At 34.6% G+C, this 119,643-nt stretch overlaps 5 protein-coding genes across 10 annotated transcripts; 1 reads left to right on the top strand and 4 right to left on the bottom strand.

Moving 5' to 3' along the window:
• Positions 1–8,956: 8,956 nt before the first annotated feature.
• On the bottom strand, positions 8,957–33,943 carry LOC138330205 (phosphatidylserine synthase 2-like). Of its 6 annotated transcripts, none has more exons than XR_011209535.1 (14): positions 33,822–33,943; positions 32,768–32,921; positions 28,282–28,486; positions 26,418–26,519; positions 25,360–25,442; positions 19,596–19,663; positions 19,113–19,244; positions 17,821–17,871; positions 17,198–17,311; positions 16,449–16,567; positions 15,718–15,832; positions 14,415–14,560; positions 9,340–13,600; positions 8,957–9,301 (listed from the first exon to the last, which is right to left on the bottom strand). XR_011209535.1 is itself a non-coding variant. In XM_069277652.1 (12 exons), exons 1-12 carry the CDS (start codon positions 32,808–32,810, stop codon positions 13,276–13,278), a joined length of 1,503 nt encoding a protein of 500 aa, XP_069133753.1. In that variant the 5' UTR covers positions 32,811–32,928; the 3' UTR covers positions 9,822–13,275. The 6 variants fall into 6 exon arrangements, 2 of the variants coding, with proteins under 2 accessions (XP_069133753.1, XP_069133754.1); XR_011209536.1 differs by having other exon boundaries at positions 9,395–13,600; XR_011209537.1 differs by having other exon boundaries at positions 9,423–13,600.
• A 1,707-nt stretch (positions 33,944–35,650) lies between these two features.
• Positions 35,651–40,385, bottom strand: LOC138330204 (von Hippel-Lindau disease tumor suppressor-like). Its single transcript, XM_069277651.1, has 2 exons — positions 39,899–40,385; positions 35,651–38,447 (listed from the first exon to the last, which is right to left on the bottom strand). The coding sequence occupies exons 1-2, from the start codon at positions 40,224–40,226 to the stop codon at positions 37,930–37,932; spliced, it is 846 nt and encodes a 281-aa protein (XP_069133752.1). The 5' UTR covers positions 40,227–40,385; the 3' UTR covers positions 35,651–37,929.
• Positions 40,386–40,840: 455 nt separating this feature from the next.
• Positions 40,841–56,542, top strand: LOC138330203 (ubiquitin-conjugating enzyme E2 T-like). Its single transcript, XM_069277649.1, has 6 exons — positions 40,841–41,020; positions 46,744–46,813; positions 47,238–47,343; positions 51,259–51,357; positions 55,072–55,167; positions 56,047–56,542. The coding sequence occupies exons 1-6, from the start codon at positions 40,912–40,914 to the stop codon at positions 56,170–56,172; spliced, it is 606 nt and encodes a 201-aa protein (XP_069133750.1). The 5' UTR covers positions 40,841–40,911; the 3' UTR covers positions 56,173–56,542.
• A 16,012-nt stretch (positions 56,543–72,554) lies between these two features.
• Positions 72,555–104,809, bottom strand: LOC138328935 (uncharacterized). The gene is made up of 5 exons (XM_069275643.1): positions 104,518–104,809; positions 82,702–82,805; positions 82,371–82,481; positions 79,764–79,920; positions 72,555–73,053 (listed from the first exon to the last, which is right to left on the bottom strand). The coding sequence occupies exons 2-5, from the start codon at positions 82,800–82,802 to the stop codon at positions 73,006–73,008; spliced, it is 417 nt and encodes a 138-aa protein (XP_069131744.1). The 5' UTR covers positions 82,803–82,805; positions 104,518–104,809; the 3' UTR covers positions 72,555–73,005.
• On the bottom strand, positions 91,463–93,439 carry LOC138329856 (uncharacterized). Its single transcript, XM_069277145.1, has 2 exons — positions 93,413–93,439; positions 91,463–92,914 (listed from the first exon to the last, which is right to left on the bottom strand). The coding sequence occupies exons 1-2, from the start codon at positions 93,437–93,439 to the stop codon at positions 91,463–91,465; spliced, it is 1,479 nt and encodes a 492-aa protein (XP_069133246.1).
• Positions 104,810–119,643: the final 14,834 nt, after the last annotated feature.

Raw genomic sequence — 119,643 nt, 5'->3', positions numbered from 1 at the left:
CAACATTTAACTGGTTATTATATCTAATGTATTCAAATTGCCACTAAAATATTTGCTTGATCATTTTGTCTCTCGTATATCTTCCAGTTGCGTGATGATTGCTCAACATACGACATTTGGCATCCCTGACTCTTGAAGTTTTAAGGTATGGGAGATAATAGATAATCTAGTAATAAAATTCTGTAGATAAATTCTCAACAATAACTTTGGGTCTGGTGGACACTCCAGGAAGCATTAAGCTGTTGTCATTTTTATCTATAAAGTTTAAAGCTTACGAAATAATAGAAGTGAAATAAGTAGGATTTATTTATTATACGTTGACGGACCTGTTAGGAAAACTTGATTAATGGAATGATTATAAAAGTGTTTACGAAATAAAATGTTCCGTTCGTGGTTTCATACGTTCACAAATTTGTCTGAACAAAACTACACTCACGACATAATCAACCATAAACATAGTGAAATGATTTCTCGGAAAAAATTAAACTCTGTAAAGTAAAAAAAAAGGATTTGTGTGCGGTATTAATATTTATCTATGATAATTTTTGTTGGGAATGTTAGCTCACGAGACAAAATCGTTCGCGAAAAGAATACTATATAGTTGCTAATATTCGCGGGGGTTTTAATTTCGATAAATTCGCGGATCAATCCAGAATCGTGAAAATTCATACCTCACGAAATTTATCAAAATCATGATTGCACGATCGTAAGAACAATTTTTTTTTCAAAATAAAAACAACAACAATACATTCTTTATTCCCCAGACATATCTGTTATATAAGTTGAAGGCTGCCAAGGTTGGGGCCTTGGGGTCAGCCTTCTTGTATAAATATTGTCCCCTCACAGGGGGCTCTCACACATCACCCATATCTTTCATCCCAATCAAAACATCATTAGGCTTAAATTTTCTACATTGGTTTCATTCTATTCTTCCTTTCTAACTACTCTCAGACCTCAAATATGTATGCTTATGAAATCTACTTATGTACACATTCATTCATTCAATCATTTATTCATATTTTTTTTATATTTGATTGATGGTTGATCTAATGAACAATGCTTTAAGATGATAGAAAGATAATTAGCAAAAATAAGCCCCCGCGAATAAGTCCAAAACAGTAAATCGATAAATTTTACACCTGCGAAACTGAACAACTATACAGTATGCTTTCCACTATACTGAGCGTATTGTTTCTTGTACTATATGTTATAAATAAATGTTGACAGGTAGCTGTCTGAAGTGACATTTATCTGTCCTCGTGTACAACCTTGTGGAACCTTACAGGGGTCATTATGGTGGCCGGTTAGTATGCCTGCTGCAGGTTAAGTGTACCAGAGACAGCCTAGGCCCAACCTAAAACTGTATTTAGTTTACAGGAGTCACTATCGTGGCCGGTTAGTATGCCTGCTGCAAGTTAAGTGTACCAGAGACAGCCTAGGCCCAACCTAAAACTGTATTTTGTTTACAGGGGTCACTATGGTGGCCGGTTAGTATGCCTGCTGCAAGTTAAGTGTACCAGAGACAGCCTAGGCCCAACCTAAAACTGTATTTAGTTTACAGGAGTCACTATCGTTGCCGGTTAGTATGCCTGCTGCAAGTTAAGTGTACCAGAGACAGCCTAGGCCCAACCTAAAACTGTATTTTGTTTACAGGGGTCACTATGGTGGCCGGTTAGTATGCCTGCTGCAAGTTAAGTGTACCAGAGACAGCCTAGGCCCAACCTAAAACTGTATTTTGTTTACAGGGGTCACTATGGTGGCCGGTTAGTATGCCTGCTGCAAGTTAAGTGTACCAGAGACAGCCTAGGCCCAACCTAAAACTGTATTTTGTTTACAGGGGTCACTATGGCGGCCGGTTAGTATGCCTGCTGCAAGTTTTAGTCTGCAATACCGATATCGTTCACACTTACTTTAAAGATGCTCCACCGCCGACAGAGCAGAGAAACGACACTCATCATTTTAACAATTATTGGTGTTTAATCATGTATATATATGTTCAACTAACACAAAAAATAATATGAAATAATTAATTTGCTTTTGGTACATGAGTAATCAGTACTTTATTCCATATAGGACATATTGCTGCGGATTTTTTGGGACACAATCAATTATTTCTATCTTGAAGTAAAATTAAAAGTTAAAATTTTTCAATGATGGTTATGGTGTAAAGTAAGTAACTTTTGTAACTGAAGAAAATACTAATTCGTCTGCTCCTGTTTTTGATAGAGAAAAAATACCATTTGTCAGCGGTGGAGCATCTTTAAATATTTTTTGATGACCAATGTTTCCAATAATTATATATAATCGTCTTCTTATTTAAACATTTGCAATAACACAAATGTGATCGTCATTTAGTTCATCTGGAAGTCTTCCTGAAACATGAAGTTTATATAGTTATGTGTTCACTTTTTGTCACTTCAAATAGTAAATAACCACCATTTCTGAAGTTTTGCGTGCTTAAAACCGAAAACTAATATATTTTGAACAAATTAAATGCATTTCTGATAAAATTTGTTAGGAATATCTTGCACATATCTAAACCGTCGGTTTTTAACAAAACTACACGTTTTACGTTCAATCTTCCATACCACTGCGCGTACAATAACTAAAATGATTTTGTTATGCAAGTTTCAAAATCAGTTGTAATTAGAAAATTTGTAATTAGAAAATTTGTAAATATTCCCTGTTTTTTTATGTCTCTTATTAAGTTATATACTGTAAACCAATTCATTTTCGCGGATGCAATATTTCACGTCTTTATTATAATTATCATTATATTCGTGAAGACATAGATTCGCGATCAAGGCTTTTCCATATAACCGTGCATTCCGTAAAGAAATTATATGCTTAAAGATGCTCTACCACCGACGAATGGTATTTTTCATTATCAAAACAAGAGCAGACGTGTTAGTACTTTTACGCCATTACCACCATTGAAAAGTTTGAGCTTCTTATTTTTAAATATTCAGATAGAAATTGAAACATATCTAATTGCGTCCCCCCTACAAAAAGAAAAAAAAATCCATGGCACTATCCCTATATGGAATTAAGTACTTATTGTGCATGCACCAAAACCAAAATAAACTAGTTTATATGCACTTTTGCGTTAATGAGATGCACGTAAACACGATTATACATCGGTTATTGCTGAAATGATGGGTATCGTTTATTCACGTCGGCGGTAGAGCATCTTTTATACAATTATTCACGAAACATCGATATTCGGGATAGAGCTCGCCCTGGAAAATACGCGAAAATTTGTATATAGCAAAAAAAAAAAAAAAAAAAAAACAAAAAAACCGATTAACAGTGTATCTGTAAAAGTGTTACTTAAAACTCATTTTCTATATAATTAACAACGATAAAAATGATTTAATATATTTTATCCACAGAATAATTTGTTTCATAAACGCCTATGCCCAATGTTGATTAATCGTTGTGATGTTTTATAGGGCTTAGCAATGCAATAACAAAATTGGCTTCTAGTCGCGATTGATTAATACGCTGTGTATCCCAACGATGGTCTCGTAAACGTGCCACAGATAGATGATGTTGTGCAGGCCTGTTTGAATTTTCTGGCACAGAATCGTCCATATCAACGGTAAACGTCAATATCACCATTGCTTTTGCCAAGGAAAGTGATGGATTAACATTATTTACATTTCTTTCTTGAAATGAATCAATAATGGCGATATATTTTACAACATTCCTAGATTTGGCATATTCGATACTCCGAGGGTAAATATCGATATCGTTACTGCAACATTTTCTTTCGTGGCTACTATTTCTGGTAATTTTAGTTTCAAATAAAGTTCGCGGATATCAGGATATTAGTTTTAGCGGTTTCAAAAAATTGAATTGAAATCAGTTCGTGAATATCAGTTTAAGCGGATTCAAAAATTGAATTGAAATCAGTTCGTGGATATCAGTTTTAGCGATTAAAAATAATTGAAATCAGTCGAGGATATCAGTTTAATTAAAAAACTTTGAAATCAGTTCCGGATATCAGTTTAGCGATTAAAAAACTAATTAAATCAGTTCGTGATATAGTTTAGCGGATTCAAAAATGAATTGAAATCAGTTCGCGGATATCAGTTTAAGCGGATTCCAAAAACTGAATTGAAATCAGTTCGCGGATATAGTTTTAGCGGATTCAATAACTGAATTGTAATATTTTTTAATATTATCAAAGTAAATTATAAATTCGCGGACTTCAATTTTCGCGAATTCACTTAATCGCGAAAATCGTGAAAATAAACCGCAAGCGACAGAATGAAGATTTAAAGTATATCCACCCTATCTCAAATCTCCGCATAGTCCCTCTCATAGTAAAGCTGAAGGTTCTGTGTGCGATAACTTGGTTTGATCGAATAACGGTATATTGTTTTGACTGAAGTATGACGTTGCTCCTTTGAAATGTTCAGAAGTCTCTGTTTTTCTATGATTGGTTTATATTTTACTGAAACACTCACAGTTTTTACTTTGACATATAGTCCATGGGTGGATAAAACGACAATAATTTGTAACCATTGCTTATCGAAGATGTTGCTTTGGAATCACTAATCTTGTTTTCTTTTCCTATTGATGTTAGTTATTGGTGTTCCGTGCCCTTTGAGCGGCCGAAGTAGCTGATGGACGATTGACAGTTTTTGATGATGAAGAGATGTTGCAGTATCCATCAATTATCACCATACTACGAACTGTACTTGAAACAGCCCTCGACCTCTCGAGCCAAAGGTGGAAGGTTGGTGATAGACGAACAAATTAGTCAGATAGATGAAAGAAAACGATTGGATATGCGTGTATACAATGCATAAACGCCTACCGATGCGTTCTTTTAGTTTAGAAGGCACCAAAACATTTTTACATGGCATGTCATCGGGAAGAAAGGTCGGGTCATTATGATGAAAGATGTGCGTTAAAAGTGTCTCACATTCGCTATCAACGTTACAGCCGTTCTCCTTGGAAAAAAAAAGGAAAAAAATGTTTTCCCCATACCTTAAAATTGCCAACGATTGGTTCATACAATATTTACCAAGTAATTCAAAGTACAAGTAATTAATACAAAGATATAGTTTTGATTTTTTTCCCGAACATCTAATAAATCAACTCTCACATGTGTAGCGATAGTGTTGATAGTTTTACGGTTGTATAATACCATATGTATGTAATGTAATCATAACCAGCGGTTACTTAATTAGGGATGGTTTTATTGGGGTGTAAAATATTACGTGTATCAAATGAAAAGTATCTCGTTCAGATTAACCGATTATACATTAATATCACTTAATAAGAACTTGTAATAATTAATATTACAGATGTAAATGCTATTTCTATCATATCATAGGCGTCTGCTTCTGGTTTTGTAAGCGAGTTTGAACATTTCACATGCATTTCACTACCATGGGCTTTTCTGGCATATCCTAGAAAAGCCAACTCTAATCTAATATCCATAAGAAATGGTTTGTTTCCGAAAATGTGCAAATTTTAATGTACTTAATTGTCCCTTTAATTAAGCATGGTCTTAGTGGTGAGTATTGTATTACGTGTATCAAATGAAAAGTATCCCGTTCAGATTAACCGATTATGCACTTATTAATAAGAACTTAGAACTAATATTTTAAACATTACAGATGTAAATGCTTTATTTATCATAAATCATAGGCGTTTGCTCAGGTTTTGGAAAGGTATATTAGCCTATTCCTACAATATGTTCAATATAGTAGGGGTAGGTTTTTATATTTGGAGTTGGAAAAAGATAAGTAGGGTTAGGATACCTGTGATCAAACAAGGAAGATTCAAACAAGAACAAGAGTAGTCTCTCTTTACAAGTCTTCACAATTAGCTCGTCGCCCAGCTAAAACACGATAATGATATAAGGCACATCGAACAGTTTTCTTAGGCAAAATACTGTAAACATACATATTTTAGAGGTTATATTATATTAAAGGCCCACTACCTTTCAGATACAAAAAAAAATCTAAAAAAAAATTAAAACAATAATAACATAGTAAAATGGTATATTGGTGGTCTAGAATGAAGTTACAACACTAAATGTTTTAACAGTTAAGATTCATTTCCTGCTTTGCCGTCTGCCGCAGTGATAGTCAACTAACGCGTGGTAATTAGGACGAAAGCGGGAAATATACGACCCGCGTTATGAAAATTAACATTTAATTTATTTTAATTAAAATGTTTAGAAGGTGATGATGAGAGTAGTATAAAAAGTAAGCTAATAACTTTTGCGACTCTACAAAATTCAATCTAGTTTTACAATTACATTGAAATGTGATCGCTCTATTCTTATTTTCTGTATATAGTTTTATAACCATAAAAATGATTACTGCGCAAAGATTAATCATTGAGCTAACTTGTACATACAACAAGATCGTTATTAATCAAAAGCGAAAATTTGATTGCATGCGCCAAAGACATTGGCAGTATAGTGCATGATTATAACATACATATGTTTTTACTGCAAATTAAACTTAACCGTGTGATTACTTCATAGGGATGCACACAAAATGATACGTCACATCAAACATTTTATAAAACTACATTACAATATTTCTGAACTTAAGAAAGAAACAAAGATATATTGGTGTTAGTGGGAAATGATTATTTTGACAAAGTTTGCAACACTTTTAGGTATGATCGTCATTCATGATTGGAGCAAACCTACTGTACTAGCATTCTTACTAGCATTCTTAACAGCTTCATCTACATAACTGATGTAAATATTCGACTGAATTTAAAGTTCCTTTTGCGTTTCATTTCTGTTGAACAATTTCATATGAAGTATATATTATTGTTCATGCTTAATTTTGAGAGATATTTTTCCTTTCAAATAATTTTAAAAATATTTATTCAATTCTTATTTTATAACTTCCAGTTAACTCCAATCCAATATCAAAAATCAACGTCTTACATATGATTTTTCGTAATATTTTGTCGACCAATTCTAAATAATTATTTTTTATTTGTTTTCGTACTAAATCCTACTTTCTGATTGGCTGATTCTTTTTCTTCATACTACTAAGATGAAAAAAAATCCGAGAATGGTTCGATAACTCGACGTTATGATGACGTCACAATAGAGACGTCGACGTTGCGTATTGATTTGGAAAAAAAAAATCCATTGGAAAATCAATGGAATCGCATGTTTCAACGTATTTTATCACGTTTTGTCTGTAAAAATATATTATAAGTATTGAGTTCATTATTTTTTTTTATCTTCATCGGGATATGAAAGATTTTTTTTTTTTTTTTTTTTTTTTTTTTGCAAACTCGCGGATTCTCACAAAAGTTTGCAAACAAAATTTCATTCATACCCTGTAAAGTTAAGAAAATAGTGACATCAGTACTAAAATAAATCCTTGAATTTTCCAACTATGACCTATTAACTATGATAAAAGCAATATTGTAATTTTCGATTACTGTAAACAAATTTTTTTTTTCGCGAAAATAGCAAAACTAAGTTGGTTTACAGTACAATCTGCTCACATGGTATAAATACACGTACATTTTTTTATGTTGTGAGACATTATCTTGCTTTTAGCCTTAAAGTGCACTTGATTCCTCTCCATACCGGTATCCACCTAATTAACCCCGATCCAATATTCGAAAATCGATCGATTTTTTTTCAACACCCAGAATATGAAATATGCACATGTAATCTATAGCCCGTATATTGATCTATCGCATGTCAATCTACAATACTTACCATTACTAGTACTCTATATATAATTCTATAACGTGATCAATACACCCCGATTTATCAAAATACCAAAGGTCATTTTTGTTTTTGAATTTTTACATTGGTACCTAATTCAGACTATTAGACAAACTATTTGTAATATATGGTCGTCTTGGTATAAACAGTGTATGCATATTCGTTCTATATTCATCCTTACTAGCGTAACGTTTGTAATTCATCCGTGACAATTTTTAAAATTACAATTGTTACTATATCTTTTATTTATCATCCAATCCAAAAATCAATAATATCTAAGGAATAGATATTTATTTTGTTGATGTTATGAGGGTATATGAGGGTATAATGATAATGGAGCACGTGTAAATCATGTAACCCCGGCATTTTTCACGTAAATCAATATTATGTATTCTCGCGACAGTTTCATAACTTTTTATTAAAATACCCATATATTATTTACTCTCTCGTCATCGTCAACGAATTCGATTGAACAGCTGATTGTAATCGAGTCATTCATACGTTCCCACCAAAATTGCGGTCATGACCCCACGCTGCTACGCCGGCGACTATTCCCATAACGTGTTGTACAATCATTATACACTGATAATGATAATACTAGAAAGCATGGTTATTGAGTCCATGTCAGTGCAAACTGTAAATATTTAATTGCAAATCTATCAATTATTTAAATTTTTATACACGTTATTTCATTCATACCTGTACAACCATGTACATTTACATGAAAACAATAACTCTTGAAAAATTCTAGGCCGAAACTCAGTTCGTAGAAAAGCATATCAAATAAAAAACATGTATGATAATAAACAATATCAGATATATCTATTCTGATAAAACCCGGATTCGCGCAACTGCACTAAAGCAACTACACAAATCAATCTTACGGTAGTATGGTTACCTCTTTATGTTGATGATCTTTAGTGATTTTGTTTAACTTACCTGACACTGGCTTTGGCATAGATATACTTGTAGCACACACATTTACCTGCTTAATCGTATAGCTATATGAGCAGTGTGGAACCAGTTTAACGAACATTCTTTAACTTTAAGTAATCCCTTAACTTAAAATTCTCCACAGGAAATCATTACAGATATTAAGGAAGGGGTTTTCTTTACAAGTAATGTTTTCCTAAGCAGAATTTTAAGTTAAGGGATTCCTTAGATTTAAGGAATGTTCATGAATCTGGATCGAAGAATTTAAACGTTATAAATGAAAACAGTTAATGAATTGTCAATATTTCTTGTTTTATTTTTCATGAGGAATGTAGAACAACAGTTTTATGTCTTGTTTTGCTTCATGGTTACAATACAGAAGTATACCGTCAGAAGTTCGATCCCCTTTATATTCATGTTAATAAAATATTTTGAAATGACAAAATTGCAGCTACCGAGTTTGATGTTGTATAAGCAAAACGACGTAAATCAGTTACCACCAACCTCATTGATCATGTATATATTGTATAAGATATGTTAAACAGCAAAGAAATATTATTCAGGAGATGTCTTAGTGACCACATCTGTATAATTTGCCTTAGTGACCAACTCTGTAAAACCTGCCTTAGTGACCACCTCTGTACCACCTCTGTAAAACCTGCCTTAGTGACCACCTCAATAAAACCTGTCCTTAGTTACCACCTCTGTAAAACTTGCCTTAGTGACCACCTCAATAAAACCTGTCCTTAGTGACCACCTCTGTAAAACCTGCCTTAGTGACCACCTCAATAAAATCTGTCTTAGTGTCCACATCTGTATAATTGGCCTTAGTGACCACCTCTGTATAACTTGCCTTAGTGACCACCTCTGTAAAACTTGCCTTAGTGACCACCTCAATAAAACCTGTCCTTAGTGACCACCTCTGTAAAACCTGCCTTAGTGACCACCTCAATAAAATCTGTCTTAGTGACCACCTCTGTAAAGACCACCTGCTTAATAAGACCATTTTCGTAGAGTCCGAAATGATCATTTATAACACAATTTGAACTGTGTATGAACTAAGACCACTTGGATATAGGAATCCCTCCCCCTCATCGATTGGGTGGTCTTATGTATAGGTAGGACCATGTAACATTAAAACCATGTAATAATCCGATTGAGCACATTCATGTAATTTATTCCTTTGTATTTGATAAATTACTACAGTGAAAGATGCTCCGCCACCGACAGAGCATAAACGATACTCATCATTTGAACAATAATTGTTGATTACTCGTGTGTATGTTTAATTAATAAAATAAAAAATATCAAATGATTTATTTTGCTTTGGTGCATGCGCAAACAGTAGTTCATTCCATAAAGAACATAGAGTCAAGGAATTTTTTCGGGACGGAATTAATTATTTCTAATATTTTTTATCTTAAAGTAAAATTAAAACTTTTCAATGGTGGTAATGGTGTAAAGTAAGTAACGTTTTTAACCGGAAAAGATGTTCATTCGTCTCTTTCTGATTTTGATAGAGAAAAATACAATTTGTCAGCGGTCGAGCATCTTTAAAGAACTAGTGTAAATGATAATTAAAATAATTTGTACGATAATATAACATACTTGTGCTACCAATAACAAAATGTATATGACAATAAATGTACAGATATTGTATACACCTATGGCGGTAACAATTATCACAATTAGATACTGTAAACCTACTTATTTTCGAGTGCTTTTAAATTTTGCGTTTCGCAGGCGTTTAATTTATCGCAAAAAATGATTCAGATGTAATTCCGTCAAACATTGTCACATCATAACCAGATGAGTCTAAATCTCAAAATTTAATCGAGTGAAAAATGCGTTAGTCATGAAAACGTAAAATTAAGTCGCCGAGAAAGTAAGTTGATTTACAGCACAGGGACCTGGCATGAAATGATTACTGTTGGTAAAAACATTTCGTGCCAGGTCCCTGTGGTTTACAGTAACACGTACATACAAAATAAAAACTCAGATATCGGAGAATGTGAAATTTCTTATCATGCAGCAAGGTTTAATTATCAGGGACCGGTTGATCAAAGCATGATTTGCTTAATCACATGATTAGTGAAATTTTAATTTTTCATTTAATGCAACATTTGTGATTATATCTTCACTAAACTCAGCAAGTAAATAAATAATGGAACAATAAAGATTCTTATAAAACTTGGTAAAATTCGTATTACCAGAAATTATTTTATCTTGATTTGAAAATTGTTGTTAAACTGTAATTCGCGTAATCACCTTTTGGCCAACTGATCCCAGATGTCATGTTAATTAATTCATATAACTACTCATGTAACAAAATAAAGGCACGTAGTAAAAAGGTTCAATTTTCAAAATATACAAAAACATCAATAAGGCTTCTTAGTCCCAGTGGTAAATCAAGGCATATCATGTTATCTTGTCAATATATACAATATTAATTGCGTTAAAATTATATACTCTTCAATTGATGCAATATTGTGCGTATATGAAAAATGGCACATAACGTTGTATATACTATACACTACAATGTACTAAAATATTAGCACACGATTATGCGATCACTTCTCAGAAACATAATGAATCATTTGGTCCAAGATACAGGTAGAACAAACTTAAGGCACACGATGTAAGGACTTATTTTATATAAAGATTTAGCTTAATATTTTTGCTTTACGTCCTAATAACAGCCAGGTTCATTAAAGAACATGTCAGTTTTGTAGGAAGTAAATGAAAGCCGGAGTATCAATAGAAAACAATAGACCTACGGTCAGTACTCGGCCATTGCTCCATATGGGGTTTCGAACTCGCAAACCAAAGATTGAAAACAAGTAGTAACATGTCTTAACACCTTAACCAATCGACTCTGTCAATTCATTTCAATAAATACAATTAGTTGATAAACTCAAGTAAGAATATCGTATAGTCGGCTATTTCAGCGTTTTAACACATTTGGCAATTGACTGCCTCGACCCGTGTAAGCCAAACTTTTCAATAAATACGATAAGTTAATAAACTCAAGTTAGAATACCGTAAAGCCTCTTTTTTGAGCAATTTGGCTATAACGGCTACATCATATAATTAATTTAATTATCATTTTTTCGTTGATCACATTTTCGCGACGATAGCAATATTCCAAATTGATTCATCCCGCGAAAGTAGCCAACTATACGGCACTAACACATACATTCTATATTTTTACAATACATGCTGTTTGATCAATAAAAATAGACTCTTGTTAAATTTCAATAAATTAATAGATATAAAAGCATGATCTTTTTCTACTGATATAAAAAAGCAAAGCAGTGTTATCACTATCTTCAATACAAACATTTAGTGCTCATATTATTTATATATATATAAACATATTATAAATCAATATTATTGATTAAAAACACACTGTTTTTCATTTTACATTAAAAACATACTACATATTTCATCCTTTTAAAATTTCTTGTATTTCAATCAAAAGGCTTCTTTAAAACAAATGCTATGCAATAAACCATTTTATATTTGCGACCTCCTAGATTCGCACTTTCATGCATGATTACTCTTTTTCTTCGATTTAATTTCGCGATTTAGAGACAAACAGTTTTATTGTACCTACGTTGGACCCCTTTATAGTTTTGTTCAACTAGACTCTTGTTGACTACGCATGCTACATCTGACAGATAACATATAGTATCAAGCGTCTTAATGAAAGAGACTATTTTCCGCGGCGTTTAATGATAGCGATTTCTATTTGCACGCGAAAATAATATGTTAGTTTAGAGTACAAATGCATATTGTTTGCTTAATTATCTACAAATTATATGAAATACATTTATGAATAAAAAATGAAATAATCGTAGAAATGAATGTAAATCGCAAACGATAAAAATATATTTATATTATTAAAAAGTATACACATGTGTAGTATCAATAAAATCATAATATGCTATAAAGGCACAAACTGGAAGATTGACAACGCCAAACCTGATACATAAGTAATTGAGCAGTCAATGACATTTGGTTATTGAAATAAATATGTATTCAGCGCATCAACGATTCACAGAGAAACTGATATACAAATATTGTCTAAAACGCAGCATTATAGCTTTCGAACAACACATGAATTTGATCGCTAATCTAAATGTGTAAAAAAGGACGAAAAATACTGGTTTCTTTTGAGCATGAGAGAGACTTAGAAAATCAAGCAACGATGTCATGGAGACTTGTGTACAAAGTCACTATAGATAGCAACAAATGAAGAGTCAAACTCAACCATTCCTCAATAAGCCAATCAGGTAGTCTTCTGACCGCAAACAACAGCCAATAAGACTTATTCTTTGCATATATCCTTCTTTCACAGGCTAGTCATATACACGTACAAGTTCTAACGAAACTCAACATCGTATCAGCTGTCAGATCCAATCAGACGTACCAGTTCTCCAACCAATCATGTGTTTCCTCTGACAACAACCAATCAGATTCGATCAGTTAATGTTGTATCTAATGACAACGACCAATCAAATGTCTTGTCTCATAGCATCACATGAAATGAAAAGTAATCTCATGCATTATTTGTTTTCTTTTTCTTTCGTAAATGTATTGCACCAATTTTAAGAAGATTGAATACGCTGCCTTAACCTTGATTCATTGTCTTTTTGTTTTTTCGATAACCCTGAATAACCATTTTCACTACCATTTCTAGAACCTTCTAACGAGTGTTTCGACAAAGGCACATCACTTTTAACATCACGGTAAATGTAGAATTTCCACACAGTCAATAGGACTAGACCTACAAAGCCGCACATCCATAGCAGGGTGACGTGGGTGGGGAGTGGTTTACTGAGGGTCTTCCAGTCAAACTTCAGACTAACCAGTGCTTCTGTGATAATGATGGCTGCAATCAACCATGACTGGTGGCCAAACTTCTTACAGGCTCTGCAACAAGGACAATACATTGTTATATACAGTGGGATAATTCGACAACCTCTGGTGTTATGCAAAGTACTTTGCTGATTCCTGGTGACGCTTGTCAAAAAACTCTGAAAAGCTGTATTAATAGTGTCCTTACAAAGGTTCTTGTACACAAAGTATTGTATTCGTATTATTTCACTTTAGAATAACTACATGAATGAATGAGGTGTTTTATGTCAAAGGAAACACATTGATTGATTGCTGGTTTATTTTTCTTTGTCTGGTTTCTTGTCCAAATTATAGTATCTAGAATGCAAATATGACCATTTGCAGTCAATAATTTGTCCACGTACGCCTTCAGACATGGAGATCGATTCATAACTTGTTTGATGTAATTAACCATATTTCCAAAGCGTGACTGATCTCAGAACTGAAACTTACATTTCACAGAGATAAGCAATTTATAGGCATGAATTAAAACATGTTTATAACAAACACGCTTGTAAAGCTTACAAAGAATTCATTTTCTAAAGACGGAAAATTTTCAATATTTTATATTTGGTGCTTTTATTGAATCAGATTTCAAACTTTTACTGTAAAACAACATTCCTTTGCGGCTACTTATTTTCGCGATTTCCACATTAAAACAAATTAGCGAAAATTAACATGTGCGGATTAAAAATCGAATGGAAATTCATATCAATATCAATGTTGTTAACAATGATTCGCGGAGATAAACGTTCGCGAATACATGTGAATAGCGATATTCGCGAAAACAAATCACACGAGAAACAAAGTTGGTTTACAGTATACTAATCCATTATGGCATTATACTCACGGGTCATCTAGATATTGGAAGGTCTCTCTCAATGCCACTGCGCCCATCGATAAGAAGAGGGCAAGACGGATAAAGTTGAGATAATGTTCAGGTGGAACCCATAGTACAAACTTTAGGTAGAATGTGTTTAGTTCTGCCAATAGGAACTGCAACAGACATAAAGAATATATCATGCTGTATATATATTTCTATTCCGTGCATATTACAAAATTACCCCCTTCCGGATAGGTACCCACTGTGACGTCATTGTTTTTTGAGCGAAATTCGCGTCGTTTTCTGTGAAAAGTATGACGTAACGCTCGAAAACACATGACGTCACAATCAATACTTGCCCGCAAAAAATACGGAATACTAGCACATGAATATGTAAAATACAAACACGGAATACTAGCACATGAATATGGATTTTTGGTATGTAGATTTTAATGTATGGTTCGTACATTTGACATATATATAAAGTCTAATTTCGCATCCAATAAATGTTTGCGTAAATAACTAGCTACATGTAATAATTGATCACCTTCTCCAGACTTAAATAAAAACTATTATACCAGTTTTGGAATCTTTAAGTTTGATATTTAGGTATCCTAGTTGGATCTTTTGAATCTTAATCGGCAATTGTTATTTGCCAAATTTGAGGATAGTCATCGTTTTTAATATTTCAAAAATAGTCAAAAATCTATTCCAAGTCTACGCATCCTCTATACACTTGGAATTACGTGTACTACAACTGTCGTTATATCCAGGCTTTTGTTATATTAAATAGAAGGTATTTCAGGAGAAAGTATCTGACAAATCACAAGCCTACTAAATATAGACTTACTTGGATATGAGTGACATACAATTTCGAAGTTATTCTATAGTACCTTTATTCGATAAATCATTTTTTTTATGTATGTCAAAGAATCAAAATGTATGTACCCTGTCAATTAATTAATAACTAATTATACACAAGTTGTAGTACATGTAGCCATCAATTTCGCTATGAAGTAGATGAGGATTGGATATAATGACAGTTAGAGAACCCATAGAGTATCAAAAGTGGAATGGATATAGCAATATATCTAAATTCTCGAAAATAAGCCGCAGCGTCTATTCTTATTTATTTTCGTAGGAATATCGAGGCTTATTTTTGAGATCGGTCTATTTCTAAGGCCGTCTTATTTTCGAGAATGAGATTTATTATACGACCAGATTCAATTATTCACTCTTTGGTAACAAGTGAACGATGATTGGGAATACATATCTAAATGGCAAAAACATACCAAATACAAATTGTGGAATTTTCAGTTGTGATACTTACAATGGCAATAACTCCCAGCATGGCAAAAAATCTTTTCAGACTTGAAAGTGGTTTCCAGTCAAAATCTGTCCAGCTGTATGGCGTGAACTGTAGCGCAACTCGTTTTATCTTTCCACTTCAAACGGAAAAAATTTTTTTAGTGAGAATATTGAATCATTATGTGACTTCTTTATATGATATGGTATTATGTAATATAACCAATTGTTTTTCTTAATAGTTGACATCAAATATTTCAGTGAAATTGTCCTTGTTTCACACTTTTAAGAGTTTTATATTAATAATGTTTTCTTTTCAATGTTAAATATGTGTATATGTACATATGTATATATATAATACGCTTTGCGTTCATCCTAAATCTGACTTTATAAATGATCCATTATTGATTCGGAAAAAAGAATCACCTGAAAAATAACTGGTATTTTATCAAATAGATTATACGCATAGACGTCACTATTTTTTTTTTAAATTCCACAGGGTTATGAACAAACTCTTTTGTGAGAACCTCGTAATTTGCAAACAAAATTGTGTTCATACCCCTATACGTAGTTTTAAGTATCACTTAGCAGATGAAATATGATATGAAGATAATATTCTTTAGACCACAATTGACGAGGAGGGCAACCGTTTGACCCTTGACCTCTTCGTGTCTCGAACTCGAAACGACGTATCATATAACAATGTTTTATTCAGTACAGATTAGGATGTAGGGTGTTACCGTGTAGTGATTATACCTGTATGTAGGAATGTTCCACATGCCTCTCCAATGATAAGGTTTCATGGACAGGTAGTTGAGAGTCTTCAAACCTATGTAGATCCCAAGCCCATTGCACACTAGGGCATCCATGATCCACTGAAATTTAAAATCTACGCATGCAAAACACATTAAAAACTATACACCAATTACCATCTGCCAATACATTTTTTGTAAATAACATAATGACACATATAGTTATCTTAAAACTGGGAAATTTGAAGCCATTCATTATTCTAAATAGGTAACTGACTCCAGTCAACTCCTTTCAAACGTATATAGATAAATTAAAGGGTATCGTATTTTATTTTGTATTAATAAACAATGGTCAAGCAGAAAATACGTAAAACATTACATTGGAGATTTTATTATTAACTTTAATGGTTCACAAAAATGAAATCCGTCGTTTAGAAAATCAGCAATTATTCTGTGAGACTGTATAGCCAATAATATTCGGGGATGATATTTTCGCGAATTGGCGGGACACTAATATGGTCATGAAAATTGGATCCGCGAAATAAGAAGGATTATATAAATATATGTATGTTCATATAACCATATCGCGACATTTGGATTCGCTAAAACTGGATTTTCTCCTTTTTAAACAAAATCGCGACTTTTTTGACCCGTGAGAAAACCGAATAAAAATCTTCCCATTTTAAGACAAAAACGCGACATTTTTGGCCGGCGAAAATGACCGGACTGACGGTATGAATTGTCTTCACTTACATGATCCCACCAGCATTCGCTGAAGTTAGGAAGTTGGTGTTCCAGTGTGTACTCCATTAACTCAAACATAATACTTATAACTGTACACAGCCACCAGTCTCTTAGAATCAGGGTCTGTAAAAGGAATTAAAGGATACGATATTTAATCATTTTTATTATTCATTAAGTATACATAATAGGTAATTTCGAGTGGCAACAGTTCAAAAACAAGCACAGGGAAACGTTTTTTCTTCGATTTTCGTCGCTAGTATCAACTCCAAAACTCTTTATCATAAAAAAGTTAAATTAAGGAAAATTTTGATTTTTTATGTGTTTATAATTTTAAAATCAGTCACTGTTATCTGAATTCATAACGGGATAAATTTTACTTCACAGCTTCAAATAAAGTCCCGAATCAATAAATTTTAACCAATGGCAATAATTAATGCTGTGGCTGCGCAGTAAGCAAACCTTTTCTCTCTAGAAAAGTGGAGAAAAGCCGAAGATAGGAGGAATATAGTCGCGTTGGAGTTTTTTGAAAGTTTTAAATGTGCATTTAATTTGCAAAACATAAGCCATAAACGTGTATGAAGTATATTGAAAACGTTAACATTATTACACATTAGGTTCTATGATTAATTTACCTTTGCCCACCATCCAAAGAAATGCGTTGGAACGAATCCGTCTAGTTTGTCCTGCAAGAAAACGAAATGAAATAGACAGATTTTTTTTGTACTTAACTTTTTCAATACTAGACATAGATCCTAAGTCTGTAATACAGTTATGTAACACATATATTTAGGTTAAGTAAGAATAAACTACAAATTCATGTTAATATTTTCTGGTATTTTACTTATTTTTTCGAATATAATATATTTTTTAATATAAAAATGGACCTTTAGCATTTGCATTTGAATGGTTTCATAACATTGCTATTATAATCATGCTACTGGTGCCTATTTTTAAAGATGTAATCTAAAGTTACTTTAGATCTTTAAATAGTGATTCCGTTACACTTTATATATATTTAAAGGCTTGATTATTTCAATTGAATACTTCAATACATCAAAAGAAAATTAATTTCACGCTTCATTAATCTGATTCAATCGAAATAGAAAATTCATCAGGGTATATAAAACTCAGGAGGTAATGCTGACGAAAAGCAAAGAAAATGAAGAACCAAGAGCTATGATGAAGTTATAAAGGCTAAAGGAATGTCAAACAAACATATATTTGCGATGACTTACTATTTTGCGGTAACTGTGTATTAAGACTTTCTCATGGCGATTCAATTTTGTAATTTATAGCAAAAAAAGTCTTAACTTACTTGTCTTTTGGACGGTTTTGTTGTGATTTCTTTTCGCGAATGCCAATAGACCGTGTTAATCGCTAAATTAAATCGCACGCGAATAAAAGTTGGTTTACAGTTTACTGTTAGTGTTCACAGAAATGTTCTAAGAACTTGTCAAATGAACTTCGTCTTCTGTGTATTGTTTATATATATATTAAGATCGAGCAATTTTAGTATTTTGGTCTTTTGAAAGACTAGCAGTTATGAGTTGTTCGGGTTACTGTATAGTTGTTTAATTTTGCGAAACCAAAATTTCGTGATGTTCTCTTTCGTGCTTATTCGCGAGGAGAAATGTTCGCGCATTTGTTAGTTTCTAATAGTAATAAGCTATACGAGCCGTTCTTTTCATTTTTTTTCGCGATTATTGTTAATCAAATATTTTCATTCGCGGTCACATTAAACGGAAATACGTATCAATGAACATGACGTAAATATTAATTCAAGGATATAAATTTTCGCGAATTTTCTTGGACCGCGAAATTCGCAAAGGAAAGTTGGTTTACAGTTCGTGAAAATGACTTTGTCCGTCAAAATAGCGAAATCTAATCCTGGGAAAAGAAGTTGCTACACAGTATAACCACTCACCCAGAGGTTGTGAAATGGATCAGCGTTCTCTGGGTCATAGATGAAACAGTTTCCTCCATAGGCTTTCTCCGGCATCTCCTTCCCGAGTTGGTCATCAAAGTGAGTTAGGAGCTGGCGGGCATCACTGGCTGACTAAATCGTTTAAAGAAAAAAAATCTGAAGTGAAGGCAGCCAATTATTTTACACATTCCCCTATTTTCTTGGGTTGCCTTCTCTTTATACTCCGTCCCTGACATTTAACCTGATCTTATAGCTTGACTGAATTAATAAATATGGTTTCATGGTTGATTAATGTTTTAAGCATGCACGTTTTGATATTGAAGGGAATAATAACTCCGTTCGTGTTCGATTTAATAGATAAGGAATATGCTATTTGTTGTCGAGTTCGATGGTGACACTTGACAACATTAACATGTCCGTCAGTGGACTAGAACTTTATCCAAATATTTATATAGAAATTTTAACTTTGATTTTATATCTCACCTGAAAGAGCAGATAGACCAGAAACAGCTCATACACAATACTGACACAGAGTACAAGTCGCCAGAATGCTGTAAATAGAGAGATATACACTATTGCTGTAAAGATATATATATATAATACTGCTGTAAATAGACATAGACAATAATGCTGTAAATACACATAGACAATAATGCTGTAAATAAACATGGACAATAATGCTGTAAATAAACATAGACAATAATGCTGTAAATAAACAGACAATAATGCTGTAAATAGACCTAGACAATAATGCTGTGAATAGACATATACAATAATGCTGTAAATAGACCAAAACAATAATGTTATAAATAGACATAGATAATAATGCTGTAAATAGACCTAGACAATAATACTGTAAATATATAGACAATAAGGCTGTAAATAGACATATACAATAATGATGTAAACAGACATAGACAACATTGCTGTAAATAGACAGACAATATTGCTGTAAATAGACTTAGACAATATTGCTGTAAATAGACATAGACATTAATGCTGTAAATAGACTTAGACAATAATGCTGTAAATATACATAGACAATAATGCTGTAAATAGACATATACAATAATGATGTAAACAGACATATACAATAATTCTGTAAATAGACATATACAATAATTCTGTAAATAGACAGACAATAATGCTGTAAATAGACATATAAAATATTGCTGTAAATAGACAGGCAATAATGCTGTAGATAGATATATACAATAATGCTGTAAACAGACATATACAATAATGCTGTTAATAGACAGACAATAATTCTGTAAATAGACATAGAAAATAATGCTGTAAACAGACATATACAATATAACTGTAATTAGACAGACAATAATGCTGCAAATAGACATAGACAATAATGCTGTTCATAGACATATACAATAATGCTGTAAATAGACATAGACAATAATGCTGTAAATAGAGACAGACAATAATGCTGTAAATAGACATAGACAATAATGCTGTAAATAGACAGAGACAATAATGCTGTAAATAGACATATACAACATTGCTGTAAATAGACAGACAATATTTCTGTAAATAGACTTAGACAATATTGCTGTAGATAGACATAGACATTAATGTTGTATATACACATATACAATAATGATGTAAACAGACAAATACAATAATTCTGTAAATAGACATATACAATAATTCTGTAAATAGACAGACAATAATGCTGTAAAAAGACATATACAATATTGCTGTAAATAGACATAGACAATTATGCTGTAAATAGACAGACAATAATGCTGTAAATAGATATATACAATATTGCTGTTAATAGACAGACAATAATTCTGTAAATAGACATAGAAAATAATGCTGTAAACAGACATATACAATATTGCTGTAATTAGACAGACAATAATGCTGTAAATAGACATATACAATATTGCTGTAAATAGACATAGACAATAATTCTGTGTAAATAGACATAGACAATAATGCTGTAAATAGACATAGACAATAATGCTGTAAATAGACAGACAATAATGCTGTAAATAGACATATACAATATTGCTGTAAATAGACATAGACAATAATGCTGTAAATAGACATAGACAATAATGCTGTAAATAGACATATACAATAATGCTGTAAATAGACATAGACAATAATGCTGTAAATAGACATAGACAATAATGCTGTAAATAGACATAGACAATAATGCTGTAAATAGACATAGACAATAATGCTGTAAACAGACAATGTAAATAGACATAGACAATAATGCTGTAAATAGACATAGACAATAATGCTGTAAATAGACATATACAATAATGCTGTAAATAGACATACATTATATATGTATATGTGATACTGACACAGAGTACAAGTCAAGCTGTAAATAGACCCAAGCATTAATACTGTTAGTAGACATAGACAATAATACTGTAAATTGACATAGACAATAATGCTGTAAATTGACATAGACAATAATGCTGTAAATAGACATAGACAATAATACTGTAAATTGACACAGACAATAATGATGTAAATAGACAGACAATAATGCTGTAAATAGACATAGACAAAAATGCTTTAAATAGACATATATGTGATACTGACACAGAGTGCAAGTCGCCAGAATGCTGTACATTGTAAATACAGACATATAATACACTGTAAAGAGATGCATGCATTAAACTGATACATATTACTAGTCTCATCAATACTATAAATAGATATATATGTGATATTGAGACAGATTGCCGCTAATCTCTTGAATGCTGTAAATAACTTATCATACGACACTGATACTGCGTATCCAAATGCTGTAAATAAAGACATACATGTACATCACAATTCTATTCTCTAGGATCATGAACTTAGAGACATACAATACTGTAAACAATTTATTTTCGCGGCGATTTAATTTTGCGACCGAGATTTCTTTTGTTCTACTTTATCTATATATCTAATATTTTTTGCGGAGAAATATTTTCGAGATATTTATTTTATCCTCCGCCAAATACGTGAATCGCTCGTGGAAATAAGTTAGTTACAGTAGTAATACACTCCAGAATGCTGTAAATAGAACCATGGATTTTAACACATCATGTATATATATACATACACCATATAATCGATCATTTAAAAGATTGCATTAATAGATTTGCATTAATTACTCTTTTTGTATTGTGAATTGACCTTTTCATGAACTTCCTGGATTTTTAATTCGCAGAGACTATTTACTTCACTCACGTGTATGTAAGGTTTCAAGTTTATGTTTTCATATGCATGCATTTAACTATTCTATACTCGAGCATACACAAAAGAGTGTATTATATGTCATTTCAATGGAATTGTTTGGGTCGTGGTGTACCTATTGATAGGATTACTATCATCACGACAAACCGTCACCGTTATAAATATTCCTCTCCACAACAAATAGACTGAATACCACCGACTTAGTTTGGGGTGGTGCTTGTTAAAATACCCATTCACTCATTCGTAGGTGTTTTCAAAAGTAAACACAAACTAAGACCCATTCATTCAAAGTCATGTTAGCTTGAAATAACTTTTTGAGATAATTAGGATTCAAAAAATTATATTTTGCTTTTTCGATAATGATTATAATTATATTGATATAGGTAATTGGCAACTTAAATTTTTATTTATGAGTAAAATTGTTTATAGAAGGGGAAAAGATTATCAAATATAAGTTTTTTTTAATGATAAGCTTTGTAATAATCAAACTAAGAATTCTTTGAATGAACGAACATACGATTTTAAGCCTCGTCACATTAGTACAATCATTGCAATGCATGCGTATTTATACCCAATCTCACGTACACACACTAACAATTGTCCCCACAAAATACGTATCAAACACGTTACACCCAACATGCAATTGGCAATGTGACAAAAATATACATAAAAACTGCCAACAAGATATTGCCCCTATCTGCTGATGAATCTTTCCGGTTGAGATTTGAGACCACCCTTCCATCATGTTTTTAAGAAAAGAGTACTACGTCAAGCAAAATATATGCTTGTGAATATGCATGTATATTATCACGGAAAATTCGTTTTTGAAAAAAATGAAGTAAATTGTGAAATAACTACTGTTCCGCAAAACATTTCTAGCGTGACCTTGACCAGTGACCTGATATACCTTGTATACTGAGAATATTAAATATTTAAAGATATAGACACAGCAGAATACATGTATTTATGAATTATTCATATGCCGTTCGTCTCATTATCTACCTTATTAGAATTACCAACACTTCATAAGCACGTTAAAGATATAAACAGAACAAAGGTTGCGGTTTCATATAGTCTTATAAATCAATAATTGTCCCAACTAAGAAACGAAACATGTACAAAAGCATGACTCGGAGATGTCAAATTCATCTTGAGGATTCATATTCAACGATGTAGACGCAGGTTGCTCCTCAGCCAATCATAAAAGGTCATTTTATTCACATGCATGCGAATGGCAATACCAAAATTGGTAAACTATATATATATTTTTGAAAAATACCTGTCTCCTTATTGACAATTCCATCCCTAACCTTATCTAAATAAAACGATAAAGGGAGGAAATGATAAATGTATTTGGTTTGGTTTCTTTGGCTTTGAGTCCTATTAACAAATATGACTTTGTATTAGTGACGTGTCCCTTTAGTTGGATTTTTGTCCTTTTTATAGTGTTATCTCAATGAACCGTGTCCCAGAGAGAACGGACAGCACACCCCAAATGATCATATCATACTGATAATGTACAAACAGTCGCCATATACTCCCTTATGTTGAGAGCTCAGCAGGAGTGGATATCATTACTTTTAAAGACTATGGTGTTTCGCGGCCAGGGGACAGAACACCTTCATCAATGCAGTGGCGAACGCTCAACTCAAGGCCAAAAGTGAAGTGGTGTCAAGGGAGCCACTATGGTCCAAATTCACGTACATTCCTTTACTTTAAGGAATTCCATAACTTAGATTTCCCCATAGAAAAGCATTACACAAGTGAAGGAAAAAGTGAAAAAACTTAAATTAAGGAGCCTTCCTTAAAATCTGCTATGCTTTCCTAGGGATAATTTTAAGTTAAGGGATTCCTTAAATTTAAGGAATGTTCGTTAAACTGAGTCCATGAAGAACAGATTAAGGCACGGCTATTTAATTAAGGTAAATATTGGAGTATTCATCAACAGTCTTACTTTGATACAGAAACCTCGGAGACAACACTTTAATGCAAACCAATGCAATGTTAATATACCAAAACCCTTTGTTAATGAATACAAACGTTATCAAAACAACAGACAAAAGGACACATTAGAACACGGGCAGTTAGACAAATAGATACGCTACTTACGATAGTAACTTTATTTTTTTCCTCGGGAGGGAATCCAAGACTGAAGTCGACAATTTGAGTTGGAGTTGATATTTATATAATCAGCTGTTCATTGAACACACACCGTAACTAATGGTACCATATAGCCGGTTATTTTCGCGATTTCGTGGAATATTTCTACGATCGCGAAAATTTGTTCCGCGAATGATTGAGAAATGATTGAATCAAATCTATCCTTAAAGCCAGAACGCAAAAATATAAATACGCTAACATTTTTGTTTATCTTTTTTTAGTTAAAATCAAGAAAATTTTGACCCGAAAAATTAATCGGCCACATGGTATTTGAATATCCTACTGATAACATGTTTATGACATCAATACGATAGTAAACTGGAGACAAGTTTTCTCAAAGATTCATAGAAATACTCGCACCGTCAAATTACTCGCTAATTTTGCATAACAAAATGACTTTATCAATACACAACTGTACATGTTGGACATTTACCAAATGTGTATACAGCATGACAAATACATTACCTTTTCATAAAATAGTATTAAAATAGCACGTTGTTGGCAAAACGTCAGACGACTGGCTTAGATAAAAAAAAACATATATTGTTGAAAATCATCAAAGTTAAATAAATTATAAACCAACTTACTTTCGCGTGCGAATAAATTTCGCGTATTCCGCTAGCAGTACGATGCCGCGAAAATGAATCCCTTTGAAATTGTTCTTATCATGGCTTTTAATTATAAGGTTTAGTAGATCCAAATAACTCTGAATCGCGAAATTAAATCGAGGCGAAAAAAGTCATTTATCCACGAAAGCGCGAAATTCGGTCACCACGAAAATCAGTTGGTTTTAAGTAAATACAGTAAATACATATGATAAATATGTTTCAGAACAAAATCTGGAGTAAGCTGTTGACGTACGTACCTGGATGAGGTCTCCTGAATGGACCATCGGGGGTTTGAGTCACTCCAAACAACAAAAATGCTAGCACCATGGCAACTACCCCTCTGTAGCAACAAATACATTTTATATGGAAACTAGCAATGTAGGTATGGCATAAATACCACTAACTAAATAAGATTTTACACGATTATATCTGCAACTTATTGAAAGTAGATGAAGAGAATTCAGTTTTTTTTTTTATTATGTATCCTTTTATAATTAGAAGTACTACATATAGTACTAGTAAGCAATCATTGCTATAAATGTTTATCAAAAGAGACTCGGTAGTCTTTCTGGACAGAATTACATGTACTATATATACCGGTTTAATTAATAGCGATTAACAACCATGTCAAAAACTACATAAAGTGAAACAATATCGCCATTTTTTACATCCTCTGGCTTACAGCGTGCAGCTGGCGTAATATCATGACCAGCATTATAGCACAAAACCCAGTTCTAAGCAATTTTAAAAGCATTGAAAGCATTCATGGTACTTAAGTTACAATGCTGGCAATCTCTAACGTCCCTTGTGTAGACACACAGTAAACAGTTCTTAAGAGTTACCATTACGAGTTCATAACGCCGTGTCCATTCTTGTACACTTTTTCTTTGTTAAACTTGGTTTTAGGTAGCTTAATGTATGTGCTATCGACAGTACAATCAATACGAATCAATGTTGTCGGGACCATTTGCGATAGCAGAAATTAGTTTACTGTATAGCGCAATCTCGCTGAAGCATACTGCTGAACACATCAAACAGCATACACCCTATATCAATCATACAGATCCATTATACTAACCAATACACCAATACATTGTACAAAGGTGCGCATCTAGCCCCGATTTCTCAAAGCAAACGTAACTCTTGAAAGTCATTTTATCACAAGTTATATAAGGAGAAAAACGTCATAAGTTTTGACTTTAGTTTATACTCTTGTTTCGAGAACTCGAAGCCAGTTAAGTATCAAATACATGTTGGTAAAACTTTATACAAATAAAATGAAAAACAAATCCTTAATTGGCATGTTTAGACTAACCTCTTGCTGTTGTATTCTGAGTCATTCACCGGGTCCTCAAACAGTGCAATATACAGTAGACAACAGGTAAACAACACCAGTACTGTCAGAGTGTGAGCTCGCCTGTAGAAATCAAATAAATCACAGCTAAACTTCTACCTAGACACAAAAAAATGTTTATTCGAGTGTGATTAATTTTCGTATAATTTGCGGGCGATTGAAATTCGCGAAAATAAATCGTCGTGAAAAAAGAGTCAGTTTCTAGTGCCATGGGGCCCAGATGCTCAAAGCATGGTAAGCTTAATCACATGGTTAGCGAAATTTTCATTTCTCATTTGCTGCAAAACGTGCGATTGTATCTTCACTCGAGTCAGCAAGTAGGTACAGAAATAAAGTAGAAATTTAATAAAAGTTTGTAAAGTTCATACTCATAGAATTTTTTTTCTTTATTTGAAAATTATCGTTTAACTGTGATTAGCCTAATCACTTTTGAACAGCTGGGCCCTGACCATTTATCTATAAACGCGAAATTAGTTCACCGCAAAAATCAGTTGGTTTGCAGTATAGTTACTGTGTTTGTGTTGTTAATGCACCTGTCTAAATGTGTGACTGCAAGAGAACTAGCTGCAATATTGTAGCTCAAAAGACTTTTAGACAGAAAATGTTGTCGTCTTTAAAGCTACAATTTGTGCCTATTACTGCTAATGGAGCAAAATAATGGTTATGCAAACCATTATTTAAACGTTTGCATGTACTTTATTGTACTTGTTTTATATCGGTTATCTACTAGGCAATAAAACTGAACCATATAAAATATCAAATTCTCAGCGAGACATTTTGTTTTACATATACACATATGAAGACCTTTCCGCAGTGAATTTATACAGTATGAATTTGACGTTTTATGAGCGGTACGGTTGATATTAAGAATGGTAGTTATGTTTGTTTTCGACAAAAATAATATATAAATGCTTGTATACGCACAAAATACATGGAAACCTACAAAAAAGTATAGAAAATTGTGCCCGAGTGATTTCCGGAGGCACTGCTCCACTAGGACACATAGGGACCAATTCGTACCCGGTCGAAAGGTATAGTAGGCCGGGTACGTATATTCGTTCTACAAGAGAACATTCGAACGTAAAGTATAATTTCAAAATTCATATTATATTTTATAATGAATTCCGTCTATTGATTAATTGATGTGTATCATATGTGGTTCCCTTTGTTAGGTCAAGCGTGTCAAAATATTCCCAATTCTCTGGCATTTTAGTAAAATCATGTTTAATTAATCATAGTAAGAGATCTGGGCCTTAGTTTAAATATAAATTACACATTTTGATAAGCCAAGGACTTCTATTCATATCAAATATACATACACGCAAGGACAACATAACGTATGGTAATACATGTATAAAGCTCACACATACATGTACCAAATATACAGAACGTATGCTAAGCCTGCTATTAGATCCTTTTTCATATATTTTTTAATAATAAAATTGTTGAATTTGAAAATAAATACCATTTTAAAATAAAGGATCCTTCCCGTACTAATAATTCTAAACCTTAAAACATATTGTTAATTTGAAGAAGTGCATTAAGTCAGAGATTTAAATAATATATATACTATTTAAATCTCTGATTAAGTTATGGTCAAAGGCGCGTGCTTTGTGGTTAGCTGTCAGTAAATATTTTTGTTGACCAGATATTATCAATTTTGAGTGCTGAAGTCAAAACACTTTGTCTAAATGTTTGTCTTTGTCAAAATTATAGTTTCCTTGAAACATTTTTATTACCATTTTAAATCTACCAAAATCATGTATTTATCAAAGGCAGATGTTACTGTTTCTAGTACTCGGTTCCCAAGGGCCTACCGACTCACCAGAAAAATGACATTGTTCCATCGTCAAAGATGTTCTTCTTCTTGTTTTTATCTGTCTCCCAATCGTGGGCGGTTGCCATGTGGAGTTTTAGAACATCTGTCTTGACCTCATTCTGAGCTGACGCCATGTTGATGACGTTTTGGAATCTGTTTGAATTTCCAATGCGTTCTTGGTTTATAGGCTCACATTCATCATCTGTTGCTTCTGAAAAATGCAGAAAATCACCAGATTGGGTTATTTACATGTACTATTGACGAACAGTTATTGAAAATCTTTTTCATTCTTTTTAACAGGATTCGAACCTACAGTCCACTGGTCCCATTGAGAACACTTTAACTCGAATGTCTGAAAATCCTCACAAGCTGATAAAGTATGACGACATTTGCACTCACATCTTTTATGATTTTATGATACTCCTTCTTCCACAGATTGTTCGGCCAGATGATAACGAGTTCTGGTTTGATATATCAATGACAACTATGCATACCCATGGAACTCTCAATGGCACTGAAGAAAAAGCATTGCAATTCAATGGAACATTTTATCTTGATCTATGCATGGTAATATTGAAACCATAAGAAACATATAAATATATATTATACACGTAAAACAGTGTATAGCAATACAGTTCACGAGCCTGTTTTAAGCATCAATAACTCAATCACCCTTGAAGACACATATAGATTCTTCTAAATCAAAGAATAGACCAGTCCATTATATATGCAGGGGTGAATGAGTTACAGCGGCAAATCTTCTGAAAACTCCCTCTACGAGAGACAGTATTTACTACAGTACTGACATAATCATGTGAAAAAAGTTTTTCGAAGTTTAAATTACAAAATCATGAAAGCTAGTTCAAAATGATGTTTCGTCATATAGAGCCTATATAAGCCTAAATAAGATATTTTGTTGGGCTTCTGAATGACCCGAGTAAAGGTCTTGTGTAAATATATACAGGTAATTTGAAACCACTCAAATGAGGTAGGTCGGTTATCCCCATCAAGTTCTGCTAAACTATCAGTATCATATATGGAGATCATATCAAACAGTGTGGCTCGTCCTTTCTGATCTACACGCTGCCTTAGATTATACGGCTCTGATATCTGTGTATATGTAAGATATACTTCCGAGAGACATAAAATGTAGTTTTACTTTGTTAACGTACAATTTCACAGTCAGGGTCATTTACATACTCTAACATTCTAGGGATTACTACCATTGGTGCTATAACGACATCGATAGCAAAGTCTGGAATAGGTAAGAATTGTATGAAAACCTGAGTACATAGAGAAAAAAACATCGAACTACGGTCAGTACCTGGACACTGCCCCACATCAATCTGATAAAGATCATCCATACCTTGATTTCAAATATGGTTTTAATCTTGACGTGGCAGAGAGTAGATTTACCGAAGTGGCGTGCAAATCAAGATATGATTTTGAATTTAGAGTGGGCTCACATGGGATTCGAACTTGCGACCCAGAGGTGTAGGGCTTGTGGTGTTGGGACATCTTAATTAGCCAGTCTGGTTTTACGAGGTGTTTACAGCAATTTGTGATCCCGATTGTAGAATATGATAACTTCATATCTGCATATGTAAACGTGTTTTGTCTGGACGTTAATAATGCATTATTTCCCCCATGAATATATCCTGCTATTTTGAAATATATGTCATAATATCGCACCTGTTTGGAAATTAAATCTATTCTTCATTCCTCAAAATATTAGTTCAAATCCCACTGTTTATATTTTTAACAGATATGAAATGTACCAATGATGATAATTTTGATGATGCCTATGACAGCCTCAGTTTCATAGCCGCTGTATCTGTATAATGTGTACCAACAACCACAGGCACCTGGCACGAAATTTGTTAACCAACAGTATACATGTATATCATAGTATATATATATGTACTGTTAGTTAAAAAATCGTGCCAGGTCCCTGTGTCAACAACTTATAATTATTGCCTAGATCCTCATTTGTAAATCCATACATGTACACTGTATATAATTACATGTAGTTCATAATACAAAAAACATTGTGCATCGATGCAAAAAAAAAGTTGCTTTTCTCTCGCAAACACAAAAAAGTCACTTTACTATCTACATGTATATATATCGACACATTTTCATTAAAACAAAATAATAAAGGGATGCGACAACAGGCAAAGCCTTTATAAGTCTTCTTCAGTAAACATCTCATACATAAATATATAGTAATGTTATTTCTGTCAAAATGAATGTATTGCATGTTTTTTCTTGTAATTGTCGTATTGTTGTGAGGGACATATGTAAGATTATCACTGTACTAAATATTTAACCCTCGTGAAACAAAGTTTTTTTTATTATTATAAATTGGGGAAGGATGGGGGCTTATTATAGCTAATAAGGTATATGCAAATTTATTTTACATTTACACTCCAGGTGGAGAGGGATTTGTTACGGTAGAGGTCGTTTGAAGGTTAAATTCGAGTTATATTTCACCGCTGATTTACCTATGCCTCTAAAACATATAATATATAATCTACTTGAAACTGTATCTATTCGGCGAAATGCAACACCAATTAATCGGTGTAAGTTAACGATTCCATATTAAAAATAATATACAAAACAGTCACGGTATGCTGGATATCATATATGAATACTTTAAATTTAGATTATTACAATATCTGAAGCGTGACGATATGGCTTATGACATGCACTTTGTGCATTGAAAGCAGTTAGCGCAATGCTTAATTAACAAACGTCGCTTCAATAAAATTCATGTGAAAACAAAATTGTTTTTCTTTAAGTAGCAATATTGAAATTTCTGTCATTTTGGTATCTGAAAAAAATCAAAATTTAAACAATCGAAGAGGCAATTAATAATCAGGATGTCGCTATCCCACATACATCCACTAGTTAGATAATGTACTATTGTACCTGCATGTACATACATGTAGATATAAACTTCAAACAGATATACAATAATATGCGTTTTTGTTATTTTAGTATTTACCTTCGCTAGGAATCAATATTAGTTATCTACATATATATATTATACATGTATACCTGCGACTGAGAAGACTTTCAGAAGCGGAAGAGCCCGTATATGGTACTAATGAATATTTTGTATATATATGGAACATATATATATGTGCATATGTGCATGTATCATTATCGTCCAGGGAGCTAATTTTGTGTTCATAGGTGATAAGATCAAAATAGCAAACGGGATAAATAGCAACACAATGTAAGGGACACCTGCATCAATACACAACAGACATTAAACGAAGTGTATACGTTGCTTTATCGGTTAGACATAGACGATATCTATATATATATATTGGGCTTACAGGGATCTGAGAATTAGTTACAGATTATATAATTATGGACCCACCAGAGTGTCCTACGACCAATGTTAGACGTATTAGAGGTCTTGATCAAAAATCGGTAAAAATCTTACTCTACATATACTATTTGATTTAGACCTACATGTATATATAGTGTACTATGTAAAGTGTGATTTTTACCGATTTTTGATCTAGTCTCTCTAAAACGTCTAAAATGGTCTTAGGGCACTCCGGTGGGTCCATAATTATTTAATCTGTAACTAATTTTCAGATTCATTTGATTTGGCTAACTGCATGTAATACAAAATATTTTAGAAAACATTTCGAAATACGCAGCAAACTTCGTAATAAACGGGGTTTTCGGCTTATACGGTTACGAGATATCGAGGTTCGGCTTGAAATATGATATTAAAATGATTATGGCTTACAGAAGAACAACTATAATACTTTCCTTTAGTTGTCAAGAATTTACCTCTGAAAGCATTTATTATTTCGAACCAGTCTTCAAGTTACACTTAAAATTCGTATTATCCAACTCTGAACGTAAAATTAGTTATAACATACAACTTAAGGTTCGTATCATCTAACTCTGAGCGTAAAATAACTATATAAAATACAACTTAAAGTTAATTATCTAAATCTGAGCGGAAGATTACAATATAACGCATAGCGTACTTTAACAGTTCTAAACATTGACATCGATTGTATAAATGTCAAAGTACTTTGATAAACGATGCATGCTCTCTAAACATGTATTTCATGACCATGAGTATGGATCATGAGACCAAAATTCCAAAGTCCATTTATATGTATATGAACTACAATGTCCATGTTGCCTGTGAACATTACATTGTCAATATATATAAATAGTACCCGGTTTTACCCGGCCGTTTAATCGATATACGTGTCCATGGGGTTACATATATACCGATTCAGGTAACGCCGTACTGTATAGAGCACACCTGTATGATATATATACAGGTAAAAGTTGAATGCGTATCCAACAACACTTAATATATATAGTAACACTAAATTCCAAATCGAATATTGTAATACGCTGTAGCTAATAGAACTTTTTAGTATAAACTAGATAGATATTTAGTGAATTTACATTTTAAGCACTTCACAAATTCCACAAAGCTTTCACCTACCTTGACAGTCGAGTAGCCTCTGCCAACATGTAACTCCGACCATGTGTTGATCTGTTTAGGTTCAACACGTGTACCGGAAGTAGTTCCTACAAGGGGTCAAAAACATCGCGCGATCGACTTATAATGTAAAAGTCCAATGCATTAGCCAAGTGCCCTGTAAAAGTACAATTTCAATCGATTGATAACAAAAGCGCAATAAATTTTATGACATCATAAATTATGATCATATGAGAGCGGTTTATTAAAACGCTAGTATATAGTACATTGTCACGCGTACATGTACATGAAATATAACCTAACTTTTTACCACGTGCCATCTGCACACGCGCCTTAATTATGATTCTAAAATTTCATAATATATACTCATCTCGATGTTTTTCATCCCGGATACTTCAGGGGTTACTATCACTGACGTTATATTCGCCTCTGGACTAGGTAAATCGATTTGATCCTTTGATGTATATCAAATAAATTGTATAACGTTAAACTTTGGTTGACGGCTTTCGGCGTCACTCTCTTTTAATCTTCAAAGGAAGCCACTGCAGGCTTGTGATCGGTCAGGTTTTTTTTTTCTCTCCTGAACTGCCTCCATTGTTTTCTATGAGATATTCCCGGGATAGATATAGCGTCAGCGATAGTAACACCTGGAGTATCGAGGATGCGTTTTCTAATAACCAGCAATTTATATTCATATTAAATGATAACCTTAAAGATGGTATAATATATCTATCCATGATATACATTGTATGCTTTATACATGTACATCATGTATCTGTTGTATATTAATTGCACATGACATATGTTAGGCCTGTGCGTCATTTTGTGAGTATGTACATGTACGTACAGTAAGTCACGTAATTGCTTGATGAACGCCGAGGTCGCTTCAAAATATTTCGATTGGATCTACACCTAAATGTCAGCGGTTTCGAAATCAAATATTACATTTTTGTGATATTACATAACACCCTAAGGATGGAAAGCATGTAGTTGTAATTTGACAATACCAGATATATGTACATATGTATTATATACATATGTTTCTGACAATACTTACTGTTGGCGTCGAGTAATTTGGTAATATGAAGTTATGAACTGCAAAATTTACATCAAGTCCTCAAACGTGTATACACATGACAAGATTGTCAGATTTTGTCAATAACCATAGGGATTCCTAAATATCGGGGATACGAACTGGACTGAATTGAACAGTTCAAGAATCAACAATGATTCGTCAAGCGCAATATTTATACCACGAATTTGTCTTAGTTATATGAAAATGGACATAAGTAGGTTGGCTTATACAAATAGTTGTTTGCAAATATTTATTTAGTACGGGGTACGCGGTCACCGCTTAAAAACTGGTCGGTAAAATATCGATCGGTTTACCTAGAGACCTGACAATTGTAGCTCTTGTCACCATTTGTGTTAAGTTTTTAACGAACACTTTCAGGGGTACAATATCGAAATTGTATCGGCTGTTGTTTTAGTAGTAGCGTTAGAAGATTAATACGTATACGTGATAAGTTTTATTGGTGGTTTGGCATCGCCGACAGAGCATAAATTAACGATACCCATTATTTGAACAATAACTGGTGTTAATCGGGTTATTTATATATGTCTATTTAACACCAAAATACATATATAAAATAGTGTATTTTGCTTTTCTACATGGGCATTCAGTACTCCATTCCATATAGGGCATAAAGCCATTGATTTTTATTTTATTATTTTTTTATTGTTTTTTTTTTTGGGGGGGGGCACAATTTTTCAATGGTGGAAATGGTGTAAAGTAAGTAACTTTTGTAACTGAAGAAAAATACTTATTCGTCTGCTCCTGTTTTTGATAGAGAACACATACCCTTTGTCAGCAGTGGAGCATCTTTAGGCACGTACATGCAATGATGGACTGTGATATTAAATTTGATTCGCAAAAAGAGTCTATCAAAATCGAGATATTTTAACATTGAGGAGAAGCCATAATATCTAAAATTTGTGTAATCCAATTTTAGAGCGAAGTGATTTTGAATAGCCGGGTAACATCCACGGGAAATTGATGAATTTGTACATTCGCAAATATTGATATATTGATCACTATAGAACGAATATACACGTTTCCAGTTAATTAAATAGCAAAATTTCTTAACCATATATGCTTGCATGCACTGAGCAATATTGTTTATGCCGTGCTATTTCTATTGCTTTCTTATGTGTGTTTTTTGGGGTCACGTAAACAAAAGTACGGTACATGTATATCAACACATTATAGTCAAAAGTTTGTTTTTCATCGTAAGAAATAGTGATAGAGCCCATTGTGACTCATGTCAAAGCGTACCAGAAGTGATGTACTGGATGCATGAAAACTGTCTGAGTCAATTACATGCACATATGAACATGAACACAATTATATGTGCTTTTATAAGTACCTCAGAATCAAGGATTTATAAGTCTCATATACGTCCTTGCTCAGAATGTACTTGCGTGATTTACCTCTATCATGACGGAGCTAAAACGCTGTACTTTCGACACTAGAGTGTTAATCAGCTAATAATTACACAATTTCAAATTGATTTTATTATCCCAGAAAATACGAGGGGTACTAGGGTTGGACCCTGTGGCATCCCTATTACACCAACCAGCTTCTCACGGGAGCACAAGAGCTCTATACCACTACATCAATTTCATTTCATCACATCCAATGTTACATTCATTTTCTCAAAATATTACACATTTCTTTTTTTATTTACCAACAAGTCACGCTTTTAAATCTGATTGGACAAAGGATTCAACTGAAATTGAAAGTGGCGTTTTCAAATAGCAAACAAATGGCCATGAAAGAAGATCAGGAGGCAGGTATTATGATTGCACAATAAAACAAACAATGTCTGACATGGACATAATTATTAAAAAGTCAAGAAAGCAAATACAACTGTACAATAACTTGTATTCAAATATAAATACATCTGATCTTGCACTTCATTTTTAAATTACAATTAAATACTTTATCAACAATCATATTTAGTAATTAATATAAAAAAGACACTTTGTATCAATAAGTATTCATATCAAAACGTGCGTTTCTAAGACTGTATTATTTTTTAGCAAAATCAACAAATTCAAGATTTATATAAACACAAATAAATAAATAGAAAGTCTATCTATAAATATAATCATAAATTGCATAACAATATTACAACAGTAATTTAGTACAAGTATATAATTATCACAAGGACTCAACATAAATTCAACCTAATATAATGCCCAAAATATGTATGTACATACAAATGTACCAATTATGCATTCTTTTGATACTTTATCTCAAATCCCTAATTTGAAAAGGTGAAATCTCAATTAATTTCACTAACATACATTTCTCTTCACTAACATACATTTCTCTTTACCAACAAACATTTTCCTTAACTTGAGGCCTTATAACTTTTTGAAGATAAATGGCTAATTGCACTATCTAAAGTAATATTAATAATTAATTGATGTACAAACAAAATATATACTTCGACACCTTTAATATTAAAGCAGGCTAACTATCTTATATATCATACTTAAAATTGAATGAGAGTTTAATTCAACTATACATTTTTGTATCTTCATGATCAGTATTTTAGCTGAAAATATAATTGCACTTTGAGTTTGCATCAATAACTAATGAATCACCATAATCTTAAATAGAAATGAACAAATATTTATCAAAACCATGTAAAATTTAGCTCTACAAGGAGTAACCATCATGATATATCGGAGTGATTTCCCTTTGTTTTAACACAGGCCTTTGGCTCTATAGATATATGGACACCTATAGAAATGTGTGTCACAGTATTAAATATATATATATAGGTGCCCATATATATCTTTAGAGTCAAAGGCCTGTGAACATACTGTCAGTACTGAAGGAGTGAACAAAGGGAAATAACACCTATAGATCAGAATGGGAATCAGCTTTGCACTTGTTAATCTTAAACCTGATATCATACTCAATACTCCAGGGGTTACAATCACTGACATTGTATCCACCCTCATTCTCAATACTCCAGGGGTTACTATTACTGTCATTATATCCATCCCAGGACTACATCATAGTCAAAATGAAGGTAGTTCACGAGAAAAAATCTTATCAATCTATGACTTTGAAGTGTACAGAAAGATTGACGCCCAACTTCAAAGCAAAATAGTCAATCACATTGTACAGAAAGATTGACGCCCAACTTCAAAGCAAAATAGTCAATCACATTGTACAGAAAGATTGACCCCAAACTTCAAAGCAAAATAGTCAATCACATTGTGTTGTTATACAATTCTTTTGATCATATCAAAGGAGTGAACTTCCTGTTTTGTTCTGTTGCCTCCAGTTTTACTATAAGATAGTCTAGGAGTGGATATTACGTCAGTAAAAGTAAGCCCTGGAGTATCGAGGATGACCTTATATACCCTATTACATACAATGTACAAAGCAGAGTTAGCGATACATTAATGAAAACTATCACATATGTACCAGGTATACATATACCTCAGTAATTTAAACGTAATATGGAGGTTTCAATATACCAAAACGTCATGGGTAAAGTCAACTTCGCTAGCCAAGGGTATTCATCTGGGAGAGTATTGTACTGAATACCCTTGGCTATAGCTAAGTTGGGGTAAAGAACAATTTACAGTTGGTAGGCCCACCTTCCTGTGATTGTGACATCATCTTTTGACATTAATTTTGCAAAGTCACAATCACTGGAAGATGGTACTAATAAACGGTAAATGGTACCTTACCCACATCATTTTGGGATCTCAAAACTGTTGTTTTATCCCATGGGTCTCAAAACTTATAGCCCAGAGGTACTGTACATTGTTAATTAAGTCTGGTGCTAATAAAGCGCCCTGGCACACCCCTGTTAGATTACTTTTTAATGCCATTGACCCTGAGGTGGAAGACTAGGGCTAAAATAAAGATTTCACAAAAACCTGACTGTCATCCATTGACTGATTGCCATACAGTAAATAGCCATGGCTCGTGCTTACAGACACATGTGTACCTGTATTCAATAGCAAATGTTGTAGAATACACAAAATGCAAAGTCATGTGAGGTACCTGGACAGCTTAATTGACAATTGCTAAATCGTCAATTTAATTGTTTAGTAAATATGTCAATGTCTATTGTTTAAGAGATAGAACAATTGGAGACTTTTTTTGAATGAGACGACTGTCCACTAGATACAGTCTCATCCTTCTCTCCATTATCGACAACTTCTTCATCAATCTCTCCATCATTCTCAAGTTCATGTTCTTCCATCTCTCCATCATCATTTTCACTGTTAATTTCTTCTTCATCTTCTCCATCACTTTCAGTTTCACTATTAATAAGTTGTTCTCCCTCTTCTTCGTCACTTTTAATGTCAACTTGTTCTTCCCTCTCTCCATCAAGACGATGATCCCCCATTGGATATTTTTTTCCGTCCAGTTCCACCATTTTGACTAGTCCATCTTTATCGATCACATGATCTGCATGTGACCCTATACTGACCTTGAGGTGCTTATAAAGGTAGTGGACCTCATGTTTTGGACCATCTGTCAGATCAGTCAACAGTGTCCATGGCAACACATCCTCTATTGTTTTAATCTGTCCCTTTGGATATAGTTTTCTGACCTGTTGTAGGCATATTTCTTTCAATGAATACACTGCAAGAGAAAAAAGGGAAAATCATTCAAACTTTATAAAAGAAAAAATAAACAGAAATTCATTCCAATTTCATCAAAGGAAAATAACAATATTAGAGAACTTGAGAGCATATTGCAATCTAGCTTTTTTAAACCATTTTTTCTTTCTTTTTTACTCAATATGCATACTGTACTGTACATATAGGAGAATTTTATAAAGACATCTACGCATGCATACCCTTGAAATTATGTGGTCAGATGGAATGGACATGGGTATCAGAATACATAATATATAATGAAAACTTGTTCTTCAAAAAAAATAATCAGGGCATGACAGTAATTAAAATAAAATACTTTTGATAAATGTCTAAAAACACATGTATATAATTTATTATTTATACAATTACAAGTACTTTTAATATGTGTGGATTCAAAATGCCATGCAGCCAATTAGACACCTGCACTGTATACATTTCCCAAATTAATTAAATGTTTTATCATTAAGGAAATCAGGACACCAACGAAAACATTACAAATACTCTTAAATGTTATACAATGTATGAGAGACATGCAATACTTTTATAGTCATCTTAGAGTTAAATACCTCCCTTTACTTTTACTACACCGTACAATTGTTAAAATGTATGTACATGTACAAGTTCATCATGATAATTTTCTTAATTTTAAGGAATAATAAAGATGTTTAAAAGAAAATAACATGTATTATCAAAGTTATAATAACTGTAATTTTTGAATTTTAAGTAAATTTTTTTACATTTTAATTGTATGGAATACTGTATACTACATTTGTATGGCAGATTTACATGTAATTCCCCATCTAGTGTATCTGTGGTGCTGCACTGCATGTACATTGTACAATGTACAATGACATGTCAATGCACACTGTACATGTGCACATGTACACATCATACATGTACATTATGTACATTTTTTGTACATACAAATGTGTGTGTAAGTGTCATAAACTTTCGTACATGTATGTTGAAGGTGGGCACATACATGTACATGTGTACATTTTTACATTATAGCTGTAAATATATAGATATACAATGTACATTATGTACATGAGCATGACATGTTCAATGCATAGTGTTGGCTACAGATACATTTATAGTACAATAATTGTGTTCATGTGCACATGTAAAATCATTCTTCCCTAGGACAATATCTGAATGGAATAAGATCCCAGCACATATCATATCGTCCTGCTCCACTCATGAACAATTCAAGTCTGCTCTCCTGTCAGTATATACCCAATATTAAAATAAATATATCATTATCTACCGACTTTACCGGAATCGACTCAAATCCCATATCTATCTCTCATGACATTATCTTCAATTTGTTGAGTTGGTCATTACCAATTAGAAGTAGAAGAAAATAAAAATAATGTATGCTAGGCCTATATAAGAGCTACACTGCAATTTAATGACAACAATCTTCTCACGTACACGGCAAGTCAATATATATGGCAGGATATACATGCAGCTGGACTTCGTCAACTGGAGATTTTGGATTAAACACGGCACTCCCATTGATATTCAGCACGTCTCCCGTCGTAGCATCACGTGCTCCCCAGGGGTGAGTCTCATATGTGTCCATATCAATACTATCCTTATCGTTTAAAATGGCGTATTTCACAAACACTCCTTTAAAATTGTACCACAGTAACGATGCTTTCCTTCCACTTCGGTTAAAAAATTGCACCTTGACAGTAACATCGTTATTGAGCGAACGAATCACTTTTGTGTCCTCCGAATCTTCTGAAGACTCCGCCATTCTCTATCTTTGTTAAGCTTGAAAGATTTCGTCAGTACTTTCGAAAACCACACAACAGAGTTGAACAGATGACATTCGCTAAATAGATGTAGCTATATATAGGCCTACATAGCTGTAGATCTAGACCGTACAGTGTTTATTTCGACACATCGGTCACAATCACTGGGTGTAATTGGGTACCCCGTACACAGTGTCGTCTGCCCTGGTTCATATGACACACTGTAACACAAGACATTGTTATTTTTATATTTATTTGGTGTGCTACTAATGAAGGAAAGTAAGAAATATGCAAGTTGCAAACGGAACAATGAAAGTTTCAAAAATATCACATCGTAATAAAATATAAATTGAAGTATATTTCCTTACCGTGATTACCGTAGTGCGTGTTATACATTATACCCCATGAGACCAACCTCAAAACGAAAGTAGAAAAATATAAATAATTGATATAAGCGACATTATCAACAAAAAATAACTTACAACTCGTTTTGATCAAAAAATTGTTAACTGAATTTTGCCAGTGTGTTTCTAGTTTATTATATCATTATCTTTAGCACTCCGAAGAAAAATGCAACTTAGTTTTAATTTTTAATCTGTATTTATTTTGATTTGATGTAAGCGACAATAAGCGGGAAGTCTGATTGATAACAAAACGGTCTAATACTGTTGCTACTAATATTGCAGTATGCAGCGTTTAAGTAGGATGAAAAAGGAGATTCAGATGCTGTCCGAGTCACCGCCTCATGGGATATCATGTTGGCCTAAGGATGAAAAGATAGACGAGTTAGAGGCTCGTAAGTACAAGTATAATGTTACACATGCGTTACAACAGTTGTACTTACATTGTATACATGTATGTACAATGTACTACATTGTGCACACGGTGTGAACTACGAGTGGACACGGAGTGCACGAGGTTTAGACTACAGGTAGACACGGAGTGCACAAGATTTAGACTACAGGTAGACACGGAGTGCACTACGTGTGAACACGGTGTCCACTACAGGTGGACATCGTGTCCAGGTAAAATGTCCACATCCAGACCACAGACAGACTAGATGATGTGCCACAGAGATATGAGAAAATATGTATTTATTCTGCAGTCTATATGGACTTTGAAAAAAAAAAGAAATATTTATTGCTATCAGAAACATAATATTTATTGCAACATAAAAATCGCCGTTAATTACTGGAAATCATTCGTACTGTAATGTTTATTTGAATAGATACGTATAAAGTAAATGTATCAATATATATTATCATACAATTTAATTTATAAATAAGGACGTTTATTATAAGTTAAAAAAAAAAGCAAATTAACTGCGTTGCAAATTAACTGCGTACGGTAAACCACGTTCTGGTTATGTCTCATCAATGGATAGTTCAAGTCCGCATTTTCCCAGTAAAAACTATTTTTCTTAGCTAGTGATATGTAGTTTAAAGATGAAATTCTTTTTCGAACGCATAAAGTGATGAACCTTGCGTGGAGCAAGATTTTCAGTGTAAGCAAATCGTCGCCAAAGAGATATTTTGATCGGCAAAATATTTTGATTAAAAAGAATATATTGATGGGCATAACAACAGCAAGGACATATAAACATAAACAAATTAAATTCTTCATAAAATGATTAACTATGTATGTATGGAATATAAAACGGCAAGGTGCGCGAAATAGTTTTAATCCAGTCAAATGTATAATACGTATACATTTGCTACATAGAACATGGCGCGTTGCAAAGCATTGGAAAAATGAGAAATCGTCCATAAACGTTAAAAATCGGCATTGGAAATTACATTTTATTGTGTCAACCCATTGACGAACCTGTAAGCACTGGCTTAAGAAAGCAAAAATTTAGTATCGGGCATGTGGCCGCTCGTGAGCATCAACACTGTTCAAATGACCGATCGCTAAAATGCAGGTCACATGCCTGATAACAAATCAAACAGACAGAATCAAAACTTCTACCCATTTAAACTGTAGATTCATAGTAGTTGATTAGATTCTGAATTTTTCACAATTATTTTTATTCTAGAAACCTTGATAATTTGACAATATCCTATTCTGACCTTCTTTTACAAACCGCGTGATTTATGTGATAATAATGTATGATCCATGCATGTAGTATATTGTACACTTAAAATTTGCCTGCTCGAAAGGTAGACCGCTAGATCTAGGACTGCAGTTGCCATGGTCACTTGGACTTCATACTGTTCGATCAACTACACAGGTATCCGATAATGTAAATTACCTAACATAGGTCAGACTGGGGCCTGGGGCCTTCATTGGCCCCATTCAATATGTTCAGTCAGGTGTATCACAGCTTCAAATGTAACAACACCTGTATACGTACCTTATCCCAACCCAAGGAGGTCCATTTATAGCATGCTGTACTTATATAATTAGGTGGCAGCCCCTCTACATACATACAGTTCACAGTACATTGTACTCATCACACAAATACGTACAGTTATACAACAATGCTAGTCAATAGGGATATGTGTTTTAACTGGTAGTGCATTTTAATTTATTTGATAATGAAGCTTTATATATTAAAATTAAAAATAATCTAAATACGAAGTGCATAATTAACTAAAACATTTATTTCAAGATTATTGGAATATCATATTTCATCCAATATCTTTTCATTAATTTAATTTTTTTACACTGGCTTTTTACATATATCAGAAATCTGATTATCATGACTGTGTATATAAAATACCATATTACAATGTTGAATAAGTACCTAATCTAAATTAATTTTGATTATGATATATACATGTATTATTGGTAAATGTATGGTTGTGACAGATATGCTTGATTTACGCATTGTACAGCTCCCGTCAGCTCCACTTCACGGCTGCCTGTCATGACAGTAATTGAGGTGTATTCAGCATCACTTACAATATGTTTTGCCAGAGATTTAAATATTAAAATATTAAACTATTTAAATCTCTGGTTTTGCCAGCTAGTTATTACCTCATCCCAATCTCCCCCCCCCCCCCCCCCCCCCCCCCCCGGGAAACGGTGTACATGTTTTTCCCAGGCTCTACAACAAGCATGTACGTGTATGTAATAAGAATGGTACTTATGTGTTTCAAACTCATAAACCGATATGAATTTTAAACGGTAAAGTATATTTATTTGTCTTAACAAACTTCCATAGAAACAATTCTAAAATCACATTCTCATAAAGCCGTGCAAACACAGAAGGCAACGATTCTGCCCTCTGGCCATCTATCGATGGTCACCTTGAGGCACTTGTATAGCTGGATACTGTGGCTTACCTGTATGCTTGACAAGTTATAATTATTGGTCCATGACGCAATATACGGTCAAGATAACTTGCGGGGTTGGGATCATAAACATATTGTGTGTACCGGTAATTAGAATCAAAACAAGCTGAATTGGGTACTTGTAGGTAGACTAGCCACCAATTAGTGGAGGACGTCATATAGTATGAAGTGGATTTAATTCTGCATGATTTTTTAAAGACGTTCAGTTTTTAATAAAGAATATGTAATTAAGCTATTTTAAATGGCAAGAAAAATATTATAAAAGTGTATATAACTTAATGAAAGACGATCTACAAGGGTATCGCTAGACAACTGATTGATAGGCACCAAATATATTTATTTAAAAGCTATGTATTACACGGTATATGATTGTATTACTGATAGCTTGTTATAAAAGAAAAAGTGTCTCAAAAGCACATTAGGACTGGATTTTGCTGCAATTCAAAGTTGTTTTTGACTTGTGAAAATGCTTGTATTTACTATTTCATGTAAATGATATATATATATATTTATATAATGCAATTTACCCATAAAACATTTACTTTTGAAAACGTAATATAGACAATTTAAGATATGAAAAGGAAACTACTGATATAAAATTAAATAGACATATACTTAATGAATAAGAATTAATCTTTAATACTTTTGCAGTGAAAAGGTTTTATTCATATATACTAAAAAGATATCGTATTATATAGTTATGTATACTGTACATTAAATTGTAGATGTTGTAATTAAAGAAATAAACACTTAAAAATTATAATTATGTATTATTTCAAATTGAAGAACTCATTCTTCCCCGATCCCTAACTGTAACACATCACCTTGTCTGTCTAGGTCTCAATGGACCTGGACACGATGTCCACCTGTAGTGGACACCGTGTTCACACGTAGTGCACTCCGTGTCTACCTGTAGTCTAAATCTTGTGCACTCCGTGTCTACCTGTAGTCTAAATCTTGTGCACTCCGTGTCTACCTGTAGTCTAAACCTCGTGCACTCCGTGTCTACCTGTAGTCTAAACGTAGTGCACTCCGTGTGCACAAGGGTGTAACCTTTAGTCTACTTGTACTTACATTGTATACATGTATGTACAATGTACTACAATGTACATTGTACTTAAGTTACATATGTAATTAACGTTGCATTATTGTAGGTTTATTCAGTGCCTTTATAATGTACATACAAAATATATACTGTACAGTATGCGTACCGTGTACTACATATGTTGTATGTACTCCAGGGGTTACCACCACTATAACGTGATATCCACCCTGGGAGTATATTAACAGGGCTTTTCTAGGTAAATTGGGAAAAGGCCCCTGTGTGAATTTGGGAAAATTCATCGGCATATCGACATAAATGTTCTTTTGTCAAAACACAATAAAATGACCAAATATGCATTTTATCTCTCTTTATTTTGTCTTCAATGACAGATACAAATTCTATAATAGTACCTAGATTTATCTAGATGCTCCCATTGAAAATAGCCAATCTTATTAATTCTTCATTGTCTTTCCATTCAAAATATATAGAGGGAAATACAGATTCATTAAGTCCATGTTCAGTTGGAGAGAATTACAAAATTTATCTTTAATATATAATTTAAACTGCCTGATGTTACATAAAACGTTTTTAAATAGAAAAGAATTCCACCCTAAATAAAACAGAAAGGTAAATGATCAACACAGAAATTATGGCGAATAGTTTAATACACTCTGTATATTATAAAAGAAGTTTGAAAATGAACTATATTACACTAAGTATGGATTCAAACAAAATGTTTAATTTACAACTTATGTTTGACCGATTAAATAGCAGAAGAAACCTCAAAACTAGGCTGTCACTCATCGCAGTACTGGCACAACACGCTAACCATACCAAACTGAAAGTGGGCTATGTGACAAAAATACCTACAGACAGGACTTCGGATATTGTGCTTTAGGTGTTAATTAATTGGTGATTACCATTCATAATCCAATTTTCATGCCTGGTTGCTGTCTTGCGTCTGTATCTTGGTTTGTTTACCTGCATTCTCGGCCAGTCGACTCACCTGTCATGACCGCCTTTTTTTGGGTGCTTTCGATTGCAAATCCCAAAAGTGGTGGGACAATAAAATATAAGGCCAATCTAAAATATTTTCAGATTGGGAAAAAATCGATGAAATTGGGAAAATTCTAGCCTAAATTTCACTGGGAATGGGGCTGAATAATGGGGCTGAATATCGGCCCCTGAGAGACTCTAGAAAAAGCCCTGCTCAAAGTAAAACTGGTGGCAACAGAAGACATCTAGGTGATTCAATCTTTTGATGTATAAAAAGAGCGAGTCGGTGTGGTTTGTAAATAGTGTTAAATACGGTCTCCATCACTCAGCTGATGGAGCATGCTTCTTTGGCTCAGTCGGTAGAGCCGTAGCAAGGACATATATGAGAAGGATAAGTCACACTGGGTTTTGGGGGAGTACAATAAAGGAGCTTATGTGTTTGTGCACTGACCGTGATGTTGGGCGACGACTGATTTTCCTTTGATATCTGTCGGCGCAGCCTTTGATGTAGCTTGCGTGTCCGAGGGTTATATAATTACCGTCTTACTTTCTGAAGCGGAGCCGTCATTTCATGAGCTGTCGTATTTTTTAACGAAGATTAAAGACATGTCTCCTAAATCTTCCGTTCTTAAAGCAAGTGATAAACGTTGTGAAATTTAATAAACTTTACATTGGTGTTTCGTTTGACTCAATAAGACAAGTATTTGTTGAGAAAAGCGGTTTTTATTCCCGGTTCATAGGCGTCTCGCGTGGTGTTCAGTAGTGTAAAGAGACAGTCACGAATCCTTCTCACTTATAAATCCTTGGTGATAGTAACCCTTCGAGTATCAAGAATGTAGTACTGTATAAGCATTATTGTTTGCTATTTGGCACTTATAATTTCCCAAGAAGGACCCGATTTACGGGACATGCATATGTATATAACTTTGTGTATATATGTACAAGGATATGTTATGCATGCTTACAGTATTATCATGACCTACATGCATATGTACACTGTATATATACAGAATAACGTATATGTATATACTGTAACTGTAATGTACATTTTACACTAGACAAATATGCATTGTATATTAAGTCTATACAGCATTGGACATTTTATATGTAAAAATTTACATTTTAGAATGTGAACTTAAAATTAAAGACAAACAATTGGATAATTCTGTTTTTGTTTTTCAGAAATCATCGGTGGTGAGGGTACTCCTTATGAAAATGGAATATTTAAGATTGATATCCAAATTCCTGAAAGGTATATATTTAACAACTAAAATACATTTTTGTAAATATCAAAGGAGAAAAAAAATACACAGAAAACACAGAAAATTGAAATCTGTTGTCTGCATAGATTCAATATGCAGGTTTTACACATTTTTATTTATTTCTCTATGGATCCTTTTGCTTCATTTTATACCTCAATGGATACGTAAATGCCAGAATCTCAACCTGGCAATGACTCACCATATACAAATATTATGAAGTATTTTTTATGATATACAAATGTGTATAATTTAATGTAACTTGTTTTTCATGAACAAGAAGATTTTTTATCAAATGTTACATATCAGAAATATAACTTCTAAGTCAAATTTTTAAACATCATCAAAGTTTTAAACAAAATATATTTCGCTGTATTTAATTGATAGATGACTATTGTATATTTTAATTTTTCATAGGTATCCATTTGAGCCACCCAAAGTACGATTTATTACACCCATTTATCATCCTAACATTGACAATGCCGGACGGATCTGTCTTGACACCCTCAAAATGCCACCAAAGGTAAAATTGCATGTTTAACCATGCATTTACCCCTGAAATTGTATAATGGACTGGCTCAGCTACTGAAGTAGAATTGTTCAAATACATCTAAAGGGGTGAAGGAGTTAAGCATGTCTATGTCTGAGACTTTTTCATAGTTAACTATTAGAAATTTTATGGAGTTTTGTATAACAAGTACATTAGTTATAGTTTTCAAAACATCAAATGTCATTTGGTTGTCATGGTAACAAAATGAATCGTCATTATGAAATTTTAACACCGAATGGAAATTTTATATCATGGATCCTGGCTGCATGAGGTCTGAGGGAATGTTTTGGTTCTTAGTGATATCCAATACAAAAAGTCTATTTTTAACAAGAGGCTCCAAGGGCCTTAATGGTCATCTGGCTGTTGGCAGAATACAACACAGTCAACGTATACAGTAGGGCCAATACAACTTTGGATCAACACAAAAGAATCAAAAAGCCTGAAAATGCTCACCTATTCTTAAACTAAAAATCAAAGTGTTACACTTACATGTACAGCTGATCTAATGCTGCATCAACCTTCTGGCATTCCTGGATTTCAAATGCCTGGTTTTCTGCCCCTCGGTGCTCACTTGTCACTCTCCATCGTCATCAGGTAGTCGCAACTATCCTCAGATGTTTCAACCCTAAACCACGACATCCCCCAGTTCGTTGGTCAGTAGTGGTGGCCAATCCACTACTTGATAGATCCTGACTTCAATTCCAAGTCGCCCCGACGGTGCCCTAACCAGCAAGATGCTTTCTCAGCAGCTCACCAATTCTAGGAACCCCCTGCACCCAATCTCGACTGCGAACAGCCATGCCTTAAATTCCATCCTTTCTCTTTGCAATCTGCTATTAGATCTGCATACTTTAGTACTTCAAGTTCTTCCTTTCATGCGCCTCTTCACAATTTTCCTCCTAAGGTACTGTGAGCTCCATTACAAGGATAGTTCTGGACTGGTTCAATACCAGAACCATGTCTGAACATAATGCAGTCTCCACTATTGGGAAAACAAGCCTTCCATCCAAGTCCACTTTGAGCTCCCAGTCCTTTCCTTTATCCAGCAATGATATTGTAGCTGACTTCTTCCGCTCTACTGCCTCGCCTTCCTTCACAAACATCTTCATACTTCCTGGTGTTGACTTTGGGCGCTTCCTTCTTCCTTTCTTCATCTACAATGATTGCCAGTTTGCGTAGGACCTTATCGTAACGCCATCTGTAACACCCCTGTGTCAACGATGTCCAACACCCTGACGAGATGTGGGCGGGCCATTGATAGCTGGCTCCCACAGACTGACATGATGGGTAATCTGTGAGTCTCCACTGGTGAAGATTTGATGGGGACGGCAGTGTGTCTTATAACGCTCTTAACATGAATGCTATGGTCCTTCCTCCACACTTCTGACCAAGACAGTTTCCTGCTTGGCATTTCCACTTCAACCACGCCCCTTGCTTTCCCATCTCGAACAGCTTTTGTCTCACTCTTGTCTTCATCTGCTCACCCCCCTCGCTCTGAACCATCCTTCGGTTCTCTGGCATTGATTCGTTTTTCCACTGTTGAAAGTTCTACGACCCTAGTACTTGCCTTCAGTTGGACGTGTTTCCAACCACATCCCGTAGCTCCAGCATACTTTTAGCCTGGTCTACAGTACGGATGTCGATGCTAACCACTTTCTTCCTGTCCTTTTCTGGACACCTGCTGCACTGACTTTTGCATCCAAGGAGTCCCGTTATGTCATGACTAGGCGACACTTTGCTATCTTGAACTCCTCTACTACGGACGAAAGAGGTAGATTTAGTTGGTTGGATTTCCCATTCAACCCTACGAAGTAAAACCTTGTAGCACTCTAAGCCATCGGCGCAAAGAGCTGCTAACTGCTCTCTCCAATCCCTCAACTTTCGTCACTGGGGCCTCATAGATCAGCAACAACCACATCAGCATTGCCAAAACCCCATGCTGGTATATCCAAGCTTTGTACTTTCCAAGTAGTCCGCTTCCATCCACCTTTTTCATCCATGATCTTGCATGTGATACAGCCATCTTCATAGAGTTGTTATCTGACGGTGATTCATCATGCCACGTCCCTAAGCATTTGAGTGGATTGTTGACTAGTGTTGGGATTTCTTCGTCCTGCACTTTCAACTACATCTGGCAAATACGTCTCAAGACAAGGCTCCGTGACTTGCGCGGTCAATACCCATCTGGCTTGTACGTGGGATGCTGTCGTTACGGTTAGGTCATTCATAAAGCCTTTCAAGAGAGGTTGATTTATTCCAGAGTCCATCCTTGGACTTCTCGCTTCACGTTCAGCGGCCTTGGTTACCCATCTGGCTTGTACGTGGGATGCTGTCGTTACGGTTAGGTCATTCATAAAGCCTTTCAAGAGAGGTTGATTTATTCCAGAGTCCATCCTTGGACTTCTCGCTTCACGTTCAGCGGCCTTGGTTACCATAATCATTCCCATGATGAAAAGGATTCGCGATATGGTACAACCTGCCATTTTGCCCTTCTCCAGTCGGTGCCACTCTGTAGTCACCTCATCCACTGTAAAGCGGAACTGTATGTCGCTGAAGTAGCTTTTGACAATGTCTTTGATTTTTCCTGGCAGGTGGTACAGATCCGTTGCAGATTCAATGAGCTTGTGTGGGACTGATCCATTAGCATTGTCAAGGTCTAACCACACCATTGCAAGGTTAACCACACCATTGCAAGGTTCTTTTGTCCTTTCCTGTCTTTGCTTGTTTGATTAGCTGACTGAGGACGCTGACATGTTTTACACCGCCAGAAAATCCAGAAATACCTGCCTTCTCAACGGATGTGTCAATGTGGTTGTTATTGACCAGTTGTGATGCTAACATTCAGTAAATATAATGACCTGGACTGATTCAATGATGGTCTTTGCATCCTTTTCCTTAGAGAGGAAACATTCCTCATCTTTCCTCAACATTCCGGTATTACTCCCTTCTTCCATATAAGTTTCAATATTTGCCATAGCTTCCTCAACAACCGTGGACACTTCTTGTACACTCTGCAAGGAATACCATTAGGGCCAGGTGCGGATCCTTATCTGGCCTTCTTAGACACTTCTGATACTTCCTTCCATGAGAGTTCTTATTCAAATTCATTCATGGGTATTCTCGGTTGTTCCGCATCTACTTCTCTTGGGCACTTGCCTAATGGTTTTTCAAGCTGTGGATCATGGTGTGTCTCCCAAAAATGTTTTCCACTTCCTCTTTTGAACAATCGAGTCTTCCAGATTTCAAAGTTTACAAGAAAGTATTAAGTAGAAGTTTCTGATATATTTCATTACTGTGACCTTAATAGTTGATCAATGTCCTTTCAACAGATGTGGTAGCCTTTAATCCCAACATACTAGACTTTGAATGAAGGTCATTCATTTGAACAAATTTGGTATTTCATCATTCCAGTATGCTACATGCTCTCTAGCTAATAGGTTCCTCATTTATTTACAAGAAGTTTTCTAAAATATTTTTGCCTATAAGACTATTGTGGCCTTGAAAGAAGGTCAAGGTCATTCATTTGAACAAATTTGGTAGCCCTTCATCTCGGCATACTGGAGTCCCGATATCGGATCTCTAGGCCTCCTTGTTATACAGAAGAAGACGTGAAAAGATTTGAGCCTTTTTGATCAAATATTAAACAAATCTACAATATGTATATATACCATGTGGAACTCACAAAAGTATTTTTAGTATTGATTCAAAAGAAGGGCGGGTTTCAATGCATTTTACTGGAAATCATTTGTTATCAACCCTACATGTATGCATTATAGGATTTTAATGTTATCTTTATCACAACAGCTTTGTTTGGTAATTTATTCCCTTTTAATTTAATTGTTTAAATAAATAAGAACAATTTTTTAATAAAAGAAGCAATTATTACAGGGAGCGTGGAAGCCCTGTTTGAATGTTAGTACTGTTCTCACATCACTACAACTCTTAATGGCAGAACCCAACCCAGAGGATCCACTTATGACGGAAATTGTAAGTAATATATAAACTCTTTATGATTGTTATTGAGTGTGAGAAAATTATATATGCTGGCATTGTATCAAAAGAGCCATTATCATATATAAATGTGCTGAAACTGGTAAATAGTCATACAGGTACCATTATATAATTCGTCTTCTGTTTTCCACATAGTAACCCCCCTCAATAAGGCCAAATAAAAAATATTATTGTTTCCGGTAACACCCTTTAAAAATGAAGGGTTGGTAGGTAGGGATTATTTTGAAATATTTTTCTCTTCATCTAAGTTTCTTGCAGTTAAAAACTGAAATAGACTTTATTCAACGTTATATAAACCATGGATTTGATTCCCAGAGTATTATTGGTGTCTTAAATGCACAGAATTTGTACCCAAATTCCTGATTTTGTACAAAAACCCGTAAAAATAAGGTCGTTATTTGCTTGAGGGTAAAACTGATATAAAAGTTTTTGAGTAGGCACTGATTTTATAAGGTCCGTCGGGTTACCGGAAACACAAACATTTTTTGTAGGGCCTTAGGTTAGTATGGTATACTGGAGTTAGCTTGTCTGTTTTTAGATCTTCCGTCTGTCTGTCGGAAGTAAAACTTTCTCCAGACATTCTGACAACTGCCTTCTGAAAGGGTCAATTACAATGAATCTATACAGCAATACCGTATTCGCCGTAATTAGCACCCCAGGGCGCTTAATAATTGTAACATTGAGGGGCGGTTATTAATGAACCAAAATGTAAGTTGTAGACGAAAAAAGTCAGCCATATTTCAAATCTGTCTGTACCCATGGTACATCAATCTGTTACAGCAAACATGCATATGTCTTTTAACTTTGTGAGGCATTACCGTATTATGTCTTGATTCACATGTAAAAGATTCGCAGGTTAATGTAATACGGAATATACAATGCTGATGTTAGAGGCATTTCTTGTTGTAAAATGTTGTTAAATGAATGGAACCTCTGGCGCTTATACAACTTCAACTCTTCTCTAGAATAGGGAAGGGCGCTTGTTGGGGGAGGTGTGCTAATTATAGCGAATATGGTATATAGTTGGTATGCTTACGGTACTAGTTTCTTATGTTCAAGATCTTTAGCTTCGATGGGAATGATATATCTCAGTATTGTGAAATTGGATTTCTTGATAATATTGAAACATATTCCAGTATCAACGTTTTTCGCACGCATGTGATTTTCACCTTAATATACTTCATGTTGATGACAAAATGCCAATGATTTACAACCCAAGCTGCATACTGTCGCACAATAAAGCTAAATATATATGTTATATATGAACGCTGTTTTTCAGACAAGTAGACCTATGCTATATATACATATATATGATCGTTTCTTACAAGATATATGACTCTAGCTGTTAATAAGATATTAAACCTTTATCAGCCAACCCAGCAACCATTAGAATAGTTGTTTGGTAATAGCCTCTTCAAAAGAGATGCCATCAATTGGCTTGCAAGACTGAGTAAAGCCAAAAAAGCATGCATGTGTGATATTGCACCAATGGAACAATTATTAAGGAATCAAACTTGAGAACTACATGTTATACAATGGGTACACTTAAAGTTATTGGAAAATCAATATCTGTATATCTAATGCTGGTGAGATGCTGACAGTCCCCATTGTACTTTTTTACTCACAGACGAAAACTGGGATGTTGGACAAGTTCATATTGTCTGTATTGTCGCTATTGGTTTTTTTATCTTTTATACGTCATTTTAAGTATTACAACATGGCTATTAAATGTTCATTTGTTCGTTTATCGGCTGGCTATATTTGTCTAAAATGTGCCAATTACCGTCCTATAATGTCGGATTTTTGTCACCACTGCTTGGTGCTTAGGACGTGGTTTATCTGACGGTAGTCCCATCGGGGTACATATAGACTAGATTTGTAGCTACATTAAAGTTGTCATTCTGTTTTATTGTAGTTTTATAACCTAACAAGTAAATTTATTACTCTTACTGTTGTTCATGTACATGTAACTCGTCTGAATGTTCAACTGAGAGGCACATTATTTGTGAATCAAAGAATCTTCTATATATGGGAACTATTATATATGGTTCCACACTCTCTTATTTTCAAAGGTGTGGTAATAATATTGTCCATTCATATTTCTCTCTCATGTACATGTATACTGGACGAAACAAGATGGTCCTATTTTGCACAATACATCTCAAAATAAATTTTATTCCTTTACAAAATTAATCATGTATTAAAGTGAATAGTCGGGCCAAGAAAACCAGTCTAAATGCTTTCACAGGCCTTCCAAAAGTTCTCATATTAATACGACGGTCAAGTTCTGCTTACGTTTCCCAGTTCTGACCACTGAAATAAAGAAAGTTGAAAGCATTGAAAGCGAGGCTGCGTGGAAATGTAACCACGGACATAGTCAGCCGGGAGGACGTTTTAGGATTGCTATACTTTAAATTAATTTCTTCGTACGCAGACAGATTTTGACGAGAGATTTTATTTTTCTATTTCATAAGAAGTTATACTGGATACATTCACACCATTTTTACCGACTTTAGCCATCCTTGCCCGACTGTTCACTTTAAGGTCAACAAATATTTTATATTTTAATTTTAAAGATGTTACAAGTAGGGAGTATGTATCAAGAGAAAGATAAATTAGAATTTTTTAGTGAAAATAACATGTAGTAACAATATAAGATCATGACACATACCAGTTGTATTTGTAAATTAAATTGTAGGAAACAAGAAGAACTAAACTACTACTGTACATAACCACATTGGATTCTCATACAACGTTAAAGATGCTTCACCGCTGACAAATGGTATTTTAACTATCAAAAACAGAACCAGACGATTTAGTATTTTTCTTCAGTTACAAAAGTTACTAACTTTACGCCATTACCACCGTTGAAAAGTCTGTGCTTCCTATCTTTCTTCAAGATACAGATAAAAATAATCAATTGTCCCCCCCCCCCCCCCCCCCCCAAAAAAAAAAAATAAATAATTACCACCATTGAAACGTTTGGGCTTCTAATTTTGTTTTCAGTTAAAAATATCAAAAATAATTAATTGAATCCCGAAAAAATTCCGTGGCAATATATACCATATTAAATGAAGTACTGATTGCCCATGCACCAAAGGCAAAATAAATTATTTTATATATTATTTTTTTGTGTGTGTGTTAATTAGACATATATATATATGATTAAACACCAATTATTGTTCAAATAATGAATATCATTTATGCTCTGTGGTGGAGCATCTTTAATAGAAAACCAACATGATTTGGTTAGGTAGTTGTCTCCATTACTATGCAGTTGTCATACCTTCTGAATGGGACTTAAACTAGTTTGGTGGAAAGCTAAAAATAGTCACTTTATCTACCCTCTCATATTAAGCCCATATTTCAGTTTCATGATGTTAGAGTTTTCTGCTCTTGGAGGTTACAGATTTCAATTGTTACGTCATTTCTAGTTTGATCTGAATGAGGAAAAAGGATAATGTCCTTTTGGGGGTCACCTCAGCATGACCCCCTAATGTTACATGTAGCAAGTCAGGGTGTCGCCTACGAAGGTTCCGGAAGTTACATTCATACAATAGCAAGAAGCAAGAATGGACCCAATGATATTCAAAAATAAGAAAAAATAATGCAAATTTTGTAATTGAATTGACTGGTATTTTATTTGTAATGTAATGTCATAATAATGTCTTTCTTTCTTTATATTTTCAGTCCAATGAATTTAAATACAACAAACCATTGTTCCTGCAGCATGCAAAAGAGTGGACAAAACAACATGCTATGCCAAAGGTCACTATACCTGACCAGGTAATGGATCTGTGTTTTTCTCTCCTTTCATTATTTGTCAGAATAAGCCTGTCACGGACAATAAGCCTGTGCATGGTACCTATTAATTACATGCACAAGCAAGTTCTCTTTTAAAGTCCCTAGTCGTAATTTACGTTCAAGTTGTTCCAATCGGTTTTATTGCTACCGTGGTGTATAGTTAATGTGAGAAAATACAGTATCTTAAACCGAATGCAATCTAGTTTTAATGGTATTAACTCTGCGTCTGACTGTGATATGTTTTGTTTATCCATTGTACCATTTAAAACCCGTTTAAAGACAGTCTTACATTAGTTTGTAACTGGACGTTACTTCTGTTTCTCTTTTACATATTACTTAACTGTGATATTTTATATTAATGTTAAATGTATTGATTTGTTACCCGTTCTGTAAGTGGTGGACCTCCTGGTCTATTAATTTGGAAATAATAAATATAGAAAGAAGGTCTTATTATGACATAACTATGATTAAATGACGTTTCGTGCTTTATATCATTTTTAATGTCTGGATTCAAAGACTTAATCATGGAGCAGAAAAGTCCTAATTTCATCAAATATGCTTTAGAAAATGATGGCATATGAATAGAGAAATCTTTCAAGGATAGAAATATTCTTTCAGACCTGCAGTAATGACCGATCGTAGTGAAAGCAAAAGAAGTACAGTACATGTATTTGTAACCCTGATCGAGCAAAATTGGACACAGGGGAGAACCTATTGACTTTGATAGAATCTTTCAGGGACATGCCAAGTAGATTGAGAAATATTATTCAGCCTCGGGTACTATTCATATCAGGTCCATAAATCCGAGGTATTCTTCACCTGAAGTCCATAATTGTATATTTTGATTATCTTTTTTTTCAGCTACCAAAATCTGAGGAACTTAAAAGTGGACAGGAAAATACACTACCAACGTTGAGAGGAAAACATGAACCATCTTTTGAGAAGCAACCCATAGCGGACATTACAAATAAAAAACCTAGGAGATGATGAGGGGTTCGAAAATGAAATTATGCGATTTTGACATTATAGGATAATCATTGTTTCAAAAGTGTTGATTCGAGAAACACAAATATGGAGTGAAAACATTTATTGCTGAAGAGTCTAAAGTCTAGAGAATAGAAATGTACTGCTTCATAAGAGGATTAATTCCATACGTTTTCATTGTGAAAGACCTGATATTCATTTCACTCAATATTTGAATACATTGAATTCAGAATAGACAATCCCTGAAAATGGACAAGGATACGGCTTACTATTTTCAAGTGATGTTCCTTTTGAAATGTGAGGCAATGCATTTATTGGCATTGACAAATGTATTGAAATTTATAAAAGTTACCAAAGGTTTCACATCATATAATCATGGTTGTCATATTCTTACCAATAGGCATATAGAATGGAAGTTTTCTCACATAGAAATATGTCATGTTCTAGTGTTCTTTTGAGAAAGTTACATCATAGGACCCATCGTCGTTATTGCTGGAATATGTCTATTTGTTTCTGTATGTTAGATATGCTCTGCTCCACTCATCTTTCATCAAAAGTACATGTTATATATAAGATATATACTGCCAGTGATCAGAATATTATGAATCTCATTACACAGGGAACTGGTACAAATTTACAACCAATGGTATAACCTAGTCAAATATCAAAGAAACACAATTTAACTAAGGATGACAATTTATTGACTCGTGCCCTATCCGGGCCTCGAACTCACGATCTACAGCACCCAATCGCCATGCCAAACATACCTGCGCCTTCTACCACTGCGCCACATCTACATCCCCCAAAAAGGATGTTTCTGTGACGAAGTGATAGTCAGATCGATATGCTGACATGATCACTTTGGAAATTGATCCAAAGATTTAATTTGGCAATTTCCACAGTGATCATGTCAGCAACGTGCCAATTCGACACGTCGCATTATTCCAATTAATATAAGTTAGCCACGGTCACCAGAAAACGAGTCTTAAGTAGAGCGGGCGGCATGTCAACGTAAAACTGCTCTCTCAATTTCTCACACTGTTTGAAGATGTACTGACACTTTATTAAAACACGGGACAGAATTTCGAACCTGTTACATGAGGTTGATTTGGCGCTTGTGACCAGGATTAAAAGAATTAAAAGAAGAAGAAAAAACCAGACAAACACACAACAGAAGTGTTAATACAGAACACAGATTGCTAACGACAATTTGCCTTACCATCTACGACACAAACCTTCACAATCTACCGTACCCGGATTCGTTTTCCCAGTACCTGCCAAACATCTAGGGGTAAGTGCCTTTTACGTTAACTTGCCTCATCTCAAATAATGGCCGAATCAGAAATAGGTGCATTAATAAGGGGAATGTCGTTTGACATCAGAAACATGGGAACAGCGATTTCCGTTCAGAGTCTAGCCCAATTTGTCATCCCCTTTGATGGTGATCGAAGAAAATATAGGGAATGGGTGAAATCCATAGAAAGGTACGCAGCCATTTACCAGACCCATATTGACCGAGTAAAATTCTTGGCGTTCCTTACAGATACATTTAACAGAAAGTCCTAACGGAAATTGGGCAGAATTAAAACAACAATTGCAAATAAGATTCTCCGAAATAGCTGACACGGTCTCATCAGCAACTCCTAGTCGAAAGTCGACGGGTATATGGAAGAAGTGGTCTTCGATGGCTCAGGTGGTTCCTTGGCGATGAAAGGAACTCTTGGATTAATGGTCTCCCCTTAAAGTGTACCCCGACCGTCGCCAACTGCTATCTCGTAGCTGGGTACAGCCTTAACGTTCACTCTACCATATCTCAATTTGGCCAACCAGTGTTTATCTGTTTTTAATCTACAATAACAGTAGAAGTATATCCCCACCCCTATATTTTCTTCGATCACCATTAAATGGGGTGACAAATTGGGCTAGACTCTGAAAGAACGGAAATCGCTGTTCCCATGTTTCTGATGTCAAACGGCATCCCCCTTATTAATGCACCTATTTCTAGTTCGGCCATTATTTGAGATGAGGCAAGTTAACGTAACAGGCACTTGGCCCAAGATGTTTAGCAGGTACAAGGAAAACGAATCCGGGTGTGGTTGAAAAGTATGTCTTGTGTCACTCCTTTATTGCTTCTGTCTGGGAAGATGAGTCCGGATGTGGTTGGAAGGTATGTCTAGTGTCGCTCCTGTATAGCTGCCGTCGCATAAAGACGAAATTGTTGTGATCGTATAGTGTTTTTTATCGTTGACTGGTAGATAGTGAAGGTTTGTGTCGTATATATGGTAAGGCAGATTGTCGTTGGTAATCTGTGTTCTGTAATAACACTTCTGTTGTGTGTTTGTTTGTGTGGTTGTTTTTCTTCTTCTTTTAATCCTGGTCACAAGCGCCAAATCAACCTCATGTAACAGAGCGTCGTTTACATAAGATAGAAGTCAGATTCAAAATTCTGTCTCGTGTTTTAATAAAATGTCAGTACATCTACAAACAGTGTGAGAAATAGAGAGAGCAGTTTGATATTGTCAAGCCGCGCGCTCTCCCTAAGACTCGCTTTCTGGTGACCGAGGCTAACATATATTAATTGAAATAATGCGACTTGTCGAATTGCCACGTTGCAGTGACACTTGTACATCTTGACCATTTTCCTTTTAACGTTAATAAAGAATAAATAAACCTTGATAGTTCTGTTCTCTTAAGTTTTCCACACATAAGTCCCTTTAGCCTGTTAGGTTACCCTTACTGAAAGCCAGCCGAAAGCAAAATATACAATTTAAAGTTAATATTACTAGTTGACATTAATCGAATGGACATTTAAATCACGAATGGTTTACGATATGTGGATCCACAATGCGTTACACGGATTTACCAGTCATATAGTCATTTGGTAAATAAAATGATAATTAAAAATCCCCAAAATCACTTGAACGCGTTACGTCAGAGCCTTATTTTGTTACACAGGTCCCTGTGAATAATAAGGATTTATGTGTTAATTAAATTTTAGTTGAAAATGATGCATTATTGAGTCCTGTTGATTTAACAGCTAATTCAAAATCAAAATTGGAATCACCAATAAAAATATTACAATAATGCTCTGATGAACTCCCTGGATACTCCAGGGCAAGAATTTATCTTGTTTTAATTTTTTTTGTCGTGATAAAGTTTATGCCATTTTAATTGAACCAGGCACCTGTTCCGTTGTGGTGGTGATTGTTATTCCGTCTTTGCGCATTACGGAGTTAGCTCCCTTGCGGGTAGTAATCGATTGTTACGTCATTATTTTGTGAGCGCAATTCACGTCGTTTTCTCCGAAAAGTATGATGTGACGCTCGCAAACACATGACGGCATAATCAATACTTACCCGCAAAGGCAGATAACTCTGTAATACGTTAATACAGAATACTTCATGTTTGGTTTAGTATTGACTAAACATGAATCAGGTCACCAACAAATAATTTCGTAACATTTATGCATGCACTTGTAATATATATCATATGCTTCATAGTTCTTTTATCTTGTCCTCAACATTTTCATTTACTCATTCATCCCTGGACTGTTCCAAATTTGGTTTTGGAAGATTTCAAATGAGTCTGCAAGGGTGAATGGCTATATCAACCCAGAAAGTACATATGTTCTAATTTAAAACTACTGTTGGTTATTCTAACGTCAGTGTGTTGGGATCATCCATCATTGCGCTAACTGTTGAATATGCCGGAAAAAAGTATATCTAAAGTATGCTATATGTATAACCGGAAGAAGATCCTATTCCTTTACCATGAACCAGTGTCCGTCATTCCTCATTTTATGCGCTTTCCTTTAAATCGCTATTGGTCATATATATGTAGTTCTGCATATAGATTGTGACCAAAATTTGCCAGAAATATCCGTGCAGAAGGAGAAAGAGTTTGTATTAATCTTGCCTTAATTCCACACATTCTGTTTGTTTTCCTTTTCTATCAAGTTTGGGGCCGCGTTGGCCGAGTGGCTAAAATGTTCCAACATATTGCCACATGTTATATGTCCATTTCTGAATACCGAGTTCAAAAACCACGTGGATCACTTGCCAGGTTTTACTCCTGATACTTCAGCTTTTCTGCATGACATTGGTTATGAAAATGACGTTAAACATGCAAAACAAATCTGTAAGTGTTTCTGTCATGGTAGAATATAATGATATCCTTACTTCAACGGAATCATTTTGTTTATCTTTATTGTCTATCAAAATATGGAGTCATACAAAATATCATCAATGATACCATATCACGCAGAATAATTATGTTGGTATAGAACACTGATTTTAGCAGGTGATAAAATGACGTAAATTTGGGTCCCTGAATGAGGAAGCGCAATAAACGCTGAACTGACGTAATGCCAATATTGGCGGCAATGAATCGCGTCTCGATGCATCGGAACTCCTCAGAAGTTGACAATGACTAAGCATAGAAAACAAGCATTATATAGCAAATGACAAAGAATCTGATAAAAGAAAAAATATTTTCTTACATAAATTATTGTAAATATCAGATAAAACTTTTTCTATTTTCTTTAACCCGTCAACAGGTTTACCACGCGTAAAAAAATGTATATATAAAAATACTGAAAGCTTGTTTACTTATCCCTATATCCCATTTCCAGAAAATGGGGTTAATTAATTTTAAAATGCTCTGAACACCACAAAAATCATCCGATCTGGATATTTTTAGCATTTTCTGGAAATGGGATATAGGACTAAGTAAACAACCTTTCAGTATTTTTTTATTTGCGCGTCATAAACCTGTGACCCGTCTAACCGTGCTTAATTATCATTATTTCCTCATTTTAAGTGTAGTAGCCATATATAGCTGGATTAAAGATCTTGGAAATAGTTGGTTCGCTTATATAATTAACGAGAAGAAAAAAAGAGTCACTGGTTATTATCACCGGAAAATTGCTATGTATGTTGTAAGCTTAACGGCATAGCAAAAGTCTGCATGCTTCAAACATAATGTCTTGAGAAGATCTCTGTTTTGTTGGAGACATGTATTAAATAATTGGAATATAGAGAATGGTAAATCCTAACCTTTAATTTGTCGACAGGTGCATTGAAGTGAGAGAAGACGGCTCTTCTTAGATATCCTAAGGTTGTTCATTAATACTTTAAAAATTGAAATACAATCGTGTTAAAATAACTAGGTCCTACTTCAGTGATGCTGATAATTTCAGGTGTCTGCTCCTTGGAATTGTCCAATTATGTCACATTTATATAGACATTCCCTATTGCATAGCAGTTAATAATTTGATATCTGCTTATTTAAAGATGCTACACCGCTGACAAATGGTATTTTTCTCTATCATAAAAGTACGAGACGAATCAGTATCTGTCTTCAGTTACAAAAGTCACTAGGTACTTTGCACCATTTCCATCATTGAAAAGTTTGTGCTTCTAATTTTAATTAAATTGTTCTGAAAGTGATGATAAGTATTAGCGGTAGGTTAATAACTTTTGTAATCCTAATCAATCTCGTAATACATCGTCATTTTAAAAAGCAAAACTTGTTCAAGAAAGGTATCTATAGGTGACCTTTAATCTGAGACGACATAATTTGAATTGAAAATCGCGAAAAGTACATGTAGGCGCGGAAGAAAGCTGGTTAATAATCATCAAATAATAGCTGTCGAGTGGTAGAGATCCTCACCGTTACTGGTTACCGTACATTTTCATGACTTACCGTATTTCTTTTGGGCTTATTACCATAATTCATGAATTTCTGTTAATTTAAAAAAAAATCGTCAACTGTAAACAGTTTTCAGTAAAATGTTCATGATAACCATAAAATCGTGCACTTTGTGATACAAGTATTAAATCTGGTACACCATTACTATGACCTAATACAAGTTATTTGAGAACGGGACCCCAATCCGATCTTAATGCTGACGGCATCTTGGTTTTCAAAATGGCCAACATATAAATGTTTAAATTCTAATATCTGATAAGTATTAACTTTCCAAAAAGCTTAGTTGGCTATGCGGAAGCTTAACGCTTTGACTGGACAGAAGATGGAAATTAAACAATGGTATGACGATATCGTTTTGCAGTTTTAATAATTCTGTTGAAAGCCATTTCATTGTTCCATTATCAACGGAAATGGATTTCAGCATAAATGAAATGACCATATATATATATATCATTTTAAGCAACCGGAAGTCCATATTCCGCGTTAGGAGTACACTATGTCATTGTTTGAAGAAACTTTAATACATCTCCACAAGCAAGCCTCAGCTTACAGCTTACCAATGATATGTCAACTGAGCGAATACTGAGCGAATAATTTGTGCATTTTAGTATGTTCCATGTCCCGTTAATTTACATCTACGCATTGTCTGGTTATTATTGTTACACGATGGTGATCTAAATATAGAAATATTGTCTCGAACATGGTATACTACAACAGATTTTTCAATTTCAACAATATTTTATTGATATTATGTACAAAAATAGGATTGGACATCAGGCTACTCCTATTTAAGTCCTCTCCAGATCATATTTTAAAGTATATACATGAATTAATTCTGCAATTCATTAATACATATATTTATATATACAATAAATTGATATGAATAATTACTAATTAAAGGGGGATAACTCCAATTTTAGTTTTAATAGAAAATGTTTCAGAACAAGTTTAGTTATTTGGATTTCATATTCCTAATGATTGTAGTTTTTGGATAGGGATAAGAATCATGCTCATTTATTGACAGACAAACATACATACACACCATGAGATATTAGGCCAAAAAGTCCCTGTGCTTATGCACAATGACCCATCCCTTTGGAATATGTATGAGAGTCTGACAACAAATGAGCATTTTGTTTTCAGTTGAATATGAAAAAAAATTGGTAGGAGATTGGATCTCACTACTACAGATATATCTATTCCATCTGTAAATGGAACCAGATTTCATTTAGAATGCCTAATTAGTTTCTAGAAAATCCTTATTCAGAATACTTTTACCACGAATGTTTGTTCTACACTAAAATCGAAACGGATGCAAGTACTGTGTGACGATGCTTTAACAGGAAAAAAACCGTCCGAATCCGGACAGATTCAAGTGTGTTACCGTAATTGATTTTAATATTATTTCCAAAAAAGGCGATGCTTGTTCAAGTGTTCTTGCTTACACGACCCTCCTGTAAAATGGCGTGGATTGCTTATGAAATTAAATGTATTTATTGTCGTAGTATATTTGTAGTGAGAATTCATTGGAAATCATTAAATGACTGATAACTTGCTGGAAAATTCGCCAGACTTTAACAGTCATTCGGGTTATCAATATTATTTCAGCAGGCATTGCTTGTAACACACCGAACATCCGCCTGATTCAAGCGTTCTTGCTACATGGCTATCCTGCAAGACAGCGTGATTTGCATACGATTCTAACTGCTACGCCTCAAGCGGGGTAGCAATAACCCATTGATATAGAATTCTAGTTTTCGTTCTAATCCTATATTTATATATATCATTTATAGGGTTACTGAATACAAATATGAACGTTAGTAATTGGTAAAAGCTGTTGTCAGCCGTCTTGTTTTTCGAAATGGTCGCCGTAGATAAAAATAAAACTTAATACCCTGAAAGCTACTTCATAGAGAGTCATTGTTGTTGTATCTATACCTAAATTTTCCGGGTTACTTAATACAAATGCAAATGTTAATAATTGATAAAAGCTGTCGGACATATTTATTTTTTATCTTTAAACATTTTGAAGAAATTTTCAAAGTATGGCTAAGTTATGATTAAAATTATATTTGTAGACAAGAGAATCACTTGGGCATCGACAGGGAATACCCGAGGGAGGGAGTTAAAAGTGTTCTTCTTTTGGTCCATTTATTTGCAATGTTATCATTTAGTGTATTATCTTATCTGGACATTTTCTCGTATACTATAAGGCATTTGAAGTTAGTGTTTGGATAATTCTAGGTAAGAAGGTATATCACATAGCCACTGTGATTTTTCTGAAAACAAAAATAAATTTATTACATTTTCATGAAACGGATACCAGAATTTTCAAATATATTGAAAACTAATTACATAGAATCATAGTTTGTGTGGGTTTGTTTGTGTTGTGATATATTCATCAAAACTGTGTCAAGTTTGTTCTTTTTCCTTAATGCAAAGCGCTTAGCAGCACACGAAACTATCATCTTTGTAGACAATAGAGTGCCTCGACCAGGAGACAGAAACCAGAGCCTTCCCTAAAACGAGACGAATGCTCACCTCAAAGCAAATGGTGAGGTGGTGTCTGGGGAGACGTTATGAAAAACGATAAGATCCCAAATTAAGTCTTCTTTTAAGATCACTTCCACACTCTACCTACAGTACAGGTATTTATTAATAATATGTTATTTTTATTGGTACAATTTTAAACACATTTGCCGTGAGATACTAAGGATATTTTTTTGCTTTCGATTAACTTTAACGCTTACCCTATTAATGAAATTGGAATAACAATTTTATGCAGACCACCATTTTCTAGATCTAGTGTAGAAGCTGGTTCCTTCTTTCTGTTATTATTATGTAATTATATTATATTTCAGATCGAATATTGTTTACACATTATACCTCTTTACTTGAAAATGAATTCATAAGATAGTAACATTAATTTGACAAACTAAAGGGCCCTATCGTATATGCTAAATATCGCAATACCCTTGCCTAAAGGACAAATATATTGTTTCTTCTTCCTAAAGTCTCTCTTGACATCGCCACACTCTTGGCCCTGAGTAAAGAATATGAGGAGGAAGGCCCCGTGTCTGTCCCCTGGTCGAGACACACCATAGTCAGTTAAAGTGGTACTTCCCTGTTCTTTCTCAGCGCTTAGCATGAATGAAGCGAAACAACTGACGTGGCTGTTGTCGGTATGTTTTCGGGTTAGATGTGATTTCTGTGTCTTTTGGCTGTATGCTTATAAATCGCATTTTGAAAAATGGCCGCCATGGCCGTCAGGAGCAAAATGTGCTTGGGGTTCCATTCTCAAATACCTTTTATTAGGTCATAGTAATGGTGTACCGAATTTCATACTTGTATCACAAAGTGCACGATTCGGCCAAAATGGGACTTAAGCCTCTGGACTAATGTGCCGTTGCAACCAAAGAAGGAAACACAAAATCACTCCTTTTTAATTTGTAAGGAAATCATACGTGTGTGGGATTTCTGTGTTCATCAAAGAAACTTGATGTCACTGGAAATGTAAGCAACGACACTCATTGCTCATGAAATCGACACAATGTCATGTTTGAAATTTAGCTTTTATCGTGAAAATTAATTGGCGCGAAATAGTTCTATTTATAGATAGGTAAAGCAGAACAAAATAGTTATAAATCGTGAAATAAAATCACCTTGAATAGTCGTTAAGCTGTAAAATACGAACCCAAGTCGTCGCACAAGCAAGTCTTGATTTACAGTACACCAAGACGGTAAGAATATAGCGTTATCTATCGTATGAAAGGCAGTGAGACATTTCTGTAGAATGTCTCACATACATTCAGGTGAATTGTGGGTTCTTATTAAGTCCTCCATCTTCGATACTCCAGGGGTTCCGATCACATACAATCTCTACACCCTTGGCCTATCTCATAGTAAAACAGGAGGCAACAGAACAGCACATGTAATTGAGTTCTTTGATGTACACCAAAAGAGTCGTATAACGGTACACTCTGGTTGACTGATATGGCTTTGAATTGGGTGTTGCTCTCTCTGTAGTCTTTAAAGATTTTTTGCAGGCCTGTGATTGGTTCAGATTTGTTCCCCTGAGCTGCTTTCAGTTTTACTATGAGATAGTCCAGAGTGAAGAAATGGTATGTGTCCTGATATGACACTAATTCGACCCGGACTGATTACAGAATACTATACACAAAGGTACCACGTTCATGCTCCGCATCATTCCGTAGTGTGTATGAAAGATATTTTGACGTAAGTAATCATTAGTATATTACTCTTTTATGTTGAATATGTTAGCATTTTCTTTCAAAGTCTTTATACATGACACATACCGAACTACAGCGGATATAGTTAACCGTTTCGTTAAATCGCTGAATGTATCCCATTAAAATCACATCCATTTAACTAGTCGACATAAGTTGTCACATTTCAACAATAACATCATTAATAGCCGAGTTTCGAGCTTCCTACATAATTATCATGGATCTACAATATTATGTCGGCAAGCACTTTAGTAAATCGACATATTCTTCCATTAATGTCGACACGTACTATTATGTTTGGACATGCTGACTTAAATGTGTCGATATCATTAAGTAAGCCGTAAGAATGAAGAAATGTGGCATCATAATTTTCAACATTTCCTTCATTCATAGTACAGTTTTAACGATGAAGTTCTCACGACTTTGTACTTAATTTTCCAGGGTTGGTATGAGTTTCGCTAAAGGATGTTCACAGAGAACGAGTAAAATGAGTTCAAATACACACCATCTTCTTACTCCAGCAATTAATTAATATTTTTAATCGACATTTTCTTTTCAATTTCTACCACTAGCTCAAATTTTTGGGGATCTTTTTTATGGTTTTGCCGTTTGTTTTTTGTTTGATTTTGTTAGGTTTTTTCAATTTTTCTACCATTATCTTAACTTTTTTAGACGAAATTATGTCGAAATTCGGAGTAAAAATTATATATATATATATATATGTATTAACAAAAATGTCCCCCAATACATTATCCCATCTTTGCATATAAAAAAGTTATCTCCCTTCTGGTTAGGTTTTGATTGTGACGTTATCACTTTGTGAGCACAAATTATGTCGTTTTCTTTGGTAAATATCACATTATGCTCACAAAGACATGACGTAACAATCAATACCTATCCGCAAGGGAGATAACTATGTAAAATGCAGAATGACAAAAACAAAGATATTGATCATATCGTACGAGTGTTTCTCATGTCAGCGTTTAGATATAGCAGATGTCTGCACGAGCTATGCAGTTATTAGCGGCCGTGATATATGCAATGGCTTCCCATTGTTGCGTCAGCGCAATTGGAAACAACAACATCTAAAATACAAAGTATTGAGACAAATAGGAAATAAAAACGCGTGAAAGAATCAGTAATTAATCGATGGATGAGTCCTTCAAAGTCTGATACTCTCCAGGGCCACGACTTAACCTAATCAAAAGTCAAGATTTTTTCCTCAAGGGCTTTTCATGAACGAAGATATCGAAGATTCCTGATTTAATCAATGATTCGTGGAATAGTTTTTCCCACGGAAAGGAGATTGTGTTTTGTTTTTGTCTTTTTGATAGTATTTTTCTGAGGTTATTCAATGTAGGCGGATACGATATATCTTCATGATAGAAAAATCATTGGTATTAATTAAACGTAGCGAAAATCGGTGCATTGTTTTGTAAATGTTGCTTTAACATACTGCATTTAACTTTTTTCTGTTCAAAACATTATCCATTTTTTAATGATTTGTTGTATAAATAGATGACCCCGGTTGTTTTCGGTAATCAATTTGAATCCATCAGCTGTAATGAATTATAAAATCCAAAAATCATTCAAAGGCATGGACAAACGTGAGGAATACGTTATAAACATTAGTAAAAACACAAAATTCTTGCACTGAAAGATACCTTGTTTGTGATGTGCTACTTTGTAAACAAGCCTTATATGTCACATCAAAGATGCTACATCGCCGATGAATGGTAATTTTTACCTATTAAAACAGGTCTGGAGCAGATGAATTACTCTATTTGTTCAGTACCAAAGGTTTCTTACTTAACACTATTATCACCATTGAAAAGTGTCAGCTTCTTATTTTACTTGAATATAAAGGTATCTATAATAATTACAGTAATTGCATCCCGAAAAAAAAATCCATGAGACTATGTTCTATATGGAATGAAGCACGATTGCGCATGCACCAAAAGCAAAGTCAATTATGTTATATTACTTTTGTGTTAATTAGACATATATATATACGATTAAACACCAATGATTGTTCAAAGGATGGGTATCGTTGATGTTCCGACACCAGCGGAACATCTTTCAGCGAAAGCTACATCACTCGGTGACCAAGTCTCTGGACAAACTTTACCCCAGCCTAATGGTTATTGCTTATGTGTAATGGTTATAATGTGTCATTTTGTCTTTCATTCCTTGGATATGACGTTGTAATTTACTATTGTAGAGCAGCCTTCTTTATCGTTTATAGTTTGTCGGCGATTGAACATCTCTAAGTAATACCACAGGAGTTTGACGTTCTGTCAATAATATATAGTATACATATATGAAAAATGCCCCTATATACTGATTTTTATATAGTATATAGGGGTGTTTTTTATATATGTATAATGCACTATATATTATTGACAGAACGTCAAAATCTGGCGGTTATACATATTATGTATTTAAATCACTGCTTGGCTTGCTGGTTTTAACCTTGTTTATTTATTTTACCGCACAGTAGACTTTAGGTTTTAGTGTACATTGATGTATTCAAAATGCAGATGTTGTTGAAAAAACCATAAAGCCCCATTGGAAAACAATAGAAGGAAAATATTGTTTTACCATTATCAATATAACAATTTATAATTCTACAATTCTGTTATAATAATAACAGTATTAATTGTTTTTGCGTTACCGTTGTAAACAAAATGTTGACCTATTCAACTCTGAAATCAGGCATAAGTGATGAATTGCGGTCAAGGGAACCCACAAAAATTGAAGTATATATTTTGTATGGAATGCGATTTCAACTCCATCATATTGTCATTATGTTGATCGAGACATACTTCTGAAAATCACAAAGTGTCACGAATCATTTTAGATAAAAATGTTTAAAATAGCAAAAACAAATTCATCACTGCTTTAAAAAAGAAGTGTTATTGCATGTCCGAATGGGCTTCACGGTTCAGATGCGCAATTGCAGTATAGTTTGAGCTTCCTGTATGTGGCACAAAGTCTAAACACTGTCCACCATGGTAACCATTTAATTGAATTTAACAATGAATTAATATTATAAATAATTTTACCCGTCTTGATGGCCATCACTAGATTCTTATTTTCCCATTATTTTTAGCAATTTATATTACATTGAATAAATGTAATTTATTGTTTTACTCGCAATTCAGTTGTGCGTAATGTTCAGGGGAGTGAAGTGTGCAAAATATACTCATATATTCAGAAATAGTTCATCACAGGTAAGGGAAAATAGGAGAAAAAAAAATCTAGAATCTAATGCTACGGGAATGCCGTTAGGTATTTAATGAAAATGCTAAATTACTTCTCTACAAAACTAAGTAGATTTGGCATAATGTGGCCAAAATACACATGTATGTATTGATCATTTGCCGTCATATAGCCATAACTCTTATCCTTATCGACCTATTCAATTTCTAAAAGCCGCACTAGCACATGATAACACACAGTTCTGATTGTAATTTAAAAGCACGACTCGGCCTCCGCTTACCCATCCATGTATGTCTAGTTTGGGTTTCAAACTATATACTTTATATAATAATTCTGGGAGCGCACGATCTACGGAGAGCGACAAATTTAAGATTTAAATTATATTGATCTATCAGCAAGTCCATCTACACTTGATGTGCGACAGTTTATGCATCTTCAGCATATCTTTTCTAAATCGTTTATTATCTTCCTGTGTATTTGATGTCTTCATCAGTTGTTATATCTGTTGTTGTAGTTGTCATCAGCTGTTGTTGTTGTTGTTGTTGTTGTCGTCATCGTCATCAGCAGCTGTTGTTGTTGTTGTTGTCGTCATCAGCAGCTGTTGTTATTGTTGTTGTCGTAGTCGTCATCACTTTTTGTTATTGTTATTATTGTCATAGTCGTCATCAACTGTTGTATCTGTTGTCGTCGTTGTCGTCATCAACTGTTGTTGTTGTTGTTGTTGTCGTCATCAACTGTTGTATATGTTGTTGTCGTAGTCGTCATGTTGTAGGGCGTTTTTTTAATGTCTTCCTTTGTGCATTTGTTGCTGTCGTCATCATCTGTTGTACCTGTTGTTGTTGTCGTCATCAGCTGTTTTTGTTGTTGTCGTTGTTGTCGTCATCAACTGTTATTATTGTTGTTGTCGTCGTGGTCGTCATCAACTTTTGTTATTGTTGTTGTCGTGATCGTCATCAACTGTTGTTTTTTCTGTTGTCGTGGTTGTCATCAACAGTTGTTATTGTTGTTGTCGTAGTCAACATCTATTGTTGTTGTTTATACATCTTCGATCTATGACGGCTACGATTGTTATATCCACTCCTATACTATGTCATATCAAACCTGAAGGCTCTGTGTACGACAAATTATATGATAGGACAGGGTAGTTAGGCCCACTATTTTAATTTTGTAAGTTGGGCGTGGCTCCATTGTCTTTGATGACCCGTGATTGTTCAGCTATTGTCTCCTAAAATACCTTCAGCGTCACAATGACAATGTCAAGGTACGGATATATAACGACAGTGATAGTAACAACTGGAGTCTCGAGGGTGCTTATGTAAAATACACCCATTTAAATGTTAATGCGTGATATCATATAATGTATATAATATAGAAACCATGAACGTCTTTAATAATCATTGGACTATCTTATCTCATTGCGGTGCTTTTAAACATTTATAATTATTTTTTATTTGTTTTTTTTTAATAAATATGACTCTGATTGGCAAATTCCTTTTCTTCATACGCCGAGAATGGTGCGAAACCCCGACGTTATTTATGGTATTTAAGATTCGGGAGGTAATATAACCACAGGGGCTTGTACTGTAACATGAGTTGGAGAGATCGGTTTGTTTTGTAATATTATATATACTGTATAATGGCTAAAGTTCGCGGGCAGTTTAGTTTCGCGAGATTCGCGTGTTAACTAAGATCCGCGAATTCTAGACACCAGTTAAATATTAAGTTTAGTGATGTATATCATAACAGTAGTATCGTATAATTCATAAATTACATGAACCACGGAATTTACCCACCACGAATATTACTCAAGTGGAAAAACGCGAAAAAAGAAACTCGCTAATTTAATCGCTTTAAATACCGCACTTTATAAAAGTAATTAAGGTACCGCTAATAACAAATGTTTTTTGTAAAGTAAAGTTGTTTTTTTCATGTGAAATGTTGCTTTAAAGGCCCACTACCTTTCCGAAACGGCTTTTAATTTTTAAAATTGGAATGTAAAATAAGATCGATAATTTTGTAGAGTCCTAAAAATTATTAACTTACCATTAATACTACATTTATCATCACCTTCTGAACGATTTGATTAAAATGAATGAAATGTTTATTTTCATAACGCGGGTCGTATTATGTTTCCCGCCGTCGTCCTAAATACCGCGCGGTAGTTGACTATCACTGCGACAGACGGCAAAACAGCGAATTGACTCTCCACTGTTTTCATATATATCGCAGGCAATCTTGCATATGTTTGGTGTCGTAACCTTATTTTAGGTCATCGGTATGCATTTTCTGGTGTTATTAATGTTTTCTAAGAAACCTTTATATTTTGCTCTAGAAAGGTAATGGGCCTTTAAGTATGTGTTATACAATTGCACAACTAATCTATCACCCCAAACTCATGCTACAAGTCCTCATGAAAATATTTATGACTTATTTATAAACGACGGTTGGATTTCCACCTGGGACAAAGGATAAGCAATATATGATTAAATTTAATTCACAGCCTTCGTTGTGTAGGTTAACTTCTAAAGTGGTGTTATTCTTAGGATATCGACATGATGTGACACTTAAATTAATAAAAACTACCTATAAAATTACCTGTACATTAAAGTACCTATAATGACTTTTTTTCAGGTGAAATAATGATTTTTTTTCACTATTGACAACCACATTTGAGATGAAATATTGTTGTTTTTTGAAATTATGAAAATACGATTAGATTTCAGGTGAGGACAATAACTGCATAAAACGATGTTAAGCAGGTTTACCTGGGAATTTGATATCAAAGGGTATACAATTCAAACATAATACGTAGAGTTCAAGAGTTTTGAACTCAACGAGTATATCCTCGATGCTCCTGGGGCTACTATCACGGGCGCAATATCCACACCTGGGCTATCTCATGGGAAAACTGGAGCCATTTCAGGAGAAATTAACTGACTAATTACAACCTTACAGAGAATTCCTTTGAGGATTGTAGAGAGTGAGCGACGCTCAACTTCAAAGCCACACAGACAACCACAGTTTACCGTTATACAATTCCTTTGGATTGCACGCAAAAAGATCAAATAATCTGTGTCTTCTGGTGCTATGAGATAGACAGGGGTGGCTATAATGTCAGTGATAATAACCCCTGGAGAATTGAAGATGCATGATTTGATTTTAGAAATTAAATATACTTAAGTTTTTTTATAGGAGAACAAGTCCTGATTTCTTTATTCAATCTTTGTAACAATTGGCCACACTTTTAATACAAGCACGTCTCTCCCTATGTTCCATTTCCGAATCAACAGGATACTGTTATTAAAGCTGAATTGTGTTGTTTTGTTTCTATCTAGGTATACACTTGTACATTAATATGTATATTTCAATGTTACAAAGTATCGTTTTACATGCATACATAATATATTCGTAGATGTTTCGTACATTTATAAAGCGAATTTCTCTCAGTAGTGTAATGAATGTGAAAACGTTTTCCTTTCATATACTGAAATAAAGATATAGATAAGAAAATATTATTTAAAAGGAAATATATAATTTACATCTTAGTCTTTGTGTTGATAAAGAAATAGTAGTAGGAAAATAGGTTTTGAAAAAGATAGACTTTGAAAAGCACATTTAAGCCAATGAAGGCTTTTCAATCGTTCTCCGCATCGTTCTATCACTCTCTGCCTGAGTCGTAGTCCAACCATATATCAGGATGGCTTCTCTGAAAAGATATAAATAAAACAATATTATTAGTACATTATGTGAAAAAAATACTAACTTCTGATTGGCTACATACATAGGAACTATTTACAATAGTGTCAGCTGCCCCGAGCATTATCGAAGTGGCGCGAATTGGGCGTGACTCTATTGTGACGTCACTATTACATAAAATCATTTCAACGTTCTGCTGAAGCAAGGCGTCAAAGTTGGTGAACAGGCATGGTGTACAGGGATGGAAACAAATATCGCTTTCTGCCGAAGATTTTTTTTCCAATCAGCTGATTTGTTTAAAAGTAGGTCTAGAATTTTTACCAAAATATGATTGCTCCAAGAACAAGTACTTTTAATGCATTTATCTCACAACTGTGCATGTTCCACAAAGGAACAGCCATGTGATGAAGAAAGGTTCCCTAACAAGTAACTGTTATTTATCCTATTTATCAAACTAGGAAATAGTTCATTTTCGAAGGAAAAACAATAACTGTATCGGTAACCTCTATATACCACTCCCTTTCAACAATAGTTCAATTGATTGAGTTATTCTTAAAATAAATAAATATGTTTATCAAGTCACAAATTAACGACCAACTTCAAATAATGAAGTATCACACCGTTGATAAGGTTTAAGAGCTGATACCATTTAAGGAGGCTAGGCATACTATAAACTACTTTAGTTTTTGCGGGATACAATTGTTTGTGTAGTTTTGGGAAAAAGCGCGAACGCGAATTCAAATATTCTATACTAGTTATTGTATAAACATATACTGTTAATCAGCTTTATTTCACGTGCGATTTATATTCGTGAATTTCGTGATCTTACGAAAGTTTATATCCGCGTATTAACATCTACGTCATTGATGGTGATTAGAAATTCCATTTAAGTTTTAAATCCGCGAATGTTAATCTTCGCGAACTTGTTTTGAATTTGAAATCGCGAAATTTGATAGCCGCGAAAGAAAGTCGGTTTAGAGTATATAAATGCGCGATAGTCAGCAGTCCTGAGTAGGCCATGGGCTAGGAGGGTCCCACATGCACCCCCTCCCCAAACCTCCGAACCAATATTTTTCTGAACCCTTATGACTCACTGATCACAAATCCAAATGTTAACATTGCATAAGTTGGGATGAACTTCCGGTTATGACGTCATCAAGATGGCCGCCATCTCGAATTTCACTAAATATTGAAAAATAGTCATAACATTAACATTTTTCAACCGAAGTAGACAAATGAGGTATCAAAATGACCACAACAGAACATCAAATACATATCAGGACCAAAAAACCCAATATATGTAGTGATTTCTACGCAGGAAATGAAAAAATCGGATTTAAAGCTCAAAAATGGTGATTTTTGAACAGCAAATTTTTCATATTTTGTTTGACGCAGCAAAAATGTTTCCCATCAGCAATCTATTATTTCTAATAGGTTTTTTGACCTCTTATCAATCAGTGTAAGCAACGAAAACAACCAAAACCAATGTTAACATCGTATAAGTTCCGGTTATGACGTCATCAAGATGGTCACCATCTCGAATTTCACTGAAAAATGAAAAATAGTCAAAACATTGACATTTTTCAACTGAAGTAGACAAATGAGGCATCAAAATGACCACAATAGAACAACAAATACATGTCAGGACCAAATAATCCAATATATGTAGTGATTTGAACGCAGGAAATGAAAAAAATAATATTTTCAGCTCAAAAATAGTAATTTTCAGCATTTTTTCATATTTGGCTTGACGCAGCAAAATTGTTTCCCAACAACAAATTATTATTCACAATCAGTTATTTGACCTCTTATCAATCGGTTAAAACAACAACAACAAAAATATATAGAAATGCAAAAGAGAATTGTCATACCATCATTTGGTTTAGAAAACATCACCGGATGCGGCATGTTATTGTTATTTTTTCCAAACCGCTAACACTACATTTTCCTGGTGTCTTGGAATTTCCTGAATATAACATTGGCTATTGACGATTTATTTCTTAACAAATTTGAATTTAAAGTTGGCTGAATATCTAAGTGGGACTTCAAAATAATCCATTTTCATATTCGAAATTTTGTAGACTAGAATTTTTTTAGACCTCTCAAACTGAATTATTACAGCAAAGCGCTAACTAATAGCTATAGGGTATCAAATTAAAGTTCCGTAAATACCATGACACTTTTCGAAACATATTGTGTCTTTTAGAATGAGCACAGCCATTGTTCATTTCCTGTGTATAACGCAAGGAGATATAAGATGGTTACTACAGTGTCACATATTTCTTTCATTAGTTCTTAATGGTAATCATGCTTTCTCGCCAGAGTGTCGTCTTCGACCTCGGTGACCTGATGTGACATTACATTACCGGGTTACCATCGTGGTTCTAACTTGTCAACTATCCATGGTCAGAGTTAAGATCAGAAACATCGGCTTCAGGGATGTGATGAATAGTTCTTCATACGAATTATGGAGTTATGTGCTAAGGAGAACCAATCCACCATTGGAAGAATGTGCATTTGGTGTAATTTTCATTATGCCGGAGAAGTCTGAAACAGCATATACGTACGATACATGTATGTTAGAATCTGAAAGAGATCCCACATCCCTGAACCTGTTGTTCCTGATATGAACTCTGGCCGTGGATGGGTCATAAAAGACTGGTAATGCAGTGTCACATGAGCTCATCGACATCGAAATCACTACACATATTGGATTATTTGGTCCTGATATGTATTTGTCGTTCTATTGTGGTCATTTTGATACCACATTTGTCTACATTAGTTGAAAAATATCAGTGTTATGACTATTTTTCATTTTAAGTGAAATTCGAGATGGTGGCCATCTTGATGACGTCATAACCGGAACCTATACAATGTTAACATTGGTTTTTGTTGTTTAAACTGATTGATAAGTGGTCAGAAAACTTTTTTTGAAATAATAGATTGTTGTTGGGAAACATTTTTGCTGCGTCAAACAAAATATGAAAAATTTGCTGAAAAATCACCATTTTTGAGCTTTCAATCCGATTTTTTCATTTCCTGCGTAGAAATCACTACATATATTGGATTTTTTGGTCCTGATATGTATTTGTTGTTCTATTGTGGTCATTTTGATACCTCATTTGTCTACTTCGGTTAAAAAATGTTAATGTTATGACTATTTTTCAATTTTTAGTGAAATTCGAGATGGCGGCCATCTGGATGACGTCATAACCAGAAGTTCATCCCAACTTATGCAATGTTAACATTTGGATTTGTGATCAGTGGGTCATAAGGGTTCAGAAAAATATTGGTTCGGAGGTTTGGGGGGGGGGGGGGGGGTGCATGTGGGACCCTCCTAGCCCATGGCCTAGAGTCTTTAATGGTGAATTTATGTGTTCGCGAATTATCGAATGTCCTATAGACACGTATTGGTTTTACCTTTGATTATTTTTAATCAAGTAATAAGATTATTTTCTGACTTCAGTGGGTCATAAGGGTTCAGAAAAATATTGGTTCGGAGGTTTGGGGGGGGGGGGGGTGCATGTGGGACCCTCCTAGCCCATGGCCTAGAGTCTTTAATGGTGAATTTATGTGTTCGCGAATTATCGAATATTTTGAAAATAATTAAGGCGCGAAACATGTATTTTATTCGCGAAATAAAGTTAAACCATTTTGTCTAAATACAACCAAAAATGTATACAGTAACAGGATTATAGAGGTATGAAATGCCCTCCCGGAGCATATGGTCAACTCTGGAAATATTAATAGGCTAAAGAATGAAGTTAAATATGTCATGTTCTAGTGTTTATTTTGAGAAAGTTACATAGGACCCATCGTCGTTATTGCTGGAATATGTCTATTTGTTTCTGTATGTTAGATATGCTCTGCTCCACTCATCTTTCATCAAAAGTACATGTTATATATAAGATATACACTGCCAGTGATCAGAATATTATGAATCTCATTACACAGAGAACTGGTACAGATTTACAACCAATGGTATATATATGTAGTATAACCTAGTCAAAATGATTTATATAAACACTTACATCTACATCGACATAGATCCAATTATAAATGGATTTATTTACTTTTTTAAATTTTTTTTTACCTTGTCATTAAATTTGGGGATGGTGTTTGGTGGTTATGAGTATAGTGCTACCCATGTCCGCATTGTCCCGTCACGTCTCCGGTCATTCTCGATACTCCAGGGGTTCCGATCACTTACGATGTCTACACCCTTAGACTATCTCATAATGGAAATGAAGGCAGCTCAGCTGAAAATGTTTGACCAATCACTGGCTAGCAAGCATTTCCTTTGAAGATTACAGAGAGAGCGACGCCTAACATCAAAGCCACACAGTCAACGACAGTGTACCGTTATACGGCTCTTTTGATGTACATCAAAGGACTAAATTACCTGTTCTATTCTGTTGCCTCCAGTTTCACTATGAGATAGTCCAGGGGTGTAGAGATCGTAAGTGATCGAAACCCCTGGAATATCGAGGATGGTCTCCGGTCCTTCCTGCTTTAATTTCGGTAGATGGGGATATGGATGTCCTATAGACACGTATTGGTTTTACCTTTGATTATTTTTAATCAAGTAATAAGATTATTTTCTGACTGCTGATGTTTGTATTGGATTGATTTTTTTCTCATCACACACGATGCATCCCCTGCTTAGATATTTCCGTCTTTAATAAAATGGCATTGCCCATATTTAGCTAAGCAACCTATATCACTGTTATGATCTAAATATAGATTTGGACTTTAAAATCTACATATTTTAACATAAGGAAGCTGTATAATAAGTTTATATTTAACATGAAATCGATTGGAAATTAAACCTTAATCACTTGTAATTCGAATTTGATGCAATTGCGCCAGATAGCATTTTCGCACCAGTCGGTCGCTTAGCTAAGGGATCATGCAATGCTGGTATTCGATCATCTGTTAGGTGAGAACTGTAATAATGCTATATATCAATATAATGGTCGGTAGTTTACGATTAAAATCACATTCAGAGCATCAATTGGTACTTAATGTTGATTTCTGATACTCCTGATTACCTTAATTATCCCCAGACCTGTTTGGATCCAAGTCCCGGCCCACCCTGCGGTGTCTACCATTAATATGACCTAGGCCATAGTGCTACCGGTTTATCAGATTGCTGATCGTTATTGACGATATATTTCTCGTCCTATTGTGTTTTCGATACGTCTGGTGCGTACGGCAGTCGTCATATGTATAATCTACTTTCTGAGTTAATGTATGATTGATTCATAAGATTTCTATCTGTACATTATTATCCCACAGTCAAGACATATTTGTCAAGCTTTACATATATGTAATCTTTTGACGGATACTTTGTCCTGTATACCAAAGTAAGCAGTAATGCCAACCTTTTTGTGTTTTGTCCCGTATGGTTAGTTTTGATGATTTTTTCCGTTCGATTGTGCTTTTCCAGAACAATGGTTATGAAGGCTTTGGTATCTCTGGAAAGCCAGAAAACCATTCGTAAGCAAGTCTATGGTAACGTGAGGAAATCCGAGAAACTATGGTCATTAAGATTTTAATGGTGCGGGAAAGCCGGTAAACTATGGTCAATACGATATTGGTGGTGCGGGAAAGCCGGGAAGCTCTGGGCATTTAGGCTTTGGTGATGCGGGAAAGCCGGGAAGCTCTGGCCAGTCAGGCTTTGGTGATGCTGGAAAGCCAGAAAGCTCTGGCCATTCAGGCTTTGGTGATGCGGGAAAGCCAGGAAGCTCTGGTCATTAAGGTTTTGGTGATGCGGGAAAGTCGGCTAACTATGGTCATCGAGACTTTGGTATTGCGGATTTAGGTGAAACTGGTTATTAAGGCTTTGGAGGCAAAGGAAAGCAGGAAAACTGTGACCATTAAGATTTTGGTTGTGGTTGAAAGCCTGGAAGCTCTGGCCAATAAGGTCTTGGTGATGCGGGAAAGCCGTGAAGCTATGGTTATTAAGGCTTTGGTGGTGCGGAAAAGCCGGGAAACTTTATTTTGACTTTTTGATTCGTGGAAGCGGGAAAACTATAGTCAGCAAGTCTTAAAAGACGCGGGAAAGCAGGGAAACTATGGCCATTAAGGCTTTAACTGTGAATGAAAGCTGGGAAAGTATGGGTCATTAAGAGTAACACTTTTGTTGTGCAAGTTATTCTAAAACTAATGTCATTAGGGCTTTGTTGGTGCAGGAAGCTCGGGAAGTTTGGTTATTTGGTGTTGAGGAAAACTGAGAATCTGTGGATTAATGCTTTTGGGTTGTGGAAAAGAAGGAAAACTATGGTCTTTCAGGTTTTGATTGTGCAGGAAAGTTAGGAAAGCCGCAAATGAGTCAAATAGAGCTCAACGACGTTCATATATTAATAAATTTGAAACTCGATAGCACACCTGCGTGCAAACCTATCATCTTACTTTTTACCAGTTCCTTCTTTTTATGATGCATAACCGGGATTTCCGGAACACACGGACATATTCTTTTCTATTTTTCCTTTCCTAGAGCCTATAGTTCATGTCCATAGGACACGATTGTTTTGAAACTCGCTATTGAAAGACATGCTGCGGGTTTTTCTATAACTCTATACCTTTGCTTTTCGGAGCTTTGGTGCAGGTTTTTCTATAACTCTTACGTGCACTTTTGTTAGATATGTTTTGAGTTTTTCTATAACGTTCACCTAAGCTTTTCGGAGCTTTTATGAGGGTTTTTTCTATAACTCTTACCTGCACTTTTCGGAGCTCTGCTGCGGGTTTTGTACCAAGAATTTTACTCAGGACTCCTATTGGCACGATAACGGCTTTGTTGACGTCATCGCTTCCTTCGTGGCTATCCCAGACATCGGCTGAGCTATCATCCATATCGTTTTTGGAACGTAAAACACTGAAACATGATTACATAGACAACCAATAAGATATGCTGTTAGTGTTTAATAGTTTAATCTAACAGGTATGCTCATTGGTTTAAACTTGATGCCATCATCTAATAATGTAAAAATGCAGATGTTTTCATTTGCAACGTCGCAACTGATTGGCGTAGACATCAATTTTTTCAGAGGAAAAGATAAGAAATATAATTTCACTGGATGATATCGAATTATGAGACTTAATTTGAATAAAGCTTAATATCTATAGCTTTATCACAGTATACGCGCATGCGTATTCTGATTTTTGTGTTTACGAAACATAAAATCTTTTGAAGTTGAACCATAGAGGCATTGTTAATAATCTATGTATTAAGTTTTTATCTAAAATTCTAAAAATTTAAACCGCGAAATATGGAGAATTTTACGAAGATATGCATACCCTGACAGACAAATCGCAAAGTTTTTACCGACTAAATTTAACTGGCTATATGGTATCCTGAATGCAAATGTAATTATAAGCTGTCTACAAGATGTGTCTATTGCTAAGGTTGTAATTGATTGTTCCGTTAAGTTAAACGATATTAAGGAATCACTCGTATTCCCATAACAGCTTTACAAAGCTCATATCACTTTTGCTGGGCGACATAGAACGCTGATATCACAATACTAGTATAGAATCGCTGTCACTTTCAAAATTGATCTAAGGGATTAAATGCATTACTGTTTAAAATTGTTGAAATGTTGCATGTAACATTGGTGTTTTATGGATCTTTAAGCCAATGGGGCATCGAAATGACGTTGATTCCATCCTTGAATAACGTGTTTATAGATGTAACGTCTGTAACTATGCTCTCGGGAATGTTCAGGCGATCTATCTCGTTTTTGCAGGACCTTGAGAACAGTGAAATAACTAAAAATGTTGATTTATGTACAAGTCTATTGCCGTGTCAGCATTAAAGGTGTTCTAAGTATGAATATAGTTTTACTTTTAAATAAGTCTATGATGTCTATGACGGCCGATAGAAGTGGAGACAGAAAAACGGTCACTATAGACATTAAATAAAGCTAGTTTCCCATTTCCGTATTCAGCCCGAGTGAAAGATTTTGGCTAATCAACCTGAGGCTTGCCGAGGGTTGATGGTCAAAATCTTTCACTCAGGTTGAGATATCCCTGTCCACCTGAAAGGCCGATGTAAGATTCTTTTTCTTCCATACTTTAATGAGAAATGGTGAAAATTCAGTTGACATTAACGTCGCTGTGCGTAAAAATGGTGGCAGCATGTATTTATGACGTCACTGTCTAGCGCGTGTGAGCTGTCTTTTCCCTACCCCGGTTAAAGACAGAGTTATCTTTTCCCTAGCAACTGCGGAATAATCCTGTCAAGTATGGAAGAAAAATTCGTCAACCGACACCTCAACATTTGATAAAAGTACCCGCGTATGTAGGCTATATTATTTAATGATCGTTTACTTTTATCAAAATGTAAAATATTGAATATTAGAAACAAAACCCAATAATTATTTTTTCTTTGTTTTCATACAAAATCTGGCTTTCTGATTGGCCAATATTTTTTTTGCATACCACTATGAAAAAAAAATCCGAGAATGGCGCGAAACTCCGACATTATCGTGACGTCACAATAGAGACATTGACGTTGCGTATTGATTCGGAAAAAAGAATCCCTTGAAAAACCACTATAATGTTACATTTAAACATACTTCATTTTATCAAATAATGTATGAAATTAATTATAAGTATTGATGTCATTATCTTTTAATTTTAAGATAATTTTATCGGGGTATGAAAAAAAAAATTGTTTGCAAACTTTTGTGAGAAACCGCTACGCGGATTCACACAGTTTGCAATCAATAGTGACATCAATGCTTAATTAAAGAACATTTATCCTGCAATTGTCCTTGACGTTGTCGGAATAATTTTCACTACCAACTGAAGTACATCATATGCGGCTATTCCATTGACCTACTTCCGAGGTGAAACATTGGTTGAAAGATAAACATATTTGCAGCATTGTTGGCATCTTAACCTATATATATAAAGAATGTGTATCGTCATTGGTATATACAAATATGTTTAGTTAAGGATAGAACGACAAACGTGGATTGCCAATGGTTCACCACTCCTGCCACTTTCGCCAAAGTGGCCGACTAATACCCCCACTTCACTTGAATAATAATTCCATTTACAAGGGATATTGCAGAACCCTATATAATTTACTCAATCCCCCTTTATGTTAGAGTTCTGTGTACCAAATTTTATCTAAATCTGTCCAGTAGTTTAAGAGGAGTTTGCCGGGCAAACTTGTGTCTACAGACAGATAGACGGACAACCCGATTCCAGCATACTCCCTTAATGTCGTTACGGGGATATAACTTCAGCATATATTTAAGACAGTGACCATACATACTCTATGTATGATCACTATATGTATCACTGTGGTATACGTACATCGAGGAAAGATCTCCATAGTTTGATAATCCGCTGTTGCTAATTTTACTTGTCTCCTCCCCATCTCGTTTCGCTGCCACTCCCAAACATCGTGGAGCAAAAGGGTAATGTCTGAAAATGACAAAAGATCCATATAATTATAAAGTTCTTTTAAATTAATATGCTTGTACAGCATACTAAACATGTGGAGAAAGGGTAGAAAAAATGTTAAAAATGATATTTACGATAAGAAGTTTTCTTTTTTCCGAAAATTACGTCAGTAGACCGCAAAACTAAGTTGGTTTATGATATATTTTACTGAGAACTGAATGCTATGTTATAAGGTACTTACGCGCAAAATCTCCGTCTAATTTTCGGTCTAGCATTGACCACACCAGCAACAAAAATTACAGTCAATGTCAAAACCAAGAGGTCCGGCGTTATTGTTTGCATACTCTGAAAAGAGAATAGTGAAGATTCGTTTATTAACTTTACCATTGATAAACATGCTGACATCAATTAAAATTAATTTAAAGTAACGATGCTTCACAGAATCACCCTAGTTGTGACTCGTTCACCCCAGCCTTGTTCAGTATCAGAGATTTACAATATTGGTACACCTTCTACAAATAGACAAGCAAAAACTCCACATGACCTGTGGAGCATCGAACTGTCATGTAAATTTTAACATTGCTTAGATAAGAAGTGCCTTAATTCAGTAAAAGTAATTATTCAAAACTTAGCAATCATTTATTTATTCTGATTGGATTAATGATTATAATTGGAAAATAAAATATTATATAAGGGATACTTAAAACTAAAATGCCTCTGAATTGTTCGTAGAACAAAAAATTCAATTTGTAAGTGGGAGATGATACAAATAATTACAATAGCATACCAAACTAAAGTAGTTTATGAATGAAAACAGGGAAAAGTGAAGTGTCTACACAACGACAATTCCTTGTACTACACTACATGTATGACTTTCCTTGTTCTCAATTGACCCAATGACCATACATATATCTTCCTTTTATAGAACGTCCATATTGTTTTTGTTTTGTTATACTAACCATAACCGGTTGTTTGTTAGTTTTGAAATTTAATATTACATTTTATACAACAACAAAAATTACCAGATCAAGAAAAAGAGAAATCGCTCTTTATTCGTTCAATTTGCCTGGATCGAACACTGTTGTTTTGGTAAGTCGATCATCTTTATATTCTTGGGCATTTTGATACCGATCACACCTTCACATCCATAACGCAATTTTATTGCACAACCAAAATAGAATAGATATATAGCATGTCTGTAGCTATCTCATCAAACGAAGCGATGCATGTCTCATCGTACCAATAGCTCCATCTTTAACATGTGCATTTCTGATGATGTTTAAACTCTGGGTTGTGTCCCCGCTGACTTACAATATTTTCGCTGTACCTAACCTTATCATACGCGTGAGCCCACCTGTCTATACCCATCAAATATCTACAGCTACTTACCAAAATCTAACATGGCCTTTTTATCTTTCGTCTGCCGACTTTCACCGATTAACTATATATACATTTTTTGGTATGCTCATACACAATACGGTCTGTCTTAGAAATGTATCAGTTATTTAGGTTTGTAACAGAAGAGGAGAAAATGAAGCGGTAAGACCTGGATTCGAGCCTGTGCTACCAGGTCACCGATGATCTACCCAGCCCAATCTCGCTACAAGTTGTAAATATGCATAAAGCCATTCATATAATGATGAATTCATACAGTTGTACCAACATTTCACACCATTTCGAGAAAAATGAGTTTCACCAATTGTATGATTTTTAATCCCCGCCATCAGAACGCTATCAACGTAACTACAGTCGTATAGCTTCAGAAAAGATCGGGATTCGAACTCGAGACTCTCGGAACGCTTGACGGAGACTTGATTGGTTGGTGACCTTTGACCAATCCATTCGAGTCCTTCTACATTTGTATATAGAAGTGAATAATGAGTGATACTCATAACTTTTATTGTCGGTGACAAACGGATGTCAATTCATTCACATCCAAAATATCTTTTGCTTATCTTATTCTATATTTTTGCCATTTCCTTAAGCTTTGATATCAATTGTAAAAAAAGAAGTGTATATGAATTATCTTTCCGCTCACAAAACAATGCTATCCTATTGATTCCATTGTCCAACTAGTACGATGATGTGAAGTGTGATATATCGTTCCCGTGTCTGTATATTATTTCAATTGTAATAATCTCTTTAAAATCTAATTGTAACACAACCGTTATGGTAATCTAACAACTGATCGTAAACAATTATATAGAATGATGCCTGTCGTTGGATAATGTTCGTTATGAATAAAATATTGTTAAAATGAAACAAACCAACAATTCACATCTAACGTGAATTACATTTGAAAGGTAATACTGTTTAGTCTCATTCACTGTGTATATCTAGCAATGTTTTGCAAGCCTATGAATTACTAGTCAAATACACAGGAATCAATTATAATATGCAGTAATTTTGTTTCATACTACAGGACGATATACATGATGTCCATCGCCATATGTAATTTTGTATATAGTATATATACATAATTATATATTAGTGTGTATTTTCAGTAACATGTACGATTTGTGTCAGTTCAAAACATAATTGTTAAATGATGTTCTTAAGATCCAGTCCAGTGCAAATATGTTTTTAAAATATTCTTCTATATACATGAATGTAATCATGTTTATAATATAAAAATATAAATTTAAGCATTGGTTGTCATAATTTATCAAACATTGGTGTGTGATGTACATTGGGTGTTCTAGCATATCTGTCATTGTGCGCTAACGCGCACCACTGAATATGCTAGAACACCAAATGTACGTTACACACCAATGTATGTCAAAAATATGACAACCAATGGTCAAATGTATGTTTAGAATGTAATACCGTCTCGATGTCCTCGCGAAAGAATGTCCATTAAACACAAGTGCATAATCATATTGGTTTCACGTCATTTAAAATTCCGTGATATAATCATGCATATCTATGATTATGTTGTATTTTTTTTAAATATTTTCGCGACGATTAATATTTGCGTTGTATATCCTCCACAAATTTTGCGAAATAAAATTGCACTCGAAAATAAATGAGTTTGCAGTACTTTAAACCGATTTTCCTTAGCGTGCGATCTGCTTTCGCGAATTGCGAGATCCGAGTAAATTTGCGTAGCTTTATCTCCACGAATTGATATTTACATCATTGATTCTGAAAGGAATTTCCGGACATTTTTTAATCCGCGAATATCAATCTTCGCGAACTTGTTTTGAAATGGAAATCGCGAAATCATGTAGCCGCGAAATACAGTTGGTTTACATTTCTTCACAGAAACGTAAATGATACAAGATACTTTCATTCCAGTAGTCTTACAAAATAAACACATTTTCAACGTTTCCAAGTTGAAATTATATCAATGGAACACTATGGTTTGTCATATTTTTTTTATTCCATACTTATTTAGAAATCTTCTGGAATGTGAGGTAGCTTTACAGTCATTTAGAACACTATCGTCTACAATTTCACCTTTAATTCTCTCAAACCGTCGCGATGAATGGTTTACTTTGTTTTACGATCGTGTCATTGCAGTGGTCAACAGTATACGTGGGAAGTTATCTCATACACTAGACGTACAAATGTAGTTTTATAGGAAAATAAAGTCTTCCGATCCGTTAAGATTCCGTGTCTACATGTTTTATAGCTTTTTAACCTTTGTGCAAACTCAATGATACGCATAAAATCGTATTTTTGAAATAACGACTACTTCTATGGGTTTGTCTGTGTATCAAATCCAATCAAGGTTTTCACCTTTCTTATCGCAAACTGTTATTTTGAATATATTTTGAAAAGATGAAGGAAGATGTATAATGCAATGAATGACGACAGGAGTGAGGATGATAGTGGTGATGATGATGATGATGATGATGATAATGATGATGGGGAGGAGGAGGATATGAGAGGAAAATTGAAGAGGATGAGGGAAGGAGTAGGAGGAGGGGAGGAGGAGGAGAATGGAGGAGGAGGAGGAGGAGGAGGAGGAGGAGGAGGAGAGGAGGAGGAGTAGGAGGAGGGGAGGAGTAGGAGGAGGGGGAGGAGGAGGAGAATGGAGGAGGAGAAGGAGGAGAAGAAGAAGAATGGAGGAGGAGGAGGATTAGGAAGAGGAGGAGGAGGAGAATAAGAAAAGAAAAATGGAGGAGGAGATAAGAAGAATGAAGGAAGACGAAGAGGAGGAAGAGGAAAAACATATATGGATAATGAGACATAAACATTTGAGTCTATTACTTATCGTAGTCGTACAATGTAACCTAAAATAATTGTATCCGATATTATTAGTATATACGATAGTCATTATGTATTCAAGTAATGTAGATAATGAAAAGGTAAAATTTCAATGAGGTAATATCTTAATCTATTTTATTTCATAATTTTAAATTTTATTTCAATTTCCATAACCTTACAAGGTCTCTTCATACACCATAATTATCATCAAGTTAAATTTATGCGAATGATGAAAGTTCAATTTGTTGTTTTTATATTTGGCGTAGTGAAACTCAACTACCATGCGGGAATTGAGACGACTCACGATAAAATAAATGTTTTTTATTCTAATGTATTTGATTTTAAATGTTCATAAAGTGACGATATGTATAAAGGATTTTAATATAATGTAGTAATTTCGGTTAGCTAATGACTTTTGGAACTCTTCAAAACTACAGTATCAAAGTCACCTTGCAATAACATTTTGAAAAATAAAATCCGTTTCGGTTTAGGTGCCTTTAAAATGGCGTGATAATACTATAATTAATTTATACATTGATAATGCCATCAAAGTAACATAGACGAACCAGTTGCACGTGATCATCAAATTGGTTTTTCTATAGCTGTACCGTCTGTAAATGATGATAGCATCAAAACAAATCAAAAAGATAGCTCATCTATTTTTGACTTTTGGTACTGAAAGAAAGACAATCACTTCACCGGGATTATATCTTCTCTGGCATACATCAATTTCTGCATGTGAATTATACAATCTTCTCAATGCTTTGTATTTCGTTTGGAATGAAGAACACTTGAACGAATTTGATCTCATTGCACACGAGATCTCGGATCATGAAATCAATTACCATCTTTATAATGATAATAGCTATACCACAAATAAATCAGAGACTAATTCACAAGCCTATGTAAGACCTTTACGTTACTAGATCTTTTGACGGCAGGACATGGACATGTACATTAATCGGATGAACGATGTTTTGATATGCTTTATAATGATATACACCAGAGGATTAGGAGCCAATCCTGTCTTTAAAACAGATATAAGATGTTTGTGTATCAAAGACAACCGGACGGTCAGCAACAAGTCAACAAGATGCGATACTGGTATAACTTAACCAATCGTCTTTCTGCCTTTGACCGTCACTTTATGATAGAACGATCAAACCATAACGACGTAGAACTACACATATTTACAGTCTTATAAAGTGTTAGGAAGATACAGATGAAAACAATGGCCTATTTTCGTCTGTTTTACAACTTCTGTGCAGTAATAACAATGACTACGGAACATATAGGGCAATCAGTACTATGCAAATCAATCGATTTAGAAATTTTGGAGCTATATAAAAAAATAAGAAGAAAGAAAAGAAAACAGAGGGTATTCTCATCATCAATCGCTAGTTTATGAACACTCTGATTTGTTTTTATCTCCACAACAAAACATTTTTGACTAGCAGTCGCGTTGTTTTCGAATTTATTTCAAAATGGCCGATATTAATAGAAGCAAAATTGCAAGAAAACGTCGAGGTATGAGAGGAAAATACTCTTTCATACGTGGATATGAATGATAGGGATATTCTACCCTCGGGATCACAAAGTGTTGTAAAACCCTCGGCAAGCCTCGGGTTTTACAACATTTTGTGACCCTCGGGTAGAATATCGTCTTTTAGTATAACCCGACTTTCAAGAAAAAATACTTTGAAACGGTTGCTCAAAAAGTGTTTGGCTTTATCACTTGTGAAATTTCCATTTCTTTGCTACAAAACGTACGTGTAATCATATCTTCATGAAAGTAAGTAGGTAGATAAAGAGTGAAGTTCTTAAAAATTCAGTAAAATTTTGTAAAATAAGTATTAAAAGATATGATTTTATCTTGATTTGAAAATTGTCTTAAGAAGTTCTTAAGAATCCAGTAAAATTTTGTAAAATTAGTATTACAAGAAATGATTTTATTTTGATTTGAAAATTGTCGTTAAACTGTGCTAAACAAGTTAAACAACCCTCTGAGCAACTGGATCCTGGTTTTGAGATGGATAAATATCATATTAGGTCAACTAATGCGTTCACTGACGAGATACGATAGATATCTACAGTATGTCCACAAATAGTAACATATGAATGTTTTGTTTTAATGACATGAATGTAGAGTTTTTCTATGCTATCGAGTAGCTATCGTTAGTATCACCATATAATTACTCTCTTGCAATTATAATATTTTCACAAAGTGTAACAAGTGTTAACCGGTAAAGTCATGTTTACTTACATCTAGAAAGGTCGTGAATATTGTGTCATCCTAACTACCGCCCACCTTGACAACAACTGAAATGAAGATATTTTTAGAATCCCATTAGTACTAATAATAAGTCACTGCTTTATTTTTGTTTGTATGGTTAAAACTTTGTATTTGGCGATAGAAATCAACAACGGACGCGTTGACAGTGATATTTAAAAGATTGAAAGGTTTACTACGACGGCAGAAATCAATTGAAATGAACATTCCTGATCAATTAAAGGCACGTGTTAACGGCTTCTAAAGTTAAGATAGTGTGTTTAGACAAATAATTTAAATCGTAATGAGGAAACTGGATGTCATATTCGCGAGATGAATCGATTTGTTCTAACGATTTTTTTTCAAGAATTGATTATTATCCAACGAATTACACGGTGATCATTAAGCGCGGGATAGGTCACTATTCATTTCCGGTACAAGTTAATGTAGCCAATCGATCTTGAGCAATGTATTGCATTGAACTAGATTTTGTTTTGATGACTATTGTTATGCATTCAAAACAAAGAAGATCAAAAGATATCAACATTTTGGCAATAAATCATGATATTAACATGGACCAATAGGTAAAGAAAATATATGAAATATGATAATTAAAAAAATAACTGCATCTGCACAGTCAGTATAAACATGACAACACCGTAATAAAATAAATAAAAAAATGAAATATAAATACATAGGATGACATTATCTTGACACTGGAACGTTTGTGATAGGCAGGGGTTTTGTTTAACTTTAACATGTCTATAGAAACAGTCGTTTTAAAAATGCAGTTTATGGGGGTAATGACGCAGATCGCTGTAGTGGAAAATGACGATCTTGATTGATTGTCAATCCCAGAACTGTCACGTGGTGCTTATCAGAAGGCGTTAGGGAGCAGGTAACACGTGGGTATTATCTCGAGCAAAAACACCTGAACAACTCATACGCCATTTCCGAGGTAATTAAGAATCCAGATGAGATGTTGATTACTACCTTGCGATCGATATAGGATTCCTCCGGTGTGTTGTACAATTGTACAATTTCACATTAGTCTGTATAAGGATTATAGCCACCAAGTATAAATGGATTCCCTTCTGTAGTTTAAGAGAAGTAGTTGTTTTATCATTTTGTAACAAAGGCACATTAGTCTCATGGCATGTTAGTAAGGACAGGCTTTGTTGTAAGATGCGGAGTACGTAAACACTGTAAATTCAACAAAGTTTGATGGAAACTGGGACACATAACGGGTGTCGTTTGTATGAAAGTGAACACCTGAGAATAGATGATGCAATTTCGTCAAACGCTGTGTATTCATTTGGGAAGTTTAACTTTATAATTACAATCAATCAATGAACAAATTAACTGTAAAAACTCTAAAACACTTCAATGTCATCAATATCATTAAGTACAGTAATTATTCATTGCTAAAAGTGTACAAGACGTAGGTCATTTTCAAAAAAAAAAAAAAAAAAAATTATTAAAATTCATTTGCCAGGTTCATTTAGTTTAATTAGCAAATGATTTCACGAGTACTTGTAGTTTTATTCAGGATTTTGATTTTTTTGAAAATGTTGCCTTTTTTCCGAACATAATATGTGGCTATTAAAAATATGTATTTAGAAATGAACAGACATTAAAAGTTTTCTAGAACAAGATTCCAAATAGGAAGGCATGCCGATTTACTACTATTGACCTGAAATTTAAAACACCATAGCTATGAAAATGGATTTGGTACAAATACTTTCACCACATTTGTGCGTTTAACTGTTCACAAATGTCTGCTTTTGTCACATTGAGTTTATTGCAACTAAACTTTATTTGCCTTTTAGAAGAATTAAAAGACCTTTTGCTAGCACTTGCATATCAGATACAAACAGGTAGATTTTTTTTTATTTGAATTTTTTTTATTGTTTCGTGTGTTTCCTTTTTATGGTGGAGGGTGTATTTCTTTCGGTCACATAGCCTGGTATCAGTCATTTAATAGCTGATAAATACTGCTGAGTTTTAAGTTCATGAGGTTAATATATGTTATATATTTTGGGTAATATTTTGCGGTATACATATTCTTAAATATTCGTATATCTATACGACAGTAGATGTTTCTAGATACGTCAATACATTTCTGAACATTTCGTATATATTTATAATTCGTGGATTTCGGTAAAAACGTGAATAGAACGAAAATAAGACAACCGCAAAATGTAACCACTGAAATAAACATGGCATATAAGATCAATGTGAATAAATGCAGCTATCAAAAATCATAAGAAAATCTTTGATTCTTTATGATCTTAATGTGGTATTATATGAATAATAATGTAAGAACATCGAATTAGACAGTTACATGGGGTCCTGGCTTCTTCTGTTATATCACTGTGCTAATCAGATTACATTGCTTCAGAGCAGTTGAAGGATTAATTTTGTAGATCTGATGCGACCTTTATCAAACAGCTATTTTAATGATCAGAACTTTAATCAGCAACTATATCTTATAGCAGAAAATGAATATGAATTAGTCAAATCATTTCTGGGCGCAAATGTGGTAGAGAGTGGTTGATAATGGGTGGCGTTTAAAGTGCACTGAATGTACTTGGTAAATTGTGGGTATGGGTGATTGATAGGGAGTGGGGAGTGGGGAGGGTGGTTGGTAGGGTGTGGAGAGGGTGATTGATAGGGTGTGGGAAGGGTGATTGGTAGGGTGTGGGGAGGGTGATTGGTAGGGTGTGGGGAGAGTTGTTGATAGGGTGTGGGGAAAGTGGTTGATAGGGTGTGGGGAGGGTGATTGATAGGGTGTGGGAAGGGTGATTGGTAGGGTGTGGAGAGAGTTGTTGATAGGGTGTGGGGAAAGTGGTTGATAGGGTGTGGGAAGGGTGATTGATAGGGTGTGGGAAGGGTGATTGATAGGGTGTGGAGAGGATGGTTGATAGGTTGGGGAGGATAATTGGTAGGGTGTGGAGAGGATGGTTGATAGGGCGGTGGGAGGGTGGTTGATAGAGTGTGGGGAGGGTGATTGATGGAGTTTGGGGAGGGTGGTTGATAGGGTGTGGAGAGGATGGTTGATAGGGTGTGTGGAGGGTGGTTGATATGGTGTGGGGAGGGTGGTTGATAGGGTGTGGGGAGGTTTGTTGGTAGAGAGTGGGTGGTTAGTTGATAAGGTGTGGGAAGGGTGATTGATAGGGTGTAGGGAGGGTGGTTGATAGGGTGTCGGGAGGATGATTGGTAGGTTATGGGGAAGGTGGTTAATAGGGTGTGGGGAGGGTGATTGGTGGGGTGTGGGGAGGGTGGTTGATGGGGTGTGGAGAGGATGGTTGATAGGCCGTGGGGAGGGCCGTTGGTAAGGTTTAATGAGGGTTATTGGTTGGGAGTAGGTTGGATGGGTGGGTAGTTGAGGGGATCGTTTGTTGGTAAGGTGTAAGTTGGGTGATTGGTAGGGTGTGGGGAGGGTGGTTGATAGGGTGTGGGGAGGTTTGTTGGTAGAGAGTGGGTGGTTAGTTGATAAGGTGTGGGAAGGGTTATTGATAGGGTGTAAGGAGAGTGGTTGATAGGGTGTCGGGAGGATGATTGGTAGGGTATGGGGAAGGTGGTTGATAGGGTGTGGGGAGGGTGATTGGTGGGGTGTGGGGAGGATGGTTGATGGGGTGTGGAGAGGATGGTTGATAGGCCGTGGGGAGGGCCGTTGGTAAGGTTTAATGAGGGTTATTGGTTGGGAGTAGGTTGGATGGGTGGGTAGTTGAGGGGATCGTTTGTTGGTAAGAAGTAAGTTGGGTGATTGGTAGGGTGTGGGGAGGGTGGTTGATAGGGTGAGGGGATGGTCGTTGATAGGGTGTGGCGTGCTTGGTTGGTAGGGAGTGGGGAGCGTGATTGATAGATAGTGGGAAGGAATTGCCCGAATTATTTCTATACTTCCCTCGAGCCAATGAACGTCAGAACTCCGATTCCATTTTAACTGCTTGTCGTACAAATCAGTATGACGCTTACATAAAAATACGATAGGAAGGTAGAGTAATTTGATAAAGAGGAAGCTATTCTCTCCTTTAATATGTGTGTTGGGTGCGATATCGACGGCGCCGCCATTTTAATGTCTTAAATTTGTGATTGGATTTTGAAGAATGAACAAAACCCATTGATTGGTTTAAGTGGTGATATCATTTTAAATAACGGTAATTAAACAATTTTTGAACTCGCAATATCCTGTTAAAAGCATGTCAATGAACCTAAAACGTACAGCCCTATTTTGCTATTTAAATGCTGTAAATTTTACCCGCGTGGAAATATGAATTCCATAGAATCATGTAGAATAAATATGAGATAATAATTTTTTGATGCATTTTTGGGAATCTAAATGATAATTTGTAGTTTAGGTTTGTTTATGATTGTTGAGTGGATTTAAAAAAATGAGTTTTCGAAAAAGATTAGCGTTCCTCTAATTTTCATGTGAAGTTATCATCATAAAGAAATACGAAACATTTACCACAAGAAACTGATTTGGTTGTGCCATATTGTATGGTGGTAAATGTAGAATATTCGAAGCATAGTTTTCAGTACTTTAGTTTCTAGAGTCCACGTTATCTCGAACAGTCTACATATAATCTCAAGCACTTGCAATTGGACATAACTAATACAACATTCGACAAATCATGTCCAGTGCTCGTAATAACGCTTCAAATGCATGGTTTACTTTTGTAAGCTTCTTCTGTTCTGAGGTTGGTGATTAATGATACTCTTCACATTACATGTATTACGCGTATTGTTGAAGATTATATGGTAATAATAATCACTTCACTTTTTACAATTGTATTTTGTGAAGTATCCGCCCTTACTCATTTAAAACAAAATAACAAAATAATAAAGTTTCAAGTAATATAACTTTTGCTAGAACATAATAACCAAACGACATCTATCCGACAGATATACATTACATGACGGCGGCTTCAAACATTGAAATTCTGCCTTTTTGGTTCACCTTCACCAGAATTTGTAAACGAAAATAGGACTAGTACCTATGTACGCTACACATATCAATTCATCAAGACTTTTAATGGTATTCATAATTTGTCAAGCTATGGTGTAATAATGTCGGATGCTTAAAAGGTTATGTCTTGGGCTAAAGCTAATATATCGCGCTCTCGAGTGGTTATATTGAGTTTCAGAGAAATCCATTCTAGAAATCACATTTGGTATGTCCTACACAAGCCATCGTTCTTTTTGTATATGAGATAATAGAAATTAATTTACAGTAGAGAATAAAGCATCATTGTTGTGAAGAATAGGAAAATATCTTGTATTATATCTAATATGATATATTATATTATATTAGCAAAATGATCTGTTGGGTATTAGCTGACGTATACCTGGTTAAGCTGTGATATATATATAACTTCTTTATTGTTCATGACAGTATAATTTACTATCGGAAAATATCGCATTTTTTCTATACCACACGGAACAGAATTTGTAACATTTAATCTCTCTTCATTGAAATCAATTCCGACTAGGTTTATACAGTGTTAACAACTAATAAACCAATGGCCATAAACTAGACTAGTTCACGTTTCCTATCACAACGTTTTACATCCATATTAATGGTGTTAAAGTGATAAAACTGATGGACATATTTGTTTACACTTGACATTATATAATTGATTTACAGCTGGAATTGCGTTTACGCTCTTGCGTCAGACCAACTAATGTCAATGCGTTATATATTGTAGATATCAAACTATCAATCATCATCATTACAAACTCATATATATTGGTTTTTAATTTTTTAAACTTAAATGCGAGAAAATACTTTTTGAAGGGGGTATAATGATTATAGGGTGTCCCATAGATTTTGTTACGATTTAAAGTTAATATTTTAATTGATACAGAAAATAAAGCACCAGGATTTCATTTGCAAAAAGCCTGCAACCAAATATTTCATACTTTGAATACGAACACATTCACGATATCTAATTTGAGCTCAGATATTGGCTGATTACAACTGTATCTAGTCTCATTCCTTCAGTCTGAGGCGTATCTACATAAACTACCTTTAAAACAAATATAATATTTACCGTTTAACGGAACACCTGCTTTTACACATATAATTATTTTACATGTACACCATGTTATCTACCTATCTCCCTCTCATCACTTTAACCATCGTCTCACCTCATCTACCCTCTCATCCCAAATAACATCTCGTATTTATCAACCACCACCACACTAAACCTTCGTCTCAATTCAGCTACCCTCTCATCCAAACTAACATCTCGTAAGTATCAACCAACATCACACTAAACCATCGTCTCACCTCAGCTACCCTTTCGTCCCAACTAACATCTCGTATGTGTCAAACACCATCACACTAAACCATCGTCTCACCTCAGCTACCCTCTCATCCAAACTAACATCTCGTAAGTATCAACCACCATCACACTTAACCATCGTCTCACCTCAGCTACCCTCTCATCCCAACTAACATCTCGTATGTGTCAAACACCATCACACTAAACCATCGTCTCACCTCAGCTATCCTCTCATCTCAACTAACATCTCGTAAGTATCAACCACCATTACACTAAACCATCGTCTCACCTCAGCTACCCTCTCATCCAAAAACTAACATCTCGTAAGTATCAACCACCATCACACTTAACCATCGTCTCACCTCAGCTACCCTCTCATCCCAACTAACATCTCGTAAGTATCAACCACCATCACACTAAACCATCGTCTCACCTCAGCTACCTCTCATCCAAACTAACATCTCGTAAGTATCAACCACCATCACACTAAACCATCGTCTCACCTCAGCTACCCTCTCATCCCAACTAACATCTCGTATGTGTCAACCACCATCACCGATAACCATCGTCTCACCTCAGCTACCCTCTCATCCAAACTAACATCTCGTAAGTATCAACCACCATCACACTAAACCATCGTCTCACCTCAGCTACCTCTCATCCAAACTAACATCTCGTAAGTATCAACCAACATCACACTAAACCATCGTCTCACCTCAGCTACCCTCTCATCCCAACTAACATCTCGTATGTGTCAACCACCATCACACTAAACCATCGTCTCACCTCAACTACCCTCTCATCTCAACTAACATCTCGTAAGTATCAACCACCATCACACTAAACCATCGTCTCACCTCAGCTACCCTCTCATCCCAACTAACATCTCGTAAGTATCAACCACCATCACACTAAACCATCGTCTCACCTCAACTACCCTCTCATCTCAACTTACATCTCGTAAGTATCAACCACCATTACACTAAACCATCGTCTCACCTCAGCTACCCTCTCATCTCAACTAACATCTCGTAAGTATCAACCACCATTACACTAAACCATCGTCTCACCTCAACTACCCTCTCATCTCAACTAACATCTCGTAAGTATCAAACACACTCACACTAAACCATCGTCTCACCTCAGCTATCCTCTCATCCCAACTAACATCTCGTAAGTATCAACCACCATCACACTAAACCATCGTCTCACCTCAGCTACCTCTCATCCAAACTAACATCTCGTAAGTATCAACCACCATCACACTAAACCATCGTCTCACCTCAGCTACCCTCTCATCCCAACTAACATCTCGTATGTGTCAACCACCATCACACTAAACCATCGTCTCACCTCAGCTACCCTCTCATCCAAACTAACATCTCGTAAGTATCAACCACCATCACACTAAACCATCGTCTCACCTCAGCTACCTCTCATCCAAACTAACATCTCGTAAGTATCAACCAACATCACACTAAACCATCGTCTCACCTCAGCTACCCTCTCATCCCAACTAACATCTCGTATGTGTCAACCACCATCACACTAAACCATCGTCTCACCTCAACTACCCTCTCATCTCAACTAACATCTCGTAAGTATCAACCACCATCACACTAAACCATCGTCTCACCTCAGCTACCCTCTCATCCCAACTAACATCTCGTAAGTATCAACCACCATCACACTAAACCATCGTCTCACCTCAACTACCCTCTCATCTCAACTAACATCTCGTAAGTATCAACCACCATTACACTAAACCATCGTCTCACCTCAGCTACCCTCTCATCTCAACTAACATCTCGTAAGTATCAACCACCATTACACTAAACCATCGTCTCACCTCAACTACCCTCTCATCTCAACTAACATCTCGTAAGTATCAAACACACTCACACTAAACCATCGTCTCACCTCAGCTATCCTCTCATCTCAACTAACATCTCGTAAGTATCAACCACCATCACACTAAACCATCGTCTCACCTCAGCTACCCTCTCATCCAAACTAACATCTCGTATGTATCAACCACCATCACACTAAACCATCGTCGCATTTTAACCATCTCACAACTACAACCGCCATTTCACTTCTAACATTATATATACAATATAAAAGATATGTTTTGGAAAATGTGGTAAAACCGGCGTTATCTTTGATATCTGAGCACCCTTTGAACATTATCATCGAAGATATATACTTAATTGATGAATTAGACAACACTCTCTGGTGTTGGTGATTAAGTTATATGTTTTATAATTTTGATAATATGTATTGTATAATGTCCTCTTGACATGCCAAAATCTTGAAAATAATGACGTCAGTATTTTGTCAATGTTTATCAGCAGAATAAAATTACTATTATCAGATTGATATGAATCTAAACTTCGATTGTATGGTACATCATTATGGTCTATGCACCTAGACAAATATACTCAGCTGTAAAATAATGCCCGCCATGTGCTATCATTATTTGCATTGAGTTAGTTTCACCCATTGGTTGCTAGAATTAATTCGCTTTTTAATTCCAACAGCAGCTTTCTTGATTGGGAAACTATTAACTTTTTCTCTATCAAAGAAATACATTTTTAATCATTTCTGTCTTGACGTGACATTAAGTTCCATTTTTAGAGATAAAACATTTTTGCATTTAAATCAATCGATTTTGTATGTATTTCTAAATGTTATCTGACATTAAATGTGAAATAATTAAGCTTTACGTATTTAAAGATGCTTCATCGCTGACAGAGCAATAATTAGTGTTTAATAATGTATACATATGTCTAATTAACATTAAAAAATTAATACAAAAATTTATTTCACTTTTGGCGCATGCGCACTCAGTACATAATTTCATATAATACATAATGCCTCGAATTACTGCGGAATTAATTATCTTTAATATTTTTATCTCGAATTAAAACTAGAAACTTTTCAATAGTGGTAATTGTGTAAAATAAGAAACTTTTGTAACTGAAGACAATTGCTATTTCGTCTGCTCCTGTTTTTATTGAGAAAACTGTAATACTTTATTGATGAGAAGCTGGACATGCTAGTTGATATGGAAGCAACTTGAAACTGAAATGTTTTTATCATCTACTATTTGACTTTACTCTATATTTGCATTTAACAGATTCATCTGCCCTTGTGGCTTGGAATTGATTTTTACGCTGTGTTTTATGAGTGAAGAATATTGTTTTTGTAGTGAAAACGACATTTTTGCCAACAAAGTGATGACGTTAAAATCGATACCTACGTATACCTGAAAGAGTGATAACGCTGCAATATGCACAGACGTTATATTATCAGATCGAGTTTATAGCTATACCATTTAAAACATCGAGTGGATATTTGTTCACCTCCTCGACACGAATAACGAGATCCTAGTAATAGGTTACAAGCTGTACCGAAATGTCCAATGCAACGTTACACAATCTTGTTCAATGCAAGTATACGGTGGAAACCATCACCTTTTATTTCCTCTGTACAATGCCGAATGCCTAGTCGAAACTATATCTCGTAGCATCATAATGAATTATCAATGACATTTCTTTTACGATTATGTTGAGTTCTTAGCAAACGCTTAAAATCTTTCAACGACTTTTTGTTATAATACAATTACATGGCATAACATGAGTTGGAAAACATTGTAATTACTAAATGCATTGAAGCGTGAATGACGGTCGTCGTAAAATCAATCAACTGTAAACGCGCGTCTTTCGCTAATGTATGGTGTTTCTAATTGAATCTTTACCGCCCCTAATCCTGTAACAAGACATTATAGAATACGTCACGAGTTGTGAAATTGAAACTCCATTAAATGTGTTGTCACTTTTAAGGCGAGTTACAAGTACTCAAGGTATTAAGTCTGCACGATTCCCTTGTATTGTTGCGCTGTGTTAATTGCAAATACCTGACCGGCTACAGCTATTACTTCTGATAATTCTTCACGCATGACCGGTCGCGTTAGGCCTCCTTGAACGTTAAGTGGAATCAAGCTAAGATTTAAGGAAAGGGGTAAAGGTCAAGGTCCATTGGCTTTGTTGATGAACGAATAAATGAGGAATATTTTAGCAAATCGACCAATTCATGGTGGAAAATATTTTGGAAAAAAACATGTTTGATATTACAGATATATACACCATTCATCTTTGTCTATACTATTTTTAATTTAAAGAAAGTCATATCTTAACTTATGGAAAACATCGACCGAGAATAATAATGTTATATAGAATCTTTGTAGTGATTGCTGATAATGCCCAACATCGATTTGTTTGGTAGCGGGTGTTGGGAATAAATTAAACTGTACATGTTTTAGATGTCAAAATTTGGTTAAGAATTCACCTGTTGTATCCGGTTCTTTCTGTCCGATGCATTGCGACGGTGTTGTCACTTTCAGCATATAGTAATACCTGCTATAGCGACCACCTCCGTATAGAGACCACCTGCGTAATGAGGCCACTTTATCAGGTTCCCAAATAGTCAATTTCAACACAATTTGCCATGTGTATTATGACAGTATGGATTGGAAGACTATACCTTCTTGGTCGCGTGGATAGTCTTTGTAGACACGTTTGACTTTATAATGATATATAATTTTGTCTACGTGATAATTGAGGCTTAGCTACCAGTATACTGAAAATTCCTATTCATCTATTAGAATTTTGGTACAGTAAAACTATTTTAAACTAAATTCCCAATCTTTATCTTTGTTTACTAGAAGACAAACCGCATTACTATTTTGTATTTATAACGAACGGATGTCTAAGCATACATTATAATTACCAAATTAATAGCATTAAAGCAGTTTTTTCGCAGTCTCGCCAAACACACACGTTGCTTTCCGATTATTGGTAGAAACGATTGGCATCAAATCTTTAGGTTTTATCGGGCATTCTTACATTATAGTTAGTATAAGGAAAAAAGTTTTAAGCGAAGAAGTGTTTAAGAATCATATCATTAACCAAATGGTTGATATTAAAGAGGTGCTCCCCCAGTCCTTCCAAAAAAAATGTCACTATCCGATTATTGTTGAAAGCGATTCGCACCACATTAGTTGTATAGGTCATTTCGGACGTTAATTACTTGGTATATGGAAATCGTATTTCGTGTGTAAACCAATAAATCTAGACCAATGAACTGTGATCAGATCTGTCATTGGCAGCCACCTTGTTAAATCTTCTATGTTAGGACAATAAGGCTAATTAAATGTCGATTAGATAACTTAAACACTAGTACGATATATCGATTCGCCATAATGAAGTGTTAACAACTGTAGATCGAGGTCCGTGTTCCTCGTCTGATACGCCCGAGCTTGTTATATACTGTAAGGTTGCATTTGTTCGCGGTGAATTGTTTTCAAAATCATTTTCTTTCAATTTCAACAATTTGTATTGAAAAAGTTAATTGATTCGGTATAAGACAAAGCCTATTTAGCCATATCAATGGGATTAAACTTGTGATAATAATTAAAGCTTGTAATTGATTGAAATGCCTTCGTATTGGTATCAAATAGGAAATAGCGATTGAAAAAAAATCGCTATATTCTATGAAAAATAGTATAGTACAAAATTATTCGGTTTATATGAAGAAAAAGTCATCGTCACGGCAACTTTAAGAAAAACGTATGTGTGCATATTTATGATGTGTTTTCGTACTTCTGCCAACCAATGATTATTTTTCCACTATCCTGATTTATATAAGCCGATTGATAGTGAATTAAATGGAACAAACTTGTTTGGAAATAATATTTCGTCACCAGAACAAGTGCAAAGAGATCGAGTTAAACCCAGATTCCAACTATAGCATTGCCAAGCAATGCTTATCAAGGACGTGTAAGGAATTCACTGACACAGGAGTTTTGCGGTAAATATATCACATGAATCAAGTATATAAGTATATCACAATTGCATAACATGTGTTCATTATTACGTCAATGCTCGTTCTTTGCAACGCATAACCGTCATTTTTACCCAGCGCTATTCGAGGATGACAATTATGCAGTATTTAGATATGAAATTCCCTAGGTTAAATATTCGAGGTAATTTTAGTGACATAACATTGATGTAAAGTAGGGCATTATCCCCACTAAGTATTGGCTCCAATAGTATCATTACCATTCATTCAGATGCTGTCTTTATGGCACCTGATATAATAGTTGCTAGCGATATAATATGCGCCAATTATTGTCAGAAAAACAAATAGAGAAAAGACCCGTACCGTGTGAATTTTTGTTAAATTAAAATATCGCAGAAACGTTTTATTCAGGTAAACTTGGTGTTAACGAAACGTTAACATTATACGCAAAAGATGGAATATTTTAATACAGTTTAGATATGTCAATCAAATGAGACGTTACAAAAGGCGACATTTTTACGTTATAGCATGATTAACGTAAATATTGGGCCAATTAAAACACTTGTTACAAGGATAATTAAACCATATTGTGATAACAAACAACTACATATTTACATGTGTAAGAATAAATCTGCTCATTTTCATTTTGTATTTTTTTCTTTTTTCTTTAAGGAACATTTTCTTTGCGTCTCATCAATATACTCCAAGTGAATTGTGTTTGTCATCCCGATTATTATTTAGGGTATGACCATAATTTGACCCTAACTTGACCTTTCCCGATGTTAGACCTTCCTTCACCAATATAAGTATGACAGATGTATCTCCTCGAACTATCGACGACTGATCCATTCATCGAATCGTCTTTTTTGATTTATTAATCAAATATTTATTTATTATTAATTTTGGGCTTGAGATATCAAATCTTCACCGTCGTTCTGTTGTACCTATATATAACGTTCCTATCTTGGTTGTTTTAAATAGAGTTTTAACGACAAAGCAAATATCAATTCACTTATTATAAATCAATGAACATGACACATTGTTATCAAATTTGTTATTTATAGCTATTCGTCAAGGAACAACAGAGTCACTTATTATTGTACCTTGCGGTAGCACTCATTCTCAATTCAAGTTCCGCTTCGTAGCATTCAAGAAAACATGAAATATAGAAAATACCGGGAAACATGGCAGAGTTCACCTTTTGGAACAAGGCTTCAAACAGAAACGGATATTGTCATAAATATGACACGTTCGGAACTCCAGAATTTTATCTGATCTAGCATAAAGTTATCAGGGGAAGCATAAAAAACAATGATGATTTTCCCGTTCAATTAGCTTAACTGCCCAGCGTCATAATTTTCACATGGAAATATGGTATCCTTGTGTAATTTATGTTCATGATATAATCAAACAAAACAATATACGTTTACTAATGTGTTAAACGGTGGTTCTATCATAAAGTACGGCTTGAAGTCTTTTGTTCTTTTCATTGGCATACCTACGAGTGAGTGGAAAAAAATAATGGAAGTCGTTGCTCATTATTGCAAATCGGCAGTCATCGATAACATGGAGTAATTGGTGTATTTTGCGTCCAACTCAATACCGTTAGTACTGACAAACTGATTTTAAAATTTGCCTCGTGATACTTAACTATTGCAGATCTAGGACAACCGGTCAAGTGCATAGATTTACCAATTCACATTTTGTTTTAAGGAAAAAGCTTGGAATAATGACAACGATTTGGTGAATTGATTATGTTTTATGCTCTATAAATCATTGAGGTTATTTAAGGACAGTGTCCCTGTATACAACGTGTTGGCTTTGGTGAATGTATGCGTGTTTGGGAGGCTGCGGTGTTTGCTGTGTCTCTTTATTTATATATTGTTCAGGTTACAGTGCTATCGCGTTGAAAAATACTAACAAAGACAATGAACACCATACCCCACCCGATCTTTAAAACTGACAACGAGTCGTCCTACTTTCATATCCTTAATGGTAAGCAAGAGGGCAAACAGAAACATTTATAGACTATGGTATGTCTCGGCCAGGGTTTAGAATCTAGAACATTCTTATAGAGACGAGAGTTCAAGGCGAGACTATGTCAAAGAATACAGGTGAAATAGAGAAGATTCATTAAGTAACTATTTTTGTTTGTATGCAATGGGTCGGTAGGAACAATTAAACAATTCTAAAACTTACCAGCAGAGAACTAATACAAATGTAACTTACAAGGCAGAAATTTAGTTAGACATGATGTAACCAATATGCAGGCATTGAGGCACAAAATACTACTATGATTTATGATTATAAAGAATTGAAAAGTTGTCCGTACATTGATTATGGAATTTTGTTTTCAGGATGGCAGTTCAATTGTGATCGATCGTTCACGAGACAAATGTATATTTAAAAAAACAACCTTTATCGGAATGTGTTATCATTCAAAGCACACTAAAATAATTATAATTACTCCTGAATAAACTTGCATGTACAAATGCTTGCATTTCAATAACGTTGACACATATGGATTGAATGCTGCTTATTTAACAAAAGCATGGTTTTCTATTACCGTCTACTATGTCTATTGCAAAGTGTGTTGCTTTGTACTGCATAGATGCTAATATTCATGTGAGTTTTAATGTCGCAAGTTTCGCGAATTTTAAAAACTCATAAAAATTGCTCAAAATTATTGTTTTACACGTCACATCTTATCACGTGATTGATGCTCGCAGAGGCTACAAATTAATTTGCGAAAATTAACCATCACAAATAATTTGCGAATCGCAAAATTGAAACCCGCAAAATTTAATAACAATGCGGTAATTTGTAATATAACCATATGTTTTCACTTGATAACAAAAAAATCATATATCTTTTTTATTTGGTCTACAGACTTAAATTACGATACAAAAAACGCACTGGATTTTTTTCGCGGTCTAGCTAAAGACCTTCATGTAAGACCCTAAAATGTTTTCCGCGAAATTTTTCCTCGCGAAGATTTCACAATATACACTTTAGAAATGGGAAAATTAGTATTCCATATTAATGTCGCTATGCCCACTGATTAGTTTTCATACTTTTCTCTTAATGTTTTTTAAAAGTAACGGTTTAACAACGAAATGTTTCTGTGGAAGAAGTATAAAAGAAAAGACTCGCATAGAGTTCTAAAAACTTTGATATAATAAAGTTAGCTCTGAGTAAACAATATTTTTTTCGTGAATGCTAACATACTCATAAAGATACTTTGTCATGCAAGGTCTTTGTATATATATTTAAGGCTACTTAATTCGATATCATATTATAAAGCTACATTAATAAGTCTACAAAATAAAGAATAAACTTCGAATGTGCGTTTGGCGAAGAGAAAGATTAGCATTAATGTAGGAAATACTATTAGATACAAGATCGTAGTAAACGTTAAACTTACCTTGAAGCGTTTCTGCTGGTAAATAACTGTTTCACTTTAGAATAATTTAGTCTGGAGGAGTTTCCAATCCACGGACGTCGTGTCAAATGTTCACGGATATATTCAGTAGTTAGCTTTTACTTCAGTCTTCTTTTTATTCTTCTCCGACAACGATCTATTTGTGTTAATATTCTATAATGTCATTACACTTCCATCGCGCTGATCCGTGCCGTCCATAGGATGTGGCGTTACGTCGACAAACACTCATTTAAATAGGGCCCATTCGCCCGCTTCCCATTGATCGTTGCTCTGTATGTGTTTGCTGGTTGGTCGTGAATACTCGCCGCTACATATGACTATAGGGTCGTGCCCACATTTGTAACGGTCGTGATTTCTAACTGGTCCCGGCTAATTGCCATAACCGTGCTTAACAAAACATCAGGATTGATAAGTAGTGATGCAATTATAGGTTCTTATTCAACAAACACGGGTCCTGCGTCAGGCAAAAACACGGATAGGTCTGTTTGAAGACAGCTTGACGGTAACGGATACAAAACAATAATGTATGGCTCTTAAATAAAATACGTACGTCAGTTCATCGTCACTTAAGTTTATGATAGAAATTTCCGGAACAAATACTGATTTGGTCTTCCTTATCGCAAATTTTCACTGTTCAAAGGTGAACGATGTGTTTCTGGACATCGATTGAGCATTGATCAGTAACACTGATGTCTATTATCAGGATTGATAGTCTAAAAATGTTACATTACAGACCTAAGCGGAGTATTCAACTATTATAGAAATAAGTTTTACATATAAGATTATCTATAAAACTACATGAACAATCTCCCCGAGTCATGCACGAAATTAGAACCATAATTCATGACAAATATTCATATTTGTCAAAAGACACTACAGTAAAACCACAGTTCATGACAATAGTTGATGTTGGTCAAAAGACACAAAAGTAAAACCTTAGTTCATGACAAATATTCGTGTTGGTCAAAAGACACAAAAGTAAAACCTTAGTTCATGACAAATGTTCGTGTTGGTCAAAAGACACAAAAGTAAAACCTTAGTTCATGACAAATATTCGTGTTGGTCAAAAGACACAAAAGTAAAACTTTAGTTCATGACAAATGCTCGTGTTGGTCAAAAGACACAAAAGTAAAACCTTAGTTCATGACAAAAGTTCATGTTGGTCAAAGGACACAAAGAAGACACAAAAGGCATCTAGAACCAAATCTTACACGTTAGAAGAAAACTTTTCGTCATTTGTTTGTGATACAGATGGGTTTGTGAGCTTTCCATGACCTCTTTAAACTGATACATTTCCTATACTGACCACCTTAAAGGGGTATTAAAATGATTGTCTATCGATTCTGAACTTTCCACAGATTGATGTATCAGATATCTACCCAATATGTGAATTGTAAAAATGATATAAACTAATTGACAATTAAAACTGTTATGACATATAATTATATGCGATGGATGCCATACTTGTTAATTTTTCACATATTAGGTTGGTGTGTTATATGCCTTATACATAACCCAATTTGTGAAAAGTCATGGATGTAAAACATGTTTTTAATTATTGTTAATATTTTTTTGACTTTTAAGAAATTATGTTTTAAAATACATAAATAGTCACTATCTATGTCAATCTATATAAAACATTACACATGAAACATGTGGGGTTGTTCTTAGATATTGTGTTGTTTTCACATATCGGGTTGTTTTTACATATTGTGTTACTTTTACATATTGTGTTGTTTTTACATATTGTGTTGTTTTCACATATCGGGTTGTTTTTACATATTGTGTTGTTTTTACATATTGTGTTGTTTTCACATATTGTGTTGTTTTCATATATTGGGCTGTTTTCACATATTGGGGTGGTTTTCACATATGGGATGGTTTTCAGATATTGTGTTGGTTTTATATGTAGGGTTGGTTTTCAAATATTCGATGGTTTGTACAATATGTGTGTTTTTCACATATTGGGTTGGTTTTTACATATTGGATGGGTTTCATATGTTGTGTTTGTTTTCACAAGTTGTTTTAAAATAAAGAGTTGTTTTCAAATATAAAGTTGTTTTCACATAATGGGTTGTTTTCACATATTGTGTTGGTTTCACATAAAGGATTGATTTTACATATAGGGTTGGTTTTCACATATTGGGTGGTTTTCACATATTGTGTTGGTTTCACATATAGGGTTGGTTTTCACATATTGGATGGTTTTCAATTATTGTTTTGATTTCACATATACGGTTGGTTTTCACCTATTGGAACGTTTTCATATATTGTGTTGTTTTCACAAACAGGGTTTGTTCACATATTGGTTGGTTTTCACATATTGGATGGTTTCACATATTGTGTTTTCATATATTGGTTAGTTCACATATTGGATGGTTTTCACACATTGTGTTTTTTTCACAATGTGGATAGTTTTCACATATTGTGGTTTTTTCACACATTGGATGTTTTTCACATATTGGGGGTCACATATTAGCATACAACATTACCGAACCATATAGATATAGTTGTCAACCTCGGGATTCCAATCGTACAACATTAAGATTAGCCAATCTCCTTCTAACTCTCTCCAATACCATTGATAGGCAATAACTAGCTATTGAACGCATTGTCCCGTTCTCTTGTCATGTATAAACAATTACAAAGGAGCAGGTCGCTGTGGCTTTTACACAGTGTTAAAGTCTCTGTCACTCAGCTGATGGAGCATGTTTCTTTGGCTCAGTAGTCGCTACTAGTCGTTGTTTTAACACACCGGGGATCCGGGTTCGATTCCTGGCCGGGACATTCAACATTGATGTGTGTTTTCTCTATTGTTCCCCATTAACGCACAACTAAATAGCAACAGAGGACAGCTTGAGTTATTCGGGTTAGGAAATATGAATAAGGTCTTTGACCGCAACTGACGGAGAATTACCTTTGGCTCAATCGATAGACATTGGATATCGGGGTTCGGTTCCTTATCGGAACACTCGACAACATATAAATATAAACTTCATTTATTTCACATCAGTTGTTAAACAAGTTAACACAAATAACTTATGAAAGGATATTTCTGTTGTTTAGGTCGTTCAGGTGACCTCTGATCTCTTCATGTCCTTTCCGGGGATAGAATAATGACTGACTTGTTGAAAGACGAGTGACTTAACGACTGCACCACCCGATTGTCAATATATATATATTTAATAGAAATACGAGTCGTATATTGTAATTCTGCACATTCTTCAACTATCTGTTTGTTAGACTCAATAATATATTTGTTTCTTTGTTTTCGTACTACAATATAAATCCGACTTTCTGATTGGTCGAATATTTTTCTTCCTACATCTTTGAAGAAAAAAATCTGAAAATGGCGCGTAAGTCCAACATCATAATAGAGACATCGACGTTGCGTATTGATATGCAAAAATAATCAATTAAATAATTGTAATATCAATGGGATTGTAAGTTTTAAACACATTTTATATTATCAAGTAGTCTGAAAAACTAATTATAGGTGTTGATGTCACTATGTTTGAACTTCACCTGGGTATGAAAAAAATTTTTTTTGGAAAATTTTTTAATCGGCGTAGCGTCTCAATTAAATACCAAATATAGCAACTTAAGTGAAAAATGTCGGATGACGTTATACAGTTGATCTATGCCTTTCTGAGTCAACAGTCAAAACTCTTTTCCCGAGATGTTTGAATCGAGCCGATGAACTGTTTCCCGAGGTCGGAGGCAGAGGGAAACATTTTATAGAGTTGGTCGCAACACCGAGGGGAAAGAGTACTGACTATTGACTAATAAGGCATGAAACAACTGTTTTGTTACCTGAACGGCAATCTTGTAATAAGTTATTACAGCTTCAGGTGAGGCAAACTTTGTTGTAAAGAATGTTTGGGTCCGGTGTAACGTTGAAAATGGACCTCCGTTGAAAATTGTTGTTATTGTGTTGTGTGTTGTTGTATGCTGTGTGGCTGTGTTTTGTGTTGTGTTGTTGTGTGTTGTGTTGTTCTGTGTTTGTGTAATGTGTTGTCGTGTGATGTTTTTGTGATGTGTTGTTGCTTTATGTTGTTTGATGTTGTGTTGTTATCGGGTGCTGTGTTGTTGTTGTTAGGTGGTGTTGTATTGTTGTTGTGTTGTGTGTTGTGGTGTGGTTGTGTTTTGTGTTGTTGTGTTGTGTGCTGTGTTGTTGTGTGATGTTTTGCCGTGTGATTTTGTGTTGTGTTATGTTGTGTGATGTTGTGTTGTGTGATGTTGTCATGGGTTGTGTTGTTGTATATTATTGTTTTTTGTTGTTTTTTTGGTGGTATGTATTGTTGTTGCGTGGTTGTGGTTGTGGTTGTGTTCTGTGTTGTGTTATGTGTTGTTGTGTGATGTTTTGTTGTTATGTTGTGTTATGAGGCGTGTTGTGTTGTTGTGGTGTTGTTGTTAGGTGGTGTTGTGCTGTTGTTGCGTGTTTGTGTGATGTGTTATTGTGTTGTGTTGTGTGATGTTGTGTTATGTGATGTTGTGTTGTGTGATGTTGTGTTGTGTGATGTTGTGTTGTGTTGTTGAGTGTTATTGTGTTGTTGTTGGATGTTGTTGTATTGTTGTTACGTGTTTGTGTGTTGTGGTGTGGTATTGTTGTGTGTTGTTGAGTTGTGTGATGTTTTGTTGTGATTTTGTATCGTATTGTTGTGTAATGTTGTCTTGTGTTGTGTGGTTGTGGTTTGTGTGATGTACGTTGTGTTAAGTGTGATGCGTTGTTGTGTTGTGTGATGTAATGTTGTGTGAGATGTTGTGTTGTGTGATGTTGTGTTATTTTGTTGTGTTTTCTTGTGTTGTGTGATGTGTTGTTGTATGGTGTTGTGTTGTGTAGTGTTGTTGGTGTGTTGATGTGCTGTGTGATACTGTGTGGTTTCGTGGTATTGTGGTGTCGTATTGTGTCGTTGTGCCATCAGACTTTAAACTGAAAATGAGAGGCAATTCTGAAAGGCAATGGTGAGAGGCAATGATAAGAGGTAATGTTGAGAGGCAATGGTAAGAGGCAATGGTAAGAGGCAATAGTAAGAGGCAATAGTGAAAGGCAATTGTAAGAGACAACAGTGAGAGAAAAAGTGAGAGGCAATGGCGAGAGCCAGTAGTGGGAGGCAATGGTGATTGGCAATAATGAGAGGCAATGTAAGAGGTAATGGTGAGAGGCAATGGTAAGAGGCAATGATAAGAGGGAGGCAATGATGAGAGGAATTGGTGAGAGGCAATGGTGAGAGGCAATGATAAGAGGCAATGGTGAGAGGCAATGGTAAAAGGGAATTATGAGAGGCAGTGATGAAAGGCAACAGTAAGAGAAATAGTGATCTCGAGGAATTCATTTTTAGTCTTCTTTAATTATCATGCAATAGAATCAACAAGTCCAACCAATTACTGCCAATCAGCAGATAAATAATTCCAGTCCTTTGGTATGTTTTTAACAATTAGCTGATTCTTAGTCTTTCAATAACCAATTCACATGTCAGTTATTTTTAATATATATCAACACATATCTATACATATATAATTGAAATTATATGTCATTGTGCAACTACGTTTGAGAAAATGCTGCATAATGAAAACTTTATATCATAATTAGGGCGTTTTGTAAAAGATTTAATGAAATAATGTGACGAAGCATTCATATTGGAGTTTTTTCAAAAAGTCTAGACAAGCGTAATGAAACACTAAAAATAGTTCAAGCAGTGTTCATTACGTACACTTGTTTTGAAAAGAAATTTTGAAAAATAACAACAATTTAGTTGATTTGAAGATTTTTAAAAATATGATTTTGTATTGACATGTAATTGTAATGATTTGTAACTAAAAGATGGGTTCCCGGTATTTGCGATTTTTTTTTCGATTTCTGTACACATATTTCATTGTCATCCCCCACTTTTTGGGCTTGTTAAATTTAAGTATTCTTTTTTTGAAATACCAAAATTTATGAGGTAAGTCGAAGCATACATCAAAAGATATTTGTCTCCTCTTATTTTTTCCCCAAATCATATCTAATTGCATAAACATTGGTAACCGCTAATTAAGTTACTAACACCGAATGTCATATTTGAAAATTTGACGGATTGAGGGTGTGAGTATGGTGGGGGTGTGTGGTAGGGCAAAATATGGTCCCGACCACACACAGTTGGCAGTAAGACAAAACACATAACGTTATTATCCAAAGAACGATACATATGTACAAACAAAAATGAAATATGTTTGTGGAAAGTGAAAATTGAGCGCGAACACATAGAAACTCATTACATTTTAAAATAAACCTACTCTAAGATACGGATATAAATGTTTCATATATCAAAATTAGACATTTTTTGGTTATAGTTAACAACAGGAACATGAGTCTCCATTACATCCTTAGATTATAAAGATGGATCCCACAACAGATAAATCTGGCGTGTACGATGTTGGTGATAGTATAACGTTACATATGTATTCCCCAGTCTTATTAATCTCGCTCTCCAAAGAATGACTGTTTATTGTAACCTGTTATGATTGACCGCAGTGCATGGACACACAGTAAATATGTACGTTAAATCTAAGATCGTTTATTGATTTCCTCGTATTAAATCATTAGGAAGATTATGGAAATTCGGATAAATATTACGCCTACCCCATATTAAGTAACAAAACAATAGGAAATTATCATTTTCACCTCCTTGTTTATTTCGATGACAATTTCTTAACGCTTTGACTGGTGTTCTTAGTTTGATCTTGGCTAGAGTGGTTTACAATGTTACTCAGGCATTATATTGAACAAGAAGCCGTGGTATTATACCTCGAGCCAAGCAGTTGGTAAGAAAACCAAATATAACTATCATTGTATGTATGTGAATAGAGTTTGGTATTATCCTTCCATAAATGTTTGCTGTATCGGTTGTAAAGCTAAAAAAAAAAAAAAAAAAAAAAAAAAAGATTTCAGTTTTAAAGAATGCAAAACTGATGCACCATATCAGTTCTTGTTTTTGGTTAAAAAACATGAAATTGAATTAAAATATCACTTTTAATCAATTTTCATGACCAGAAGATAATATTAACACACTAGCTAGTATCTGGATGTCATTAGAAGTATATAACCAATTTCGCTAAGTAGTTGTTGATATAACTTTGTACTTACGAATGTACATTTAAGCATTAAACTATCTTCCTTTGGTATATATGGTCTATATTGCTTGTCTGCAAAGCTCTGGCATCTATATAGACCATAGATGATATAGGAAGATAGTTTAATGCTTATATTTACATTACCAACTCATTTTAAGGTCTCTGCATCAACATTGTTTAAGCTAGACTAGGGAAACCGTTTACCAACGACGATTTAATCCATGGGATGGAACAGTCATTTTGACGGTGATCAGTTTACGTCACCACGTCAACATTGGTGACGTCATAATAGTCACGTTTTTAGTGTCAGTTCTACCCACACATACTTCACGTTTCCTTGGTTAGTTTATATAGTAGAAGTGACAAGTAAGTATATTGCATAATGCCTATGATGTAGTCGAACGATTTTGTAGCTATAGCCCGGTAGAAAAGGCAAGTTTTGTGGTTTGACTATGTTTTCGATGGCACCAGAAAAAATATGTCGATAGTAAAAGACAAAACACTTGAGCACTAACCTAGTAATACACAGTTTGTGTAGAGTCAAACGGTTTTGCAGAACTTTGTAGTCGGGAAAAACATCTCGGACGAACAGACGGACAGAGAGGAATTCAATAATCCTCGCTGACACATTCTGCGGGGGACAAACAAGCAACTCTGTCATCAAAAATATACAATATAACAAGATACTTCAGACCCATTCTCGTCATCAAATTGTATCTTTACAACTCAGAGTGCAAGTCTCGTCTGATCTGGAAACAAAGATAAAAGAGGGAAAGGATTAAGTTTTAGAAATTTAAATGCTAGCAATTTTAGTTTTGTTGTGTCACATTGTACCGTTCATTTGTATGCAATGCACACAAGGCGGTGATATAAAAACGTGTTTCTGCATAAAGAAATTGTCACAAAGGGCCTGTTTCGGTGTTGTATGCCATAATGTATGAGACGCGTATATTATGATTGGGTATCAACTATAACTACCATCCAGCCAATCAGTGATGAGACATGTGCAACTGACAAAACGTCTGAAGAGACAGTATTGACCAATCAGAAAGAGTGCGGAATCAAATGTGGGTCTGTGTATCAAGTTAATTGTCCTAATAACTGGACAGGCAATTTAACTCTGAATGATGTGTTGCGTAAGATGGATTCATGTGTGTTTTTCTTTGGAAAATGTGGTTTGTTCCTGTTTATCTCCATGCGATAGTTCATTTCAATTCATTTCATGTGAACTTTACTGAAGCTTATTGTCAATGATACCAAACAGTATGCCCAAATAGTGACATTTTACTTATGCACGGGCAAACTAGTTCTGCTAATCCCTTTATATAGAAGCTTAGCAGAAGCAGAAAGCATCACTTCGTCTATGGTAAGTTTTGGTCGATGGAATAAAACTCGTATCTTCCCCCACAAGGGCGAACGTTTAACTCAAGGGCAAATGTGACGTAGTTAAAATCATTTTGAGAAAATAAGATTTCCATTAAGGCTCTTTTCATAATAATACAAAGGAATTATTACACTGTAAATGGTTTATAATATCAACACTTCTAATGAGTTGAATTTGTCTCCATGAAAGTTTTTCCTTAGTTTTATGTTTTTCGCCTTAGTATCCCCATCCTCGATACTCCAGGGGTTCCGATCGCTTACGATCTCTACACCCATGGACTATCTCATAGTAAAACTGAAGGCAGCTCAGGAAAACAAATCTGAACCAATCACATGCCTGCATGTTTTTCTTTGAACACAAAGCCACACAGTCAACCAAAGTGTACCGTTATACGGCTCTTTTGAGGTACATCAAAGGGCTATTTAATTGCCTGTTCTGTTCTGTTTGTACTATGAGATAGTCCAGGCGGAGAAGAGATCGTATGTGATCGGAACCCCTGGAGTATCGAGGATTTAGTATCCGTAATATATACGGTAATCACTTATCTCGCAATATGAAATATTTTTTCCGAAAGTATGCATTTTCTGAATCTAAAACTAAACCGATATGGATAATCTATAACATTCTAATATTGTTTTTTATTTGGTAAACATGTGCTTTTAGCAGCTTTTGTATCTTTCTCAACACAAGGCAAAAAAAAACCATTGAACATATTTAGGTATATTTGGATATATTGGATATTTAATTACCACCTTTCAGCTTAAATCTGTTACAGTAGCAAGCCTTTCATTCGATATACTGTACACTAGTACTGATATATAGACCGGTTGATGTGTAACATCTAGACAGAAAACTGTGAGAATATAAGTTTGATTTTTTCTCACGAGATCAGGAATGATTTGTATGTCTTTCCAGACTTCTAAATCTATCATGGGATAGGCAACCCTTCCTATAACGGAATAATAATATGTGTCTCTGAAGTAATATTTAAAAAAAAAAAAAAAAAAAAAACATGCGCCATTCTTGATTCCACATCTTACGCCATTGCAATGCCCTTGAGGTATAGTAACAATGAAAGCAACACTTTTATATTCACTCGAAAGCGTTTCAGTAGGATATGTCATTTTATTACACGTTTTTCATCAAGCAAGTATGACATATCGCTGTCATGTGCAAATCTTAGAGCAGTTAAGGTATTTTGGCCATGAGTAAGTCGTCGCCCACGTGACGTGTATTCTGTTCCCTTTGCACCTTAATCTATGATAAAAAGTAGGGTCTGTCTTTTGGTATATTACGTTTGATTATAACCTCACATTCATTTCGAATGTTCTGATTGAATTAAACGTGATCACGTGATATTAGATAAGCGAGATATTTCACCGGAACTGGAGAGTGGGGGAAATAACCCCAGGGAAATAACCCCCGAGGGAAATTTCCCCGAGAAATTAACACATTGGAAGCTCTGCACATGACCGGAAGTGGGCGTCGTCTACAACTTCAACCAAAAAGGCAACGATGTTGCTTATTTGTTTACGACAAAGATGCTACAAACAACAACATAATTTTAATCACTAATTTTTACACTTGTTGATGTTGAATGTATAACTTATTTATGGGATTATAATAATTTTGTTCAGTATTATAATGTAATTATGTCCCTATGTGTCGAGATACATCTAGAATTGTCTCACTGGAAAGCTCAGCCCTAGAGAACATAACTCTTTTTCAAGGGAGACAATTCTACAATATATTGACACATAAGAGTTACAAACGAGAGTCGCTAACAATATACCATGCGGATACTTTCCAAGAATTTTGCAGCGATATAGTTTTTGCGATCTGAACAAAAACGTGTGAGTTTTTTTGTTTTTTTGTAGTTTTTTTTTATTGCGGAGATAGTTCTACTTCACTTAAATTTTAAACATTTTGTGGTGATTATTATTTGCTATTTCTAATTTTACGAGAAATAAGATAACACATGAAAAATAAAATTTTTAATGGTTATATAGTACTTCACACATGTAAACGAACGTGTATTAAACGATTATATTAATTGGAGATGTCATTTATTTCCACAGTGATCATGTCATCATATCTAACAGACTATCACTTCGCCATTATATAGTACTTCACACATGTAAACGAACGTGTATTAAACGATTATATTAATTGGAGATGTCATTTATTTCCACAGTGATCATGTCATCATATCTTACAGAATATCACTTCGCCATTGAAACGTCCTTTTTTGAGGACTTGGATGTGGCGCGGTGGTAAAAGGCGCGGGTATGTTTGGCCAGGCGATTGGGTGCCGTAGATCAGATAGGGCACGAGTCAAAAATTAATAAATTGTCATCCTTTGTTAAATTGTGTTTCTGTGATATGTTATAGATGTCATATCATACTAAAATTTACATAGAACTTTCTGGAACTTTCTTGACTAACTGGTAATGGAACTTCAGTAAGATAAAGCCAGTATCAACCGATTTTATTCTGCTAGAACTATTTGGTAAGTTTGTTGCTGAATTCCTTATAACCTATAACGTCATTTAAGGAAGGCCTTCTCTATATACATTATGTTGCATGTCATATTGTTAGACACTGTGGTATGTTCGCGTCGTGTCTTCTTGTGATATTGAAAACTCCGGTCCATTTTATCGTGCTTGTTCACTGAAACATACAGTCAATAATAATTAAAAGAACATCTTGCCTCAACATAAGTACTTTATACTGAGAGTGGATAAACTACATTCATAAACAATGCTTTTTTGGCCAGGGATCAGGACAGAAAGCCTTCTTCAGAGGGGCGAACGCTCAACTCAGGTCAGAAGTGAGGGACAATGATGTTCAAAGCCAAAGCCTTAGGTGTTGACAATTGACGATTCCAAAAGATATTTCTAGAACGAAATTGTCGAGAGTTTAATTTCATGTTGCCATCCCATTTATATAAATAGCAAATAAAAAATCCCATGGAAAGAGATTAACGCATTGAATGTGTTGATTTCAACAACGAAGGTAATTTAAACATAGGCTAAAAGTAGCAACGAAACATTGAGTGGCTGATACGAACACACCATGTATTTGCGCGTGGGAATATTCCGATGCGGCCGTTGACCACCAATCGAATAAGTAGAATGGAGATTCAAGTACAAGTTAAGTATCTTCTTTCCTTCATGGGGATCGTCTTTTGGTATCGATTACTGAAAATGGCAGGCCCCTGATCTAATTGATATCCCTGTGGTGTTAGTCCCCGTTGTGTTTCTCTGAAGTAGTCATTTACAATCCATATCCACAGTATACGACAACCGTTACTACTGTTTTGATTACACACATGTGCCTTGGTGGAATCAACTGTAATTCAAATCAGCGAATGATTTAGAAAGAACATGTACATTTGTAAATATGCACAAGCAACGTAATAATGTTAGCAGATTATGTGATCTGAAGTACGTTTACAAATATTATATGATAAAAAGTTTTTGTGATATCGTGTCTTCATAATAAGTTTATATATGATATTCAATTATCCATCTCGATTTTATCGAATTTTACAGGCATCCTTAATATAATCCTCGGTTCAGTCTGTTGGGATGCTATGGTCTAAAAAGTATATTATATTAATCTATTAATTCTTTACTGTTTTCCTTATTTCCTTCGAAACCATTTTAGCAATAAATATATAATGTTAGAGGCAGATAACTCTGAACAAACTAGTGAATGTTGTAATATTGTACATTGTATTTGGATAAATGTTGGCGGAGATTAATAGTTCTATGTCATTAGCCAGGGTCATAGAATGAACCATTTCAACACACATATGTCTTTCTCATATAAAAATATTAAAAATGTGCGTGTGTAAAGCATGCGTTTATTTCATATTTACAACGGGGATGGCGATAGCTGACATTTTACAGGCATCCTCGCAAAAATGGCAGTTAGGACATCTAGCATTTATATTAAAGTACATATTCAGCAAATGATTTCTGTATTGAGTGGGTCATTGATGGTATATGATGTCACGTTCACGGGCAATGAATTCCTCATCCCAAGCATAGAAAACACATTGAATCTACCATAGTGTGCTATAAATCGTTAATACTTGTTAATTAATGTTGTTAATGGACTGATATTCCTTATACGCCAATGGTAAAATACCACACACGAGAACCATGATGGGGTTATGAAAGATATAGAAATATCGTTTGCTGGACGGAAAACATGGAACGCCATATATGTATCATAGGGTCCAAACATACTATATGGATTTTTGTTTTCATCATATTATATATCAATTTTCCTTTGTTGAGGTTCATATGGTGTTATATCGCCCGCGTAGAATAAACCCGAGGTCATTATTTTAAATTCTACAAGGACGATATAGCACCATATCAAACGAAACAAAGGTCCTTAATTTTTATATTACATTTCGTTTCTTTAACAAATGTCAAAAACAATATCTAATGTGTATATTAATTAATTACAAGAAAAAGCATTGGTCAAAGAACGCATCTCTGAAGAATGGTGAATTTAGTAAGCATAGGAATATTGACTTGGTGCTTCTAAAACTGGAAACACCGAGTCATTATGATACAGTATATATCGCACATCAAGTATCGTTTTATAATCTTATCAATATTTGATTTGATTTAACCAATATATCATTTGCTGATATCATTATTTTATTTTCATTTGTCATGAAATTATTTTCTTTTATCATTATATCAATCGATTTCATCTTTATTTGATTTGGTGACATACATATTTGATTTACTTTCATCATTGTTTTATTTGGTGTTATTATTATATCATTTTCATTTATCGTTATATTATTTGATTTTATCTTTATTTGATTTGAATTTATCGTTACTTTTAAATGATATGTTGGTCAAATCAAATCACTTAATGATCAAATGATAAACTAATACCATATATTGATGAGATCAAATCATATAATGACAAAAACATATAATACAATGTAAACACAAAGACTTATGGTATATTTGAACCACAAGAGGCATATATGATGTTCCATTAGAAGACATACCGTATTGTTGCTTATAGTCGCGGGTATTTAAGTTTTGCTAAGTTCGCATATTCCGCACAACTCGCGAAATTCAATTCCCAACGAAAATGTTCATGAATAATTGTTTAACATATTACAACATGTCAGGTTAAAGGCTTTTTCAAAAGCTACTAAGGTAGATCGCAGAAATATACAACCGCAAATATTACAAGTTATATTATCGAGTTATCTCCATTTTGGGAAGGTATCGATTGTGATGTCATGATGCAAACACATGACGTCACAATAAATACCTACCCGCAGGGGCAGATAATTATTGAATGTAAAAAAATAATACAGTATTTGGATAGAAGAAGGTGTTTTATGCATGATTTTCACATTTACTTATGTATCAATAACAAAATACCCAGACACGATATCGTGTTATATTAAACTGTGATAGTATACCTACACTACAAAACTCACAGATCTAGAGGGTGAAATATTCCATCCTTATCGTGTAGCTTTTAAACGATAGACTCTTTAAACCTAAGTTTTGAATTCCCCTGACAAGTGCAGTACCGATAATGAGCTAGGGATTGGCAAACTCATAGATGTTGTATAGGAGATGTGGAAACCGAGCGCCAAGACCGATTTTCTAACCAGCAAATACCCTAACTCTCTATGGATGACCAACTTCTATAAAAACAAGCTTTATTTCAAAGAATGTGAAACAAGTTTTGACAACGTACATATATAACCTTTTCCCCAAATGAAAACTTACAAGGGATTTTAATGTAGGAGGAATTTACAATTGAGAAGCCGAAGTAAGCTCATCGGATTGGTGACCTGTTGTTTTTAACGATTTTGATTGTAGATTTGAACAAAGCTTGTTTCCTTTCTTAAAGCTTACTTGCTTTATATCTGTTAATTAAGTTAAAATCAAGTATATTTAGCTGTTATCATTGTAAGACTGACTTCACGTTTTTAAAAGAACATATATAATGAATAAATATATACATAATAAATAATAAATAAATAAATAAATAATAAATAAATAAATAAAAATAAATAAATAATGAATGAATGATTGAATAAATTAATACATAAATAAATAAATAAATAATAAATAAATAAAAATAACTAAATAGATACATAAAGATAAAAAAAATATTTATATTGAAAGTACATTGGAGGTATTTGTGTCTAAGTATAGGTGCCTAATTCACACGTCTGGCCAGAAATCGAGTCTTGACCGCAACTCGTTGAAAATGAAGAAGGATGGTTTATATAATACCAATAGGTCATACCAACGGATATATTGATAAATACTTCTCTTTGAAAACACATCTATGTGGGATTCAAATGTCATAAATCAAACATCCTCAAGACTCTTCAATCCGACATCAAGAGCAGATGAGTAGGAGATCCGCTTTATCCAAACACCATCAATACACTTAAGATGTAACCAACTTATTGGGACGGTCATACGGGCCCTAAAGTGCAGAACTCTTTTGAATTTATCTTAATATAGCATCGTTGCCTTTAGAAGAACACTATCGAATATGTAGTTTTGTCTAGTTACTTATTTCTGAAGAGCATATTAATT

The sequence above is a fragment of the Argopecten irradians genome, chromosome 8, assembly GCF_041381155.1.
Source record: "Argopecten irradians isolate NY chromosome 8, Ai_NY, whole genome shotgun sequence".
In the NCBI taxonomy this organism is placed as follows: Eukaryota; Metazoa; Mollusca; class Bivalvia; order Pectinida; family Pectinidae; genus Argopecten; species Argopecten irradians.
Note: the sequence above shows the minus strand (reverse complement) of the source record. Positions and strands in the feature narration are given on the sequence as shown.

What these genes read in the sequence shown, in the direction of transcription:
- LOC138330205 (XM_069277652.1), bottom strand. Translation starts at nt 32,810, where the DNA reads ATGGTCGGAGTTACATGTTGGCAGAGGCTACTCGACTGTCAAG. An exon ending in ATTCAGGAGACCTCATCCAG is followed by an intron (nt 19,664 to 25,359) that starts GTACGTACGTCA and finishes CTCTATTTACAG; the next exon opens with CATTCTGGCGACTTGTACTC. An exon ending in ATCCATTTCACAACCTCTGG is followed by an intron (nt 17,872 to 19,112) that starts GTGAGTGGTTAT and finishes GTTTTCTTGCAG; the next exon opens with GACAAACTAGACGGATTCGT.
- LOC138330204 (XM_069277651.1), bottom strand. Translation starts at nt 40,226, where the DNA reads ATGGCGGAGTCTTCAGAAGATTCGGAGGACACAAAAGTGATTCGTTCG. An exon ending in CATATATATTGACTTGCCGT is followed by an intron (nt 38,448 to 39,898) that starts GTACGTGAGAAG and finishes TTTCTCTTGCAG; the next exon opens with TGTATTCATTGAAAGAAATA.
- LOC138330203 (XM_069277649.1), top strand. Translation starts at nt 40,912, where the DNA reads ATGCAGCGTTTAAGTAGGATGAAAAAGGAGATTCAGATGCTGTCCGAG. An exon ending in GATATCCAAATTCCTGAAAG is followed by an intron (nt 46,814 to 47,237) that starts GTATATATTTAA and finishes AATTTTTCATAG; the next exon opens with GTATCCATTTGAGCCACCCA. An exon ending in CCCTCAAAATGCCACCAAAG is followed by an intron (nt 47,344 to 51,258) that starts GTAAAATTGCAT and finishes CAATTATTACAG; the next exon opens with GGAGCGTGGAAGCCCTGTTT.
- LOC138328935 (XM_069275643.1), bottom strand. Translation starts at nt 82,802, where the DNA reads ATGCAAACAATAACGCCGGACCTCTTGGTTTTGACATTGACTGTAATT. An exon ending in ATTAGACGGAGATTTTGCGC is followed by an intron (nt 82,482 to 82,701) that starts GTAAGTACCTTA and finishes TGTCATTTTCAG; the next exon opens with ACATTACCCTTTTGCTCCAC. An exon ending in TATGGAGATCTTTCCTCGAT is followed by an intron (nt 79,921 to 82,370) that starts GTACGTATACCA and finishes ATCATGTTTCAG; the next exon opens with TGTTTTACGTTCCAAAAACG.
- LOC138329856 (XM_069277145.1), bottom strand. Translation starts at nt 93,439, where the DNA reads ATGGCACAACCAAATCAGTTTCTTGTG. An exon ending in AACCAAATCAGTTTCTTGTG is followed by an intron (nt 92,915 to 93,412) that starts GTAAATGTTTCG and finishes TTTTTATGTAAG; the next exon opens with CGTCATACTGATTTGTACGA.